At 36.4% G+C, this 121,896-nt stretch overlaps 2 protein-coding genes across 3 annotated transcripts; one reads left to right on the forward strand and one right to left on the reverse strand.

Annotated features, from left to right (window-relative positions):
* Positions 1-8,791: 8,791 nt before the first annotated feature.
* Positions 8,792-100,464, reverse strand: NUDCD1 (NudC domain containing 1). The gene is made up of 10 exons (XM_028852868.2): positions 100,270-100,464; positions 88,219-88,373; positions 64,067-64,252; positions 61,067-61,247; positions 57,440-57,622; positions 48,580-48,784; positions 42,974-43,118; positions 38,746-38,871; positions 13,546-13,705; positions 8,792-11,162 (listed from the first exon to the last, which is right to left on the reverse strand). The coding sequence occupies exons 1-10, from the start codon at positions 100,385-100,387 to the stop codon at positions 10,870-10,872; spliced, it is 1,752 nt and encodes a 583-aa protein (XP_028708701.1). The 5' UTR covers positions 100,388-100,464; the 3' UTR covers positions 8,792-10,869.
* Positions 100,465-100,700: 236 nt separating this feature from the next.
* ENY2 (ENY2 transcription and export complex 2 subunit) lies at positions 100,701-110,261 on the forward strand. 2 transcript variants are annotated; one of them, XM_015145871.3, is made up of 5 exons: positions 100,701-100,779; positions 102,494-102,570; positions 105,650-105,720; positions 106,850-106,924; positions 109,998-110,261. In XM_015145871.3, exons 2-5 carry the CDS (start codon positions 102,503-102,505, stop codon positions 110,072-110,074), a joined length of 291 nt encoding a protein of 96 aa, XP_015001357.1. In that variant the 5' UTR covers positions 100,701-100,779; positions 102,494-102,502; the 3' UTR covers positions 110,075-110,261. The 2 variants fall into 2 exon arrangements, with proteins under 2 accessions (XP_015001357.1, NP_001252832.1); NM_001265903.1 differs by having other exon boundaries at positions 100,756-100,851; positions 109,998-110,258.
* Positions 110,262-121,896: the final 11,635 nt, after the last annotated feature.

Genomic DNA, 121,896 nt, shown 5'->3' on the forward strand with positions numbered 1-121,896 from the left:
AAATCATCTGGAGGGACTAGGGGTATAAGTGATGTAACCATCACTGTAGGTTCCCCTGAACGATGGCCTCTCAGCAAGCCCTGGTGCCTTCAATATCGGGCGGTTACCCAAGGCCACAGGGTAGGGTGCTTAGCAAACTTCTTTCTGTAAGCTTTAATGGTCAATTACAGGGCAAAAAACTCATTTAACACTCAGTATCATGCTGTTACAATTCATTGATCTAACACCTGTATATTCTTTAAGACATTATAAACTCCTCTGAGGAAATCACCATGTACTAAAAATTGGGCACGCTATGTAACATATAACCCTCGTAACAACTATGAGGAATGTAGCATTGTCCCCATTTTACATAGTCAGATTGGGGGAAGTCTGACTCCCTAAATCATGTTCATTTTAGAAAACAAAATTCCTTAAAGATTTGTGTTTACATTTTGATCCTCCTCTGCACTAGCGAAGTTACACAGGAGCATACAGTTGTTAAGAAGTAGTGATCATGAGCTGGGCATGGTGGCTCATGCCTGTAATCCCAGCACTTTGGGAGGCTGAGGCAGGCAGATCACTTGAGCCCAAGAGTTCAAGACCAGCCTGGGCAACATCACGAAACCTGTCTCTACAAAAAATAAAAAAATTAGCCAGGAGCGGTGGCATGTGCCTGTAGTCCTAGATACTCAGGAGGCTGAGGTGGGAGGATAGATTGAGCCCTAGAGGTTGAGACTGCAGTGAGCCATGAAGCTGTGATTGTACCACTACACCACTGCACTCCAGCCTGGGTGACAGCAAGACCCTATCTCCCTGTCCAGGGCACCCCCACTCCTCAAAAAAAAAGAATGAAAGAAAAGAGAGAAAGAAAGAAAGAGTGATCATGGAGAAGGGCCAGTTGGTGGAGCAGTCGGAACATACACAGCCTTTATAGCTTAAATTCACTGTCTCATATGGGTGCAGTTCATGATGTCCCAAAACAATTAGAATAGAAACATCAAAGACTGGGCTGGGTGTGGTGGCTCATGCCTATAATCCCAGCACTTTGCGAGGCCGAGGTGGGTGGATCATCTGAGGTCAGGAGTTCAAGACCAGCCTGACCAAAATGGAGAAACTCCGTCTCTACTAAAAACACAAAAGTAGCCAGGTGTGGTGTCGCATGCCTGTAATCCCTGCTACTCGGGAGGCTGAGGCAGGAGAATTGCTTGAACCCAGGAGGCAGAGGTAGGAGTGAGCCAAGATCGTGCAATTGCACTCCAGCCTGGGCAACAAGAGTGAAACTACGCGTCAAAAAAAAAAAAAAAAAAAAAAAAGAGAGAAACATCAAAGATCACCAATCACTAGTCACTATAACATATAATGAAGTTTGAAATATCATGAGAATTACCAAAATATGACATAGAGACACAAAGTGAGTACATGCTATTGAAAAAATGGTTCCAAAGGACTTGCTTGACGCAAGGTTGCCACAAACCTTCAATTTGCAAAAAATGCAATACCTGTGAAATGCAATACAAGGAAGCACTGCCTGTATTTTATTATTTTACTTTCTGATGTGTTTTATACAAGGAGCTTAAAACACTTTGAGCTCTCCTTTGACCATGTAACATTCTGCTTTTCCTGTTTACAAAATCTGAAGTCTTTTTTTCTCTTCAAGATGTGTAAAATGTGCCTACTGAAATCTAACAAAGCAATTCTTCAGCTAAAAAAAGAAATATGTAATCAAGGAAAGAACAGCCACTGTCTTTGAAGAAATTTTGGTTATTTTTCCACAAATAATAGCTATAATACTCAACATGACTCAGTTCCAGATTATATATATACACGTGTGTGTATATCTCTCTATATATAGTTAGAGTGATATATAACTATAGTTATATAGTTACATATACAAGGAGCCCAGGAGGTCTGAACTGCAGATTTTTGTTGCGCATAATTATGAATGTATATACATATATATGCACACACATACACATATATTATGTGCATAATTATGGATGTATATACACATATGTGTATATACATCTGAATACAGAATAATCTGAATACAGAATAATCTGAATACAGATTATTGTATATACATCTGTATATACATCTGTATTCAGATTATATACATTCAGATGTATATACATTCTGTATATACATCTGAATACAGAATAATCTGAATACAGTTTCCTCCCACACATACTGTAATATTGGTAATAAAGCCGACTAGGTAACTATGAGATCTGGCCCTTTTGATGCCCAATCTCCTCTTTCAAACTGCTTCCCCATATTCTGCTCACCTGTCAAGCATCTCTCATTATCTAAGACCTTCACCCTCAGTTACAGGAGTATTAGTTTTTTACAGTCGTTTTGCCATGTGATGTTGGTAACAAAGAATTCTCCCTGCTAACAATTCTCTATACTAACACAAGTATAAACAGGTATATTTTGCCCTTTATGTAGTAAGGAGGTGATCTGAAGATACCAGCAGTCAAATGCATTCTCGTTACACTATTTTTCTGTTAGTGATGGTATCGTAGATCTTTCCTGGTAGGTATATGGCAGATGAGTGTCCGGGTTAAGGAACGGGGAAAACTCTGCCAAGGCAGTAGCTGCCAGCGATAAGTGGAGAAGAGAGAGAAAAAGGAGGAGGGGGAGAGACGAGAGTACAAAGGATGAAGGGCAGGAAGAGAGAGGGAGCAAAGAAGAGAAAGACAAAGAAAATTGTAAGTTCTAGATCATGAGAAACTCGAGTACATGCATTCTCACTAATGCTTTCCCCCTGTTCCAATGCCCTAATAGGCCTCATATCCTTAAGTATAATTTGTGATATTTCTCCCAGGCCCACTGCAATGATTTTCAACTAGACTGTGGACATTTAAGCACTCGTAATTCTTATTATTGGTTTAAATTATTCATTATGGAACATGTATAAATGATAAACTCAGAGGTGCTAATTTAAACTATAACATGTTCAGAAAAACTTTAAATTATCTAAATGTACTCCAACACTAAAACCCCTTAGATGGCACATGTCTCATAGGGGTCCTGAAGTCAGTAGATACATTTTTCTAGGATCACTGCAATTTTGTTGAATGCACTCCTAAACAAGATATGTAGAGTGTTTTCTGTGGTTTTCATAGACTGTGCATGTTATCAAGAACAAAAATGCTGATAGCTTAAAATCATTTCCTACAGACTCACATAGTCTTAAATGACACGTAAATATCAGAATAATAAAAACAAAAATCAAGAAAATGTTTTGTCCAAATAACTCCTCCTAATATTATAGGAAAAGTATTTCCTCTGAGAGTTTTTGGCAAGAGAGGGAATCACCACTTTATCTGGTTTCCCTAATAAAACTGTAGGGATAATTTCCCTACCATAAAATTCAAATTTCTTTAAAAATATGATGTTTCAACAAAGTTGAAGGCAAAAATACTAATACATTTTTAGAAACCCATTCATATTTAGCATGGAAGATGACCTCAATCTTTTTATTTTAGCTCTTATCTCATGCTTTTGTTGTTTCCACACGGCTTCCTTGAAACAGAATCCACAAGCTAAACAACTTACCTACTGAAGTATATAATCCAAGGGTTTTTAATATAACCAGAGTTGTGCAGTCATCACCACAATCAATTTTTGTCACTCCCAAAATAAGCCCTATACCCATTAGCAGTCACTTTCCATTCCTCCCCCACTGTAGCCCCTAAGCCTTTGGCAAACACTAATCTACTTTGTCTCTACAGATCTGTTTTTTTTTTTTTTTTTTTTTTTTTTTTAAGACAGCGTCTCACTTTGATACCCAGGCTGGAGTGCAGTGGTGCAATCACAGCTCACTTCAGCCTCGACATCCTGGGGTCAGATGATCCTACCACATCAGTTATGTGCCACCATACCTGGCTAATATTTGTTATTTTTGTGGTAGAAGTGGGGTTTTTGCCATGCTGCCCAGGCTGGTCTCTAATGATCTGCCCTCCTCAGCCTACCCAAGTGCTAGGATTATAGGTGTGAGCCACCATGCCCAGCAAGATCTGCCTTTTCATATAAATGGAATCCTACCATCTGTAGCCTATTATGATTGGCTTCTTTCACTTAGCATAATGTTCTCAAGGTTTATCCATGTTGTAGTATGTGTCAGTACTTCATTCATTTATTGCTATATAATATTCCACTGTACAGATATGCCACATTTTATTTATTCATTGGTCAGTTGATGGCTGTTTGGGTTGTTTATACTTTTTGGTTACTATGAATAATGTTACTATAAACATGTGTGTACAGGTTTTTATTACTCTTAGGTATATACCTAGGTGAGGAATTGCTGGGTTATATTGTTAACTGTCAACCTTTCGAAAAACTGCCAGACTCTTACAAAGCAGCTTTCCATACTGTCTGAAATTTTAGTTATTTTTCCTCACACCTGATTTCAGCTGGGTTCCTGAGGTACCACTAATTAACTTCCTATTATATCAACCTATGTAGGGGTATGCTTTATGCTTATATTACCTTCTGCCTCCACTAAGATAATCTCCATCCTTCTCTTTTTCCTCTAAGTAAGCGTATATTTGCAGATAAAAGAAAAACACAGAATGTTTATTTACTACTTAGTAAAGGACTTTAGAATAGTTTTGAGAGTTCTTCATTCCATAAATTTCAGTGACTGTACTAATTTTGTAGGTCAAACTACATTTTCTTTGTGAAAAACAGACGGCAGATATGAGAACAATATTCCAATGTCAAGAGTATGTTTAATCTTCTTCAATATTCACCTGATATCATTTTTTCCTGCATTAAGAGATTCATACTGGATATTTTGGCAAGCATTAAAAGTGAATCTCAAACACTTAAAAAAACGTCAGTTGAAGAAGTAGAAAAAATTTAAATGGCTTAAAAATGTAATATGTTACAGACTTTTTTTCCTGTTTGGAGTAAAAAATTTGTAGACTGGGTGCATGGAAAATACTGAAGTCAGAAAACACACCTTCAGGATTGAAAGATCGCATACATTTAATTTTATCTTCCCTCCCTGGTACCAAAGAAACAGATTCTAATTTCCTTTCATTAATATACATTTTTGAGGAGTTGCTAAACTATTTTAAAGCGAAAAAAATTCCCCCATTTAAAAATCGTTTGTAACGTATCTATTGAACCCCTATGTGGATTAAAATATCAGTAATTCTCATCCATAGACTATGATATAAAAATCTAGAATAAAGTCTCAATGTGAAGAGTATAGTCATACATGAAATGAATTTTCCATCATGGAATCAGGCCTCTTCTGAGTACAAGTAACAGAAAATCTGACCTAAACTGACTTAGGGAAAAAGAAAACTTAATGATTCCCATTATCCAAAATTCTAAGAACAGCTAGTTTTAAGAATTGCTTGGTAGGACTAGATGACATTATCAAGGTCCATTTTCTCAGTCTCTTAGTGCCATCCTTTGCTGGCTCCCTATTTTGAGAAGTTCTCACCTTATTGCAGTGACAAATGTGGTTTTGTTTATATCCTTTTATTCTTACATCCAGTGGTAAGGCTTTGTCCCAGAAATCACTGCAAATTCTCACTGTGAATCACTGTTTCTAAATGGGTCAAGTGCCCATTTATGAACCAGTCACCGTGACCAGGGATTCTGCATTCTCAAAAGTACTGATTGGTTTAGCCTTAATAATGTTCTCTATACACGATGCCAAGGACGGAGTCAGTAACACACAAATATATGGGCTTAGAAAGAAATTACGGTATACTTCCAAAATAAGGGGAATGGATATACTTCCAAGATAAAAGGGAAGGGATGCTGATCCTCGTAATATAGGAAACATGCACTAAAATGCCATTGCAATACAAGAAAAAAAATTAAAAAGCAGAAATTAAATCAATAAGAAAATTTTGGTAAGATTCAATAATCTTTAAAAAAATTTAAAAAGCATTATTGAGGAGCTGATGTGCAAAACAGAATGCTTAAGGTATACTTTTTAATAAAATTTAACTTGTGTATACACTCACGAACTATGATAATTAACATAATGAAGATCTCTCTTTACCTAAAATGTTTCTCTGCCCATTTATAATCTTTCAAATCTCTCCCACTCAGGCAATCACTAACCTATTTTCTATGTGTTTGCACTTTCTAGAATTTTGAGTTGAAGCATACAGTATGTACTTTGGCTTCACTCAGCATAATTACTTTGCAATTCATCTATGTTGGGTATATTAATACTTTTTATTGCTGAGTAATAATCCATTGCATGGACATAGCACAATGTATTTAGCCCTTCATCTGTTGACCGATATTTGATTTATTCTGAGGTTTGACTGCTATGAATGCTGTTGCTCTGTTCAAATCTTTGAATAGACATATACTTCCACTTTTCTTAGGTAAAAGAACGGGTAAGTGGAATGGCTGGGTCACATGGAAGATGCATGTTTAACATTTTAGAAAACCACTAAACTCTTTTCAAAAGTGATTCTACCATTTTACATTCCAAACAGCAGTGTTTGAGAGCTCCATTTGTTCCATATGTTTGCCAACATCTGGTATGGTCAGTCTTCAATTAAAGGATTTCAATAGCTATGTAGTGATATCACACTGTGCTTTCAATCCGCACATTCCCAGTGACTAATAACGTTGAGTGCCTTTTCACATGCTTACTTGCCATTCATCTTGTATGATGTATCTGTTCAATATTTTGGCCCAAAAAAAATTTATGTATTTGATTATTATATTATTGAGTTCTGAGGGTTCTTTATACATTCTGGATACTAGTCCTTTATCAAATAGTGATTTATAAATGTTTTCTCCAAGTCTGTGGCTTTTCATTGTCACAACACTGCCTTTCTAAGAACATAATTTCTTAATTTTGATGAAGTATGATTTATCAGTTTTCTCTTTTGGTGTCACATGCAAGAAATCTTTGCCTAACCCAGCCTTACAAAATGTTTCCTTTATGTTATCTGCTAGAAGTTTCAGAGTTTCAGGTTTTACATTTAGGTCCATGATCCATTTTAAGTAAATTCTGATACAAGGCTGTGTTAGTTTCCTACAGCTGCTGTAATGAAATTACCACAAATTTGGTGGTAATGCATTCTGTCACAGTTCTGAGGCCAGAAGACCAAATTCAAGGTGTCAGCAGGGCCATTCCCCATCCAGAGGCTCTGAGGGAGAACCTATTTCTTGCTTCTTCCAGCTTCCAGTGGCTGCCAGAATGCTCTAGCATTCCTCGGCTTGTGGCCTTTTAAACTCCATCTTCACATAAGCTGCTTCTCCTCTTTGTGCTTGTAACTGCACTCTGCCTCTCTCTTATAAGGGACACTGCAATTAGATTTAGGGTCCACCCCAGATAATTCAGGAAAATTTTTCCATGTAAAGATCCTCATTATAATCACTTCTGCAAAGACTCTTTGTCTTCATAAGGTTCTATTTTTATGTTCCAGGGATTGAAACTGGATATCTTTGGGTGGCCACTATTTAGGCTATCATAAAGGCAAAAATGAATACTCAACTGTTTTTGCGCCATTTGTTGAAAAGATATCTTTTCTCCATCAAATTATCTCTGCATTTTGTATTACCTCTTCATTGAAATATCTCTGACTAAAATTAACTGACCATATGTGTCTGAGTCTCTAACTGGACTCTTTATTCTGATCTATGGATCTATTTGTCAGAATTGGTGCCAATACCACATTGTCTTGATTACTGTAGCTTTACTGACCATCTTTATTTTCTTTTCTGTGAATTAACTGTTCATATCTTTTGTCTGCTTTCCTTTTGTATAATTTGTTTGCTTTTTTATTAAATGATAGTTCTTTGTTCTAGATTTTAATATTCATGTATTATGCATGAGTCACATATCTTTTCTCAGTCTGTTGCTTTATCTTTTACCAAAAGTAGGTCATAAAGAAATTTCACATTTTGTAATGATCAAATTCATCGATCCTTTCTCTTATATTTTTGCCTTCTGGATCTTAAGAAGCCTTCTCAACCTTGAGAATATAGATATTTTCTTCTTGTAAGTATAGGATGATTAAATGTTTGTCTATTTTGTTTACTAATGCAATGATGCCACCTCTTTTTACTGCTTCATGATATATCTTGATATCCGGTTGGGTACCTTTTACTTTGGCTCTTTTTGTGCATTTATTCTTTCTTACCAATTCTAGAAGGCCTTCCTTCTCTTTGCTTTATTACTTCTATACTTCCATCATTAGGCCTTTTTTTTTTTTTTTTTTACCAGCTCACCTATTATTACCTGTTCAGTAAGACACATTTACTACTAAGAAGTAACTAGAATATTCTTCCAGTAATAATAAGTGATGAGTAAAAGTTTTGCCTTCTTATATGACTTGCCATACATAAACTTACCATTTGTTCTTTTCTGTAGTTAATAACACAAAATGTCTGAAATTCCTGTGTAATGATGGTTTAACTTGTTCTGTACAGTCATTTCCCTTTTATGTAGAAATGTGATGAATGTACTTTAAGAGTATTTTTGTTTTAACACTGTTAACCATTCCTAATTTCTTGACACTTTGATTCTTTTTTCTAACTCTTCCCATTGGCAACTACTCTACCTGACTCTTGTGGGTAGTCTCCAAAGTTCCAGCTTTGGTCAGACTTCCTTAGCAGGAAAGCAACCACTCTATGCTACCCTCTCCTCTTTTTTTCCCTAAAAAGAAATTTTACCTGAAAATAATTAGAATGTAAATTGTCTCCTTATTCTTAGTAATACATTATCCTTAATACTGAAAAAATCATGCTAAGGTACATAGTTGATGCTTAAATGTGTTAAAAGAGCAAATATTGTTAAATGACTCTTATATGCAAAACACATAAAATACTACTTTATTACTATCATACACATTTTATAAATTCCTATTTATAACATGATAAAAATCAACAAAAATACAAGATACTACATTCTTAGCACTTGTAGTATATACCTCAATGTTCTAAGTATATGTATCTTAGAACATTGTTTAAGCTGAGTTAAATGTTTATGGAATCCCTGAAGCATTTCAAGAAAATAGCTTGAAATCACTGCTCTAGGCCTATTCATCTTTTAAAATACGTCAACATGCAACAACATTTAGGATTAATTATCCTGAGAGCTTTCAATTCAACATTAATCATGCAAAAAAATCACATGCACAAAGAATACTGATTACTAATATTTGCAATATATACATAGTCATGGTTAATTAAGCACCACATTTTTATTATACATTTTTCTTACATTCCCTAAGAAGATATTTATTATCTTTGGGGAAAATTTTAGCGAAAATGTAGGTCTACTTTCCCATAATAAAGATTTTTAATAATTCACTATTTAAATGGTCTTTTGTTTCATGAAGTTTTACAACAATACTAAAAAGTTCTGGAAATATTACTGTTTGGTTTTTGGTTACTATACAGTTTTCTATGTCTATGATCTCATGACGTTTGGTACCTAGTCTCTCTTTCCTATTAGGACTCCAATTGTCAACACCAGTTCTCAGGACCTTTCCTAACTTTTTACCTAGCACCCCAATACTCTCTAGGAAACTGCATTCTGACAAAGGGTTTAGAACATGTATGTAACCCTCATCTCTTTTCCTCCTCTCTGTCTCTCAAACATTCATTCATTAAAATTTAGTTGAGTCAAATACTTGCCCAGACAGGCAAAAGATATGTTAGCAAAAATATTTCCTATCTTATATTTCTTATCTTAATCTTCTGCCTCTTAAATTAAGGTCTTAACTTCCTTATTAAAATATAAAATCCAACTTGAGGTTTATATAAGATACATATCTTGAAATGTTATAAAAAGTAATAAAACTTTCCAGGTACATACATACTAAAACAAACCTGGAAAGGTAAGTTTGAAAAAACAAAATTTGTGGCAAAAAAGTGTAACATATAAACAGGATTATTTTGTTTAAATTGTTAGAAAAATAAAGAGAGCTACAAGGATAAACTATAATTTGTCCTTGTGTGGTAGATTGTTCCATCAGTGGCCCTCAATGAATCATACCACCCGCTATCTGCCAGCTTGTGTAGTCCTCTCATACTGATTCTAGACTTGGCCATGTGATTTGCTTTGTCCAATGGAATATTAGTAAACATGATAGATGTACAGGATCGATAAGCTCTTGCATATTGGAGCTTGCTCTCTTAGGATGTTTTCTCTACTATGGAAAGAACACCCGTCTAGCCTACTGGAGGCTGAGAGGCCCTGTAGAGCAGAGACAGCCAACTCACTGAATTGTGAAAATAATAAATGTCCTTGTTTTAAACCACTGAGTTTTGGTGTGGCTTGTTTCGCAGTGATGGATAATGTGAAATCTTATCTCTCTCTGTCTATGTCTGTGGCAGAGCAACTGGCTGAAAGTTACATAAAGCTGCACTTAATTTGAAAATAATAATTGAAGTCTCTCAGTAAACTTAAAAAATATTAGGCCTGCTGTCCTCTAACATTTCTCCCTCCATGTAGACTCAGTTATTCAATCCATTTAAATACATATGTACAATACTCAACATTTAACTATTATCCTGTACATTTTATAGGTATAGACTATAGCAACTTATCAATGAACAGAGTACACAATAAATATTTTTATTTTTAAACACTGAATTGTACATCTTTCATATAAAACATGAGATTCTAGCCTATTTTAAAAAGTATACTTGCTAGTACTATCTTTTTTTTACAGAAACCAATGTTCTCTAAATCTGCAGTTTCATTCCATAGCTTTAGAGAATCATAATCTCTTGAATATATTTCCAATGTTATTTAAAAAATAAAAAATCATACAAGATATATTTAGCACATTAAAACTTAAGAGGTTATAGTATATTGTCCAGACCTCCAGGTACCACTGAAAACTTTTCCAGTACAAAGAAGCCAATATGTTAGAATAATTAATTCTCTGTATTGACTTTTATTAAAAAGAGGTTTCTGGTAGTAAGAACAAATAATCTCTCATTTGTTGCCTGAAATCCTAAAATAGGATCATTGGTTTCCAGGCTTGCTACTTGCTGCTTAGCAACCTGTCCTACTTGCCTGCCTTCCTTTCTGTTGTAAAGTACAGTGGACATGGGAGCAGGCTGACGATAGATGAATACTCGACGAAGGCACTCACAAAGGGCTGCATAGGAGTAATTTGGAGCACAGGCAAAAAATTTTTTGTCTCTCTTTGATGCTTGGACATAGCCTGCCAAGAATATGAGACAAACAAAAGAAAAACTATATATTAAACAGAAGGGGAAAAATCATGATTTAACATTTAATATTTTGCAATGTTTATTACAAATTAAAATGCCCAAGTAAAATATATACCGTAAGGTATATAATTCTGAATCATTAATGATTAGCCACAATCAGTCTCTCCCAACTGGTACAAAAATACAACTTTAATTCTTAAGGAACAAAACAGATATGGCTTTCTCTCTTCAAGAAAAGCATAATATAGTTTCATTTAATTTCCATGAATAATTCGAACACTAAAATTCTAAAATCTAAAACACTAACTACATGACAAATTTCTTTAAGTGCCAATTTAATATTTAGCTTCATGAATTACAGATATGGCATCACAGAATCATTTTTTTCCTCTTAAATAAATTGGAAAATGTGTATAGGATACCATCATAAAGTTATTTTAGGTTTCTGTTCATAATGTATCCCTGAATGTACTAGTATTTGTGATGCATTCTCTTATTATCCCTAAAATGTTAGTGATATTTTTACACAACAATACCAACACTGTAACCGGATTTTGTTGTACTTTCAGCCCCCAGAAGTAGAATGTTGACTACTGTAACCTAAAAAATAATTTCAAGTCTCTAAACTGAAAAAATCCTTAAACTTATCTTAATTCATGTACACATTTAAAAAGTATCTTTTTGGATTAAAACAACATTTATGTTCCGAAATATAAATTATGATTTTCAGATTGTGACATGGTTAGTACATGTTAGGTATTTAAGATCATGTAAAATAAAAATATAGGCCGGGCGCAGTGGCTCACGCCTGTAATTCCAGCACTTTGGGAGGCCGAGGTGGGCGGATCATGAGGTCAGGAGATCAAGACCATCCTGGCTAACATGGTGAAACCCCGTCTCTACTAAAAATACAAAAAATAATTAGCCGGGCGTGGTGGCACGCACCTCTAGTCCCAGCTACTCGGGAGGATGAGGCAGGAGAATGGCGTGAACCCGGCGGCGAAGCTTGCAGTGAGCGCAGATCGCGCCACTGCACTCCAGCCTGGGCGACAGAGCGAGACTCCGTTTCAAAAAAAAAAAAAACAAAAACACTAATTAAAATTGAGATCTCATCAAACAATGAATAAGCAAAAAAAAAAAAAAAAAAAACACTAATTAAAATTGAGATCTCATCAAACAATGAATAAGCAAAGGAGCTACTGAGCACATGCAGATCAATATTGTTTTTAATTAAGCAGGGTTTGAAGTGGGAAAAGTGAAGATTTAGATACCTATTTAAATAGTTTAAAGTTGCTATCCAGGCTAACCTTGACAGAATAATGTATATATTTCAAGAGTACATATCTAATGTAACGTTGATTTAACTTAGAATTAAGCATAGACTTCCTCTATAATAGGGGATCTGGGGATACAAATAGAAGATCTGAGCATCTAAAGATAATATGATAGAGCTTTCTTCTGACTAAAGTATAGATAATTAAAAAATAGCATTATAGTAGGGAGGCTAAAAATTATATGGTTAAATTAGTCAACCAAACTTTGTACTTCAGGTCATAAAAATCCATTTGGTGTCTGAACCAGTTTAGCAGCCTGTATTATTAACTACAAGGGATAATTAATAAATTTCTTCTACTATTAGGGTTGTGCATATATAGCCATCAAAATACATACTTTCACTTCTTGCTGCCAGTTTAAAATAACCTTTCAATAAAGCAATAACTGTGGCTAATTCACATAAAAAATTTCTGTCACACAATACTAATGCATTTTGACAAAAAAATCAATGATTGCATACATCTACAATTAAGTAGTTTAAACATTTTCAAGCCCTAATTTTAAAACTGATTTTTTTTCCTTTTATCCTACCAAATAAATTTAATTTCTGCTTATCACCGCTTTCCATAAGTGTTTTCATTATAATGGCTCTCTTTTGTCTTAATTTTGACAAAAGATGTCTCCTAATGTGCATTATACCTTAGGGGAATTCTATGATGTTTTTGAAGATTACTCTGAAGAAACTTGAATACAAGTTCCATGTAGGGTATTATCAAGCTCCTTGTTCAGACTCCAGTATTATATGGTTTACAGAATTAGAAAAAGCAAATGACTTATTAGAATAATTCAAATGGTTAGATAACCACTTTCATTTCTATTCTGTCTTGATCTTCTGTATAAGCATAAAAACAGATTAGTCTAAATGTTCCAACAGTGCTAACACTCATCCGCTAGTACAAGAAAACAAATCATAGCACAAATCAATCTAAATGTAATCAGGACAGCTCAAATTAAAAAGAAAAAAAAAGGAATGAACTTTAAATGAATGATGACTATAGTTCTGATTTCATGGAAAATGTCAAAGAGTTTGCTTTATACCTAAAGCATTGAAAGTTGCGATGTGCTCCCACATATCATCTTGTTTGCTGGAGTGTGGTTGCCAGAGTAGGGCATCAACATCATGGCGTAAACAGAAGCAGGGCATTTCTTTAGGATCCACTATGACAGAGAAAAGGTACTGGTTGCTTCCAAGATTCACCTAAAAAGTGATTTAAAAAAAAATTTTTTTACCCAACAACACATTAATAATACAACAATAACAATGGCAGAGGCTGACAGCCAGCATTAAGTGTCAGCAACTGTTTCATACTTTTTATATGCTTAATCTGATTGACTCCTCATAATATCCCTGAGATAAATTTGCTACTGTTACGTTCATTTTAAAGCTGAGGAAAGTGATGCACAAGGCATTTAGGTAACTTGTCGATGATCAGCCTGGCAATAAGTCATAGAGCTGAAATTTGGATCCAGAGTCTAATATGTTCTTAATCACCATGCGATATACTACCTCTTACCTGTTAGTAAATGGTTTAAAACATGATATAAAGCAGGGGTCCCCAGTCACTGAGCCGCAGACTGGTACCAGTCAGTGGCCTTTTAGGAACTGGGCCACACAGCAGGAGATGAGCAGCAGGAAAGGGAGCATTACAGCCTGAGCCCCACCTCCTGTCAGATCAGCAGCAGAATTAGATTCTCATAGCAGCGCGAACACTATTGTGAAATGCACATGCAAGGGATCTAGGCTGTGTGCTCCCTATGAGAATCTAACTAATACCTGATGATCTGAGGTGGAACAGTTTCATCTTGAAACCATCCACCAAGCTCCCATAGGCCCATGGAAAAACTGTCTTCCACAAAACTGGTCCCTGGTGCCAAAAAGGTTGGGGACTGCTGATATAAAGCACCAATTTTATAAGCAGACTATTTTTAAACCATAGAATATACACATGAAGTTTACTAATGCTTACTTGTAATAATCACTAGGAATAATGACACTACCAGAATTTATGAGCACACTCTACATGCCAGGCATTTTATAAATATTAATCTTCTCAACAACACACAAGGTTATTATTATCTTCATTTAAAGGATGAAAAGAACAGGCTTGGAGAGCTTGAGTAACTTGTCCTAGGCTAAAGAGAAATATCACAATGCTGGAATTCACACTCACATCTGTTTATAAATTATTTAACATATTGCTTAATTAAGGTATCAATGTCAATATGTCAATAATGTCAACATTTGTTATTGTAACACATCAATAATTGTTATTGCAATATTGATGCCTACAGAAATTCATTTTAATACAAAATTATCAAATTGAAACTTACTGAATTTCATTTATAGAAATACTTTTTCTAAATGAAGATATGTTGTAAGGATAGTCTTCTTTATGAGAAATGTTATTATCAGAGTTGAAAATATGAAACAGAATATCAACGAAAATCACATCGATGTAGAAAATATAAAATACGTGCAGTATTTAATAAATACTGAATTGATTCTACGAGTTTGCGAGCATACTGGAGAAGAGTAAAATGAAGAGTAAAAAGTAAGAAGTGGAGACCTGACCTGAATTCGATAGGGAAAGCTGTGAAGTGGCTCTCCAGCAAGAGGACCTATTATTGGTAAAGCTGTGACAACACAAGCTACTGGTCACAGGAGAATACAGGGTCGGAGCAACCCACCTTCTGCTCCCCCAGCAATGTCAGGGAAATAGGGCTTTTGAGTAGAGCCAGTGCTAGCTCTCTACAAAGCAAGGGGAGAAGGCCAGCACACAGAGACCACAGACTATTTCTTTTCTCTCCTTACTCCTGATGATCAGTGGATAGAAGAGGTTTATTTTCAGAGTCACCACTACCTAACTGGGCTTTTATTATTACAAGGTTTGATGGACCTTACACTGCTTCAGCTCTCTTCCCTGTACCCCAACTCTGATAGTCCATTTTTTTTTAACCAAGGGCTTTCACAGAAGAAAAACAACAGCTAAAATAAAAGTCAAAATAATATTTTCACAAAAACACACCTACTTTCATCAGCCAAGTGCCTAAAGAATGTACTGAATATTACGAGGATTGATATAACTGAATGATCTCTGGTCCATCCATACTTGAAGAGACAGCAGTGAGAAAAGAACAGAGGACCTTGAGCCACCAAGTGAAAGGTGACCACGACGGGAGATCAATCATGAAAATAAGAGGATGAGAATGAAGGTAGGTGCCTTATTATGAGTCCCTCACTCTGACTTAGATATCTGTTTCTTCACTTCAGCAGCCACTTACTTTACACATATTTCCATTATGACGATTGTGTCAAGTGTTGTTATTGTGTCAAGTGTTGTTAATTATGAAACTAGCAATTTCATACAGTTTCTCTTTGCCATACCTTTGACATGGCATTCTGTTTGGACTCCTTGTATTTTTTAACCTGATAAGATTCCCACTTATCCTCTAACACTCAATTCAACCATCAGTTGCTCCCAGAATTCTCCCACTCTCATGGCTATATGAGCTGCTTTAATTCTGAGAACCCCAGCATCATATATGTTACTCCTATCAAATTACTAATCATATTAGATGAATATTTTTGCATACCACCTGTGGCAGGCTGAATAATGTCCTCCAAAGATGTCCACATCTAAACCCCTTGGAACCTGTGAATAAGTTACCTATGGCAAAAGGGACTTTGTAGATGTGATTAAGTTCAAGGTCCTGGGATGGAGAGATTATCCTGGAATATGTGGGTGGGCTCAATGTATTAAAAAGAGTTCTTAGGGAGGGAGGAGGGCCACAGACACAGAAGGTGAGATAACAACAAAATCAAGGGGACACACAGAGATTATAAGATGATATACTGCTGGTTTTGAAGATGGAGGATGGGGCCATAAGCCAAGTAATGGAGGCAGCCTCCAGAAGTTAGAAAAGGCAAGGAAATGGATTCTCCCCTAGAGCCTCCAGAATGAATGTAGTCCCTACAAATCATTTTAGGACTTCTGACCTCCCAAACCGTAAGAGAATAAATCTGTGTTGTTTTCAACCACTAAACTTGTAGCAATTTGTTGCAGCAACATCAGCAACCTAACATACCACCCATCTCACAATGCTAATTCTTCTTGAGAACTAGAAGTCTGCCTTTTTTTCTCCATATTGTAGAGAAATTTTTTTTTAATGAATGTTATGTAAAAAGTGATTATTTTTGTAATATCTTCACCAAGGCTAATCTATCTTTAGATTTGGGACTTATCTATTTTACAGTTAGAATAACTGGCTGAAGATTCTGTAAGGCAAAAATCTCATAATTAGGTTCTTAACCTAACGGAAGGTAATTAGGGTCAAGAGCTTCTAGATTTTAAGTACATAGTTCTCTGTGCCTTTTAGTTCTCACTTCCAGAAATCTTGGTTTCTCAACAATTTCCCCCTATACCTTTCCAATGTTTGAAAAAAAAAAAGTCCAAATTGCCTTAAATGGCATTTTGAAAGCTTTTCATCAACTGACCCCAGCATACTTTTCAATATTCACTATTACTTTGCTTAAAACATAACATTTAGGAAAACTGGATCGCAATTTACAAAACTGTCTCCCCTATTTCCCCATTCCTTTATTCATGTTTTTTTTTTAACCCATTGCATATCCTGTCCATTATATACGTTATGCCATATGTGAATGGCATCTTCTCCTCCAAGAAGTTTTCCCTAATGCTAATAAAAAGAAATCATGTATTGCAACTAGTTATTTATACCTTTCCCATAGAGTCTGTCTCTTCATTTCACTTATATGCTCTTTGAGGATGATAGCTATCACTTTGGGTAGGATATTTAAACCATTTTATTCACCTTATAAATACGGTAATAATAATACTCACTTCACAATTGTTATGACAAGTAAACAATATATTTCAAAGCTTGGCACTTAGAAAGAACTTAATAAGTGTTCACGTTGATAATTACCTGTCTAGGAAAGCCCTTAATAAGTATTAATGTTAATTATTACCCTTCCAGCATTCTTAAAATATTTTGTTTTGTATATTAATGGCATTTCAAATTTTAAGAATGAGATGAGTAACACTAACAGGAAAGCACAGCAGCTTTCAAGCAATATTCCTGTAGCTCACAGTTCTTATACAATTTTATGTCTCAGAAATGTGTAAACAGCTATAAAAATAACATACAGTTATTCCGACTTAATCCCAGCATATTGGAGACAAATTTCTATACTCTTGCACCATTTCAAAAATGAGAAATACAGAATTCATTGTTCTACTCGTCATTTTGTCATATAAACTCTATTTTTATCAGTGGTTACAAATGTATGCTTATTGCTTTCAATTTTGTATCTTCCTATAATGCATATATTCCTCAGTAAATGGATCTGCCCCTGAAAAGGGACAAAGTCATGGTTCAAATAAGATTTGGATTTTTAACATATACTCAAAACCAAGTATCTTAAAGTTTAAAGTCCAAAGTAAACAAACTAGTCAATTTTTTGATGGCAGTAACTACATATAATTTACAGTGAGACACAAGAATCCCATTAAAAAATGAGATATGTAAAGAATTGTGGTTTTTTTGTTTTGTTTTGAGATGGGGTCTCACTCTGTCACCCAGGCTGGTGTCCAGTGGCACATAAATGGCTCACAGTAGCCTTGACCTCCTGGGCTCAAGCAATCCTCCAGCCCCAGCCTCCTGAGTAGCTGGGACTATAGGCACACACCACCATGCCCAGGTAATTTTTAAATTTTCTTTTTTTTTTTTTTTTTGTAGAAATGAGAGGTCTCACCATGTTGCCCAGGTTGGTCCTGAACTCAACTCAAGCACTCCTCCTGCCTCAGCCTCCCAAAGTGCTAGTATTACAGGTGTGAGCCACTGGTGCCTGGCAAGAATTGTTGAATTCTCTACTTCTTTCTGTATGTAGTAAGAGACTATGTGATACTCACTTTACTTAATAAATTCTAACTTCCCTATTTTTTACTTCAAAACTGAGTATTTCATACAGCTAAATAAAATAAAGATTATGCCACTGCCAGATGTTTGCTACTTCTTAAGTTGGACAGATGCCACAAAAGGAAAACAAGCTTACATTTCCTTTCAAAGAGTCCAAGCTAAGAGTGGATAAAGAAACTGAACATGAGCATTATTTTAAGACAATGCCTAAAAGGTGTTTGGTTTCATTTTTTTCATGGTGGTATCAGAATCTCTTGATAACTATGCCTTTCACTACTATTTCCTGCCTCATTGCCTGCCTGGGACTCCTAGCATGATGCTTAACAGGAGTACTGCGAGCAGACATCTTGGCCTGTTCCCAGTTGTTACAGAAGCCTTCAGTCTTTCACCATGAAGTATGGTGTTAACTCCTGAGTTTCTGATGAGGCAGTTTCTTTCAATTCCTAGTTTGCAGAGCATTTTTATCATAAACGAACGATTTTTTTTTTCGTATTCTTTTTCTGCAACTACTGGGATGATCAAATATTTTTCTTCAGTCTGTTGATATGGTGAATTATACTGATTGATGATATCTGAATAACAAAATCAGCTTTGAGTTCCCAGAATAAACCCTACCTGGTCATAATGTAACTTTCCTTTTTACTTATTGGTGGATTTATTAAGAATTTTTGTGTCTGTATTCACGGAGGATATTAGTTTTTTTTTCTTCCTGTTTTCACATCTTTTAATGTCTTTGGTATCAGGGTAATGCTAGCCTCATAAAATAAGTTGGAAAGTGTTCCTTTCTAACTTTCTAGAAGTTTGTAGAGAATTGGTATTGTTTCTTCATTTGGTAAAATAAACCAGGGAAGCCATCTGGGGCTGGAGATTTCTTTGTTGGAAAGTTTTTAAAAATAAATTTAATCTTCTTCAACAGATATGACTAATAAGGTCTCACCTCTTTCTTTCTTTTTTTTTTTTTTTTTTTTGAGATGGAGTCTTGCTGTGTCGCCCAGGCTGGAGTGCAGTGGCACAATCTCAGCTCATTGCAACCTCTGCCTCCCAGGTTCAAGCAATTCTCTGCCTCAGCCTCCTGAGTAGCTGGGATTACAGGTGCCCACCACCATGTCTGGCTAATTTTTGTATTTGTAGTAGAGACGGGGTTTTACCATCTTGGCCAGGCTGGTCTTCAACCCCAGATCTCGTGATCCACGAACTTCGGCCTCCCCTGGGATTACAGGCATGAGCCACCGCACCCGGCTAGGTCTCAACTATTTCTTAAGTGAACTTCAGTAATTTTACGGTTTAAAAAATTTGTTCCATATAAATTGTCAAATACATGGAAATGCAGTTGTTCATAAGACTTCATGGGTTACGCTTTAGTGTCTTTAGGATCTCTATTGACATTCTAAGTGCTATTCCTGACATTGATACTTTGTGTTTTCATTTTCCTCAGTCTGGCTAGAGACTTATCAATCTTGATCTTTTCAGAGGACTAGCTTTTAGTTTATTAGTTTTCTCTATTATTTCCTGCTTTCAATTTCACTAGTTCCCACTTTTATCCTTACAGTGTCCTTCCTTCTGCTTGCTTTAGATTTAGTTTGCTCTTCTTTTCCTAGTTTCTTAATGTGAAAGCTTAAACTACTAAATTGGGGCACTTTTTTTCTTTTCTAGTGTAACATGTAATGCTGTAAATATCCCCCTAAGCTTTAGCTGTACTCCACGTGTGTCATCACGTTTCATCTTCATTCAATACAAAATATGTTTTAACTTTCTTTTTGAGTTCCACTGTAATTCATAGGTTACTCAGTTTTGCTTGAGTACTTTCCTCAATTGTATTGTTCCATCCCAAGCTTTAGGCCTTCACTGTGCATGTTCACCTCAGAGAGAGTCTATGCTCTTAGTCCCTCTCTAGTGGTAGGCTGCGGTTACTTGTTGCTTGATGTGCTTCCTAGCCTGATGGTGAGGGGGATGTGGGTAGGGGAGTCAAGGAAAAGCATTCTCTGCTGTCTGGTTCAGCCTCAGTACTCTGTGACCTCAGTTTCAGGGTTTGAGCTTTTTCAGTGATACTGCCCTCCCTCAGTGGTAGGAGACTTCTAATAACCAGGATGATTTTCTGCCCCTCCTCAAGGCATAGAGATGGTGTTTTGAGGTTTTTCTTTATCTTTTCCTCTAGCTGCAGTGGGTCTTCTTCTGAACCCTTGGCAAGCTAAGATTTTATGCTCTTCCCTCAGCAGCTTAGGCTGCTGATACTTACAAAAAACAGTGCAGGCAAGACTTCATACTTTTCCCACAGCAGAGAACACTCCCCTCTAATCCAATTGTGAACCAGCAAGATAGCTTTCTCTAATGTCTTTCCCTGTTCCAGTCTTTTTTGTTAGCACCTGGTCAAGGTCCATAAAGAAGATCCTGTAAGTGTGAGCAACATCCCTTATGTATGTGAATGCCAGGTGACTGTTACGGGTCACACCATGTCTCTGGCAATCTGTTAGCTGAATCCTTCTTACCCACTTACATGGCAGTCCTCCTGTCTCCCTCCAATGTTCAGGTGAACCAGTGTCCCTATCTCATCCCTCTTTGACAGCACTTACTTTTCCTTAGATTTTAAGCTGTTGGCTGCCCTGTAAGCTCAGCTTTCTGATGAGTCTTTAAAAAGTTACGATTTCATAGATAATCCAGCATTATTTTATTACAATGGGCATGACAATCTTTCCAACTTTCTACATTCTAGGCAAAAGCAGGAATTTCCTTGATCACTATTTATTAACTTGCCTAAAAGGCCTAGGATTTCAACTTATAATCAACAGACTGGTGACAATTCAATGTCTACAAGAGGTTCCAAATATACAAGTAGCCAACCCATGTACCATAGGAACCCACTTCCCTGGTTTCTGCTAACAGAATCAAGGGTTGGTATCTAATCCACAGTTAACCATCTTTAATCCACTGATTTATAAAATGGTTATGATGAAGCGTTTTCTCATACTGGATGGTGGTTACCCAAAACAATAAAGTCCTCTTGATCAGGAAGTTTAAATACCAAAAAATAAACAATTCAAGCTAAGAAGACAGGCAGATGACATAGCTAGGGAGTACAGTAAGCAGAAACCATGATAAGATGTAGAAAGGAAGGGAGTTATCAATAAGTAGAAGTATGCTCAGTAGAAGCAAATGCAGAAGATGGCAATGTGATCATAATGGCACAGAACTGACTTAGAGAACAAGTTGATTATCAAGAGGCAAGTAGATCGCCTGGTCATCAGAACTTGTGCTATTTTCTAAACAATGTTTCACGTTTCCTTTAGGCCTGACTTGCCAGTGCATTTGTTTCCTAAATGACCTTAGCTATCCATGAGATCTGAAGAGATTGTTTCCACTGTTCCTCATAGGCTCCATACATGCTCACATTGTGACTTGAGATAACCAAAGGTTTTCTCTGTTGCCTGCAACCTCTACAAGTTTAGGTAACAGGAATTCTTCCAAAACAAAAGCAAAGTACAGTTAAGATTAAAAAGTAAAGAGACTAAAATAACTAGTTTTGCTAAGTGAATTAAGTGAATTAAAATGAAGTGTGATAAAAAGCACAAAGTATACTTACTGTATAATCCTATAGACACAGAAAATACCAATATGAGAAAAAGAAAAAAACATATGAAGAACAAAAAGATACTGCATCATAATTTGAAGTGGATAAAACAGGGGAAGTAAAACATTATCCACTATCTAGCATGGGCCATTACCTGGAAGAAAAAAGTACAAGATGTTCAGAAGGTTCCTGAGTCAAGAACAGGTGAAACAAAACCCATTTTTCACTAGAGAACTATATATTCTGACTGTGAACAAAATTCCATCGAGTTTACAACTTGGTAGCCAAGAGCAAAACAGGACAGCAAACAAGAAAGAAAACGGTGGTTGCTTTGGGTACATGCACTGCCACAGGTGAGATGAAGCAGCCAATAGCTTATGAGCAGTGGAAACAAACACAAAAGACATTTTTTAAAATGAAGTAGGTAAAGACTCCCATTTAATTCAAATACCTCTAATGGTAATTACCTAGAAATACAGTGTGGTAATTAATGTTCATCCTGATGATATGTAACCATCAACAAAATGTTACTTTCTCTTCAGAATGCTTTATGTAAGATGTTGGGCAAATAATACATTTTAGTAAGATTTCAAGGGGAAAAAGAAGGCTTCAAATATTTTTGGTATTTGAACAGAAAAAAATAACTTATTTAGGCAATTTACTCATTTGGAAAATTCATTTCTTGTTAATACCAACTAAATATCTTACTGCATGAAACAGAAAAACAGCTCTGAACTCCATAAATCCTTTGGGCAATAAAATATACTTCCACATTTCTTCTCTTACGTTTACTATAGAAAAGGTCATATTTACCTTTGAATTACCTTTGTAGTCTTTGAATGAAGACTACAATTAGAGTAAAATATTCTCTAGGGAAAATTTGACATGTATTTCAAATAGTCAATTCATTGTCTTATTATTCTCTTTGTAGAACACTTAGCAATTAAAGACTTCTGAAGATTAAATGTCAAAGTGAAGACATTTAGACGACTTTTAATCACTTCTAATACCAAATTAAATTTAAAAAAATATTAATAAAAATGTTTTATCTACTCAGAAATAAAGTGTGTATTAGGATACCAGATTGAAACTTTAATTTCAAATTCATATTCTGTACATAGAATAAATTGTTAGAATTATTTACTGTGTTCTTACTATGCATGACGTATTTAGCTGATCTGTATTTACTACCTTATTTAATCTTCGTTACCTGAGAATTAAGAATATGATCCCATTTAACAGAAGAGGAAACTCAAACTTGAGAGGTTCAGAGATTTAAGTCAAGAAGCTAACAACTGGTAGCTGGAATTTAAATTCAGATGTATTTCCAAACTCGTTCTTCACCACCACCTGCATGTTCTCACAAAGTCCATTTTAAAGCAACTATTAACCACCAGAGTGTGCGTCCCTGGGTAGGCACTAGTTCAGATGTGGTAACTCACATACTATAAATATGCTTATAGTCTAGTTTCGTCAATTAAGCTGTGTAGATAAGTTTTCTGTGTGTTTTGTGTATAAAATTGATGTCTAAAAAAATATGGAAAAGAAGTCTTATAAAATCCTGGGTTGCATTTTTTTGTTTGAACACCCATTAAATTACCTATATACTTAAGTATCTCTTTACCTTGACTAGAGATTGAAGCATAGGAAGACGTCAGATCTTAGCTAAGTGGTATAAAATACAATTGGTGGAAATGCACTTAAATTTCTACTTTAAAAAGCCACAATAACTATTACTTAGAAATATCTTTTAAAACCGGTATTTTTCATTTTTTTTGCAAATTATCAAATTAGGTCTCAACTATGATGTATCATAACATTTTACTGACTACTCCAGAGGAGGATACATATAAATGTTACCAGATAGAAGAAATACACAGATACATATAAGAAAATAGAAAGTTCCATACAGAAAAAAAGAGAAAAAAAGCAGGTGAGAAGATAGATAATATGGTTGTGTTTTAATAGGGGACAGAAGACAATGTGAGCAGAGGTAAATGAAGAGAACAAGAGGAATAAAAGAAACAGTGAGAAAAGGTAGAACATTTCAGGCAGAGATAATAATAAATGCAAAGATTCTAAGGGAAAAGCATGTTTCAGTAGGTTTGAGGAACAGCATAATGGCCAGTGTAGCTAAAGAAAAGTGAACTAGTTGCCGGATGCTGTCACTCACACCTGTTACCTGTTATCCCAGCACTTGGAAGGTTGAAGTGGAAAGATCACTTGAAAGTTCAGGAGTTTGACACCAGCTTGGGCAACACAGTGAGACTCCATATCTACAAAAAATCCAAAAATGAGCTAGGCGTGGTGGGATGTGCCTGCGGTCCCAGCTACTCAGGAGGCTGGAAGTAGGAGGACTGCTTGAGTCTGGGAGGTCTAGGCTGCAGTGAGCATGCACTTCAGCCTTGGTGACACTTGTCTCAAAACACAAAGCAAAACACAATCCAGAAAAGCAAACTAGGAAAAAATGGTGAAAAATAAGATAATCAGGACTGGATGGCAGTGTTCTTTTAAACTATGTCTCCATACTGGTAGCAAAATCAAGTTGGAAGATCAAGAACTGGATTTTCTATTTGATTTCATTAAAATACCACAGAAGAATATTAGAGTACATCTCATACAATAAGGATAGTATTGTTTTGTGAAACTTTTGCATCAGATGTGTGTGCATGTGTTGAGTCTCAATTAAACAAGTATCACATACAATGAGTCGCAGAAACTTGGAAGGCTCTTTGTAGACCATGGTAAGGATACTGAAAATTATCCTAAATGTAACACATAGGAAGCCTACTATAGGGAGAACAAGAATAGAGAAATTACATAATCTATTAAATCCTTTAAAAAGATTACTTTGATCTTCCTACAAAGTACTTATTAATTCAAAATGAAAGATAACTTTAGAGTATAGAAACCTGGTAGACACCACATAATCACATATTCCACCACAAGAGTAGGAAAAAAATGACACCAAATTCCTCCTAATGTGATACACTATAAGGGAAACATCTTTTATGTAGTATTCCTGACAAAACAAATGCATCATCTGAACCTGATGAGGATATACAATCCAATTCAAAAATAATCTATAAAAAAGGTACAAAATAAACTAAAAAATGTTGGTTAACTTGCTATTCCAAATTACAGGAGATTAAAGACACACCATAACTAAGCACTTAAAAATTCAACACCTCTTCATGACAAAAAAATAAAACTCAGCAAGCTAAGACGAAACATGACTCCTACTTGAAAAACAACTCCAGAACTAATGTCATATTTAATGATAAACTACTTCTTCCTAAGATTATGAACAGGACAAGAATTCCTATTCTCACCAATGACATCTGCATTGCATCTAATATCCTAGCTAGTAAGAAAAAGAAATAAAAGGTATGCAGATTGGAAAATAAGAAGTTATACTGTCTTTATTCGCAGGTATTACCCTGTACGTTGAAATCTTGGAGTATCTACAAAAAAGTAACTGGAAAAAGATAATTTATTGAAGTTACAATATAAAGTCAAGTAACACTGTTGCTACATAATACATAAAATAAACTGGAAATTTAAAAAATACTCATTATATTAGAATCCCAAAATACAAAATATTGGGATTAAATATGACTTCACTTCAAAAGGCTGCGAGGACACATTAAGGAAAATCTAAATAAATGAAGAGACAATGTTTATGGATCAGAAGATTCAATTATCATTGAAGTATCAATTCTCCTTAAGTTGAGGTGCAGATCCAACACAATTCCAATTAAAAGCCCCATAGAAATTTTTGTGCAAATTAAAAAGCTGATTGTAAAGTTTTTACAAGAATTAAACCTATTTAGGAAAACAAAAATCAAGACTAATACCATCTGAAAGGAAACTCCCTGTAACGCTACAGTAATCAAGCCAGTATAGTACTATCTACAGAAGGAATCAGCAAACTTAAGGGGTCAGACAGTAAATATTTCAGGCTTAAAGGTCATAGTCTTTGTTAAAACTATTAAACTCTATTGTTGTAGTCTGTAAGTAGCTATAGAGAGCATATAAATACATGTCTATGACTGAGTTCTAATAAAACTTTATTTATAAAAACAGGTACCTGGCCCACTGGGTCTTGCAGATAATGAATCATTTGTCAAATACATGTATTACAAATTCATTCCCCTCTCTGTAGCTTCTGTTTTACTCTCATAATGACATATTTTTGAAAAACAGATGTTAAATTTGATCCAATTGCTCACTTTCCTTTTTTGGAGTTAGTGTTTTTACATGTCCTAATCAAGTAATCTTTGCCTACTCCAAGGCCACAAAGATGACTTTGTGTTTCCCTCTAAAAGCTTTATTAGTTTATTATTTCACGTTTATTATCATAGTTTATTATTTCATATGCAGCCCATGTGTAACTGATTTTTGCATATGGTGTGATGTAAAAGTCAAAATACTTTTTTTCCCTTACAGATATCTAACAGATGCAGTGCCATTTGTTGAAAAGACCATCCTTTTCCCACTGCACTGCTATGTCACTCTTGTCACAAATAAGGTAACTGTATTCATGTGTCAGGTTTACTATTTGTGTTACTGCCAAATCCACAAAATGTATAGCAAATGATAATAATAAACAAACTGTATTTATTATCAACTATCTATCAATCCCTTCAGACAGGAACATAGAGACTTCATCTCATCTAGTGTGTGATGGGCAGTCTCCCTAGGAAAAGGTTGGGGAAGAAAGAAAAGTTGTATGTTGATAAAAATTCTTCCAACTGGGATAGTAATTTATGATAGCTGGTAAAAATTGGCTTTGTCCTTTAAGATTCTAGAAGGAAAATAATTAAATATCCTAGCTAAAACAAAAGCTTCTAGGAAGAGTATATTCCTGGAGAAAGGCTCAGTATGTATGAACACAGATTCTAAGAAAAAAACAAGTATCAGTTAAGAAAGCATTTCATTGCTATCCCAAGGAACGAACTGAATTCTAGTGCACTGAGGGCTTGACACTGTACAGAATTTTAAGAATCAAAAAATACAAGATTTGTAATTACAATTACATCTTTTCAGAGGAGAATGAAAGGCAAAAAAGGAACTGAAGACTTCTGCAAACAAGTCCATCAGAGATAATAATAACTGGCAACCAATAATTAACAACATTATTCATTATACTCTCACAATTCTGAAAGAAACTAAAATTCTCCAATAAAACTACACTCATTATGAGGTCAGCATTACTGTGATACCTGAACTTTAAGGTGTTGGGAGACAATTATCCTAAATACATTTTCTGCATATCTTTGAAGCAGAGGCACGAAATATATTCTGGACTACTATTTCAAGGATGTCTGTAAAGCAAATAATGCAAATAACCTAGGAAGATATAGTATCTCTTTCTAAAGTAAAAGGCAGATTTGTTTAAAGTTCAGTAGAATAATATCTCTTCTAAGCAAAGTACAGGAAGGCTTACTGGTCATCTCCATATTTCCCCGTGAAAATTGAGGATCAGGGAAGTGGTCCAAATGCTGATACTCTGGGTTAATGATACTGCTGTCAGTGATAAACTATCCTTTGTGCCTGACACAGGAGTCTCATGTCTTTTTATCAGCATCTATGAAACTGTGATAGGCTAACTTGTTAGCTTGCAAATAGGCTAAAAATCTCAGACCCACTGTCATTCTGGGGAAGAAGATGGAATGCTGACAGAGAAAGGGCTCTCTGGAGGAGAAAAATGAGAGCCTTATAGGTTGATTAACAACATTAAAGATGTGTCTATGGGATTATCTGGTTAATAAGGCAATAAATGTCCTTTACTTCATGGCCTATTAATGAGGAGCTGGAAAGGCAGGTTCAGTACTGGGAAGATGGCTGACAGCTGCCTGAATAGTGCCCTGGGTATTGCTCTTTTCCAGAAGAAAGTACCTTCTCACTGATTTGGTAGTAGTACTTTAATTAAAGCATAATGTACTTTAATTTCTGTTTTGATATAAACTAAATATCACCATCTTCTTTTTTTTAAAGATTTTCATAAGTTTCACTTTCTCGAAAACAGGTGCAACACAAATTTACCTTATTTAATAAGTTTCTTCTGGGCAAATCAAGTACTTGCTAATTCATACTTTTAATAGTTTACTATTCAAAAGATTTTTCCATATACTAAAAAGTAAACCTCAAAGAGTCACACAAAAGATTAGGACACAATAAAAATATCAAAAAACAGTATGAATATTTATCAGATTTTTATGAGGGCAATAATCTAAGTGCAAGAAGGCAAATATATAAACATTACTCAAAGATATAAACACTTAAGCTGTCATTAAAGTGAGAAAAAGTAAGCAATATTAACCAAAAACAGTCAAAGTGAAATGTCCACAACAATTATGACCCAAAATCAAATCATATGCTATTTTTTCTTTTATTCGAGAGAAGGTCTCACTGTTATAGGTTGCTTAGGCTGGAGTGCAGGCACCATTATAGCTCACTGGAACCTCCAACTCCTGGGCTCAAGAGATCTTCGGGCCTCAGGCCCCCGAGTAGCTGGGACTAAATGTTTGCACCACCACGCCTGGCAAATTTTTTTTGTAGACAAGAGGTGGGGGTGGAGTCTCACTATGTTGCCCAGGCTGGTTCTGACCTCCTGGCCTCAAGTGATCCTCCAGCCTTGGCCCCCTAAAGTCTGGGATTATTGGCATGAGCCACTGTGCCTGGCCCATATGTTATTCAAACAGCTAAAAAATAGATAATGGGTACAACAGGAGCAAACAGAATTTAAAACAAGCATGAAGAAATCAACTGCAATATGAGTCAAAGAAACTCAATGTATAATTCACATATCTCAGATATCAATTCATAACCATTAAGTTGGAAATAGTATTAAGTAGTATTTCTACACACACACACACACACACACATACACACACACGTCTCTTTGAGACTCTATACTCCAGCAATGCCAAATTAGTGCTGATTCTTCAAAAGAACCATCATCTCTGGGATATCACATAAACTGCAGTATTTGTTTGATACAACTCTCTTTCCTCACTTTCGTACACTATAATTATTGTTATAAATACTTATTTACATGCTTGTTCCCCACTTGACTGTATGTTTTAAAAGTAGAGACTGTCTTGATTACCAATAGTCTCCAAAATTGAATGTAAGCACCGTATACATTTATTTGCTCAATGTTGGCATGGTTACATTAAAAGTGGTGACAGGTAACTTCTGCAATATTTGTAAAGCACTTTAATCCAAGCCCAAGACTCTAAGATAATGAAAAAAATACATGGAGAGGGGTATTTTAAATGATTATATTTATATTTTTTAAAATCTAGGGGAAACAAATTTATTAGATAATTGATTAAATTGTGGTATAAGCCTATATGACAGCATGCAGCATATTAGTATTTCAAAAATATGGACCAATAGGTAAAATGCTTATGGCAATATTAATTTTTAAACAGTAGGCTATAAATTGAACCTACAGTATTGTTATAGACCTAAAAATTACACAAGGACAAGGTGAAAGTTTCAAAAAGGTTAACATTAGCACTGCTAGATCAAGAAAATGAAAAATCCACACTAGAATGAATACATTACATATATATACATGATGAAAACTATGTAAGGGTCAAAACAAACGAAACTCAGCTATACATGACAATGTGGTTGACCCTCACGAACTTAAAGAAAAAAAGTCACAAAAGAATACCCAATGTAATTAACAATGACTGTTAAACATATCAGTAATAAATATTAACAATGAAATATTAGACATTTAGGACAGCTCTCTTGGGCAAGAGGAAAAAGGCATAAGGAGAAGTAGTTAGGAGATGAGATCTAGAAAACATAAAACACAAAAACATGGATTGTTTATTTTGATTTACATTAATGCTATTTAAGCAATATGTATTTTTTATAAAAGACTTCTACTTAAATTTTATTAAAATGATGCCTTCATACCAACATAATTTACATGGTTTAATTATTTTTCTAAATGTAAATTTTCTTCAAATAGGACTCATAGGCCCTCAGGACTCATAGGGCCTCACTATATATGAGTGAGGGCTAGTACATACCATAAAGAAGTATAATATATACCTATACATACACATCTATACTAGTGCACATACACACACAGGTATGGAGCACTGCATTACATGGTATTATGAACAGCAATTACTGCTGCAACAAGTATCTTTACAGTAAAAACTTCTTTCAGTTATCAAAATATAAGGGCAAGAAAATAGACTACTCACTTCCGCCACTCTCTATGGGCTAAAGGAATCTACCAAGAAAAAGAAAATTCAAATACCTTTATATGTGGTTTTACTTCATATTGTTGTAAGTTAATTCTGCATGTCTCTTTAACTTCTGTATGTTTTGAAAGCAGACATACTGACTCTCTTTACTCTCTACTACCTTTCCAAATGTTAATGCCCCCAGTTGATAGACAAATGGACTCCCATGGCTGAAGTCCTCAAAGTTAAAACAGAAGCAGGCAGCCATGGCTGGGTGAGGAAGTGGTCACCTATTGTGTTCTCAGAAAGACTTTGTAAAAGTATGACAAGACCTCCTTTTCTACAACCAAGCCAAACCAGTTCCTATTGTTGGTGCCAAAATAAACTGCAGCTAGAATCCCCTCACCCATCATTCACTATTAGAAAGAAACATTTGACAGAGACTTCTGGTTTTATGCTTGAAAACCAACCAATCAGAGTTCACCTGTCCCAGTCAATCAGGGCTCAGCTGTGGTTATTCAGCTCAAACTATGGTTATTCAGAATTGGGTATTTGGCAAACATTTTTCCAAAGTAAATCAATCAATCATTGCTCAGCTATATTGACCAAGGGGCTCAGCTGTGCTGACGGATCAGAACTAAGCTGCCATTCATTCATTTGCATAAACAGATCTGCTTGGGAACCTGGGCAGGAACTTTTGCTATAAAACCTGAACCCGGCCAGGTGCGGTGGCTCATGCCTGTAATCCCAGGACTTTGGGAGGCCAAGGTGGGCGAATCACGAGGTCAAGAGTTTGGGACCAGCCTGGCCAACATGGTGAAACCTTGTCCCTACTAAAAATACAAAAAATTAGCTGGGCATAGTGGTGGGCACCTGTAATCCCAGCTACTCGGGAGGCTGAGGCAGGAGAATCGCTTGAACACGGGAGTCAAAGGTTGCAGTGAGCCGAGATCATGCCAATGCACTCCAGCCCGGAGGACAGAGTGAGACTCTGTCTCAAAGAAAAGAAACACTGAACCTCTCTTTGTTCTCTAGAACACACCTTCATTTTACACTGAAAGCTGCCTAAGGCTACATCTCCTCAGTCTGCAAACTGTTCGCTGGAATAGTCTCTTTCCTCCAAATTCCTTTTCAAAGAACTTTGTTCACACACGGATGTTTGCATAATGAATAGCCTTGGAAGATAGAGTGTCTCCCTCCAGTACTATAGGCAAAATGTTTATGACAATAAGCAGGTAGACATGCTAACTGATCATTATAGTAGACTGAAGTTCCCTAAGCTCAAGTTTTCTCTCCTGTAATACAACCTACTGATGTAGGTGGGAATCCATCTGGACCCATCTGTTCTGTCCAGTGGGAATTTTAGACTTGAGAAATTGGTGCAAATATGCTAATGCTTATGCTGTTTACTGTGCAAAGTAATAGAGTCTCCAATCCAGTAATTTCCTGTCTCCTACCAGCATCCATTAAACTGGCAGGTTAACTTGTTAGCCTGTAAATGTGGTAAAATCTCAGAACCTTCACAGTTCTTAAGTAACTTTCTAAGAATTAGTGCTGTTATTGTGTGAATGGTATATACACACAATCTCTTTTAGACAAGCTACTTTCAAAGTATGATATGCAGAAGAACCCTATTGGGTTGGGGAGGGGGGTGCTGGGAGATACCTTCAGGGGGTCCATAGACTTAAAACTATTTTCATAATAATACTAGGATGTAAATTGCTTTCTCCCTATTTTTAAATTTGTATGGATGGTACAAAAGAAAAAGTAGGTAAAATTGCTGGAGTGATAGCATCAATTATTGCAAATAATAGCACCAGATACTAGTAATTACCTGAAGTTGCTACATTCTTCACTGCCATGTACTCACTGTAAATAAAAGGCCAGTTTCACTTTAAAATGTCCTTGAGAAAGAAAAATGATTAATTTTATTAAATCTTGACTCTTGAGTACATATCTTTTTAGTATTCTGCATGATTAAATGGGAAGCACACATAAAGCAGTTCTGCTGCATACTAAAGTACCATGGTTGTCTCAAGGAAAAGCACTTGGGAATCGTTTGAGTTGCAAACACTGAAATGGCCATTTTTTCATGGAACAGTATTTTCACCTGAAACAACAGTTGACAAACTATGGCTATTCTGAATTGAGATTTGGCAAACATTTTCCCAAAGTAAATGACTGAAGTCTATCACTTCAAGGAGAACACCCAAAAGTATTTGTTGCCAATGATAAAATTTCAGCTTTTGAACAAAACTTAGAATTTTGAAGAACTCATATTTATCACCATGAGGATGACAGCCTGCCAATCCTTAAAACACTCTTCTGGTGAGATTAGTGGTATATTAACAAACACTTATGTGTGTATCGGTTTATACTGAATAATGAAATAGATTAGCATTTGGAAAGTCTGCATAACTCAGAGAAGCAATATTTCCAAATTGTCGTCATGCGTAAAACATCCATTCAAAGTGTCTCAAAAACCAACTGATTTTAAAGTAACAGAGCATGAAAAGTTTACATTGCAACTAATATTTAAGAAACGGGCACGTCAAATTTTGGTGTAATATCAAAGGAAAAAACTCACCATTAACTACAAATGTTAATTAAATACCCTTCTCTTTCCAATTATATATCTATAGGAATCTGAATATATTTCAACCGCAGTGTATCGCGAGAGATTGAATGCAGAAGCAGATGTAAAGATTCAACTATATTAATGCAGACATTAGAGAGATCTGCAAAACTGTAAAACAATGACATTCCTTTTTTTATTATTCCGGAAAATGTCCTAATTTTCATTAGAAAATATTATTTATGTTAACAATAGGTTATTATTTTTAAATGAATATTTTTAAAATTTCTTAATTTTTAATATGATACATTTTGATAAATATAATCCAACTATAAAAACTAAGTACACCAAAAAGCTGAAGGAGGTAAGGGCAGGCAAAGTAAACCCAATGGGTGGTTAAAAGGCTTGCTAAGAATACTAATTAATCAGTCAAACATAACTGCAAGGACAAAGTTTAACCTGATTAAAAAATAAATGTCAAATCCTCTAACATACTAATTTTAATTACAAATGAACTGTTTGTAATTAAACAATTTTGTTTCATAAAAATGCCGTTTACATGAAATTACTTGATTATTCATTACTTTGAATGACTTTTTTTGTAACGGATAATTCTGTTTTTTATAATAATTTAAAATTTCCATTTCCAAATAGTTTAATAAAATATGGAGGGAAAAAAAAGAATGTAAAGGGGTCCTGAGACCAAAAACCACTGGTTTAGGAACTTTTTAAACGTTTTTTAAACTATTATAACTATTTACACTATTATAAATGCTCTAATAACTTCTGATTCTATCCTTAATATCCTCTTGAAAGGATTAATAATATACGCACTTGCTTTTCCTACTTCCTTTCATAATGACATTAACTTAATTATTTTCTGTTTGTAACTCTTTTTCTTCCTGTCTTGATGAGTTTATTTAAAAGTTACAAATATTCTTTCAGGTGCTTCAATTTTATATCTTAAGCCAGTGGTCCCCAACTTTTTTGGCACCAGGGACTCGTTTCATGAAGACAATTTTTTCACGGACAAAGGCGGGGGTGTGTGGGCGTTCCAGGATGAAACCTCAGATCATCGGGCATTAGTCTCATAAGGACTGCATAACCTAGATCCTTTGCATGCACAGTTCACAATAGCACCACTATGAGAATCTAAGGCTGCTGCTGATCTGACAGGATGCAGAGCTCATCCACTGCTCACCTCCTGCTGTGCGACCAGGTTCCTAACAGGCCAGGGACCTGTAAGGTCCGTGGCCTGGGTGGCTGGGACCCCTGTCTTAAGCAATAGATGAATATCATCCGATCTAAGAAATTCACCATAATCTAATACTTAAAAATATCCTATCACCTTCTGGTCATTCAAGTCTATATAATTTGATTACTACAGATCAGTGTTGTCCAACAGAAATAAAATGGGAGCCACATACATAATTTTAAATTTTCTAGGAGCCATATTTAAGCATAAAAAGAAACTGGATAAATTAACTTGAATAATGTATTTTATTTAACCAAACATATCCAAATGATTATCATTTCAACATAAAAATTAATTAGTAATATTTTATGTTTTATGTATTTCATATTTTCAAAATCTGGTTGTGTATTTTACATTTATAGCACATTTCAATTCAGACTAGCCACATTTCAATTGCTCAATAGTCACCATATGGCCAGAGGCTAACATTTTGACAGCTCTTAGATAGAAGTAAAAATAATTCATCTTCAATTCTATCTGAATTCTGATTTGCACTTTACACTTTAGTGACCAATTTAATATTTCAGAGAAATATTAAATATTCAGTTCTGATATTTAATATTTCTTTTATTGTGCTGCTTCATTTATTTATTTAACATTTTATTTTCCAAATGGCAATTCTAACCCTAATGTCCATGTCTTTAAAGGAAACATATTTTGGGATATTTGTCATTTAAAACATAGAGTTCTGACCTTTTTATTATAGCATTATTTTCTAAAACTCTTAGGGAATATACTAACCTTCCCATGTAAGGTAATTTCAAATTTCAAGCATTGTATGAGTATCCATTCTACATATGTTTATGCATTTTTACTTCACTGCATTTTTTTCTATATAAAATTAATAATATAAAAATCAAAATACTTATAATTTTTAACTTTTATGTTCGGGGTACACGTGCAAGTTTGCTACACAGGTAAATTGCGTGTCATGGGGGTTTGGTGTATAGATTATTTCGCCAACCAGGTAATAAGCATAGTTCCCGACAGGTAGTTTTTCAATCCTCATCCTCTTCCCTCCACCCTCAAGTAGGCTCTGGTGTCTGTTGTTTTCATTTGTGTGTCCATATGTATTCAGTGTTTAGGATCTCACATGAGTCAGAATGGCCATTATTAAAAAGTAAAAAAAAAAAAAACAGATGCTGGTGACATGGGGGAGAAAAGAGAATGCTTATATACTGCTAATGGGAATGTAAATTAGTTAGCAATTGTGGAAAGTAGTTTGGAGATTTCTCAAAGAACTCAGAGCAGAATTATCATTTGACCCAGCAATCCCATTATTGTGTGTATATCCAAAGGAATAAAAATTGTTCTACCATAAAGGGCTTATAATTATAAAAAGAAAGTTTGGTTTCAAATCCAACTGAAACAAAGATAAGAATCTTTAGTTTAATTATACACTAATTGAAGTTAAACCAGCAATTAAACTTTGAAATGTGATTAGTTAAAAAGGCATGTACAAAATGCTGGAAATGTCTCATCAAATAAAAGCTATGGTACAATGAAGGATTGTTTGTTTATTTCTTAAGTTTCTGAGGATAGAAACTGCTTAGCACAGAAATCTATTGTTCACATTCCTTAGGAACACAGAAGTAAGACTAACTGTATTTATTCAGAAGGAAGGACGAACTGTAGTAGCTTAGGATCCCCAAAGAGAAATTTATGATTCTGTTGGTTTAGGGAAAATTATGGAAAGCATACTGGCAGCCCAAGAGATCTAGTTTCCACTACTGACTCTCTCTTTGATCCCATATAAACTCCATCTATCTCAGTTTGTCTTAATAAATCCGTAAAATGAAGAAGATGAAATATGGAATTTCTCTGAAGTTGGAAAGATTGTCCCTGTTTATTATATATTAGACTTCTTCCCCACTCTTGATCTACGACACTGAGAAGATCCACTGCTATAACATTCTAGCTTTTATAAATTCCTGAGGAGTGAAGTCACATTTGATCCGTAAATGTAAGAAAAATCGGTATATTCTTCTCAGTTCTATCACTTTTTCATATAAGGAGCTAGAGGCCTCAGGAAACAAGAGTTTTCAACTGTCCCTCTAGGGGCAGCCAGAGCTGATTTAACATTGCCTGTGACTATAGGTAAATCTGCTAAATTCTAGGACTTAGTACGTAGATCCACTAAGCTTTTGTACTGTAATGTATCAGTAATAATGCTTTTATTTTGCCATTCTTTGGTTTTAATTAATATACTCAAACATAAGAAATGAAGAAAGGTATCATTAACTGGGAGTATCTCAGTGACCATCATTAAACTACTGATCAACACTATTTAGGAGTACTAAGATGAACTGAAATTTTCAGGGAAGCTAAGTTTAAACCACAGCATTTTATGACACCTAAGATACAGCTGCCTTCCCTGTAAAAGTTTGGCAGAAAACAGTATCTAAGAGTTACAGCACCTAAAAGTATAACGTTAAGAAGAACAACCAGATTCTTCATTATTAGAACAAATAATCTCCAGTTAGTCAGATTCAAGAGGCTTCTATCAGTCACGCCTGAAACTGGTTCTCTAAAATTTAAGCCAAGGTAACAAAGAGAAGAGTAGCTATGTGATGGCTCTTATTTATCATAATTCAGGGAATCATCTATAAGATTATGTCAAAACTAAACAACAGCTAGGAAGTAAAACTCCTAAAAACTTGAAACAGCTCTGATAATCTGGGGTTTTGACCAGTACCCAGCCTGGATATAATAATCTGACTAAGAATACTGCTTACTCTTCAATTAGAAGATTAATTGAGGAGGAAGGGAGAAAATGAAAGACAGTCATTTCTTGAGATCCAAGATGGACCTAAAACAATTTTTTTTAATTTAATGACTGTCACTAAAAGATAATTCTAAAGAAATATATTAAGCAACTATCATGAATCAGAACATTTGGTAGGTGTTGAGGACACTGGTAAAATGTAATCCATGTGCTTTTTAGAACTTACTAGTGTTAAAGCATGGTAAGGAAGAGAGCAATGCAGAGATAGAAATTAATTGTAAAAGCAAATATTTAATTTTGATACAGCTTCAAATGGTACTTCTGCCTAGCCATTGGTCCTATGCCATTCCACCTCATTTATCCACATAGGTATAACTAGAAATGCTCATTTTACAACTTCTTTGAGTACTAATTAACATTCAGCCATTAAAGAAAGCTGGTAAGTATCCAAAAATACCAGGAAGGGACAGCGAGTGAGAAGAACAGTTATATTTCCTTTCAGTCAGTAAGATGTTGGGCCAGAACTCAGACCTGGTAAACCAGCTTCCCATGACACTTTTAACTTCGGTTACATGAATTCTGGTAGAATACACTTTCCCCCAAACCTCTACATAACAAAGAAACATCAGGGCAAACTTGGCAGAAATTTTTCAGGGTTTTCTTGAAAACAGAGCCTTTGAAACCTGTATCAAAGACTAACAAGTCTAAAAACAGAAACAAAAGACCAAGTTGCTCTCAATCTCCTCTGTTGCTTTTGCTTGGAATGAGTCTCCCAAATTTCCTTCTGGTTTCAGTAATAACACTAATTTCTATATGCACAGCTCTAAGTTAGCCACCAATTGGCTGAGACACCCTGCTCACAGAAACAACTCCATGAAACACACACTTAGTAGTAATAACTAATGGTTAAGGATTCCCCTAAGAAGGAAGGTCTAATAAGGTTCTAAATTAAAAAAAAAAAAAAAAAAAATCTACATCTACTGCATCAAGTCACTCCAGGCAGTCTTCTTCAGTATCTTAATACAAATCTGTCAAAGCTTGTAAACACAGTGTAAATTTTTTTTAGGGGGGGCAGGGTGTGAAATATATATATGGCACACAAGAGAGAAAAGGAAAAACAAATTCCAGATGAATTAATGAGTTGAATAAAAATATTCCAAAATAGAAAAAGAAGAAAAAAATTAACTCACTTGATATAGAAGCATTATTCAAATTTAAAACACGTCATACAAATTGGTAAGAAACACTAAGACAAATAAAAACTTCTTCACAAAAGAAATAGTTATTACATGAAATAGTTGACAGTTAAAAAAAAATTGGCACAAGTTTATTCTGCACACCAATTAGTAACGATCAAACAAAAAATGAAGGTGAAGATGCAGTGAATCAGGCAATAACTGCAATCATTACTAATAAAAATATAAGTAGTAATCAATTTGTCAGAGGCTTATGATTCATTAATTTGAATTCTGTAACTTATTAGATACATTTCCCTGGAAATAGAAAAGGCAGAGATTTTTAAAAATAGCATCATCATAATGTATTTTTAAAAAGCTATTACTTATTGTAATGGGTAGAATCACTACATGCAGACATGACCAACATCATAGTATAATCCAACCATTAAACCAGACATTTAAATAACATGAGGAAACGCTTAAGTTCATAATGTTGAATGAAAAAAAAAAACGTGAAGTTATTATACATTATAGGGTCACAATTATATATGAAAAACCCATCCAGAAAAGCGCAAATTGAAAGATATCAATATAAAGTGGTACCAAAACTATACAACACTGTTTTACTGAGTGTATGAAAAGATGCTACTTGACAGAGTGATGAGACTTATCAAAGCCAATAACTGCTAATCAAGTATCTTTGAAAAACATATACGGGCCAATCATCATCTGAGTTAACTACTGACAAAATTTTATAAAAATATTAATAACAGTAACTTACCACATGAGTAGTTTTTAATGTATTGCCATCAAATCTGCACAAACTGGAGCTCTCTTCAAAGAAAATATCACATTCTTCTAACTCTTGAGCATTGCAAGGTGGTTTTTCTTTATCTGGATTTGGATTCTTAATCCAGAAAGTAAAATAAGTAAATAAGTAAAACAAATAAGTAAAACAAATAAACAAGGGAATGGGTTTCTTCATCTTTAAAAATGTTAAGGTTACAGCAGTAATTAAAAATGAATTGCAAACCCATGACCAATAAAATCATAATCACACAAACAGAAATAACAGAATGACGAAGTCAGCAGAAAAGGATATGAAAACACGTATTATAAACATGCTCCATATACTCAAAGACGTAAAGGAAAACATAAACATGAGAAAGTGAGAGATGAAAGAAAAGAACCATACTGAACTTCTAGATATAAAAACACAAATCTGAAATGAAAAACAAAACAGATATGACAGACAGCTGATTAGACACTGCAGGACAAAAGACCAGTGAGCTTGAAAAATAGCAATAGTGACTACAAAATGAAGCACAAAGACAAAACATAAAAACAGAGAAACTCAGTGATCTGTGGAACAATATCAAATGGTCTAGCATATGGGTAATTGGAGGAGGGCAAGAAGAATGGGGAAAAAATTGTGAGTAAGTAATGGCCAACACTTTAGAATGTCAAAGAACTCCAAGCACAACAAATATTTTTTTTAAAAATCAAAAACCACAGTAAGTCACATTATAAGTAAATTTCTGAAAAGCAGTAATAAACAAATTCCTAAAAGCAGACAGGGGAGGAAAAGATACATTATTTACAGAGGAATAAAGATGTAAAAGACAGCTGACTTCTCATCAGAAACTACGTAGGCCAGAATACAATGGTGTATATTTGAAGGTGTAAGATTAAAAACAAACAAACAAACAAAAAAAAACCTGTCAACGCTGAATTATATACATAACAAAAATAACTTTAGAAAAGGGAAGAAAAGACAAATATTTTTGCAGAAAAAAGCCGAGAGAATTTATCACCAGCAAATCCACACTAGAAAAAAATGCTAAAAGAAACTCTCCAGCCAGAAAAAAATAACATCAGATGAAAATGTCAATCAACACAAAGGAATATAGAATAGATGAAAAGGCAAATATAAGAGTAAATGAAAAACCTTTATTTCACATTTTTAATCTCTTTTAAAAGAGAATTACTGACTATAGCTAAAATAGCAATGTATTATTAATTTTAATGGAATATAAAATGTAAGACAATAATACAAAGAACAGAAGAGAAGAAAATATAAATTTCTTAAATTATAGATGAAGTGATACAGTTTTTAAAGACAGTTGGTGATAAGTCAAAGATGTAACCTCTAGAACCACTAAAATACACACACAAACACAAAAATATCTACCCAAACAGAAATACTGAAATATTGTTAATAAGCCTAAACTAGACATAAATAAATTCATAAAAGCAATTTTTAAATGTTCCCTTGCTTCAATGCAAGGGTCACTGTCTGGTCTTATATACCTCACAGAGTAACAGGATCACAATAATTAAGCAATAAATTATACAATATCTGCATATAGCAGAAATACAATTCTACAACTGACCAAATGTGTAAACATCTAGTTTGCTAAGATACAGAGTTATGTTAATTCTCATGTTATTAAACATTTATGAAATGAACTGAGAGAATCTGAAACTAAATGGATGGAAGTTCTAGAAGATCTACATCCTCAACATGTGTCCATGTCCCAGCTGGAATATGGAACCGCCTAGTTGTGGCTGTTGCCTGTAGTCTAAATATCAATGGGAACAATTATGGTTGCTGTGACTGGTTGTAACGGCACCACCAGCAACCTCCTGGTTAGTTGATGCCATTCTGCACAGTGTTTCAAGGAGATATCTATATCCAACAGAATAGAGAAAGTACCCTATAGATTTCTCCTTCCCTTCACCTTCCAATTATCCATACTTTAGAAGCAGAAAAAATTAAAAGTTCAGGACTATCAAGATCACCAGTGCTTCACAGGACAAGATTAGAGAGAAAAGGAAATTGCAGAGAAAAGGGTCAAACTTCAATATAGCAAATCCAAAGACCATTTACTGATTTTTAAACTGAGTTGAAAAAGACAAGCGGAAAGCAGCAAATAAGGGGCTAAAAAGCTGAGTTTGGGGTATTAAAGTGCTTGGGAGTCAAAAATTAGACTTCAGAGTCCACATAGTAGGAGAAGCCGTGGTAAACAACCTAGGCTTTCAGTTGAGATAAATGAAAAGTTTTGCCTTAGGTGTAAGAATAAACATGGAATAAATCAGCCATGTAAAAGACTGAAGCCCAGCATCGAATCAAATCAATCCCTATGGAATTAAGGTAGGCTAAAAATTTAGAGAATGCAGTTACAGTAGTGCTTAGAAGGACGTGTACAACATTAAGTGCTTTCATTGGAACAGAAAATTCAAAAATCAACTAGGCTATCACCTTCAAAAATAGAAAACAAAAAAGCAATATAAATTCCTAGTAAACAAAAGGAAGAACATAATACATGTAACATGGAAATTAAGAAATGGAAAACTGAAAAACAAAGGCAATGGAAACAGATGCTCACATCAGATCTATATCTGTTAAAAGAAATTAAAAACATTAAAAACTAAGGCACCATAGTTAAGTGCCTTCCAAAAAAGCAAACTCGAGGTCCAGATTGTTTTACTGACAAATTCTACCAAACATTTTAAGACATAACACTAGTTCTATACATTCTCTTCTACAAATAGAACACTTCCCTAATCATTTTACAAAGTTATAACCCAGATATCCAAACTGGAAAAGGATGGTAAAAAACAACACAACACAAAACAAAAAATCTGACCAAGAAGGGCTTATCCCACCAATGCAGAAAATTATATAATCATTCATGATAAAAACTCTCAGCACACTACAAACAGAAGAAAGTTTTTTCAATGTAATACAAAGAATCTATCCTTCTTAATGATAAAATAGTCAATTATTTTCCCCAAGATCACAAATAAGGCAAGAACGTCTGCTTTTACCATTTGAGAGTTCTATATAGCTGTGGAGCAGACATTCTAACCACTGCAGTAAGGCAAGTATGAATATTTGGGAAAAAAAACTGCCTTCAGCTGCAGATAAGATTGTATGTTTGTCTTTTCAAAATGTAACAAACACACTGGTGTTCAGGCATAAATAACTTTCTCATAAACACTAATATTCAATTGAAACCATCAAGTTTAAAAAGTAGTTAACTGCAATTATCTACAATCTCAAAACACATCTCCAATACCCAGAGCCTAACACAATAATACTTGCTTAATGAGTGAATATAAGGCAATGCAGCCTGTATGGTTTGTTGTACACAGGGCTATGAAATCAAAGTTTTGAAGTCCTACATATGAGTTTCAGTGATTCCTGAAATTTTCAATTACTAGTGGCAAACATGAAACTTGGTTTCTCTATCTGGCCAAGTTTCCTTTTGATAGAGACATTCACTTTCAATATTCTAATCCTTTTTTTCTATCTTAGGATGCGATTAACATTATAGTATAAACAATACTTTGTACAGTCTTCCTCATCTCTATAATTCAAGATGGCAATAAACCAGATATCTTTCATATGCAGATATCATTGTTAGAAAATGAACATACAATTTAAAATTCTGATGTACTGCTGTATTTGTTCACATTCTTAACATGATCATACACGTCATCAGAGTGGGAACATATTCAACCTCATGATTAAGTATTGTGGTGTCACTGTAATCATCACAATTAATTACATTACAAAGAAAAAATTACTATATATGATACATATATCCTTGCAAAATTCTAAAATCACCTCAAAAATTTTAGTGATAAGTAGATTCTTGGTAAATAAATTTTAACATAATTTTTGTCCTACCAGCACTGGTCAGTTGATTCTTCTAAAGAATACATGTAGAGAGAGAGAGAGCGTGCACAATACATACACACACATACACAGATGCAGGCAAACTCTCTATACAGTATGACCACACATACATGTATGTATTTACATAGTGTAAGAAATAAATATTAGAACTTAAGCCATATTCAAACATCACTCAGATCAGTAGTATCTGATATGTATCTTTTACATTAGGAAAAGCAAAATAATGTTTGAAAAGCATGGCATAATCTTCACACAACATATTTTTGGACCCTTGGAAAGTCACACTAGTATTTCAACCACTTACCAGTTCTTCAGAGGTCAAATGCATCAAACGTTCAGCAATTGCAGCACACTGGGCTGAATCTCTTATAAGTTCCCCTTGTTTATCTCCAACTACTAGCTCTGGCCAGGTCAGTCCTTCATTCTTCTTAATCAAGGAAATCTCCAAGCTAGAAGTTTAAATGAGAAAAGTAAAGTTACATTAAGCAATTATACAAATTATACAATCAGTAACAAATACTGTTTGTTTCTATCTCCTATAGAAAGAACCCTCCGGTGTCCACAGGATGGTTTACCAAAAATCTTGCTCATTTAAATTTTGCATGTGATGGAAAACCTATAATCCAATGGCGAATAGTCCAGATTTAATAAACAAAGAAAGTACCACTGGAAATGGTACATCAAATGGCCTGAAGAGAGAACTGGCTGGAAAGAGTGAGGTCATCCAGAAAGTACTGGTGTGCAGTATGTTCCTGAACTTAATAGAAATACAAGAAGCATGGATCTGTAAGACATCTGGGGAATGGTCGGGGATGTGGGCATGTAAGCAAAGAGGAAAAGGCCTGTAACTAAAGGATACTTCTTTGTGTCTGGAGCCAATAATTAACTTTATTTTCACAAACTAAGAACCATAATATATGATTATTAACCTAAAGATCAAGCAGATTAAATGAATGCAAATCTTAATTTTAAAATACAGATGCTAAATAATTGAAAAGTAGAAATAAGGAAAAAAATTAACTTTGGTAATACAGGGAAAAAAGATGTTAATGTGTTCTCTATTAACTTATTTCAAATCTAATTCTGTACATGTAAACAATTAAATAATTCCAAGTGTACTAAAAATGGCCTGTCAGGGAACCCTGAGATCAAGGACTGATGCAGCAGGAAAGGGAAAGAGAACAGAGTCAAGGCAGACTATGGACATAGGAGGAGAAGTAAATTGGCCCATGTTCCTCTGGAATAGGAAGGAAAACCCAAGTAAGATGCTTTGGGAGCACCCACTGCTATAACAGAAAAGGGGAGTGGTGATAGCTATTCCACAACAAAGCAACCTTTTCCATGTGCCATCTTTCATACACGTGTACCATATTAGCTCATGCCCTAGAACACAACTGCAAGAATACAATAATAACTATTATAATTATCAAATAGGACATGCAAACTTACCTGCCGTTCTTTTTCAAGACTGTTATAATCACTGCCTTATGAATTACAGTATTTAACATTTTTCTGAAACTACCTATTTTAAGAGACTATACAAAATAATAATATGAGTACTTATCATTAGCACTGAAAATTACTACCACAATAAAAGCCCAAATTTAGTTACATTTTTTTCTTTTTTTTGAGACAGAGTCTCACTCTCTTGCCCAGGCTGGAGTGCAGTGGCACAATCTCTCTTACTGCAACCTCCGACTCCTGGGTTCAAGTGACTCTTGTGCCTCAGCCTCCCAAGTAAGTAGCTGGGATTACAGGCCATGCCATCATGCCCACCTGGCTAATTTTTGTATTTTTAGTAGAGACAGGGTTTTGCCATGTTGACCAGGCTGGTCTTGAACTCCTGGCCTCAAGAGAGCTGCCTGCCTTGGTCTCCCAATGTGCTGGGATTACAGGTGTGAGCCACCGTGCCCGGTCCCGAGATTTAGTTACATTTTCTCAAGATAAAGGTAATCTTGATAATAATGATGATGATGATGATGATGATAGTAATAGTAATAATGACAATAGCTTATACTTACCTATATGTCAGGTGCTGTCTTAAGCACTTTACATGTTTTAACTCACTGGTTATAACCACCAAATAAAGTACTGGAAATATTTTTATCATCACCATTTTACAAGTAAGAAAAAAAAAGTATTGAGGTTAAGAAACTTGCCAAAGTCACAAGCTATTTAAGCAGTCTGGCTCTAAGTCCATGTTATTCACTACTGCACTATTCTGCAGTAGTGAAAAAATATATATAAATAACTATTAAAGAACATTTACCCAGTGAACTAGTTGCTACCTAGAGGTCTGAAAGAGTTGATACAATCTGTTATAATTTCCAAACCATCACTAATTTGCACAGCTAATCAGGGTACCCTTCTTGTAAGACTACATTTATACGTTTTAAAACTAGTATTGTATGCTACCATCCAAGCAAAAAAAGCCCACACAATGCCAAACATAATAATTACAGATTAGTTAAAAAGTGAGACAACAGTAACTTTTGAAAATGAGAGGTACGAATAATTTACTCAAGTACAGAAAATCGTGTGTTTTTAAACCAACGATACCACCTACACCACGTTGTAATTATCTTTTTTAAACACAAAATAATAATCAAACACCTCAAATTTAATGGAAAAATAATACTGATCTATGTTGATGCACTGAATGCTGAACTACTTACATGAAGTGAGGCTATTCCCCTAGACCTTTGCTGGGTTACCGCGTGATAACTTACATTTAACAATACGTTCTAGTTGGTTTGCCAATTTGTAAATGTGACTCACATACACATAAACGTAATTTAAATAGAGTATGTGGAGATACAAAATACTTTTAAAAGAACCTTCCCAGCAATTATTTTTGATGTATTAAAAAGTGTAACAAAATCACCAAATGTCTTCATTAATGAAATGTAAGATACCTACTTTTACAACTCCAAACTTTCTATGAGCTAGATATATTTGTCTTAGATGCTCATGATTGAGATTTGTATCAGATTCACATGGATCATATACTACTAATTAAGAACTATACTTTGTGTAAAAACATCTAAGTTATCCTCTATGTAACATCAACTTAAAGCACAAGATTTAGGTCATATTTTAAATCAACCATTTCTCATTTCTGACCAAATCTGATGATTTAAAAAATTAACTGCCTAACTCTATTCATTAATCCATCACTGAATTTAATAATTACTAAGACTTGATTTAAATTAAAAGAAAATAATTTTATTAATCCAAATAAGTGGGGAATAAATTGCCTGGAATAATAGATTTGCAAAATGGCACAGTAGTGGGGGGCAAAGGATTATAGTTTTATAAGACACTTAACTTTATTGTTTTTAAAAAGATAGTTTTGCTCCCTTAATTGAGGTATAATTTATAAATAAAATTTACAGATTTTAAGTGTAGAATTTACTGAGTTTGACAAATGCATACACCTTTGTAATCCAATGAGGATACTGAATTATTTCCACCATACAGGCAGTTCCCGTGACCTTTCTCCAGTCAATCTCCCTACACCCTATAGATAACAAGTGTTTTGATTTGTATCACCATAGATTCGTTTTGCCAGTTCTAGAACTCCATATGTGGAATCATACAGTACGATTTTTTGTCTTTGGCTTCTTTCACTCACATGTTTTTAATTCATTCATATTGCTTTTTATTTATTGCCAGCACTTTATGACAGAGTAGCATTTCATTGTATGAATAGACCACACATTATCCATTCACCTTTTCAGTAACACTAGAGATGTTTCCAGTTTCTGGCTTTTGTAAGTATGCCTGCTCTGAATATATGTTTGCAAATTTGTTTTGGCTTTGTTTTGTTTTTTAATATATATTTTCAGCTGGGCATGGTGGCTCACACCTGCAATCCTAGCACTTTGGGAGGTCGAGGCAGGCAGATCCTTTGAGGTCAGGAGTTTGAGACCAGTCTGAGCAACATGGCAAAACCCCATCTCTACAAAAAAATCACAAAAATTAGCTAAGTGACTGTGCCACTGCAATCCAACCTGGGCAACAGGGTGACACCCTGTCTCAGAAAAAACAAAAAATTATATACATTCATTTATTTTGGTTAAACATCAAGGAGTAGAATTGTTAGATTAAAAATCAGCATATGTTTAACTTGATAAGAAACTACTAAACAGTCTGCGAAAGTGATTGTATTATTATTTTACACTTGCACCAGACACGAATGAGTTGCTGGTGCCCCACATCCTTGCCAAAGTTTGATACTGTCAGTCTTCAAAGTTTTAGTCACGTATTGGTGTCTCACTCTAGTTTTCATTTTCCTAATGTCTAATGATAATTACCTTTTGATGGGCTTACTAGCTGTTCAAGCTGTTCACGTATCTTCTATTGTGACAGGTCTATTCAAATAATTTGACCATTTAAAAAAATTGGCTTCTTTTTATTATGAATTTGTAAGGCTTCCTTATACACTAAGAATGAAAGTCCTTTGTTTAAGATGAGTACTGTGAATATTTTTTCCCAGTCCATGGCTTACCTTTTAGTTTTCTTAATGGTATCTTTAGAAGAACAAAAATTTTTAATTTTGCCATGCAGAAAATTCCTGATTTGATGAAGTTTAACTTATGTATTTCTTTTTTTTTGAGACGGAGTTTCTCTCTTATTGCCCAGGATGGAGAGCAATGGCCCAGTCTCGGTAACCTCCGCCTCCTGGGTTCAAGCAATTTTCCTGTCTCAGCCTCTGAAGTAGTTGGGATTACAGACACCCGCCACCACGCCCAGCTAATTTTTGTGTTTTTAGTAGAGACGGGGTTTCACCATGTTAGTCAGGCTGGTCTCGAACTCCTGTCCTCAGGCAATCCACCCGCCTCAGCCTCCTAAAGTGCTGGGATTACAGGCATGAGCCACTGTGCCTGACCACTTACGTATTTCTTTTATGGCTCTGTGTACTGAACACACAATTCACAAAAGAAATGTAAATGGAGAATTTACATAAGAAAAAATTACAATTTACAAAGAAATATTAATTATTCCGCTTTTAGAAATTTATCCTTCATATATACTTCTACACATGTGAAATAATATGTATATACACAGATATTATTGAAAACAACCTAAATTAACACAATAGAGGATTCATTGTCTAAAATGATGGTGCAGTTGATAGAATAAAATACCATGTCATAAAAGAGAATTTAATAATTTTTATATATTCATTATGGAAAGATCCCTAAGATTTATCATTGCAAGTGAACAAAACCAAGATGTATAATTGTGTAAAGTATGTGTTAAAAACGTTTTTGCTGTTGTTAGAGACAGGATTTTCTCTTTTTGCCTACTCTGGTCACAAACTCCTGGCCTCAAGCAATCCTCCTACCTCAGCATCCCAAACGTTGAGATTAGAGGCATGAGCCACTGCAGCTAGCCATCAAAAGTAGTTTTCCTTAAAGAAAAGAAAAATGTATGTCTGGTGCTTGAATGTATGCAAAATGTAACAACACTGATTGTGAGTGGGAGGATGGGTGACCCATAGGCTTGTGTTGGAGGTAGACTTCTCACTCTATATCCTTTTGTATATTTTAAATTTTAAAGAATGGAAATATATTATCCAGCCAGTAAATGAAAGTTAAAAAAATTATTTCTATTAAAAAGTTTGAAAAAGTGCAATTTAAAATAAATAGCCATTTTCAACTATGATTATTATTGTATCCAGAGCTGGTAAAACAAAGCACTACCATATTCTCCAAGTGATAATTATGCTATTATCTTTAATTTCAACTAGAAACATGCTCTTTGACACAGTAATTCTATTTTTAATGTATCTTAAGAAAAGTAACCAGTAATACAGACAGAACTATTGTATTAATCTCTGATGTATCCACTGTGGAAAGAGTAAAAAGAAAAAAAGATAATAGAATATTAAAATTATAAAAATACCTATTACTCTCTTTAATTATCCATGTACTGCTTTCATGATCAATGGATGAATAGAGTTTTCCTTCTAAAAACTGGTGATCCTTCAGTACAATGTTGATGTGATCAGGCAAAAACTGTACTTGAATGTCCTCCTTAGTACTGTCTTCTGGAAGCCTTATCGTTACTGTCAAATCATCTTCAGTCTGTTGCCAGTAATACAGAGGTTCTATTGGGAAAAGAAAAATGCATCATGTAATAAGAAATTAGAGAAAACATACACACACATAAAACCTATCTAAAAGAATTTTAGTATATTTACTAGTGATTATCTCACAAAATGTAATTATAAACAAACATGCACAGATCTCTTTGAGGAATTTTCACTCACAGATTTGTAGTAATTAACATGAAAATTTCCCCTTCCAGAGTCACCTAATGCTTGAGGAGATAAAGCACTCATAAAATACTAATGATAGCAATCCTTTATCCTCATTTCTTCCCTCTCTCCCTCCCTTCATCCCTCTTTCACTCCTTCCCTTAAACACACACACACACACACACACACACACACACAGAGTGATTCCTTAGTTCAAAAGAACACAAAATATGTTACCCAGAAAAGCTAGCAAAGCGGTTACATAATAATATCTCAATGGATAGCTTCTGCCAGATCATGGGAATGGAAGGATGTGCAAAATCGCATGCACTTTTAGTATAAATTAAAGGCCATACTACCCCAACCCTTCCTGTGCATACATCACAGTGCAGCAGGGCCCTCTCCACTCCACATCTAAGCAGACCTCCAGGCATTCAAAGCACCTCCTTGCCCAGACTGGCAGCCTGAACTGCCCCACGTTTCCTATGCGTAGATCTGGTGTAGGGGGGCCCTCTCTGCTTCACACTCAGGCAGACCTTCAGGCATTCAAAGCACCTGTTTGCCTATTTCAACAGCCTGAGTTAACCTACATTTCTTGTGCAGAGATGTTCATACAGAGGGGCCCTCTCTGCTCCCTGCCCAGGCAGAGCTCCAGGCACCTGTGGCTCTCCTAAATTAGGAGTTCATGCCATCTCCCGAACCCTGTCCAGAGAACGTGGGGCTGGGGGTGTTTCTTAGGCACGCCTGTGGGCATTTAGTGGCTGCCAGGTAGATTCTCCCTCAGCGCTGGTGCCCACACCTGCCACAGGGGGGATCTGTAGGCAGATCTGCCCAGTCTCATCCTGCTCATCTTGGCACCCAATCCCCAGGGCTGAGCAGGGAGCTCAGACAACTGTGCAATCCAAGAATCAGCCCATTGCCTGAGGCAACAGAGAGTTCTCCCAGTAAACAAGGATTAAGTATATACCCAGCTGCACTGGCTGCAATTGGCTGTTACTAATAAGCACCATCTACTGGTTTGTAGGTTAAACTCTATAGCCCAATATACAACCTGCCAACAGAAGTGCATAGGGCTATGGAAGGAAAGCCCAAAGACCCTACTCAGCATTCTCTACAGTCACACCCCCAAGAGAAGGAAAGAGGAAGAAAGAAAAAAAACCTATATATATATATATATATAAAAAATAAGGAAAGAAAGAAAAAAGAATCCTACCTGCACAAAAATATTATAAAAATTAGAAGTGCCAGGATCTCTAGATAAGAAACCAGAAAACCAAATACCGCATGTTCTCACTCATAAGTGGGAACTGAACAATGAGAACACATGGACACAGGGAGGGGAACATCACACACCAGTGTTGTCGGCGTGTGGGGGGCTAGGGGAGGGATAGCATTACGAGAAATACCTAATGTCGATGACGGGTTGATGAGTGCAGCAAATTACCATGGCAGGTGTATACCTATATAACAAACCTGCACGTTCTGCACGTGTATCCCAGAACTTAAAGTATAATACAAAAAAATTCAAAAAAAAAAAAAAAAAAAAGAAACCTGTGCAAGAATTGTGGCACCATAAAAAAATCTGAATGTAGTGACACAACACAAAATATCACTAGCTCTCTAGAAATGGTCCTTAACCAAAATAGAAACTCAGAAATAAGAGACAAAGAATTCAAAGCATGGATTGCAAGGAAGCTCAACAAGATCTAAGACAAGGGTGAAAATCAATACAAAGAAACTTCTAAAGCAATCCAAGAAATGAAGGAAGAGATAAACATCTTTAAAATAAATCAATACAAACTTCTGGAATTGAAAAACTCACTTATGGAATTTCCAAATACAATTGAAAGCTTTATCAACAGATTGGACCAAGCAGAAGAAAGAATTTCAGAACTTGAAGGCCAGTCTTTCAAACTAGCTAGCTAGACAAAAATAAAGAAAAAAAGAATTTTAAAAAATGAATAAAGTCTCTTAGAAATATGAAATTATATAAAGTAACCAAACCTATGAACTACTGGCATTCCAGAGAAGAAACACTAAACAAACTGAAAAACATATTTGAGGGAATAATTCAGAAAATTTCCCTAATCCTGCTAGAGGGGTAGACATCCAGGTATAAGAAATCCAGAGAACACCTGAGAAATACTATACAAAATGAAGATCACCAAGGCATATAGCACGAGACTGTCCAAGGTCAACACTAAAGAAAAAACCTTAAAGTCACCTAGAGAAAAGAGATTACAAACAAGGGAACCCCATTAGGCTAACAGCAGACTTCTCAGCAGAAACCTCACAAGCTAGGAGAGATTGAGGGCCTATTTGCAGAATTTTTAAAGAAATTCCAACCAAGAATTTCATACCCACTAAACTAAGCTTCATGAGTGAAAGAGAAAATCTTTTCCAGGCAAGCAAGCACTAAGAGAATTAGTTACCACTACACCAGCCTTAACAAGAAATCTTTAAGGAAGTTCTAAACAGGGAAACAGAAGAACAATATCTGCTACCACAACAACACAAGGACAGAGTCACAGTCCCTGTAAAGCAACTGCACGATAGAAACTACGAAGCAACCAGTAACAACTTCATGATAGAATCAAACTTCACATAAGAATATTAACCTTAAATGTAAATGATCAAAACATCCCGCTTGAAAGGCACAGAGTGGAAAGTTGGAGTTTAAAAAAAAAAAAAAAAAAAAAAAGGCCCATCTGCATTCTACAACAGACTCATCAGGCACATAATGACACTCACAGGTTCAAAGTAAAGGGCTGGAGAAAAACCTGCTATGCAAATGGCAAACAAAAAGGGAAGGGGTCGCAGTTCTTACATCAGATAAAACATACTTTAAACCAACAAAGGTAAAAAAGGATAAAGGGCATTACATAATAATAAAGGGTTTAATTCAATGAGAATACTGAACTATCCCAAATATCTGGGTGCTCAACATTGGAGCACCCAGATACATAAAACAAGTACTTCTAGACCTATGGAAAGACTTAGCCACAAGACAATACTGGGGAACTTCAACATACCACTCACAGCATCCCACAGATCATCAAGGTAGAAAACTAAAGAAAAATTATGGACTTAAATTTGACACTTGATCTAACAGACATCTACAGAAGACCCCACCCATCAACCACAGAATATAAATCCCACTCATCTGCACACAGAACATACTCCAAGATCACTCACACGCTCAGCCATAAAGCAAGTCTCAATAAATTATAAAAAATGAAATCATACCAATCATACTCTAAGATCAGAGTGGAATAAAAATAGAAATCAATACCAAGAAGATCTCTCTAAAATCACACAATATCATGGAAATTATCTGGGATGCAGCAAAAGCAGTGTTAAGAGGAAAGTGCTATGTATCTACCTCAAAAAGTTAGAAAAATCTCAAATTAATGATCTAATATCACACCCAGAAGACCAAGAAAAAAACCAAATTAACACCAAAACTAGCAAAAGAAAAGAAATATCTAAAATCAAAGCAGAACAGAATGAAATTGAGACCCAAATATCCAAACAAAGAATCCATGAGACCAAAAGTTTTTTTTTTGAAAGGATAAACAAGATCAATAGGCTGTTAGCTAGATTAACAAAGAGAAGATGCAAATAAACACAGTCAGAAATGAAAAGGTAATTACAACCAATTCCACAGAAATACAAAAAAAATCCAGAGACTATTACGAACCCCTGTATTACCCAAACTAGAAAATTCAGAGAAAATGGATAAATCCCTAGAAAACAATCTCCCAAGATTGAATCAGAAAGAAACTGAAACCTTGAGCAGACCAATATCAAGTTCCAAAATTCAATCAGTCATAAAAAATCTATCAACCAAAGAAAGCCCTGGGCAGACGGATTCACATCCAAATTCTACTAGACATACAAGGAAAAGCCGGTACCAATTCTACTGAAACTATTCCAAAAAAATCGAGGAGGAGGAACTCCTCCCCAACTCACTCTATGAAGGCAGCATCACCTTGATACCAAAACCAGGCAAAGACACACAAACAAATAAAAATTACAGGTCAATATCCCTGATGAACACAGATGCAAAAATGTTCATCAAAATACTAGTAAGCTGAATCCAACAGCACATCAAAAACTTAATTGACTATGATCAAGTAGGCTTCCTTCCTGGGGATGCAAGGTTAGTTTAACATATGCAAATCAATAAATGTGACTCACTACATAAACAGAATTAAAAACGAAAATCATAGGAACACCTCAATAGATGAAGAATAAGTGTTCAATAAAATTCCACATCCCTTCATTTTACAAATCCTCAAGAAACTAGGCATCAAAGGAACATACTTCAAAATAACAAGAGCCATCTACGACAAACTCACAGCCAACATCATACTGAAGAGGCGAAAACGAAGCATTCCTCTTGATAACTGAAACAAAACAAGGATGCCTACTCTCAACAGCTCTTATTCAACATAGTCCTGGAAGTACTAACCAGAGCAATCAGGCAAAAGAAATAAATAAAAGGTATCCAATTAGGAAAAGTCAAACTTTGCAGATGATATAATTCTATAGCTAGAAAATCCTAAAGATTCCACCAAAAGCCTCCTGGAACTGACAAATGGCTTCAGTAAAGTTTCAGAATACAAAATCAATGTATGAAAACCAGTAGCATTTCTACAAACTAATAATGTTCAAGCTGAGAGCCAAATCAAGAACACAATCCCATTTACTGTAGCTGCCAATAATAATAATAATAATAATAATAATAATAAAATACCTAGGAATTCATCTAACAAGGAGGTGAAAGAGCTCTGCAAGGAGAATTACAAAGCACTGCTGAAAGAAATAACAGATGACACAGATAACTGGAAAAACATTCCAAGTTAATGGGTTGGAAGAATCAATATCATTAAAATGTCCATACTGCTCAAAACAGTCTACAGATTAAGTGCTATTCCAATCAAACTGCCAATATTATTTCACAGAACTAGAAAAAACTATTCTAAAATTCATATGGATCCAAAAAAGAGCCCAAATAGCCAAAGCCATCCTAAGCAAAAAGAACAAATCCAGAGGCATCACACTAACTGACCTCGGAGTATACTACAGGGCTACAATAACCAAAAAGGGTACAAAAACAGATACACAGACCAGTGGACCAAGAAATAAAGCCACACACCTATACTCATCTGATAATCTTTGATAAAGGCAGCAAAAACAAGCAATAGGGAAAGGAGTCCCTATTCAATAAGGGTGCTGGGATAGCTGGCTAGCCATATGCAGAAAAATGAAACTGGTTCCCTACCTCTCACCATATACAAAAATTAACTCAAGATGAACTGAAGATTTAAATGTAAGACCTCAGACTGTAAGAATCTTAGAAGAAAACCTAGGAAACACCATTGTGGACACTGGCCTTGAAAATGAATTATGACTAAGTACTCAAAAGTAATTTCAACAGCAAAAAAACTGACAAATGGTACCTCATTAAATGAAAGACTTCCTCCACAGAAAAAGAAACTATGAGTAAACAAATTATAGAATCAGAGAAAATATTTGCAACTATGCACCCAACAAAAGTCTAATATCAAGGCTCTATAAGGAACTTAAACAACTGAACAAGCAAAGAACAAATAACTCCATTAAAAAATAGGCAAAAGACATGAACAGCACTTCGCAAAACAAGACATACAAATGGCCAACATGCAAAAATACTCATCACTAATCATCAGCACTATCAAAACTACAAGGATAGTATCATCTCACACCAGTCAGAATAGTTATTAAAAAGTCAAAAAACAACACATGCCGATAAGGCTGTGGAGAAAAGAGAATGCTGATACACTATTGGTGGGAATGTCAATTAATTCAGCCCCTGTGGAAAGCAGTTTGAAGATCTCTCAAAGAACTTAAAACAGAACTACAGTTCAACCCTGTAATCTCAACACTGGATATATATATATATGGATATATATATATATATATGGATATATATATATATATATGGATATATATATATATATATGGATATATATATATATATATATATATATAAATAAGTAATTTTTTTGCCAAAAAGACACATGGGCTAGTATGTTCATCACAGTACTATTCACCACAGTAAAGACATGGAATCAACATAGGTGGCCATCAACAGCGGACTGAAAAAAACAATGTGGCACATATACACCATGGAATACTATACAGCCAGGTGAAAGAACAAAATCATGTCCTTTGCAGACACATGAATATAGCAAGTTGCCATAATCCTATGCAGATTAGTGCAGGAACAGAAAACCAAACACCACATGATCTCACTTATAAGTGTGAGCTAAACACTGGGTACTCATGGACATAAAGATGGCAACAACACACACTACGGACTACTAGAGGGGCTAGAAAGGGTTTAAAAAATAACTGTTGGGTACTATGCTCAGTACCTGGGTGACAGGATCAATCGTACCCCAAATCTCAGCACCATGCAAATACACCCAGGTAAAACAACATTCACATGTACTCCCTGAATCTAAAATAAAAGTTGAAATTTTAAAAATGTATTAATTAATTAAAGGCCATGGATGTAGACTAAAGGGAAAGTCACAATTTTTTAATCACCTCTCCACTGTATACATTGTTGAATGTATGCAAACACCGAAATAATTTTCTTAATTATTGGTTTCTTTGAGTACCTTTCTATGCCTTTAGAGATTGTGTTTTAGGTCTTTAAAAACATATTATTAAAATGCCAAACAGCCAATAGATAATACCAGTCTTCCTGAAGTTAACAGAAAGGAAACCAGTATATATATTAATATTCAGAAAGTATTACACATGCCAATCAATGACCAAACTACCCATAATTTTTAAAAATTACAACACTTTTCCTTTATTACTGTGAAAATCCTATGACAAAATAAACAATGAATTTGGGGGGAAGTCAAGATATAGCATGAGATGTTATCAAGAAAAACAATACCTGTGGTAGTAATTTAAACACATGATGTGTCCCACTTAGGCTTCAATCTCTCTTGGAACTACATGGTTCCAAGTTATCTGGGCAGAATGGCTCCAAAGATTAAGGCATTCATTCTACTCCCTCACAATTGCTTACCAAAGGAATTCTAAAGACACATGATCTAGAGAAATAAATAGCTATTCTGGCTAAGCTTTAGATGAGGTTAGCATCCTAATTAGACAGAATAGTAACATTTATTCAGGAAAGGATCTTAGAGATAATCTAACAAAAAACGAATCCCATATGAGGAAACCAAGGTGTTAAAAGTCTAAAGGCCTACTAAGTTCAAGATTTGTATTCAGAGGTGCATATATTTATAAACTCTGTGGAAAATATTTTTCAATTATACACTACATTAATATTTTCAAATATTTTTCAAATAATTCATTTTTTAAGGCATCCAAAAATATTAAACCTAGGTTGCTCTGCTTATGGAGTAGCCATTCTTTTATTTCCTTACTTACTTAATCAACGTGATTTCACTTAAAAATAAAAAGGTAAAACCAATTTTTTTAAATAATTAACTTGTTTAACAAAAAAGGTAGATTCAAAGAAAAATATGTATAAGTATTAAATATTGTAAAAATCTCTGTTAAGTAAAATATACTATTCTCTGGCTATGAACATCAGAAATATGAACAGTAATTATTACAGAGGAATGTTCTCTTGAATAGTTTTTAAAGAACGTCTGTTCTTTATTTACAAATATAAATTTCTTCTGAAATTTCTTGTTAGTCTTATCTTTTTTTTTTTTGAGACAGAGTCTCACTGTCACCCAAGCTGGACTGCAATGGCACAATCTCGGCTCACGGCAACCTCTGCCTCCTGGGTTCAAGCGATTCTCCTGCCTCAGCCTCCCAAGTAGCTGGCACTACAGTTGCCTGGGACTGTGCCCAAATTTTTTTTTTGTATTTTTAGTAGAGATGGGGTTTCATCGTGTTAGCCAGAATGGTCTCGATCTCCCGACCTTGTGATCCGCCCGCCTAGGCCTCCCAAAGTGCTGGGATTACAGGCGTGAGCCACTGTGTCTGGCCAGTCTTTTCATGCTAAAACATAACCTTCATGCATTCATTCAACATTGATAAAATTATGTGATTCTGCCCTCAAGGAACTTACTTTCAGTTTAGTATAAAAGGTAAGAACAGGTAGGTTAGCTTAATTTATTTTTAAAAATTAGTATCTTCAATATTACACTATTAATACCATCAACACTAATAGCAAATAGACATTATTTATTTATTTGATAACTATTTATTAAGCATCTAATCAAGAAAGCTAATAAACGATTTTTAAAAAAACATTTTGGTAATAACAAAATGATCAAATTAAACCAGTTCATTCACACTATTACGGTGGTATACGTTCCAAAAGACTTCTGGAAAATATATGAGAAAATAAAGAAAAAATTATGCATTTATCTTGCCCATGTAGAACTATTAACTGGGAAAACAAAAGACAAATATATGTTTACGCAAATATAAACAAGCACTTTTAAGAATAAAAATTACCTTTGATTTTCTCTGACATGTCTTCATCCATATTTTCTTCAAGATCTTGACCAGCCTGAACAAATGTGAAAGACTTATAGGATACAATCATTAGACCATTTCCATCGGGCTCAATAGCAGCATAATGTGGCACTGACTTTCCACAGAGAATATCACGCTTAATAATTTCATATTTTTTCTTATCTGTAAGAAAAAGTATTTTAGAACAAAACATTACAAATAAAAACTATTATCAAAACATTCTGATACTTAAATATTGATTTTAATTATAATTAAATACTTTTAATGTACTATTAAAAGGTATACTATTAAGAGTCTTTTCATAAGGTAAACAATTTACAACCTAATTTTCTGTAAATAAGTCCCTATTTTAAAATGCTGGGTCTGGTGAAATTTATTCCTGATTGTCCTGTCCAATGTGGTAGTCACTGGCCACAAGTGGCTACTTAAAATTAAGTAAAATTTAAATTCCTCAGTCACACTAGCCACATTTTAATTGCTCAACAGCTACACATGGCTAGTAGTTACTGCAGTGAATGGTACACATATAAGACATGTCCATCTTGGAGAAATCTCTATTAGACAGCAGTGCCCCAGAACTCCAACATGACTGGCTTACTTGGAATAACAACTTCTGTATGACCTACCTCTCCTTGACTAAAGCCTGGTCTGCCTTCTCAGCAGGTATGTGATAAGCATCTTCTGAAAAGTCACAAATTGAGGACAAGGGGAAACATGCAGTGTGGACTATTTTTCTGCCTGCTCTAACTCCTGATAAGGGGCATTTTAACAATGAAAAAAATTTATAGCAGAAATAATTTTTTTTACCCACTCAAGACATTTATCTATATGCTTATAATTAAACATAAATTAGTGCTACTTTTAAGATATAAACAATTAACTGTATTCCAAAAGTTTCTGACAAATTGAATTTATTTTCCTATAAAGACAGTAATTTTTTGCTTTAAAAAGTACTCAAATATTTTAGCTGACTCCATACTTTTACCTATACTGTTACTCTTTAAAGTGGGTTGTACTTGTAGGCTTCATACTGAGTAGTCAAACATCACAACTCAATGTCATATTATTATGAGTTTTTACATAATAATACCATCTGTTCTAAAATATCTCATTGGTTTTACTCAAAATCCTCACCTACATTCACACATTCAATTCACACATACTTAAGGACAGGCTTGTAATTTAATGAATGAACAAAACTCCTACACTTCCCCTATAGATACATGCAGGGCCAAAAGTCCTACTCGACTTTAAAGATCCAAACACAGACATTACATATTTCTAGGGTGGCCTTTCCCAACATGCATGGGACAGAAAGGAATAGGAATTCTAAAACACTGGATTCCATGGTTAAATATGTGGAGAAATGCTAGGTTAAAATTAAGCATAAATTTTTTTGTTTGTTTGAGACAGGGCCTTGCTCTGTTGCCCAAGCTAAAATGCAGTGGCACGATCACAGCTCACTGTAGCCTCAAACTCTCAGGCTCAAGCAATCCTCCCACCTCAGCATCCAGAGTAGCTGGGACTATAGGTGCACACCACCATGCCGAGCTAATGTTTTTGTAATTTTTGTACAGACAGGGCCTCACTATGTTGCCCAGACTGGTCTCAAACTCCTGGGCTCAAGTGATCTGCCTGCTTTGACCTCCCAAAGTGCTGAGATTATAGGTATGAGCCTCTGCATCTAGCCTAAATTTTTTTTACTCACAATTTTTAGCAACTTTAATATGCTTAATATGTAATGGAGTTATTTTAGGCCCACATTTTCAAACTTATGTGACCATAAATATAATTTATGAAATGTTTCATTCAAAATAGTTTACAAAAACACAGTTCTGTTAATTAAAAAGAAAAAGAAAAAGAAAAAAATCATATTAGTAATAGTCTGGGAGAGAAGGAACCAGATATAAAAGAAAGATAAAGGGAACAATAAAGAGAATTAATGATTCTACAACTACAATCTTGGGAGAAAAAAGGTTAGTCTCAATGTATCTGTCCAGTTGAGGCAAAGAAATGAAGACAAAGGGGATGGAGAAGATAGAGCTGGAGCAGAGTACTGCTATGTTTTGAGGCAATTTGATGAGTTACCACAGACTGAGAAAAAGATGTTACAGAAGCAAGTGTCTTGGAGAAAGGAGGAGGAATATGCATGACAGTGTCTCCTGTAAGATTCTGAATTATATACCTTAAAAAAATTAAGGTTTCCATTATCTAAAGCAGGGGTTCTGCAAACTAGGACCCTTGAGTCAAAGCTGAATCTAGGTCTACTTTTGTATGGCCTATGAGCTAAGCATGAATTTTATATTTTTAAATTGTTAAAATGGTAATATTTAAAGAATATTTAAATATATGTCAAAAAAACATAAAATTCAAATTTCAATGTCCATAAAGTATGATTGGAACACAGCTATACTCATTCATTTATATATTGTCTATGGCTGCTTTTGCACTGTGTCGGCATACTCGGATAGCTGTGACATAGATCTTATGGTTACCAACTGGGACTTCAAAAAAGTTTTCTAATATCTAATTTAAAGTTTAAAGTTACTGTGTTCCTCCAGAGATAAAACTACAACACCAAAAAGAACTAATAAATTATATTGAATACTTCAAAGAATAAATCTAGGAGACTTATTCAGTTTATTTATAAACTATTTTGAGATATCTATTAGATAGATAGATAGATAGATAGATGGACAGACAGACAGACAGACAGCTGTTTGTTTTAGAATAAAAGGCAAAACCCTCTTAGGAAACAACTGCTAATGTCTTTATTGAATTGCAAACTAGTAGCTATGGTAAAGAAATATTTTTCTATAGTGATGAGAGATAATTTAATTTATATTAACTTACTCATAAATGAGTCAGCTAATAAAAACTACTGAGAAAAAGAGCATAGAGTCATTATGGAAACAAGCACTCTCAGTACTCAATTACGATTAAAAAGAAAACAATGAGTCAGTAGGAACTAAGCAAAGGCAAAGAGCTTTCCTAATACCACTAAAAAAAATCCTAATTAATTCATGAGATTGTAATTTTTAAAGTCAAGTTAGAAGCTTGACAGACAGCTTCTAACAGACCAAGGTTCAGGACTATTCTAAACATGGGAGCACAGTAACAGTTTTCTTAAATGTAGAAACAAATGATGAAGTTCAATTAGATTTAAAAGAAATCATACTTGTAATTTAATGAAATAAAGACATTCATTTCCAAGTAAGTATTTATATTTATTTATATTTAAATTATACTATAATTTATTAACTTACATTTAGTTTTAGGTATAAATTTTTGTGTATCACACATATATATGCATATATTTTTGTATATATTAAAAATATACCTGTTAAATTATTCAAAACTTATATAACAATGTCTTCTTTTATATAAAAGGCATAATTGGCTGTGGAAGCACACTGTATTTTTTTTCTATAAAATATACCTGAGGAAAAAACTACCTATACATATTCATTCCACCAGTGGTGGCAGGTGCCAGAATTGTAACACAATGCCCAAGAGAAAGCAAACAGCATTTATAGGTACAGTTTTGCGTTTCAAAATCTACTAAATAATGGCAACCAGTAGAGAGAGATTCAGATTTTGTTTTACCTTTATTTTTCTTACTGATAGTGACCCACTCCAGAGAAACATAGAAACCACTTCCTTTCATATCCAATTCCTCTTTCTCTATTCGAAGAAGTAGGGTAGCTATAGAATGTTCTTCAGCATTTAGCAATGAGATACTGTGAATTATGATAAAAGGATCCCCAAGTTCTTCATTAAACATAATCTACAAAACAAAATTAGACACACAAAAATGTGTACATAATTACATGAACACAGATAGCATAGAGGATGAATACATAAGTTTCTGGTGATTCAACAGTTACTCTGGACACTATTTATTACAAGAAATTTAAAAAGAGAAAGGCCTTTACATAAAGACTGCGAGTTTAGATAATGTTCCCTGAGGACAGAACTTTTAAGAAAATATTTATTTGTGTAAGAAAAAACTGATCATTAGTCTTGGCTACCTTGCTTCCTCTTAGTTTCCAGATACTGTATATGAGTGTGCATGTGTGTACGCTTTTTTCCTGTTTGTTTATTCTCTAGAAGTTTACAAAGGCAAGAGTCAAAAACATTGAAGAATAAATCACCAAAACATGTTTCTTCTCAAAAACAAAAAAGCCTATTAGCATTTAAGAATAAGTTAATAAACTCTATTTAAAATACAATCCTAAAGTGTTTTTTGAAAAGCAAAAAAGCATCATATAAAAACACACAAAATCTTACCTAAGCATCATACAGAAACACACAAAATCTTATCAAATTCTTTCTTATACCACAAACACAAGATCTCAACTACTATTATATTTTTAAGAGTAAATACAAAATAAAGAACGTTTTAAGGCAGCTTCCTAAACAAGATTTCCAAATAAAATATGGACAGTTGAGAAAAAGCCTAACTGAAAAAAAAGGTGGTTTAAAAAACAAAAACAAAAACAAAAAACCCTATACCTGGAATCCCCACATATCTACGCCTACTTGAAAACTTACAAAGAAAAGTGTGCTTTAATGTCATCAACTTCCCTATGTATTTGAACATCTGCCAGAATCATTCAAGTAGTGGGCCTTCAGAATCCGTTCTTAAGATTTCCATAAACTGAAAAAGCAAAAACTTAAAAAAAAAATCCTTAAATACTCAAAACAGAGATGACAGATGAAGGCAGGTTTTTATTGGTTGATTGGGTTTTGCTTTTGTTTGGGGAACAGTGGAAACAAAAGGGAAGAACAGAAAATGACAAGTTTTGGCAGGAACAAGTAGCTAGTTTATTGTTTCTTTTTTTCTTTCTAGTATGAGTGAAAGGAACTGGAATGAAACCAAAAGAGTAGATGGCATACTTTTAAAAATTGTTAGGCTGATGTTTCTAGTTTTCTGAACAAGCTCAGCATCTAAATTGTGATAACGCAGATATCTACACAGCGCTTCCATGGTATTAGAGGCAATACATTTGGAAAGCAAGCTGTCTCCTTTAATTTCTCTTTTTAAACTTCAGTAATCGCCACTACTACCCTTGGCCCCCTTTCCCCTTACCATGCTCCATAATCACTTCCACTTTCAGCTTCTTCTCTTTTACACTAATTACCCTAAAGTTCTAAAACCCTCCTAAATTGTTTCTTAAAAGTGACCAATATAACACAGTATCCCTCCCACCTCCATTAATGCCCAAGTCTCCTCCCTCTCCTACCAGTACTTAGTCAAAACTATTATCAGCTGAAAACATCTGCTAAGGGAGCTTATCTCATTAGGGCAGTATACACTAAAGAAGCCACAGGTATATTTAAGTTTTTAATTTATTTAAAAGATATTATTGAAGTCCTGATACATGCCAAGGGGATATACAAAATAAAACCAAAAGAAGTATAAGTTCATATAAAATAATGTATGGTATTATTTTTAAGATGAAAGTAGCCAAGTAGGTTTGTCTTGTTCAAAATCTACAGAATCCATACAGCTCAATACCATATAAATTCCCACTCTACCTCTCTTGTCCATTATTCTCAAAATACCTTCCAACTGTTTCAGGTAGCTGTGCTACATACCACATTACTTCTGTTTTTCAGAAAAATTAAAGTTGTTACTAAAGGCCAAAACAGAAATTGTCACAGTATCCAATGAATATTTGAAACTGTGAATGCAACAGGCTCTTGTAAATAGGCTACTGCTGTTCTGGTTATTTACTGTGTATTTTGAACATACTATAATTTGGTAGTATAACCTTTAGTATAACTTAGTAAGGTAGGTAAACTATTTGGTTCTAAGACCTCCCTGGTTTTTTTCAAGTAACTAAAGCCTGGTCTTTGCAGGCATCTGTTGGTCAGATGAAATTATTTTATAAGATATAAATATATTAAGCTCGCATCTCTTTACCCAGAACTAAAGGCTACCTGCTGAGATTCAGACAGTAGCAATATTACAATACACTTATTAGCATAACTCAAAGGAGCTGAAGCAGTAAACTAAATCTTTTGATTATCTGCTTGGCATCATTTTCTTCTACTTTCAAAAACTGTAGTTCTAAAGAAATTAATTCCTTATTTATTACTATTAAAACCCCAACCTACCCTTTAGATTTATATCTAACTTTTTAAATTAAAGTAAAAATGTTGTCTTGGAAATTGGCATGTAACTATATATTTATATCACATATTTTTCTAAATAGAGAATATTCTGGTAATTTGACCACTATTTGACCAATGTAAACATCCCAGCAAATCTAACATAATGGTAGAGGAGAAAAACATCTCTTCAAAAAGGAAGAGGCAATGTCAACGCTTAGTGAAGTACTCTACGCATATAAAATATCTGCTGAAAAATGAATGCAATTCTTGACAACTGCACTGACTCCAGATCAAAACAGGAATGGTTAATGTAACAGTTTGTGAAAAATATACATTTTATAATTTAGTTAAAAAGAGATCCAAAACATTATATATCAAACAACAGATCACATGTAAACCATCCTTGAAAAGTGTCATTTTAAAGTAAGTCGGGTGTAATTTACATATACTTTCTGGACTTTGCATAAGTCTCAAACAAACCCTCACCTCCCATTTTTCAGAAGCGCTATTTCCACGTTCACCTGTTCCAATGACATACAATCTTCCAGTTCCATCTGACAAGGTAACCCAGGTAGAAGATGTGAAATGGATAGATGCACAAAGACGGTTGTCACATGCTGTCAAATCTGTAGGAAGTCGAAACACCTCTCGTGGTTTTCCTAAGGCAGTGTCCTAAAAAGAAGACCAAACATTATACATTAATCTCTTCCTCTTCACTGATCCACACACACACAAAATAAATATCTGCAGTGTGGTGGTTTCTCTCCTTTTTCAGAGTTGGAGTCTAATTCCTTTTCCTTTGAGTGTGAACTGTCCTACTGATTCACTTTTAACAAAAATACATAGATGTGACAGATGGTATGTGACTTCAAGAACTAGGTCATAAAAGACTACATTTTCTACCTCACTCTCTCTCGGATCGCACATTCCGAGGGAGGCTAGCTACCATGCTATGAATACGCTTAAGGTAGCCCCATGGACAGACCCACATGGGGAGAAAATGACCGCTCTTGCCAACAATAAGCATTCCATGAGTTAATCATTTCGAAAATGTATGCTTTAGCCCTAGTCAAGGCTTCGGATGACTGCAGCCCTGGCTATCATTTTGGCTATAAACTCATGAAAAAATCATAAGCCAGACCACCCACCTGAACTACTCCCTGATTTCTGACCATAGAAACTGATATGATAAATGGTTATTGTTTCAAGTCACTAAGTTTTGAAGTTGTCGTATAATGACAGAAAACTAATACAATGCAGTAATCTAGTTTTCATTCTCTTTATTTTAGAGTTAAAGATCAGTATTTTTAATTTACTAGTTAGAAACATCACATCATGTTCAAAAGAGACAACAGTCTGCAGTATGAAAACACTACATTTAGCCTACTACGAATCTAGGTTTTTGTTAACAAATTTTAATTGGGTCTATGTACTTATATGTAAAGCTATGAGTTGCTGCTAGGGTTTGAATGTTGTATCCTCCCCAAAAGCTGAGTTAAAACCTAATCACCAAAGTGATGTTACTAGAAGTTAGGGCTTCTAGTCATTAGAGCTCCACACTGGTGACTGGGAATAAGTAACCTTAGAGAAGGGACCGAAAGAGGTAGTTTGTCTCTTTTTCCCCCTCTGCCTTCTGTCATGTGAGGGCATATTATGCCTCCTTTCTGGAGAATGCAATGTTCAAGGCATCATCTTGGAAGCAAAGACTGAATCCTTACCAGATACCAAACCTGCCAGTACCTGGATCTTAGAATTCTCAGCTTCCAGAACTCAGAGAAATAAATTTCTGTTCTTTATAAATTACCAATTCTCAGGTATTTTGTTACAGTAGCACAAATGGACTACAACAGTTACATCATTAAAATGTTTCACAAGAGAATACATTTTTAAAGGTCTATAATTCAGAAAATAAACTTCCTCTCATATACCAAACTGTACTCAAATTCAACCATTTGTTTTTGTTGCTGAACTCTACAAGTTTTTCTATAGGAGAAAAGTAATCCTTTATATCCATATTTCATTCCCTGCTCCTAGAACTTAGATCTATATATAATATTTAAATAAACTGTATACAATGTCCTTACTAGCCACAAAATTTTTGGTGACTCATTTTTTCTTTCTAAAGCACCTAATTTAGCTTTCTCCAAAACACCACCTTTCCTTCCTTTCATATTTCACTGCTTTACGTAAATTAAATTAATACACAATGGCAAGCTGAGTTCACATTAAGTTTGCAGAATGATCAAATCTGAGTATCAGTGATCTAAAACCACAAGCAAGAAACAGAATCATACCAGTATAGTACTAAGTAGCCTATTAGTAGTAAACATTAAGCTTACTGTGATCTTCCATCAGTATGTTTTACAGAGAGAATAGAGACTATCAATTAACCCATTCAGTATGTTAAGTGGAGGTCAATTAAGATAAATTTTACTGTAGGTCACATCATTTAGAGGATGATGTGGTATTTCCAGTTAGTGGAAAAAAAAGAAAATAGACTAGTCCACAAATGCTACTGGGACACCAGAGAACTTCTGGGAAAAATTAAACTTATTCTCTCCCTCATACCATAAACGAAAATACGCCATATTCCAGTAGATCAAGTGTCTAAATGTGGTAAAGGAAAAGGAAAATAATACTGTTTTTATAATCTCAGGATGGAAAAAGTCTTTCTACATGTAAATAAAAGGCATGTAGAAGGAAGGGAGATAAATATAACTCAGGGCTAATATGTATAACATAAAAAGAGCCCTTAAAACTTAACAAGAAACATATGATTATTTAAAATGTTTAGGGGGATGGGCAGATCATGGCAGACAGGAGGCAGGACTAGATTACAGCTCCAACTCTGATGGACAGAGCAGCCTGTGGAACCTCACATCATGATGTTTTGCTCCAGAATGACCGCAGGAATAAATCAGGAAAGGCGAGAGAACCCACAGACCCTCTGAAGGAAGTGGATTGCTCCTGCAGGACCCAGGAGACACCCCAAATACTGTTAGTACCCAAACTGTGGAAGTGGGAAAGAGAGATCCCTCAAACACACACCCCCACTATGGAACCTGAAGGTCTAGGTTACCGGAGAAAATTCTGACCTTACCTGGAACTGAGTCAACTGAGAGAGCTGAGCAAAATACAGGGGTAGAGAAAGCAGCAGGGAAAGCCCTGTGAGCTTGCTGGGTTCCCTAATAAACCATTTCTCCCTGTCCTCACAGGGGTCCTTCGGGAGGGCAGCCAGAGGCACCGGGGAAAGGCCACAGGGAAAAGGAATCACCAGCTGAATTTTGTAACATTTTGAACTGATGGAGAAGTCTCCTGGAAAAGTCTGCTTCCCAGAATTCAGGGAAGGGCATGAATCTGGTGGGCAGACTCCACAGGCGGGTGAAGAAGGAAAGCCATATTTGCTTTAGCAGCTGGGAAACGGGTAGCTGGAACAAGTTCTCAGTCCTGCTTGCCCACTGCCTGCAAACAGACTTGGTGTTGTTGGCAGGGGCATGGTGGGAGTGAGACAGGCCCCTCAGATTGCATGGGAGTTTGGTGAGACCTGTGACTGCCTGCTTTCCCCCACTTCCCTGACAATCTGCATGACTCAGCAGAGGCAGCCATAATCCTCCTAGGAGCGTAACTCCATTGACCTGGAAACCTCACCCCCTTTTCCCACAGCTCTTCCTGGACACGCCCAAGAAGAGCCTGAGCTCAGACACACCTAGCCCTGCCCCCACCCAATGGTCTTTCCCTACCCGCCTTGGGAACTCTAGACAAAAGGCATATACTCTTGGGAGTTGTACAGTCCCCATCCACTGTTTGTTCCTCCCCATACTACCACAGCTGATGCTCTCTGGAAAGTACCACCTCCTGACGGGGAGTCAACCAGCACAAAAATAGTGCATTAAATCACCAAACCTAAGAACTCTCAGAGTCCATTTCACCCCGCTGACACCTCCACAGGGACAGGTGCTGGTATCCATGGCTGAGAGACCCACAAATGGTATAAAACACAGGACTCCGTGCAGACAACCCCAGTACCAGCCTGGAGCCTGGTAAACTTGCTAGGTGGCTAGAGCCAGAAGAGAGATAACCATCACTCCAGCTCAGCTCTCAGGAGGACACATCCATAGGAAAAGGGGGAGACTACTACATCAAGGGAACACCCCATGGGACAAAAGAATCTGACAACAGCCTTGAGCCCTTGACTTTCCTTCTGACAGAGGCTACCGAAAGGAGAAGGGACCAGAAAATCAAGTCTGGTAATATGACAAAACAAGGTTCTTTAACACCCCCCGAAAATCACAGTAGGTCACCAGCAATGAATCCAAACCCAGAATAAATCCCTGATTTACCTGAAAAAGAATTCAGGAGGTCAGTTATTAAGCTAATCAGGGAGGCACCGAGAAAGGCAAAGCCCAACATAAGGAAATAAAAAAAATGACACAAGAAGTGAAAGGGGAAATATTGGATGAAATAGCATAAATAAAAAACAATCAAAACTTTAGGAAACAATGGACACACTTATAGAAATCGAAAATGCTCTGGAAAGTCTCAGCTATAGAATTAAATAAGTAGAAGAAAGAAATTCAGAGCTCGAAGACAAGGTCTTTGAATTAACCCAATCCAACAAGGACAAAGGAAAAATAATAAGAAAATATGAACAACGCCTCCAAGAAGTCTGGGATTATGTTAAATGACCAAACCTAAGAATAATCAGCATTCCTGTGAAAGAAGAGAAATCTGAAAGTTAGGAAACATATTTGGGGGAATAATCAAGGAAAACTTCCCCGGCCTTGCTAGATACCTAGACTTCCAAATACAAGAAGCACAAAGAATATCTGGGAAATTCACTGCAAAAGGATCATTGCCTAGGCACAAGCTATCTAAAGCTAAGACGAAGCAAAGAATCTTAAGAGCTGTGAGACAAAAGAACCAAGTAACCTATAAAGAGAAACCTATGATTAACAGATTTGTCAGCAGAAGCCCTACAAGCTAGAAAGCATTAGCGCACTATCTTCAGTCTTCTCAAACAAAACAATTAACAGGCAAGAATTGTGTATCCAGTGAAACAAAGCTTCATATGTGAAGGAAAGATACAGTCTTTTTCAGACAAACAAATGCTGAGAGAATTCACCACTACCAAGCTACTTTTAGGCCTCTGAGCCCAAGCTAAGCCATCATATCCCCTATGACCTGCAAGTATACATCCAGATGGCCTGAAGCAACTGAAGATCCACAAAAGAAGTGAAAATAGTCCTAACTGATGACATTCCACCATTGTGATTTGTTCCTGCCCCACCCTAACTGATATTCTCCCTGGCCCTTAAGAAGGTACTTTGTAATATTCTCCCCCCTCCCCGCGCCCCGCCCCCCCTTAAGAAGGTACTTTGTAATATTCTCTCTGCCTTTAAGAATGTACTTCCTATGCCTATCCCAAACCTCTAAGAACTAATGATAATCCCACCACCCTTTGCTGACTCCTTTTTCGGACTCAGCCCGCCTGCACCCAGGTGAAATAAACAGCTTTGTTGCTCACACAAAGCCTGTTTGGTGGTCTCTTTACAGAGATGTGCGTGACATTTGGTACTGAAGACCCAGGACAGGAGGACTCCTTTGGGAGACCAGTCCCCTGTCCTCGCCTCACTCCGTGAGGAGATCCACCTACGACCTAGGGTCCCCAGACCAATCAGCCCAAGGAATATCTCACCAATTTCAAATCAGGTAAGCGGTCTTTTCACTCTCTTCTCCAGTCTCTCTTGCTACCCGTCAATCTCCCTCTTTTGCTACCCTTCAATCTCCCTGTCCTTCCAATTCCAGATCTTTTTCCTCTCTAGTAGAGACAAAGGAGACACATTTTATCCATGGACCCAAAACTCTGGCGCCGGTCACAGACTCAGGAAGACAGCCTTCCCTTGGTGTTTAATCACTGCGGGACGCCTGCCTGATCATTCACCCACACTCCATTGGTGTCTGATCACTGCGGAGATGCCTGCCTTGGTCATTCACCCACATTCCCTTGGTGGCAAGTCAATTGCAGGGATGCCTGCTTTGGCTGCTCACCCACATTGCAGGCCAGGGCTGCTCCCAACCTCCCTTCTCTGTGTCTCTACCTTCTCTTTTCTCTGGGCTTGCCTCCTTCACTATGGGCAACCTTCCACCCTCCTTCCTCCTCTATCTCCCTTAGCCTGTGTTCTCAAAAACTTAAAACCTCTTCAACTCACACCTGACCTAAAACCTAAGCATCTTATTTTCTTCTGCAACACCGCTTGGCCCCAGTACAAACTTGACAATGATTCTAAATAGCCAGAAAACGGCACTTTTGATTCCTCCATCCTACAAGATCTAGATAATTCTTGTCATAAAATGGGCAAATGGTCTGAGGTGCCTGACGTCCAGGCATTCTTTTACACATCGGTCCCTTTCTAATCTCTGCTCCCAATGAGTGAGACTCGCCCCAAATCTTTCTTCTTTCTCTCCTGTCTGTTCCTTCAGTCTCCACCCCAAGCTCTGAGTCCCGTGAATCCTTCTTTTCTACAGAGCCATCTGACCTCTCCCCTCCTTCCCAGGCTGCCCCTCGCCAGGCCGAGCCAGGTCCCAACTCTTCTTCAGCCTCTGCTCCCCGACCCTATAACCTTCCTATTACCTCCCTTCCTCACACCCAGTCTGGCTTACAGTTTCCCTCTGTGACTAGCCCTCTCCCACCTGCTCAACAATTTCCTCTTAGAGAGGTGGCTGGAGCTGAAGGCATAGCCAAGGTTAATAATGCTCCTCTTTCTTTATCAGAACTCTCCCAAATCAGTTAGCTTTTAGGCTCGTTTTCATCAAATATGAAAACCCAGTCCAGTCCATGGCCCGTTTGGCAACAACCCTTAGACGCTTTACCGCCCTAGGCCCAGAGGGGCGAGAGGGCTATCTTATTCTCAATATGCATTTTATTACCCAACCCGCTCCCTACATTAAAAAAAGCTCCAAAATTAGATTCTGGCCATCAGCCCCACAACAGGACTTAACTGACTTCACCTTCAATGTGTACAATAATAGAGAAGAGTTGCAATTACTTGCCTCCGCTGTGAAAGAAACCCCAGCCACATCTCCAGCACACAAGAATTTCAAAACGCCTAAACTGCAGGGGCCAGGCATTCCTCCAGGATCGCCTCCCCAAGGATCTTGCTTCAAGTGCCGGAAATCTGGCCACTGGGCCAAGGAATGCCCGCAGCCTGGGATTCCTCCTAAACCGTGCCCCATCTGTGCAGGACCCCACTGGAAATCGGACTATCCAACTTGCCCAGCAGCCACTCCCAGAGCCCCTGGAACTCTGGACCAAGGCTCTCTGACTGACGGCTTCCCAGATCTTCTTGGCTTAGCGGCTAAAGACTGACACTGCCCGATCACCTTGGAAGCCTACAGGACCATCACAGATGCTTTGGGTAACTCTTACACTGGAGGGTAAGTCCGTTCCCTTCTTAATCAATACAGAGGCTACCCACTCCACATTACCTCCTTTTCAAGGGCATAAATTACCTCCATAACTGTTGTAGGTATTGATGGCCAGGCTTCTAAACCCCTTGAAACTCCCCAACTCTCATGCCAACTTGGACAACATTCTTTTATGCACTCCTTTTTAGTTAGCCCCACCTGCTCAGCTCCCTTATTAGGTCAAGACATTTTAAATAAATTATCTGCTTCCCTGACTATTCCTAGGCTACAGCCACACCTCATTGCTGCCTTTTCCCCTAGTTCAAACCCTCCTTCACATCCTCCCCTTGTATCTCCCCACCTCAATCCACAAGTATAGGACACCTCCACTCCCTCCTTGGCAACCGATCATGTACCCCTTACCATACCATTAAAACTTAATCACCTTTACCCCGCTCAATGCCAATATCCCATCCTACAGCACACTTTAAAAGGATTAAAGCCTGTTATCACTCGCCTGCTACAGCATGGCCTTTTAAAGCCTATAAACTCTCCTTATAATTCCCCCACTTTACCTGTCCAAAAACCAGACAAGTCTTACAGGTTAGTTCAGGATCTGCACCTTATCAACCTAATTGTCTTACCTATCCACCCTGTAGTGCCAAACCCATATACTCTCCTATCCTCAATACCTCCCTCCACAACCCATTATTCTGTTCTAGACAAACCTAGCTGACTCCATAAATCCTAAATCCTTTCCCCACTTCCCTTTCCATTCCTTAAAAAACAGCCCTAAAAGCTGCTCTGACACTAGCTCTCCCTAACTCATCTCAACCTTTTTCATTACACACAGCTGAAGTGCAGGGCTGTGTGGTCGGAATGCTTACACGAGAGCCAGGGCCATACCATGTAGCCTTTCTTTCCAAACAACTTGACCTTACTGTTCTGGGCTAGCCCCCACATTATTCCTGATACCACACCTGACCTCCATGACTGTATCTCTCTGATCCACCTGACATTCACTCTATTTCCCCATATTTCCTTCTTTTCTGTTCCTCACTCTGATCACACTTGGTTTATTGATGACAGTTCCACCAGGCCTAATCGCCACTCACCAGCAAAGGTAGGCTATGCTATAGTATCTTCCACATCTATCCTTGAGGCTACTGCTCTGCCCCACTCCACTACCTCTCAGCAATTCTAACTCACTGCCTTAACTCGGGCCCTCACTCTTGCAAAGGGACTACACGTCAATATTTATACTGACTCTAAATATGCCTTCCATATCCTGTACCACCATGCTGTTATATGGGTTGAAAGAGGTTTCCTCTCTATGCAAGGGTCATTAATTCCTCTTTAATAAAAACTCTTCTCAAGGCCGCTTTACTTCCAAAGGAAGCTGGAGTCATTCACTGCAAGGGACATCAAAAGGCATCAGATCCGATCACTCAGGGCAACACTTATGCTGATAAGGTAGCTAAAGCAGCCAGCTTCCAACTTCTGTCCCTCAGCGCCAGTTTTTCTCCTTCTAATCGGTCATTCCCACCTACTCTCCCACTGAAACTTCACCTATCAATCTCTTCCCACACAAGGCAAATGGGTCTTGGACCAAGGAAAGTATCTCCTTCCAGCCTCACAGGCCCATTCTATTCTGTCGTCATTTCATAACCTCTTCCATGTAGGTTACCAGCCACCAGCCTGTCTCTTAGAACCTCTCATTTCCTTTCCATTGTGGAAATCTATCCTCAAGGAAATCACTTCTCAGTGTTCCATCTGCTATTCTACTACTCCTCAGGAACTGTTCAGGTCCCCTCTCTTCCCTACACATCAAGCTCAGGGATTTGTCCCTGCCCAGGACTGGCAAATTGACTTCACTCACATGCTCCGAGTCAGGAAACTAAAATACCTTTTGATCTGGGTAGACACTTCCACCAGATGTGTAGAGGCCTTTCCCACAGGGTCTGAGAAGGCCACCGCGGTAATTTTTTCCCTTTTGTCAGACATAATTCCTTGGTTTGCCCTCCCTACCTGTATACAGTCTGATAAGGGAATGGCCTTTATTAGTCAAATCACCCAAGCGGTTTCTCAGGCTCTTGGTATTCGGTGGAACCTTCATACCCCTTACTGTCCTTAATCTTCAGGAAAAGTAGAACAGACTAATGGTCTTTTAAAGACACACCTTCACCAAGCTCAGCCTCCAACTTAAAAAGGACTGGACAGTAATTTTACCTCTTGCCCTTCTCAAAATTAGAGCCTGCCCTCAAGATGCTACAGGGTACAATCCATTTGAACTTTTATATGGACACACTTTCTTGTTCGGCCCCAACCTCACCCCAAACACTAGCCCTCTAGGCAACTATCTTCCAGTCCTCCAGGAGGCTAGACAGGAAATTCGTCAGGCTGCAAATCTTATTAAAAAACTGACCCCTCAAATTCTACAACCTCGGTGGACCGGACCCCATTAGTTATCTATAGTATCCCAATGGCTGTTCGTCTGCAGGACCCCCCATTAGGTTCATAGTTCCAGAGTAAAACTGTGCCCATCAGACAGTCAGCCTGATTTCTCCTCTTCCTCCTGGAAGTCGCAAGTACTCTCCCCTGCTTCCCTTAAACTCACTCGCATTTCTGAAGAACAGTAATTACCCTTATAAGCCTAATACATCCCTTCATTCTATTAGGTCTACTCGTCCTTACCCAACTTTTTGCAACAGGGCTTTACGGTTTTACGCAGTCACTCTCACTACTTGGACTGCACCCCGAAAACTTGTCATCCCTACTATCTTCTGTCCAGTCACACTCCTATTCACCATTCTCAACTACTCATAAATGCCCCACCCTTGTTTACACTGCCAGTTTACACTTTTCTTCCAAACCATCATAGTGGACATCTTCTGGTACTATCCCCAATCCACCACTCTTAACTCCCTCTTGAAGTGGATGGATGATCTTTGCTGACAGGGTACACTCCAATACTTTCGCCCTGATGAAGTCTTATTCTTTACTTTTATACTCACTCTTATTCTTCTTCCCATTCTTATGCCACCGTCTACCTCTCCCCAGCTATCTCCAGCACACTATCAATCTCATTCACTCTCTCCTAGCAGTTTCTAATCCTTCTTTAACAAACATTGCTGGCTTTGCATTTCTCTTTCCTCCAAAATCGCCGAGGCCTCTATTTACTCACTGCTAAGAAGAGGCGACTCTGCACAATTTTTTAATGAAGAGTGTTGTTTTTACTTAAATCAATCTGGCCTGGTATATGACAACATAAAAAAAGACTCAAGGATAGAGCCCAAAACCTCGCCAACCAAGAAAATAATTACATTGAACCCCCCACCAGACACTCTCTAATTGGATGTCCTGGGTCCTCCCAATTCTTAGTCCTTTAATACCTGTTTTCCTCCTTCTTTTATTCAGAGCTTGTGTCTTCCATTTAGTTTCTCAATTCCTACAAAACCACATCCAGGCCATCACCAATCATTCTATACGACAAATGCTCCTTCTAACAACTCCACAATATCACCCCTTACCCCAGGAAAATCTTTATTCGGTTTAATCTCTCCCACTCTATGTTCCCACACTGCCCCTAATCCCGCTCGAAGCAGCCCTGAGAAACATCGCCCATTATCTCTACATATCACCCCCCAAAAATTTTCACCACCCCAACACTTTGCCACTATTATATTTTGGTCTTCTTATTAATATAAAGACAGGAATGTCAGGCCTCTGAGCCCAAGCTAAGTCATCATATCCCCTGTGACCTGCACATATACATCCAGATGGCCTGAAACAACTGAAGATCCACAAAAGAAGTGAAAATAGCCTTAACTGATGACACTCCACCATTGTGATTTGTTCCTACCCCACCCTAACTGATAGGATATATTCTCCCCTGCCCTTAAGAAGGCATTTTGTAATATTCTTCCTGTCCTGGCACTTTGTAATATAGGTACTTTGTAATATTCTCTCCGCCCTTAAAAATATACTTTGTATGCCTATCCCAAACCTGTAAGACCTAATGGATAATCCCACCACCCTTTGCTGACTCCTTTTTCGGACTCAGCCCGCCTGCACCCAGGTAAAATAAACAGCCTTGCTGCTCACACAAAGCCTGTTTGGTGGTCTCTTTACATGGATGCGTGTGACAGCCACCACTATAGAACTGCTAAAAGGAGCTCTACATCTTGAAACAAATCCTAGAAACACATCAAAACAGAACCTGTTTTAAGCATAAATCACTCAGGACCTATAAAAAAATACAATTAAAAAACAAAAACATGTATACAGGCAACAAAGAGCATGATGACTAGAATGGTACCTTACATCTCAGTAGTAACATTGAATGTAAATGGTCTAAATGCTCCACTTAAAAGATACAGAATTGTAGAATGGATAAGAATTCACCAACCATTTGCTGTCTTCAAGAGACTCACCTAACACATAAAGATTCACATAAACTTAAGGTAAAAGGGTGGAAAAAGACATTTAATGCAAATAGCACCAAAAACAAGCAGGAGTAGCTATTCTTATATTAGACAAAACAAACTTTAAAGCAACAGCAGTTAAAAAAGGCAAAGAGGGACATTATACAATGATAAAAGGCCTTGTCCAATAGGAAACTATCACAATCCTAAACACATAACGACCTAACACTGGAGCTCCCAAATTTATAAAACAATCACTAATAGATCTAAGAAATGAGATAGACAGCAACGCAATAATAGTGGGGGACTTCAATACTCCTCTAATAGCCCTACACAGATCAAGACAGAAGGTCAACAAAGAAACAATGGATTTAAACTATACCCTGGAACAAATGGACTTAACAGATATATACAAAACATTTCATCCAACAACCACAGAATATACATTCTATTCAAAACCATGTAAATACATGGAAATTTAAAAAAACTTGCTCCTGAATTATCATTGGGTCAAAAAATGAAATCAGGATGGAAATTAAAAAATTATTTGAACTGAAGACAACAGTGACACAACCTATCAAAACTTCTGGGACACAGCAAAGGCAGTACTAAGTGGAAAGTTCATAGCCCTGAACACCTATGTCAGAAAGTCTGAAAGAGCACAAATAGACAGTCTCAGGTCACACCTCAAGGAACTAGAAAAACAAGAACAAACCCAACCCAAAACCAGCAGAAGAAAGGAAATAACCAAGATCAGAACAAAACTAAATGAAATTGAAACAAACAAAAAAATACAGAAGATAAAGGAAACAAAAAGTTAGTTCCTTGAAAAGATAAATAAAATGGATAGACCATTAGCAAGATTAATCAAGAAATGAAGAGAGAAAATCCAAATAAGATCAATAAGAAACAAAATGGGAGATGTTACAATTTAAAAATTACCAATAAAAAAAAGTCCAGGACCAGGCTGGGCGCAGTGGCTCACGCCTGTAATCCCAGCACTTTGGGAGGCCAAGGCGGGCAGATCACGAGATCAGGAGATTGAGAACATCCTGGCTAACAAGGTGAAACCCCGTCTCTACTAAAAATAAAAAAAAATTAGCTGGGTGTGGTGGCTGGCACCCGTAGTCCCAGCTACTTGGGAGACTGAGGCAGGAGAATGGCGTGAACACAGGAGGTGGAGCTTGCAACCAGCCGAGATAGCGCCACTGCACTCCAGCCTGGGTGACAGAGCGAGACTCCATCAAAAAAAAAAAAAAAAACCAAGTCCAGGACCAGACAGATTCACAGCAGAATTCTACCAGATGTTCGAAGAACTGGTACCAATCCTATTGACACTATTCCACAAGACAGAGAAAGAGGGAAGCCTCCCTAAATCATTCTATGAAGCCAGTATCACCCTAATACCAAAACCAGGGAAGGACATAACCAAAAAAAAAACTACAGACAGATATCCTTGATGAACACAGATGCTAAAATCTTTAACAAAATACTAGCTAACCGAATCCAACAACATATCAAAAACATAACCACCATGATCAAGAGGGTTTCATACCAGAGATGGTTTAACATACACAAGCAAATAAATGTGATACACTGCATAAACAGAATTAAAAACAAAAATCACATGATCATCTCAATAGATGCAGAGAAAGCATTCAACAAAATCCAGCATCGCTTTATGATTAACTCTCAGCAAAATCGGTATACAAGGGACATACCTCAATGTAATAAAAGCCATCTATGACAAACTCACAGTCAATATAATACTGAATGGGGCAAAGTTGAAAGCATTCCCTCTGAAAATTGGAACAAGACAAGCATGCCCACTCTTACTACTCCTCTTCAAATAGTACTGGAAGTCCTGGCTGGAGCAATCAGACAAGAGAAAGAAATAAAGGGCACCCGAATCAGTAAAGAGAAAGTCAAAATGCCGCTGTTTGCTGATGATATCTGTTTACCTAGAAAATCCTAAAGGACTCCTCCAGAAAGCTCCTAGAACTGATAAAAGAATTCAGCAAAAGTTTTCGAATACAAACTTAATGTACACAATTCAGTACCTCTTCTATATACCAATAGCCACCAAGCTGAGAACCAGATCAAGAACTCAACCCCTTTTACAATAGCTGCAAAAAACAAAAACAAAAAAACAACACGTAGGAATATACCTAAACAAAGGAGATGAAAGACCTAAACAAGGAAAACAACAAAACACTGCTGAAAGAAATCATAGATTACACAAACAAATGGAAACACATCCCACACTCATGGATGGGTAGAATCAATACTGTGAAAATGATTATACTGCCAAAAACAATCTACAAATTCAAGGCAATACCCATCAAAATACCACCATCATTCTTCACAGAATTAGAAAAAAAAAAATATGTAACCAAAAAACAGCCTGCATAACCCAAGCAAGACTAAGTTAAAAGAACAAATCTGGAGGCATCACATTACCTGATTTCAACCTATACTATAAGGCCATGTCACCAAAACATCATGGTACTGGTATAAAAATAGGCACATAGACCAACGGAAAAAAAGAGAGAATCCATAAACAAACCCAAATACTTAGAGCCAACTAATCTTCAACAAAGCAAACAAAAATATATAGTGGGGAAATGATACCCTTTTCAACAAACAGTGCTGGGATAACTAGCCAGCCACATGTAGGAGAATGAAACGGGATCTTCATCTCTCACCTTACACAAAAATCAACTCAAGATGGATTAAGGACTTAAATGTAAGACCTGAAACTATACAAATTCTAGAAGATAACATTGGAAAAACCCTTCCAGATATTGGCTAAGGCCAGGATTTCATGACCAAGAACCCAAAAACAAATGAGATTAAAAACAAAGATAAATAGCTGGGACTTAATTAAACTATAAGAGCTTTTGCACAGCAAAAGGAACAGTCAGCAGAATAAACAGACAACCTACAGAGTGGGAGAAAATCTTCACAATCTATACATCCAATAAAGGACTAATATCCAGAATCTACAACGAACTCCAACAAATCAGCAAGGAAAAAAACCAACAATCCTATCAAAAAGTAGGGTAAGGATGTGAATAGACAATTCTTCTTCTTTTTTTTTGAGATGGAGTCTCGCTCTGTTGCCAGGCTGGAGTGCAGTGGTGCGATCTTGACTCACTGAAACCTCTGCCTCCTGGGTTCAAGTGATTCCCCTGCCTCAGCCTCCCGAGTAGCTGGGACTACAGGCGCACGTTACCATGCCCGGCTAATTTTTTATATTTTAGTAAAGATGGGGTTTCACCATGTTGGCCAGGATGGTCTCAATCTCCTGACCTTGTGATCCACCCACCTCGGCCTCCTTGTAATCCCAAAGTGCTGAGATTATGGGCGTGAGCCACCACACCCAGCCATGAATAGACAATTCTTAAAAGAAGATATACAAATGGCCAAAAAGCATATGAAAAAACACTCAACATCACTAATGATCAGGGAAATGCAAATCAAAACTACAATGTGATACCACCTCAGTCCTGCAAGAATGGCCATAATCAAAATATCAAAAATAGTAGATGTTGGTGTGGATGCTGTGAACAGGGAACACTTCTGTGCTGCTAGTGGGAATGTAAACTAGTACAACCACTATGGAAAACAGTATAAGGATTCCTTAAAGAGCTAAAAGCAGAACCTCTGTTTGATCCAGCAATCCCACTACTGGGTATCTACCCAGAAGACAAGAAGTCATTATACAAAAAAGATACTTGCGCACGCATGTTTATAGCAGCACAATTTGCAACTCCAAAAGAGTGGAACCAACCCAAATGCCCATCGATCAACCAGTGGATAAAGAAACTGTGGTGTATATATATGACGGAATACTGCTCAGCCATAAAAAGGAATGAATTAATGGCATTCACAGTTACCTGGATGAGACTGGAGACTATTATTCTAAGTGAAGTAACTCAGGAATGGAAAACCAAACATTGTATGTTCTCACTCGTAAGTGGGAGCTAAGCTATGAGGATGCAAAAGCATAAGAATGACACAATGGACTCTGAGGACTTGGGAAAAGAGTGGGAAGGGGTGAGGGATAAAATTCAACTACAAATAGGACTACAAATAGGGTATAGTGTATACTGCTCAGGTGATGGCTGAACCAAAATCTCACAAATCACCATTAAAGAACTTACTCATGTAACCAAACACCATCTGTTGTTCCCCCAACCACCTAGGGAAATAAAAAAATTAAAAAGCAAAAATGAAAAAATGTTACATGGGGAAAGTATTTGAACAGGAAAACTACAGTTTAAAAGAAGTAGGCGAGGCACGGTGGCTCATGCCTATAATCTCAGCATTTTGTGGGGCCAAGGCAGGTGAATCACCTGAGGCAGGAGTTCAACACCAGCCTGGCCAACATGGTGAAACCCCATCTCTACTAAAAATACAAAAATTAGACAGGTGTGGTGGCAGGCACCTGTAATCCCTGCTACTCGGGAGGCTGAGGCAGGAGAATTGCTTGAACCCAGAGACAGAGTTTGTAGTGAGCTGAAATCGCAACACTGCACTCTAGCCCAGGCAACAGAGCGAGACACCATAAAAAAAAAAAAAAAAAAAAACAAACAAAAAAACCCAAATCACTATTATAAAATAATGGATTAATAGAATATAATTACCTCATTGACCAGAGAAAACAATCTTACACTAGTAATAACTATTGTTAGCTAAAATGCCATGTCAGTGGGAGTAAAAATAACTATAGGCTTTTTGGAGATAATGTAAAGCTATGAGGTACTGCTATGTTTTTATTAAGTTTTTTGTTTTATATGCCTTTTGACATGATTCCACTTACAGAAATTTATTCAATAAGAATACCTGCATATGTACATGAAGATCCATGTAACAAAAATGTTTATTTTAATAACGAAAAGGAAAAACTGTGCCAATAAAAACTAGGAAAAACAACCTAGTTGTTAAGTAGGTAAGAAGAAAGCAGCCCCTGACATTACGGAAAAGGCCTAGCAGTATCAGCCAGGCCTTTGTTTTGTTATGAGCTGGATTGGCACTAACAAGTGTTCTATTGAACAGGAATAGTTTCACAAAACGTAAACATCAGATAAGGCCTCTGAATGACCGTGATGGAGGAGGACAAAAACAGCAGCACTTCACAGTGATATCTGAACACAGATACAACAGGAACACTGTCAAGGCTACGAATATGACCAGGCCAATATAAGCAGCTGCAGCTTCCTTACTAATTATGGTCTGAGCCTCAGTCTAGTCTTCTCTCCTTCTAGATAAGACTTATTAAGATACCCATTACATAAACAACCACTTTCCTGACAGTATTCAATCCAGAATAAAGCCTCACTTCCTTTAACCCTTCCTCCAAAATCACCCAGCAGAGAAGACCAACCTTATAACAGTATCCTGTTTCTAAATCCTTTTACTGAACAGTCTGTGGTTCCCATGGTATGTGTTCTCCCTTACCGCAAAAGTAACAAATCCAACTCATTCAACCACAGATGCTTGCCTGGTATCTTTGGAGAGCATTGGCAGGAATGGTTAACTATGGAACATCCACCCTACGGAATACCAAGTAACTGTTAAATATACTGAGGCGGATTAATAATACTCACATAAAAAGATCTCTTAGATACTGATTTTTTTTTAAAAAGACGCAGAATACATACAATATGAATCCATATATGCCAAAACAAACATTATGATACAACAGCACAAAATATAGACAGACACACGCTGACCTGTTAAGAACTAGTTTACCATTAGGAAAATAAGACTGAAGTGTAGTGGTTGGGGAGATCAGGAGTATGAGAAAATTTTCCCCTTCTGCTTCAAATACATTACTTTTTTAAGACCAAGCAACTTGTGGGCGATAGACATAATTTTAAAGGTATTAGTAAGATAAAATGGGATGCTTTCCTCAAAACAGTTATTTCAAAGTAAAGGTTTCTAGTTGTCTCTACTACATGCCCCACACTGCATTTAATCTAATAAACCATTACCGGGAAGAATGTTGAGATAAACTTGTTAAATTACTATTCTTCATTTCATACACAATTATGAGCATTTTAAGCCATTTTCTTTAAAATACGTGGTTCTACATGACGGATGTTGCTAGAAGTCTAATTATCAATCAGATAAATGGGTACAATATCCAACAGAATGATTAAGATACTTGAGTATCTAAATGTGAAAATTAAATTAAAACACAAAAAGAAACACATAGTGGCTCTCTTACCTGATTAATGACAGTTAAAGTAAAAGTAACCTAAATGTTTGATTGTTTAGATCTAATTTTCAAAGTACAGTTTAATTTTAACTGGACTATAAGCAATAAAATACCTTTTTCTGTAAATCCTAAAACACAGTATTTACTTATATCTGAATAACCTCTATTGACAATTTCACTACATGCCCTCATAACAACACTTTATAGGCTTACATCTATAATGTCCAGGTCTCACATAATCATTTTCTTTTTCCTCACAAAAAGTTAATGTAACTACGTTCAAGAGCTAACACTGAAAATCATTCAAAGGCAACATTTCACAGCTGATGCAGGATTAAAATTTCAGTGATGAACAGAATACTTACTGAATCACTATAATGTACAAGAATTGTATTAAATAAGTGCTTTGACTTTTTAACACATCATGTATTTATCACCAAACTCTATGAAGTTAAAATTATTAACCACACTTAGAAGAGAGTTTCAAAAAGATTAAATAATTTGTCTGGAGCTCCACTGCTAGAAAATGACAGGGCCAAGATTAAAATCCTGATAAATCCTCCTCCAAAAGTTGATTTTCTTTCCCCTACTCCACATTTGCTTGAGAATAAACCACTTCTCAAGATTTTCTAAATAAATTAATACTTCAGCTCTCAATGCAATTTCTAGTATACCCATCCCCAACCCCCCAAACCAACCTTGAATGTAACTACTATATTCAGTTTTTCTTCAGGCCTCTACACAGTATTTTTAATGCAGATTCCTGAGTCAATATAGATGTAAATTAAAAATTATAATGCCCATATATTATATATAAATGTCACTGTAAACAGTAAACAAATAATACAAAAACTATACTTATAAAAAAAATCTTTAAACAGATTTTGGGGCCCTCTTAGTTGCAGCTACAAGTAGAGAATCTTTGAACTAACAAAGTATTTTTCTAATATATATAGATTTATAGAAAGGGCTACTCAAGTTTAAAGAAATAAGCAAGTGGGGATACCATTTACTAGTATTATTGGATACCATTTACTAGTATTATGAGACAATGACATTTAAAACTTTGCCCTTTTAAAAGGAAGTGATCTTTTTCTGGAGAAAGTCTTTTCATCATTAATAACCATTAACTTTATTTGGAAGAAAGAATATAAAAAGTTCCTTTTTCCTTTTCTCTTTTTTTGTATTAAATGCACAATTCTAAGAATTGACCCCACTCTTTATTATTATTTTTTCTTTAATCAGGTATTGCAGCTCAGAAAATGTTACTCCGAAATAATAGCACTTCAACATGAAGCAGCCTCAACGTCTTTCTGGCCTCCCTTCTCTTCCTGTCTCTCCCAAGCACAGGATGAAGTTATTCTCTGAAGTTCCTTCATCTACCTATAAACTGGAACTGCCAAAGAGAAACACAATTGCTTTCCCTGAAATTTCATTAACCAGAGAAGATTAAAACTTCTATCACAAGGAAGAGGCTGAAAATTAAACACCCCACCTACAGCTCAGATGAACTTAGTCACAAACCATTGTCTGCTCTCCATCCCATTCAATTTCCAAAGAAAAGTATTAACTAATCATCATCTGATCATTAGGCCCATTCATTCATTTCTTCCTAAAAATCATTTGCTATCCCGCATTTCCCCCATGTCCCCTACTGATCAAGCACAAGAAGGGTATGAATAATGGTATATAAGCATTTGTACCCCACTGGATTACAGGGTAGTCATTTTCCTGGATTCCGCCATGTACACGTTAAAATATATTTATATGCCTTTTTCTCATATTAATCTGCCTTTTGTCAAGAGATTTTCAGCAAACCTTCTAAGAATAAAGGGGACACTTTGCCTTTGTCTCTACACAGGTAAGTAAGCAGTCCCATAATAATAAACTCAACTGTGAAAACAAGCTGACATTCAGGCCTAGAGATGAACATACTGACATACGACTGAGTTCCTCTAACAAATGGTTGTAACCTGTCACTCCAAGATGTAGTCTCACACGTATATTCTTACAAATGAAATCCAGTAACTGCCCCTTAGACCTTTAAGTACAAATTAAAGAGGCAATATAAGATGACACTCTTTTAGTAGCAGAAACAAATTAGCTTTTCAGGTAAATAGAAAACGAATTATGACATAATTTCCTAAATATTAAGAAACGAAACACATTACTTTAAAATGAGCCATAATATATAAAATAATGACATATTAAAAAACCAAATTTTAAACACTTTTTTGCTTTCCCAAGGCCTTTTCTACTTCCTTGGCACACTTCCTCCCAAGGGACATTCTCTAAAATTAACGACTGTAAACCTACAAGTTAAATTTTCTTGTAAGTAGTGTATTCCGTCTTTATAAACCAGTATGTAGACCTGCTGCCACCTGCTGGCTCCAGACAGTCTGAAGACCGAGCAACTCATGGTTTTCAAGTCTTGGGTCCCACAGCATTCACTTTGACTACAACAGTTCAGGTTTAACTAAGGTGGTCATTTGTACATCAGTCACAGAAAAGGAGCCTGTCTAGGATTTGTGCATGTGTGCCTTTGATGAAAATAAAAGAAAACAAAACAATGTATTAAACAATAAAATGGATATTGGAAGAGCTGTTTTCTGCTATAAGACAATAGTCTAGGCAGTGGTCAACATTCTCTACAGGCCTGCACCTGACAGAAACTCAAGAGTAGGTTGATTTCATTTGTGCTGATGAGAAAAATAAGAAATAAGTGCAGTATTCTTCTGTATCCCAGGTACAGAATTTCTTAATACCTGGTCATCCCTGGACCGCAAGCAAAACCGTCTGAGGTGCTTGATAAAATAATAAATTATAAAATACATATTACAAAATTACCCTAGAAACACACTTTGAATAAACCCATTACTGCACAAAAAACTGAACAGGTGATTAGAGAACTAGCACTGAAAATGGTAACAGAGGCCAGGAGCTGTTGCTCATGCCTGTAATCCTCCAGCACTTTGGGAGACTGAGGCAGGCTCTGTAGAACCTAGGGGTTCAAAACCAGCCTGAGCAACATGGTGAAACTCTGTGTCTATTAACACATAATATCTGTCTCTATTAACAAGAAATAAGGAGAACCGGTAGAGCACTGTGGCATTCTGGAATAAATGAGTTTAAATCCAGACTCTTAGAAATATCCCTATGCCTCAGTTTCCTCAACTATAAGGTAATAATAGTATCTTGTATATCAGGATAATATGAGGATATTATTCTATGAGATAGGATCCACAGGATCCACGGTTCTGTGGATTAAACAGTATGTGTAAAGTGTTTAGAATTGTTTCTGATATGTAATAATCTCTACTCAATAAAAGTTACCTGACATTATTTATTCTTATCATACAGTTCTACTGCTCTCAAAGAAGGAATATGTGCAAAAATCCCAGCCAGTGTTTGTCTCCCATAAAGTGATACCCCAAGGCATATGCCAGTAATATCTCTTCATATTTGCATAATGCCTTCCACTTTTCAAAGCATTTTCACACATCTTGCTTTAACTTCTAAAAAAACCTTATCATTATGCTTATTTTCTACTAGGAAACTGAAGCCAAGGATATATAGAGACTGCTGTACCCTTTTTGTCAGCTACATATTACCATGTAATAGTTACCTATACACTCATATTAGCACCTAAAAAGTATAACATACAAGTTACCTGAACTTATATGTATAACTATACATATAAGTACTTGAACATATTAAAAGTAATGGCAAAACTATTATTTTTGCACCAACCTATACATTAGTGTCCTACACGGAGCAGATTTTCAATAAACATGTGAAAATGAACTCATTTGGTAAGTCTGTCTTAAATGTCTACTTCCTTTTCAACTAACTACCCTACCTCCCTAACAAGTATTAGAGCTACATCACATGTGCCACAAGATACCTATGGAAAAGAAAATAAATTATGAATATGGATGGTACTAAAAAACTTAACACTTTCAGATCTACCATAATGTCATCTGACTTCCTGAGTCAGAAAATCGGTAGAATAAATGTTATTGGCAAACTTTATGGTACAGCAAATGCTATGAACAAATGCCCTATTCATCAACACAAAAAGGATTAAGGAAAAACTTTCATGCACATACACACAGAACTCTACATCAAAATCTATTTGATCATTAAAATCTATTTGATCAGAGAGATCAGAGCATAGCCACTCATAAACATGCATGTCCTATCACTTTAGTTGGCTTATACACATTAGGCCTAGATAGCAATTCTTGGTAGAACATGGGGCTAGCAAGAAAAAGTAACTAATACCTAAGAGAGTAAGAGGCCAGACTGCATCTCCTCTGATCCAACAAGAAACAATCAGAATTTTATACTATCTGTTTTAGGAATCATCTGGAGGAAAATATTTATCATTACCAGGAAATGTCTAACTCCTTTCCGAACATTTTGAGATAAACACTGCATTGCCAATACAGAACTCATACAAATACTTGGATTAGAAGTAACAGGAGGAAGATCCTATTCAGAATGCAAAGCCAACTCCCAACAGTAATAACGAACTTTACACAGCTATTATCCATTCAACAAATATATTGATCAAGTCTTCTGCTGGGTGCTAGAACCCATGGCCTCGTCCAGGGGTTGGTAAACTACAGTCCACAAGCCAATTCCTGCCCATTTTGTTTTTGTTAATAAAGGTTAGTTAATTGAAACACGGCCACATTCATTTGCGTATAAACATCTATGGCTGATTTCACACTACAACAGCAAAAGCGAGCAACAAGAGACTGTCTGGCCCACAAAGCCTAAATTAGCTTGCCTTGTGCAAAAAAGCGTATCAACCTCTAGACTAGATGAAATTCATAGCACATGTATATTTGAGAGCCAATGGTGTGAATATTCCTGGGGGAATAGAGGTAAGATGTCAGGGCAAGCATGCTAGATGACAAAATGGTTACCTGGGACTTAAGTAAAGATTGCAAGGTAGACTGACACTGAATTAAAAGTATGCTCCAGATAGTTAATCGATGAGAAAAGGACCAGAAGAAATAGGATACAGTGCATGTCTCAGGAATTGCAAGAGTTTAGTATGGCTAGAATGCAGTATACAAAGTGCTGTAAGGCAAGGTTGGAGAAAACTTGGCATATAAACGTATATGCAAAGATGAAAAGTTTATTTTAAGCATATATATCATTTTGTGTTTATACTTGCAAAAAACAACAACAAACAACCTACCACCTCTGGAAAGACACACAAAACCAGTAAAGAAATTGCAGGGGATATAATGGACACTGGAGACAGGATAGATAAAAGATGGGATCAAAGAGGCTCCACTAAATACCTTTGAAAACTTTTTTGTTTTTTAAATTACATGAACACATTGCCTATTTTTAAATTACATATTAAAAACATGGATTTTGCCATGAAGGAAATATTAAAAGAATTTCAGCAAGTGATAGTAATAAACACGCAAATTAGATAGACTACTCTGTAGATGCAATGCACAGGAGGGCTAGACGGAATAGAGTACTTAGGAAGCTATTAACAGATTATTGGCTGTTTGCAGCAAATATATTAACAATGTATTGTGGAGTTTCCAACATACGAAGGGGTAAAACATACGACAAAATTAGCTCAAACAGTGAGAGGGTAAGTGAAAGGAATTATATTGTTGTAAGGTTTTCACATTGTTTTTAAAGTAAAAGAATACTAATTAGAGGCAGACTGTGGTAAGTCAAGGAAAACACTATAATCTCTGTATCAACCATTTAAAAAATAATACAAACAGGTTTAAATAAAAAGCCAAAGGAGGAAATTAAATCGAGTTCTAAAGACATTTTTTAAAAAAGAAAAACTGTGATTAATTCCTCCCGCAAAAAAGTAGGAACAGAGACACCAAGAAACAAAGAACAAACAGGGCATAATGAGAAGAACAAGATGGTAATATCAACCCAAGAATATCAGGAACTAGATTAAATTAAGTATAAATGTAAGCCCTCCAATTAAGAGAGAGATTGTCATATGGAAAAAATAAGAGCCAACCAAATGCTCTTTATGACACATACTTTAAAAACAAGAGCACTGATAAATAGAAAAAGGATAGAAGAAAAATACTAATTTACAAAAAGCCAGAAATAACTGTATTAATACCAAAGAAGATTTCAAGACAAAAATTATTCACAGAACCTAGAGATAAACAGAGACACTTTATAATGCTAAAAGAATCAATTCAGTACAAACAAAACAATCCTAAATGTTTGTACAAATTAAGATAGTTAAAGAAAACATAAAGTAAAAACTAAAACAAAAGCAAATTCACCATTATAGTTGGGGACAATACCTCACACAGTTACATCAGTATTAATAATATATAAAATACATGAGAGTTGTTGCCCAATGGTGAGAGTGGAGGTAAGTGTAGATAACAAGATCAAAGAGAAAAATTAAAATTGAAATAAGAAATGGAGTATTACATAGATAGGATTCCATATAATACAAGTATGTGCACCTCACTTCTCTGGATATTAGATTCAAAAGGGAAACTTAATTATCAAATTTGCTTAATATTACATACATATATTTATTATTACATACATGTTTCTCTTACCAGCATTACTGTTAAATTCATAATTCTTCCAAGGGTATCAATATAGTAGACACTGTCTTGATACCATGAATCACAGTGCAGGTAATTATACATTCCAAAAGCATGCATGTGTTCCAGTGTATATTGATCATCTCGAAGTTTTACCTCTGCCACAGCTGAAATACAAGGAAAGCAAACATAAACATCAAGAGTTTTGCCTCAGATAGTTTCTTTCTGTAGAATGCCTAGAAGGCAAAGAAACCACAGAATGCCAGTCACAAAGGCCTTCAGGACAATTCAGTATATGATTCTTTCAAAGATAATTTCTGGGTACTGTGTACAGAGGATAAACAGTAAGTAAAACTGATACAGTCCCATGTCCTTACAAGACTTACAATACAGTGGCCACAGGAAATAGGGCATTTTATGTCATGACCCTCTTTTAGGCACCTCTAATAATTTTGAATAAAAAGAATAGAAATTCTAAAATGAAGAATCTCCCATTTCCAGGAAGATGTTAAGCCCAATTTATGAAATGTTTATATACTTTAAAAATGTTTTTATATACTATTATCTCATTCATTTTAATACACCTTAAGAAATTAACTTTTAAAATCTCATTATACAGTTATATAAATAAATGTAAACACAAATAATGACTTCTCCAACGTTATACTACATCTTTTCCAAGGGTACAGAGCAAAACAGTATCACAGTTGGACTAGATACAAGATCTCCTGCTTAGAGAACAGGGATTTCTTCACTTAAGCATTAGCTGCTTCCCTAAGTTTAAATCTAGCAAATGTGATCTCTTCCTCTCACTCCTCCTGCCCTTTCATGAAGATGGAAACTTTTATGGCTCAGAACTGCTCCTGATCTGGATTTAATTTCTGCCTCAACAGGAAACATATAAATGGATTATGCTGGGCCAATATCCTACCCTAATATAAAACTCATTTTACTGTATTCTGATTACAACTGTTTTCTTCTTCCCTAATATAAAACTCATTTTACTGTATTCTGATTGCAACTGTTTTCTTCTTCCCCCAAATGCTCACCGGTTCCTACTTCCAATACCACTTTGAGTCCTGCCTGACTTATATTCATTTATACAGCAACTAATAAAAATTTAAAAATAAATAAATAAAATTTCAATAGGCATCGATGACACAGTGATGAGCCAAGAATGGAATCTTGCCAATTAGCAATTATGATACAGTGAGGAAATGGGCATTAGTCAAATAATCATATAAATTGTATACATTTTTTATGAAATAAATTTTATATAATTAAATTGTGATAAATAATCATCACTGGGTAACATGAGAACACATAATGTAAGAGTTCTACTTGCGGAGATTAATGAAAGCTTTCCAAGGTTTGAGCCAAGATATAAAAGATAAGAAAGAATTAACTTAAGGAAAAGTATTTTAACCAAGAAGGTGAAAGACTTCTATAAGAAAACTACAAAACATTGATGAAAGAAATTGAAAAGGACACAAACAGACATCTCATGCTCATGGATCAGAAAAATTAGTATTGTTAAAATGACCATACTACTCGAAGCAATCTATACATTCAATGCAATCCCTATCGAAATACCAATAACATTCTTCACAGGAAGGAAAAAAGCAATCCTAAAATTTGTATGGAACCACAAAAGACCCCAAATAGCCAAGGTAATACTGAGCAAAAAGAACAAATCTGGAGGCATCATACTAACTGATTTCAAAATATACTACAAAGCAATAATAACCAAAACAGCATAGTGCTGGTATAAAAACAAACATACAGGTCACTGGAACAGAATAGAGAATTCAGAAATAAATCCATGTACTTATAGCCAACTGATTTTTGACAAAGGTGCAAAGAACACACACTAGGAAAAGGATACCTTCTTCAATAAATGGTGTGAAAACACATACTGGGAAACGGATACCTTCTTCAATAAATGGTGTGAAAACTGGATATCCATAGCAGAAGAATAAAATTAAAATAAAAATAAAATCTCACCATATGCAAAAATCAACTCAAAAACTATAAAAATACCAAAAGAAAACAGAGAAGAAATGCTTCAGGATATAGGTCTATGCAAAAATTTTATGGTTAAGACCTCAAAAGCATAGGCAAGAAAAACAAAAAGACAAATGGGATTATACTTAACCAAAAAATAAAACAAAACAAAAACCTTCGCAGAGCAAAAGAAACAACCTAGTGAAGAGACAACCTATAGAATGGGAGAAAATATTTGCAAACTATTCAGTTATAAGGAATGAAAAACTTTTTTTGCTGTTGAAGCAAAAAAAAAAAAAAATCCCAGTATAAAGAGGGCAAAGATCTTAATACACATTTCTCAAAAGAATATATATATATAGCCAACAGGCATATGCAAAAATGCTCAACATCACTAATTATTGAGGAAATGCAAATCGAAATCACAATGAGATATCATCTTCCTCTAGTTAGAATGGCTATTTTCAAAAAAATACAAAAAAAAAGTAACAAATGCTGGCAAGGACACAGAGAAAAGGGAATGCATAATCTGTCAGTGGGAATATAAATTAGTACAGCCATTATGGAAAACAGTAAAGAGATTTCTCAAAAAACTAAAACTATAACTACTATACCACAATCGGCACTCCCACAAATGAATATTTATCAAAACAAAAGATAGTATATCAAAGGAATATCCGCACTTTCATGATTACTTCAGCACTATTTACAAAAGCCAAGACATAGAGGAAACCTAAGTGGTCATCAAAGGATGAAGAGAGAAAGAAAATGTAGTATATACACACACTGAGATACCATTCAGCCATAAAAAAGAATGAAATTCTGTCATTTGCAGCAACACAGATAGAACTGGAAATCATTAAGTTAAATGAAATAAACCAGGCACAGGGCCGGGTACTGTGGCTCAGGCCGGTAATCCCAGCACTTTGGGAGGCCAAGGCAGGTGGATCACGAGGTCAGGAGATCGAGACCATCCTGGCCAACATGGTGAAACCCCGTCTCTACTAAAATATGAAAACCATATTAGCTGGGTGTGACAGTGCATGCCTGTAATTCCAACTACTGGGGAGGCTGAGGCATGAGAATCGCTTGAACCCAGGAGGCGGAGATTGCACTGAGCCGAGATCACGCCGCTGCACTCCAGCCTGGGACACAGCGAGACTTCATCTCAAAAATAAATAAATAAATAAATAAATAAATAAATAAATAAATAAATAAAATAAACCAGGTACAGAAAGGCATCATATATGCAGCTAAAAAAGTGGATTTCATGGACGGGGAGAGGAGAAAGATAGTTACCAGAGGCTAGGAAAGATAGGGGTGGCGGGATGAAGGGAGGTTGCTTAATGGGTACGAACATACAATTAAAAGGATTAAGTTCTCACGTTTGACAGCTCAGCTGGGTGACTACGGTTAACAGCAATATATTGTATATTTCAAAACAGCGAGTACCAAAATAGCTAGAAGATTTCAAATGTCCCCAACACAAAGAAATGGTAAATACTGAAGGTGATGAACACCCTAAATATTGATTTGATCATTACACACTGTATGCATGTATCAAAATATAACACAAAATCCCATAATTATGTATCAATTTAATATATTTTTAAAATAAAAAATACACGTATATACATGCACACCCACAACTCTACTGATTCCAGACAGAAGGAAAATCTGTAAAAAGTAGGAAGAAAAACTTGGGTTCAAAGAACACAAAGATGTCCACACTGTTCAAAGAAGGCCACGCTCGTTGAAATGCAGAGCAACAAGGGCACTTGTACAGGAAAGGTTGCAATAAACGAAAACTCGGCAAGAACTGGATTATGAACGGCCTGTATTTATTTTTGTTGACAAATTCAATTTAAAAGAATTCATTAACGGTTTTTAAGCAGGAGAGTAAAGTTCAGATTTGAGTTTATAAAGAAGTACTTATAACTATAATATGGAAAACAAATTGGAATAAAGTAGGGTAAATCCAGGAAGATCCACTAGAAAGCTACTGCAATCTGGTTGAGAGATGATGGAAACATTTCACAGGTAAAAATCCTAATTATGATAGATTTGATAGAGGTTGAGGAAACATATAACACAACTTATTTACAAGGAACAGTTAGAAATATGTATTCTACTGATTAGGAGGAAAACAATCATCATTTCTTGGTTTTCTAGCACCACTGTGTGGATGAAACTAGATACTGCAGGAAATGTGCATGGTAACAAAAGGGCCTGAAGCAGTAATATTAGACAATGATACAACAAATACATTTTCTTCATATCTGTGCAAAGACCTCCAGGCAATCCTGAACCACCTGGAGGCTTCCTTAAACATCTGCCTTATTACAACACTTCATGATTGTTTCATTCCAACAAGATAATTTATATGTTATTAAGACACAGATGTGAGTCTAGGCCACATTACATGCTATTTTGTAAAAGCCCTGTAGGGCACAGAAAAAGGACACCACTCCAGCCCTAAATGAGAAAGGAAAAGTTATCACATGATGATGACCACATCAATTATCTTGTTTATAAAAGTTGGACGCAGAGCAACTGAAAGTAGAAAAGCAGTCTCCAGAATGTGACAGTTCTTAGCTACTGGCAGAGCTCTTTTGCAGAGTTCTCCCAAAAAAAAGAAGTAGGGCGCAGCGAGGCTTTCATCTCTGCATAGATCTTTGTAAGGGTTGAAGAAGAGGAACTTTTTACAGAGAAGCCAGTGTAGTAAATATTTTTATTATTGAATGATATCTTGCATTGAAAATAAAAGAGCTTTGCTGAAAAATCCAATATGGATTAGTCTTCTAAAAAGAACTTAAGGCCTCACAAGAAGAGAGTCTTCCTTAACATTTGCCCAAATCCTTACCGAACCTCAAAACCTAGTTTTTCATGTGAAAACCACAAAGTCTCATGGGACCTCAAAGACCTATAGTTTTTCATTCATAAATTATTTATTGACTATCTACTACATGTACCAGGCATTGTGGTTGGCATTGGGCACACACAGGTGAATAAAATAGACCTGTCTCCTGAATAAAAAGACCTGTCTCCTGCACTAATGGTGCTAACAATGATATTCATTACTGTTTCTTGGCTTCTCAAAATACTCTATTACTCGAACCACATGATACTGCCAATATTTAACTCTTTGACACCAGTTAAATATGATGCAGTCTAATATTTACGTAGGCAAAGTACAATAATTTTTAAAAAGGGAGAAGAGAGAGGCAAAGAACATTAACTTACAAAGGTCACTTCGTGGACCACTTATCTTCTAGAATCAATTCAATAAGTCTTCTTTTCACCTAGTTACTGAGCTTGCTATTTGTTTTTGAAGGTGTAAAAAAGTAAAAGTACAAGTCCACAAATTCTAAAGCGAGACTTAAAGAACACGGGAGGACCAGAGTTAACAGCACTGCTCCCATAAAATTATTTTATGCAATACTTCTCTGGTAACACATTCATGTGGCTATCTTCCCCATCTTTTCCTCCATAAAGGTAGAGAGGAGTTTTATAGTCAACTCTACATAAATACAATGGTTGCGTGGCTTTTCCCTCCCTTTACTCTAACTGTAGTGCAAATCTTCACCAGCTTTTCTTCCCCCTGCTCTGAAGAAAGAAAAAGGCCAGAGTGACCACAAAGATCATTAGAAAAAGCATGAGCTTTAGGGTCAGCTTTGCCACTGATGAACAGCTTGGTTAAGTTAGCTCATCTTATTGCCCATTTCCTTATCTATAATAAAGGCTAGTAATACTAATTATACAAGAGCATTGACAAGCTTCAATTGAAATATGCAAGGCATTTACTATCAATGCATGGCACATAAGATTAAGCATTGATTTCCCTGTTCCTTTTCTCCCATCCAAGGCTAATTCCCACACAGGTGTTTATGATTCAATTTCCTCCTGCCAGAAGTTACCTAGTCTCCACTGGTGTTTCCCCTCCACTCACATATGCTGAAACTTCCCCACTCGCAAAATAAACAAATAAAAAAGGTTTCCTTTTCTCTGCCTGGCCACTAAAGCAGAGCTCTCCCCTACCCTGTTCTTCTTGAAGTTCTTTAAAAGGCCATCTATACATCCAATTTCTCACTATCTTCATTAGCCCTTTTCAATCGTTTCTAGCTCTATCATTCTACAGAAATCCTTTTTTCACTTAAAAATATACATTGAACAACTTTTGTTCGCAGCCAAGATGGAAGAATAGGAACCAGATTTATCTCTCCACCAGAAACATCCAATAAGATGAAATAAACCAGAGACAGTTAAATGAAACAACAGTTTTCAAGACATAAGACATCAAGCAACAACGGAGACTTAGGAGGTTAGCCCTACCACCAACCTAGTTTACTGCCTTGAGGAGTTTCCAGACCACAGCACAAAGAAGGGAAAGTGATGTATAGTCAACCTTACATAAATACAATGGTTACATGGCTTTTCCCTCCCTTTAACTGTAGTGTAAATCTTCACTAGCTTTTCCTCCCACTTCTCTGTAGAAAGAAAAAGGACAGAGTACTTGTATGTAGAGTTGATTTCAACCTCCCTGAGCTGAAGAAACTGGGCTGCCTGGGGAGATCAAGGCAGCTATAGTTCATGAGACAGTGTAGCAGAGAAAAGACAGATGCAGAGAGAAGCCCAGAGATCTGAGAGTCTGCCTCAAGTACTCAAGAGTACTAATGGCATGTGTTTGAGGCGACTACCCCAGGCTAGAGAAAGAACCATCTGAAAGGGTTGATGAGAAATCCTGGGCACTCACACAAGGCTACTTATTGGGAACATAACTGTTCCCAATAAGCAGAATGGAGAAAACCCTTAATTTCTGTACACAGGAAAGTCTTACCTCGGTAGTGGGAAATGACTCTAGACTGAGCACTGCTCCTGACCAGACTAACAAATCATAACAGCAAGAGCCAATGGAATTAATCTGTTTCCAAGTAACTCAACTACATCCCAGAAAAAAAAAATCTCAAGAACATTATAAAAATACAAAAATAATCTGCATCTAACAAGGTAAAATTCACAATGTCTGGCATCCAATCAAACATTACCAGGTATGCAAAGAGGAAAGAAAACAAAATCCATAATGAAGAGAATTACCAATCAATAGAAGCCAATATAAAACTGACATGGAAGCTACAATTCACAGAACAAGATGTAAAAACAATTACTGCCAAGTGTACTCCATGTATGTTCAAAATAAGTAAGTAGAAGCAAAAATGATGCAAAAGATTTAAGTCAAACTTCTAGATGTGAATATTGCAATGTCCACGATGAAAAATATATCAGATGGGATTAACAAGAGATTAATATTGTGAAAAAAAAAGATAAACTAAAGGCATGGAAATGGAAATTATTGGCAATAAAACAGAAAAAAAGTATAAAGAAAAAATGAAACGGGCATTCATGAGCTGAGGCCAACTTCTGTGATCTAAAAATGTGTAACTGGAGTCTTCAAAGGGAAAAAATTGGAAGAAATAATGGCCAAAATATTGGCATTGATCTTGACAAAAACTATATGTTCACAGTTTATAGCCCAACAAACCCCAAATGTAAGAATCATAAAGAAAACCACAGCTGGGCACAATATTACCAAACTGCTAAAAACCAATGTAAAAGAGAAAAATCTTAAAACAGAAGAAAACAGGCATGTTATGTATACAGCAACAAAGATAGGGTAATGTGAGATTTCTCATCAGAAACAATACAAGCAAGAAGACTGAGGCTATTAACTTTAAAGCACTGAAAGAAAAACTGTCAACCTAGAATGCAGAAGGAGCAGAGAGGTGTTTACAGAAGGGTACGAGGAAACTTTGGGGATGACAGCTAAATTTAGTATCTTGATTGTGGTGATGATTTCACGGGTGTATACATATATCACAACTTGTTAAGTTGTACACTTTAAATTTGTAGTTTATTGTCAATTATGTCTTCATAAAGTTGTTTAATCTGTAAGACAAATTTATCTCCTACTAACCAGGTATGCTCCAACCCTGGAGATAAAGCATTGAAAATGATGGGCACGGGACCCTTCAATACAAAATCAATAATCTTAGCAAAGAAAACATACTGGATGCTACGAAGTATGATAAAGTCTATGAAGTACTGGTTACTATGACAACATATAGTACAGATTCTATAGTGCAGATTCTAACTAGCCAAGAAAGGAATCCCTGAGGAATATGTAAGCCAACATGAAAGAATGAAATACGAATTAGCTAGATGAAATATAGGTGGGAAACATATAAAAACATATAAAAAGACATGTACTAAATGAAGGTTCTAGGAAAAGGATGCTTATAAATGCCTAGGAAGGGAACTGCCAGATCAAAAGGCAATTACAATTTGATTAAAAATAAGTTTTTTGTTTAGTTCTTTGGAACAGAAAGACAGTGACATTTACTGCTTACCGTAGCAAAGGAAATTTTGCTACAACTTAATAACATTATTTAAGACAAGAGAATAAGCTTCATTGCATCAAGTTCTTGACACCAGAGACCATGTTATCTTTACATCTTAAATGCAGTGTTTGTTGTAGCCAAGGTGCCCATCAAAGGTTTGCGGAACTAAAGTGAACTCCTTCAGTTAGAATAAAAGAAATCAAATTATCAGGAGCTCCTCAATTATGCTTCACTATCTCTAGAAATGACAGTTTTTAAAATAAATAATCTCTTTTTCACCATCCTCAAGTAATTCTTAACGAAAAACTCACCATGTGAACTATTGCAAAAGCCTGCTATTTGCTGGCTGCAGTACTCTCATCTTCCAAACTCAATCTCCACAGAGTCTGAGGTAAGCTTCTCAACTCCCAAATCTTAAGTAAAAGGCCCTTTTACTTAAAATATGGTACACATATACCATGGAATACTATGCAGCCATAAAAAGGAAAACAATCATATCCTACACAGGGACATGGATGGAGCTGGAAGCCACTGTCCTCAGCAAACTAATGAAGGAACAGAAAACAAAACACCACATGTTCTCACTTGTAAGTGAGAGCTGAACAATCAGATCACATGGACACAGGGAGGGGAACAACATACACTGGGGCCTGTCAGAGGATGTGGCAGGGGGAGGGAGAGCATTAGGAAAAATAGCTAATGCATGCTGGGCTTAATACCTAGGTGATGGTATTAGGTGCAGCACACCACTTACCTATGTACCAAACCTGCACATCCTGCACATGTACCCCGGAACTTCAAAGAGAAAAAAAAATTAGTCAGGAGCAGTGGCTCAGGCCTGTAGTCCCAGCACTTTGGGAGGCCGAGGTAGGTGGATCGCGACGTCAGGAGTTCAAGACCAGCTTGGCCAAGATGGTAAAACTACGTCTCTACTAAAAATACAAAAATTAGCTGGGCTTGGTGGCAGGCACTTGTAATCCCAGCTACTCCAAAGGCTGAGGCAAAGGACTGCTTGAACCCAGAAAGCAGAGTTTAAAGTGAGCTGAGATCGTGCCACTGCACTCCAGCCTGGGCGACAGAGTGAGACTCCATCTCAAAAAACAAACAAAACAAAACAAAAACAAACAAACAAAAAAATTAGCTGGGCATGGTGGCAGGAGCCTGTAATCCCAACTACTCGGGAGGGTGAGGCAGGAGAATCGCCTGAACCTGGGAGGCAGAGGTTGCAGTGAGCCGAGATCACACCACTGCAGTCCAGCCTGGGCAACGGAGCAAAACTCAGCCTCAAAAAAAAAAAAAAAATGTTCAAATGGCGCCTGATATCCTCCAGTTGTACGTCCCAAACACAGAATCTAAGATTAACGCTGATGAAATGAGTATAGAATAGGGACAACTTTGTGAGTTTTTTCTAAAGTATTCAATGGATTGTTTATTGTGAGATTTTGCTTCCTGCTTTTTTGGTGTTAAAATATCCTTTTGTTTATGAAAAGATGGGTGAGTACATGATAGTTTTTAAGAAACATCTCCACCTAGTAAACAGAAAAGTTGACAGAACTATGGCAGCTGAGTTTTATATTATAATGGCTCAATACAAAGATGTCAGGGAAACACTGAATGACCGGAAATAAAAAGGCAAACAGGGCAGTCACTGATCTATCTCCTCTCACTTTCCCAGACGTTTTGCTCCAGCAATGTAAGAGTGCAAGGATATCCAGCATACAACCTATTAATTATTTTCCTTTCCTCATACTTTCCCATGAATGGAATGCCCTCAACAATTTCTTCTCTTCTTCATATACTCAATTTATTGAGTACCCACTATGTGCCAAGCACTAGATACAGGGTAGTGAGCAAAAGGAAAACATCACTGTTTTCAAGGAACTCATAGTCTAGTGGAGGAAACAGACAACAAATCAAGATAGAATTTAAAAGGCCAATAAATACTCTCTTATGGAGAATGCAATGACGAAACCCAAAAGTGAAGGCAGGAAGGCTAGTCAGGAGGCTACTACAGTTCAGGTAAGAGATAACTCTGATTTGGACTAGGGTGGAGGCCTGGAGATATCAAAATGTGGAGTTGACCAGACTTGCTACCAAGTAGACAGTGGCTAAAAGAGAGAAACCCCAAATGACTCCAGCACAAGTGTCTGTTGGAACCAAGCTGGGCTAGTAGGCTAAAGGATAAGAGACCACAAGGAGAAGAGTCAAGAAGAGACCATGTGAAAGAATCTTAAACCAGCCTATAGTCTGAGGCCCTACCCCCACCCTCCAAACATATGAGGAAATCCAGCCAAATGAGCAGAGCTTCCTAGCAGATCCATTACTAAACAAAGATGCATCAATGAGCCCAACTAGGACTAGAAGAACCACTCAGCCTACAGACCCGTAGACTTCTGAGCAATAATAACGGCTTCTTGTTTTGAGACACTGAGTTTTGGCTTCACTTTCCAATGCACTAGCTAACTAAACATGGTGATACCATCTACTGACACATGGGGTGACTGGAAGAAACACGGTGGCAAAGAGGAAAAGGAAGCAAATAAAAAGAAAAATCAAGCTTATCCTCTCTCATCCTAGTCAACTCTTACCTACCCTTCAAAGCTCAACTTAGATATTAACTCCTCCAAGAAGCCTTCCCAGATCCCCAAGCTAGTTTAGGAAAGATGTTCAAGTACTATCATTGTATTTTGTACATATCCCTATCACTGCCTTCCCATATTGTTTTACAATTATCTGTTTACAATTTTCTTCCTAACGAGTTAATAGTCCTCTTATGGAAGGTGTCTTGCTCATGTTGATATCATCAGCACGTAACACAAAACATGCACTCAGTAAATAGTGCTGAATTTAATAAATCAATTAGCAAAAACTTGTTTTACACTTAAATGTTTGTTATTATAATTAACTGCAGATCACTGCTTCTCAAAGCGTGACCTCTGAAAACATGCCTCAGAATCAGCAGGGGTGTGTATTTTAAAATGCAAATCTCTGGGTTCTATCACAACGACGACACCGTTAAGTTGTAAAAACAAGAGTAAGGATATTCTACCCCGCTACAGATAAAACAAGGAGTAGCAGCGTGGGAGTAAATCGACTTTTCCTCACTATCTTCTAGAGCCGTTCTCTACCACAGAGTTCTTAATGTGCCAGGAACTGAGTAATTAAAAATGCTATGACTGGAATGTAGTTTCTCTTCTAAGAAACGGCTCTCGGTCAGAGGAAACAGGAGCTGTGGGTCCTCCAAGGAGGTGTGGTTTCTCAACGCACACGTTCACAAGGGAAGCTCCAGGAGGAAGGAACGTTCTCAGCGTCCCCCGAAACAGGAGCCAGGCTGTGAGCACACAGCGGCCAGGGCCCCAGGCAGCAACCGCACGCCAGCCCTCAGCCCTCAGCTCTCAGTCCTCAGAGGCTGGGCTGCTGAGCGGAGGGGGCCCAGGGTCCCGTTACCGAAGAGCGCGCAAAGGCGGCTCCCACCAGGTTCTGGGATGGGCATCATTCCCCAGAAGCAGCGGCCTCCGTGAGTCCACCCAAGCCGGACCGGCCTTGAGGAAGGCCACGGTGGCTTCGCTTGCCCGTCAGAAAGAAAGAAATTGCGGGAAGGGTCGGGCCAGAGGCAACCGAAAGGGGAAAGGAACTGAGTACTAAAGGCGCTGCCGCTTCCCACCTGCGTCAAGCTCCAGCTGGTAACAAGGCAGCGGCTCAAGAGAGAGCTTGTAACCCTCGAAGCGGGGATCCAACAGAGGTCTCTTCACTCGTAGGGAGCAATTAGCCGCCACCTCCATCGCTTTCCAGGATCGCAGCGTGAGAATTAATAAAGCCCTTGTTGAAAGGTCCGCGCTTCACGCCTCGCACAGAGACTGGGAAGCAGCGTGGTTCCCATCCCAGAAAACACTGCGGTGCGAACTGCCTTCTGGGAAATGTAGTGTCCGTGAAAAAGTTGAGGTTGTTGCATGCTGGGCTATGTAGTTCTCCTGGTACTTACCGCCCGCGCGACGGCAAGGTCTGAACTATCTTACCCAGAGGCCCTAGCGACCAGGAGGCGGCCCGCGCTGGTTAAATTCTCACATTATAGGCAGGGTGGCGAGACCCCGCCCCGGAAATGCGTGTTCTAGCTTTCTGTGTGCTTAGGTGCCCGAGCTACTGAGGGTCTAAGTCCGGGCAGCCGAAGAGTGTGGTAGGTAACGGTCGTCAGCGCAAGGGTCATTTCGTCGCTGGGAAGGGACGGCCCTCGCCCGCGGTGATGGTGGTGAGCTATGCCTGTGGTCCTCAGGGCCGGGACCCGGGCCCAGCCCAGGCTCCTTTCGATGTACTGTCTTTCGTTAGCGTCCCCGACCCGCGCTCGCGGGCCTGTAGGGCTCTCCGACAGGGCGTGCTACCGGAGTTGGCCTGAAGCCAGTCCTCGCTTTGTTTTCTGGCTCCTCCCCTCCCGCCTCTCCCGCTGTCTCCGCCCTGTTCTATTTTCCCTAAGAATGTCTGAACTGGGAGGGATACCCTAGCGCCCGTGTTTTACCAGTGAGAAAACTGAGGCCTTTAAGAATTAAGTGACTTGTCCAAGGTCACTATCCGTATTTTAGGGGCCAAGAGGAGATCAAGTTCAATATTCCAGGAATGGTACTGACTAGACCTTGTAGTTATTTTGAAAATGTTAACCTCCAATTAAAAAAGCAAGCATTTCCTAGTTCTTACTCAACTTCTCCTTTTCCCTGTTCCTCTCAAAAAAGAAAAAAAAATCAACTCTGAAAACTCATTGCCAGTCTGAATTTTCAATAGGCCAGATGGAAGACAACAAAAGTAATCTGAAGTTAGTGACAGATTAGGTGGGAAAACGTTAGTTTACACCAAGTTTTATTTAAACTTTTAAGTGGCTTGAATGCTTTCAAAACCTAACTTTCCTCTCCTTTTAACATCATTTTGGTTTGAGTTGCCTCTTTTTACTGAAAATTGAGGACTTTGTAAGTTAAGAATTAGTTTGAGATTTGTTTTCTCCTTATCCTACCAGCAATGTGTGTGTAAACAAACACATCCACACACTTACGTTTACCACTTGTAATTGTGGGTTCATCCTAATGAAGAGTAAAGCAAAGCACTTAGAGCCTTATCTAGTAATTTTATTTTTTTAATTAATTAATTTTTTTTTTTTTTGAGATGGAGTCTTGCCCTGTGACCCAGGCTAGAGTGCAGCGGCGCGATCTCGGCTCACTGCAACCTCTGCCTCCCGAGTTCAAGCGATTTTCCTGCCTCAGCCTCCTGAGTAGCTGGGATTACAGACGCCTGCCACCAAGCCCAGCTAATTTTTCTGTTTTTAGTAGAGACGGGGTTTCACCGTCTTGGTCAGGCTGGTCTTGAACTCCTGACCTCGTGATCCACCTGCCTGGGCCTCCCAAAATGCTGGGATTACAAGCGTGAGCCACCGCTCCCGGCCTGGTAATTTTATTTTTTTACTAATACTGTTTAATCTTTTTTGATATTTAGTTTATATGACTTCTCCCAATTTTTGGATGCAGTCTGTGCAGAAGTGTTCGGCAGTTATGTTCAGTTTTGGAGCTCCTAGGGTCAAAGTACTTGAGTTCAAAATCTGCCTTTCCACTTTCTATCTCTGTGCCTCAGTTTCCTCATCAGTAAAATACAGATTATGTTATTAATATAAATATGTAACAATACGTTCTGGGAATTAAATGTGATGTTTAAAAAAAAGCAAACCCCCACAGCATTAGCCCAGTGCCAAGCACATAAGTGTTTAATGAAAAGTAATGATATTGTTCACACACTTGAAATGTATCACCCCTTCAGTTGATAGAATGGCAAATATGTTAGGATGCCTGCCTAGAGGATTTAGAAGAAAATGCTTTGTAAATGTTCTATATCTGAAAATACATGTTGATGTCCAGGTTAGCAAGATGAACAAAGATGCGCAGATGAGAGCAGCGATTAACCAAAAGTTGATAGAAACTGGAGAAAGAGAACGGTAAGTAATAGATTGTGTTAGTAAATTACATTTTACCATCTTTAATAGTTACTTCTAAGAATCTAAACAAGAAATAAAACGTCACTGGAAGGAATTACAATTGACATTATAAAAAGTTTCTATTCCGAATATCTGGAAAAAATAATTTAGGTGTGTTAAGTATTGCAGGACTTGGAGGGAAATGTTGATGTAGAAAGATGAGCAAGAAATGGCTCTTAATTTAACAGAGAAGAAAAAGTACCTAAATTACAATTGGAGACATAATGTTACCTGGGTTTTAACAGGGAGACAACGTTGTGGAACCAGCTTCATTTACCAGGCTCTCAACCTTGAAGCAGCAAGGGCTCTTTCCACTCTCTGAAACACTCTTCCTTCTCTTCCTTTTGAGCTAATTCTAGCTCATCTCTCAGGTCTCATTTATATATTGTGTCTTCAAGGAATGTTTTTAAGTCCCAAATACCTTGTTCCATGATAGCATTTAATCAACACTGTATTCTAACAATCTACTTGGCTTATTTGTATCCTCCAGTATAATCTAAGTTAACACCAAAAACATCATATACCCAGTATCTAATTTTTTGTGTGGTTCATAATTGGCCAAGTAAATATTTGCAGAATGAACAGGTTTAAAAGTACAAAGAAGGGGCTGAGGAATCAAGAAAGGCTCCCAGAGCCAGGGTTATAAAGTGAGTAAGACAAATATGTATAAGGAAGAGTGGGAATCTTTCAACTCGACATGGGCATTACGGTGGTCAGGTAAGAGCTCACAGAATAATAAGAAGTACATCTGTTGCTGACTTTATTTTTGGATCATGGGAGTCATTAAAAGGTTTTAAGAAAGGGAAAAACTAGATCATGTTTACTCTTTAGGAATCTTACTCTGTTGAAACGGAACTTGGACTTGAAGGGGACAAGATAGATGGCAGAAAAATGAGGTAGAAGATTATATAGGGTTGAAAATGGAAAACTCCAAAAATGGAAAGGATATCTTAGAATTTTAATCAAGTGTAGAAACAGCAACCCTCAAAATGAGGAAAGAGGCATCTGTAACTGCCTTGGGTAGCTTTAGAGGATAGTACTGCTTTTAAGGAATACGGATTGTGTGTTGTTTTTTTGTTTGTTTTTTCATTCATGCAGCTTCAAGTTACTGAGTTTCTATCATGTGCCATGTCCTGTTAAGGTGTTGGAGGTAACAGTAGTGGACAGAAATGGAGTCTGTGTTTTCATGGAGCTTGCATTCTAATGGGAGGAGACAGATAAAAATGTGTAGTATGTCAGATGGTGATGAGCACTAGAGGAACAATAAAACAGAAAATAAAGAGGTGTAATATTTTAGATAGAAAAAAACAAAGAAGAAATCAGAAGGAGGCTGGTGCGGTGGCTCACGCCTATAATCCCAGCACTTTGGGAAGCCAAGGCTGGTGGATCATGAGGTCAGGAGATTGAGACCATCCTGGCTAACATGGTGAAATCCCATCTCTACTAAAAATACAAAAATTAGCCTTGCATGATGGTAGGCTGTAGTCCCAGCTACTCGGGAGGCTGAGGCAGACGAATCGCTTGAACTTGGAGGCAGAGGTTGCAGTGAGCTGAGATCGTGCCACTTCACTCCAGCCTGGGCCACAAGAGTGAAACTCTGTCTCAAAAAAAAGAAGAAAAAAGAAATCAGAAGGATATGAGGGAGAGCAGGGACTCTTAAGTTCCTGAGATAGGAACTTGCCTTTCATTTTTGAGGAGCGCAGGGATGCTAGGGAGACTGAGTAAATTGGGTGAGGGAGAGTGGAGATAAAGTCAGTGGCATAGCTGAGGAGAAGGCAGATCATGAAGGATCATGTGGGCTGTAATAAAGTCTCAGAGTTTTATTCTGAGTATATTGGGAAGGCACTGAAGGTTTTTGAGCAGCAGGAGAACTAAGTGTACAAGGGAAGAAGCAGGGAGACAACCTAGAATGCTATGGTAATATTCTAGAGAAGAGATGATGGCTTGAACTAGGGTAGTAATGGCAGAGATAGTGAGAAAGGTGAATTCTAGGTGTATGTTTTAAATTGAACCCAATAGGATTTTCTCATAGATAGGATGTGTAGTGTCAACAAGGCAGCTGAGCAGAAGGATACTACAGAGATTCCTAGTCTGAGAAACCAGAAGAATGGAATTACCATTCTCAGAAGAAGAACAAACAGGATGAAGTGGTAGAGAATCAAAAGTTGAATTTTGGCCCTATTAGGTTGAAAGACCTAATTAAATATCAAGATGAGAATGTCACATAGTGGATGTCTAGGGATAGTGAAAGTGGTTTGCAGGGAAAGAGAATTTGTTTGGGATGTGACGTTTTTAAGCTGAGAAGTTAAATGATTTAGGTTGAGGATTGAAGATTTGTAAAAGTAGGTATGGCAAAAGAATAAGAAAATATTTGATTGCACCTGTGATGCCATTAGTTGCATATACACTGCCACATTTTTGCCATTGAGAAAAAGAAAACACTGCCAATTAAATTATGAGGGGCATGCTAATTACTGAATCATTAAAATGTGGGGGGAACAACAGTCTTACAGTCAATGAAATACCATTGTCGTTTTGTAGTTTAGAAGGGCCTGATAGAGATCAAAGAAGGGGGTAGCCTGTGAAGTTAAAGGTAATGGGGGAAATAGGAGAGCTAAAGGATAAGAAGTTGAGGTTAAAGAATGGATTTTGGAATTTGAAGATTTCAGAGGTGCAGCTGCTCCAAGTTCAGTTAATACTCTCTAGATGTTGTACAAGACCCATGATATTCCTGTTGGTAGAGTACAGTAGAAAGTATGTAACGTGGCCAAAGAATAGAGATCCTTGAAAAGTATTTTAGCCCCTCCACTTCATTTAATTTTACTCATTAAATGAGACCCAGATGAAATGAAAGGCCCAGAATTTAAGTACTTGCATAAGATCAAAGGACTATTTAGCAATAGACCCAAGATTAGGCCACAGTTAAAGTTTTGTAACTGGAAGGCAGGGAATTTTTAGTTGAACACTGAAGCTTTGTTTTACGCATTGCTGTCTAAGATGTTATACATTGTTCAGTTTGAAAATACTTCTTTTTCAACAGCCTCAAAGAGTTGCTGAGAGCTAAATTAATTGAATGTGGCTGGAAGGATCAGTTGAAGGCACACTGTAAAGGTAATCAGTTTCATTTGGAAGATAAACTAATCCCATTTTTTCTGATCAGGATTGGTTTGGGGGTTGCTTATTTTAAGGTATATTGAGTACTCAAGCATGATTTTAAACAAATACGGAATTTAATCCTGTAATGGTTTCCTCTTCTCGGTGGCATATGTAGACCCAATTCCCAATTTTTAGAAATTTTATCTGTTTCTGTTAAAACAAGTGAAACATGAGCACTTAAGATTTTCTCTAGTATCAGAATATGGAATCTCATGTCTTTCAGCAACTTTATTGTTTCTTGTGTTTTAACTTAACAAATGGAACACTTTAGGGTTGGCAGACTTATAGAAATTATCTCTCTCCTGTCTTTAACAGTGAAAATTTGAAAAATTCATCTATGAAACCTCTTAGAATGCACTTAAAAAAAAGTAGAAGGGAAGCTTATTAAATTACTGGGTATTGTTGATGATACCATTTGATAGATGACGCATGTCACTAAGGGGAGCCTCCTTTCTGTCTCAGCTTTTGATATAATGGAATTGGATATTTTTAATGAATCCCCATTGTATTGTAATAGTTTCTACAAATAAAAATAATAAACTATTTATATGTTAACTGTAAGAAGGCAATGCGACAAATTAGTAAAAGCATAGACTTTAAGGTCATATAGATTTTCATCACTGGAAGAATAGAGCTGGATTTCAACTCAGGGCTGGATGACTTATTTAATCTTTAAGCCTCAGTTGCCTCACCTGTGAAGTGGGAAAATGCCTAGCCCATTAGATCATTGTGAATATTAAATGTTGTAAAGCACCTTGTAGAGATCTAGTAAATATTAATTATAACACAAGTTTTCAGCATTTTACAGATGTTAGATTTGAATATTACAGTTTACGTTTATTTTAAGTGTCACAATTACGTATTAAGTTGCAGGTTATTTAGCCCAGACTTATGAACAGACTTTTATCTTTTAGATCTAAAGAATATTTGATATGTTTGTAAGGTTGAACTAAATTTTCAGTGTCCTTTTTTTAAAAGAACCAGTCTACACTCTAAAAACATGATCTTAACCCTTCCTCTATGAAAATCTTTCTTACAGATAATGATTTTAAATGATATGATTTGTTTTTTGCTTTTGCATAAGAGGTAATTAAAGAAAAAGGACTAGAACACGTTACTGTTGATGACTTGGTGGCTGAAATCACTCCAAAAGGCAGAGGTAAGGAATACAGAGTGTTTTAAAGGAAACATGCTGCAGACGTGATTTTTTTTAAATCCCTTGCTGATTCAGATTTTCTTTCTGTTTTTAAGGAAAAGCGCTACCTACATTGCCTCTTGTAAAGAGTTAAAATTGCCTACCTGCCTCCTAGCATAGTCTGGGAGTAACAAATGAGATACTAGGTTTCAGTGTTCTTGCACTCTAGGATGGTGCACCAGTGCAAGTTGATACAGTTGTTTAAACAAATAATTTTTAAAATACGGGATTCTGTAGCATCAAATATTACATGAAGCTAGGATTTATAAACTTTATCAGATGTGGCATGACTCTACTTAAATATTTAATAATTCAAAGTCTTATTCCAACCCCTGAGTCATCGCTCCTCTATCTCCTTATTAAAAATTAACGAAGGTCTGTCTACTTAAGTTCACCCTTTAATGCCTTGTTTACGGAAGGCAAAGTTAAGATAGGAAATATTATATTAAAACTGATGATGTGTAGTAAATGTCAGGACCTACATCATTGTTATCTTAGATATAACTACATTATTTTCATTTACTTTGATAAAGGAGTTGTAACTGGAAGATAAATTAGATGGTCCAAGTTGTTTTGTCACACAGAAATTGTGAAAAGAATTTAAGTGTAAAAAGTAAATAAGTTTGAAAATTATTACTACAGAACATGAATTTTTGAACTCTTCTCTGCTGGGAATAAGCTACAGAATCCCATGGTTCTTTTCAGCCATCTCTTTAGGCCTGTTTACAACTGGAAAACATGACTTTTTCTTCAAGTATGTCTCAGGGAAAGGAAAAAATAATTATTGAAAATAATTGGCCGGGTGCAGTGGCTCAAACCTGTAATCCCAGCACTTTGGGAGGCCGAGACGGGTGGATCACGAGGTCAGGAGATCAAGACCATCCTGGCTAACACGGTGAAACCCCGTCTCTACTAAAAAAATACAAAAAACTAGCCGGGCGAGGTGGTGGGCACCTGTAGTCCCAGCTACTCGGGAAGCTGAGGCAGGAGAATGGCGTAAACCCGGGAGGCGGCACTTGGAGTGAGCTGAGATCCGGCCACTGCACTCCAGCCTGAGCGACAGAGCGAGACTCCGTCTCAAAAAAAAAAAAAATAATAATAATAATTATTGTTCCCCTTATGAATTTATATTTTTAAATTTCTCTAAATTCTTTTTTTTGTTTGTTTTCTTCTGTGACTTACACTTAGTCTGTTAACATTATTTAGGAACCAGCTATACAAGTTAGAAACTACCCTTTGCTTCTCCTTTAATACTTAAACCTTGGCTATTTCAATGTCTTGTAGCTCCCCTGCTAGATAATGAGCAAATAAAAGAGAAGTAAAAATAGATGTTTTAATTTATGTTCTTAGTCTTCTTAGTGTTGTTAAAAGTAGACATATTTTTTAATACAGTAAAATTGCCGTTTTTATAGTGCACAGTTCTGTGAACTTTATACATATGTATAGGTTCATGTAGCTACCAGTCAGGATACAGAATAAATAGTTCCCTCACCACCAAAACCTACCTCATGGTATTCCTTTATAGTCCCATCTTATTTCAAGGCAACTGACTGATCCTGTTCTCAATCATCGTAATTTTTATTAAAATTATTTTTAGTATACATATTGATTACATTTTCAGTGGACTTGAAGTAATTATGTAGTCTTGATTTGTGGGTTGGCTTAAACAGTTTATAAAGAATAATATCTGCCTTATTTGATTTGTATAATTTTTTTATGGAGATACTGAACTGTATCTGAAGTTTTCCATTTCCCCGGAACACAAGTAAATACATTAGAAGTTGTAGTTAACTGCCCCCCCTCCCTTTTTTTTTTTTTGCATTTATGGTTTAATATTTTGAATAGATAATAGTCAAATGGGTCAAAAGTATAGCGTATAACAGTTGTAATATTTTGGATTTTTACTAGCTTGGAGTGTATATAAATGTATTATTTCAGTAAAATACAGATTACCTTCTAAAACATATGCCAGTTTATACTCCAGCTAATATAAGAGTGCTCCCGTAGTCTTGCCAACACAGTATTGCCAACACAGTGTGTATGTATACATATATATATTTTTACTTATGTATATACTTATATGTTTGTATATTTTATGTATATATATACTTAAATATATGTATGCTTTTATATATGTAAAAATATATATACCTTTTTTTTTTTTTTTTTTTTTTGAGATAGGATGGAGTGCAATGGCATGATCATGGCTTACTGGCCCCGACCTCCCAGGCTTAAGTGATCCTTCTGCCTCAGCCTCCCAAGTAGCTGAGACCACAGACACACACCACCATGCTCCACTAATTTTATTTTTTGTGGAGACAGGTTTTGTCATGTTGCCCAGGCTGTTCTTGAACTCCTGTACTCAGGCAGTCCTCCTGCCTCAACCTTCCAGACTGCTGGGATTACAGGCATAAGCCATCGTACCCAACCAACACAGTATATTATTGACCTTTGTATTTTTTCCTGTGATTGGTAAAATACGCTATATGAATGTGGTTTTAATTTCCTTTCTCTTCTGAGATTCAGACACTTTTGTGTTCAAGAACTCTCCTTTTCTTCATCTCTTTTGCTCACGTTTCTGTTAGCCTTTTAAACTTTTCCTTGTTGGTGTGAAACAACTGTATAGTAGAAAGATCAGCCCTTTTCTGTAAGAACATTTCCTCAGTTTTTATCTTTTGGCCTTGCTTATGGTGATTTTTCATTAAGCATAAGTTGTTACTGTGTTTTAATCAAATTCATCCATCTGTTATAGCCTCTGTATTTAAAAATGGTCTTCTTTACTCCTAGTTTAAAAGAATTTTCTCCTGTTTTCTTTCATCAACATTCAGTGCATTTAGGCATTGGATAGTTCATTTAAAATAATGAATTGCAAGAAGACACTTTTCTTTGTCAGATAACTTTACCTACTTTTTTAATTGACCATGAGGGTTATTTATGAAATTCTTATGTTGTTTACCCTGAGCAAAATGTCAGATCTTAAAGTGACATGTATTAATTGGAACCTTCTTACTCTTATTTTTTTATTTTTGTTTTTCAGCCCTGGTACCTGACAGTGTAAAGAAGGAGCTCCTACAAAGAATAAGAACATTCCTTGCTCAGCATGCCAGCCTTTAAGATTGAATTAGATTGTGTTGTTGTGGTTTTATTTCTGAAAGTAAAACTTGCCATAAATTAGAAAACAATTTCCCAAAATAAAATCCTTTTTTGTATGATGGTATACAGTTTTCAGTAATGATGTATACATTGTATTGATTTTTTTCCCTAAATGTGTTATTTTAATAAATATCTCATGAATGAGTTTGAAGTTTGCTTGGATTTTGAAATGAATGGGACTTTGTCTTTATTACTAATTCACCAAATTTGTTGAGAGCAAGAGCAATTAATGTAGTGTAAGTATTTAGTATGTACAGTTCTCTGTGTTAACAGCTGAGAAGTAAGCAACCTTTTCTGACTGCATATGGTGTATTCCTCTTTTGAGTCCCCATAATATTTTATAAATTGTAATGCCCCATCTTGTACTACAGTTGTCTTATTCGTATTGTTTATAAACTCTGAGGGTTAGGACTGGGTCGTACTCATCTTTATGTGCCTTCCTTATGCTTCAAAGAATTTACCATCTAATGGAAGAGAACATTTGCAAGTTGACTCCATATCAAGCTCCTTCCACATACTCTACTCATCCGAACTTTGAATGCAGAATCTTTAAATTGCATCCCCACATACTAAGGTCAAGAAAGAACTTAATGGGAAGTAATCTCCACCCATTAGCTTTATCCTGACATCAGGATTGCCAAATCCAATGGACTCTTGTCTATTCTTATGTGACTTCTGCTGGAAAATGTGAATGTTGACCATCCTGCCACTTGGAACTCTCTTCCCACTCCTCACATTGCTTTTTCTACCACTGGAAGTTCCTTCTATTTCTTGTGGAGTACCTTTTGCTGTCTGGGACTTGTAGATAATGGTGTTTCCTAGGGCTCCCTCCAGGGCCCTCTGCCTCACTAACTGGATATACTTTTCCTGGGCAAATCCCAGGAAACTTGCGTCAGACCGTGACTTCAAATACAGGTTGATAAATTTGTGTCTCCAAACCAAACTTCATCCTAGACTCCAGACCCAGAGACCCAACTGCTATGGATCAGCTTTTTAGGATATCCTCACTTCAAACTGACCTTACCTAAAATAATGACTTTTTCCCGCAATAACTGCCCATGCTATATTCCGTATTTCTGGATGGTACCTCCTCCCTATATAGATTATCTGAGGAGCTTACCGAAATGCTGATTCTGAAGATGAGGGGCATGACTTCAGATTCTGTATTTCTGCCTAGTACCCAACTGGTGCTCATGCTGCTGATTGAGAACCACTTTTGAGTATAGCAAGGCTCTAAATTATCCACTGCGTGCCCTCATAATTGTCTTACTTCAAGTCCAGATTATTGCAGTAGACTTAGTATTTCTTTGCCGTAGTTGATTTGTGCCTGCTCCAGTATCTGTTCCACCCTGTTGCCTAAGTGGCCTTAGTAAAATTCAAGTCTGGTTATTTTATTCCCCTGCTTGGAATTTCTCAATGTAGAATGAAACTCATTCAGCATTAACACCTAGGCCCTTCTTGATCTGACATCTTGTTTCTCTAGTTAGACTAAAGAATCCCCACTATAAAGTTGTTTCATCCCTAAGTACCTTTGAAAATCCATCAACCTAGAAGCTCGCTTTCTCATTTGTTTCTCATCCTGTTTGCCCTTCAAAGTTCAGCTTTAGTTGCTAAAACATTCAGACATTCCTCTATCTGACTTAGAACCCACGCCCCCACTGGGTTTTTTTTTGTTTTTTGGTTTTTTTTTTGTTTTTTTTTATAGGAAGCAGCTATGCGTAATTCCTCTTCAACACAGTAGTTCTTGAACTTTTGCAGGCCTCTCCTGGGGAGGAGGAAATGGTTTCTCTGACTGTATGATGCTTATTTGTGGATGAATGGGCAAGGGAACAAATGAAGGAACAAACAAGTGAATGAACAGTATGGGAGTATTGAAAGGTATAAATTGGGTAGAGCTGAGAAAAGGATTCAAATTGATCTTTGTTTCACTGTTCCAAACACAATTTCATCTTTCTGATGAATTTAAAGTGTAGTCTTTGAACCAACTGGGTTTAATTATGTAAAGTTTTGAGCCTGAGACAAGCACACAATCTCAAAACCTACCCAAATGAGTTTTTTGTTTCACTTCATCTCTTGTAAAACAATGTTCTAAAGTAAGTGATAGGGATGCTCATCATTCTGCTACCTGTCATCACAATGAAAATAATCAAATAGTACACAGGAAAGGTGAGAAATAGAGGATAGTTCTTATTTCACAGTACTGTATATGGAAATAAACCAAATTTGCTCATAGAGATGCTATTTTATTACCTCAAAAATATATAAAAATGAAAACATTATGAAAATATTTTAAAATGAGATTTAAAAATAACTGAATTGAGAACATCACAGCAATTTAGAATACTAAGGAGCATAGCTTTAAAATGATAGTGCTGAGAACTCCCCACCGCTACCCCACCACCTATAGGCTTCTTTGACATCTTACAAATGTTCTCTAGTTTGTATCTAGAATCACTTATATCTTTCAAATAAACCAACTTTGTGAACATCTTGACTCACATGATTGATTTCTGTAAACTAGGAATATATTCTTTAAATTCTTGCACCCTTTCATGCTCAGTGTTGGAAATTCAATAGGATTATTGTTAAATGACTGTACCAGGTGAGTAAAATACTAATTAGGATTACTGTAAGCTTCTCGTATAGGATTAAAGAAGACCCGACTAAATTGTTTATGTAATCACTTTGCTTTGGCATTATAAGTGTATCATTTGGTTGAGCAGTGCCAAACCAGGAAATGGTGATACTGGGGATTGGTAATTGGATATGGGACTTTTCATAACTTGATCAAAAGCTCCATCCAACTGAAGAGAGCTATGACAGCTGTTCAGTAGCTGATGTTGGAAATGATCCTCTGTGTGTGTGTGTGTGTGTGTGTGTGTGTGTGTGTGTGTGTGTGTGTAAAACCCATCTTGTAAATGACTCATGTTACTCAATGACTTCATAAAACCCCTCATGTTTACCATTAGAAATCACACAAAAGTCATTGGATGAATCTGCCAAGGAAACTAATGGGTGCAATTAATGCAGGTTCTAGTCTCATCTCTGGTACTGAATTACCAGGTAAGACCGACCCTTCTGCCTCAGTTTCCTTATCTGCATAATATGTCTGATAGTGCTTACCTGAAAGGAATGCAAATAATAAAACAAATATTATTAATAGAATAAACAAAAAGTAATATGGATTCAAGTTATTTTATAAATTAAAAATATAAGATAATTTACAATGTGTTTTCTAGTTGTTCAGAGATACAGTACGTGAATTACACTTGTGTGGAAAATAGCTACTTTTATTTTTTAGGAATGCCTAATATTAATTAACATAATATCTACAAAAATGAAGATGAACAATAACTTGATTGAAATAGAATAAATATCACTATAGTAGAGCACTTAGTCATTTTTGCCTTTGTTCTGTTATGAAGTTCTCTATGACATGGACTGCATCTTATTTATCTTTGAATTTGCAATGTCTAATAAATTTCTGATAAGTGTGCAAAAGAGAAAAATATGGCATGTTCCAGTTTATTCCAGGCTTCAAATTATATTTGATTATACTGTCATCAGCCACAAGAGGGCACTTGAAGCCAGTATTTTGGTCCTCCCTGGGGCTCTAACTGAATTGTGTATTCTTTCAAACAGATCCGCTTCCAATTCAGTCCAGCCAGCCAGCTTTTTCAAGATGAAAGTGTTACTGAATTAAAACTTAATGTGAGGACTTCAGAAAGTGCTTCTTGTATAAATTAAGATGAAGCTACTGTGTGATGTAGATATTGTTTAGCTGGGATCGTTTTCTGAAGTCAATTCAGCAATTCAAGCAAGAAGATGATTTAAATAGCATACACTGCTACTGAAATAGTCTATTTCACTTACTTTATCAATAATAATAAAAAGCATAGTAAATTCTTAATGAAAATGAAAGAAAAATAATTTTCAGTGTTTATTTTCCTTGCTGTACCTTTCTCATAGCCTTTTTTAAAGGTAATAATATTCATATTTTCCTTTTAAAATCTGCATCACTTTATCAAAACACACACACACACACACACACTATGAATAGAGCCTTATATTATGCCAAAACCCTGTGGCCACTGAATGAATGTTGACTTTTGATTACAATGGTAAAAAACGTCAATAAACTAAGGCATGTAGAACCTGCAGTCCTGGTGCTGCGTTGTTCATTAAGTAATTTTGAGTACAGGAGTTGGTGTCAGTGCTTATCACATCCATTAATGCCTCGCCTTTGTGCCTGGGATCACTAGAATTAAATGATAAAAAATGGCTTTCAGTTGCCGTATAACTTTTTACCTTAAAATATTTTGTTGAGGGCACACCCTTGATAATTTATCCCTCATAGACAGCTATGTATATCAAACTTGGGCTTTTGCTTAGGCTAAGAGCTACAGAGTAGAATACTGGAAATAGAAATGTTTATTAAACCATACCTGCCTGATATGCAGGTAATTTAAGTAATGATATATATTGTCTGATTTGAGGAGCATTCAGTTGGGCTGAGTTACTGACAGTATGTGAGTGAGTGCTCTGGTTCTCTTCTCAGTTCTACCATTAAGGTGGTTAATAATTTCATTACTCATTTGGGAGTTCATGTGACAATTGCCTTTCAACAATGTATCTCAGATTTGCTAGGGATACTGGCAATATAATCAAGTAAAAGAATTATGGGTGCTTCTTTCAAAGGTATGACCTAAAGTCAAAGTTATAGTAAAGAACTTTACAAATCCATGTGTATATACACACGTACGCACACACGTGGATTTGTGTATATGCTGTACTATTCTTCTAGTAATGGTACTCATAAAATAATTTTGTATGTGGAGTCTATCACCCATATTTCACCTCCTACATAAAAATTGGACTTCCAGGTAAACAGACATATTTGCTGATTAGTTGCATTTCCTGTGTTTTTGATCTAATTATTTCATTTTATGAAGACTTTTTGAGACCTCCATTGAACCGCCCCTTTATCATTATCATTGCTCCCCGCATGCTCTCACTTCCCTCCTTACCAGCTTAAATTTGGTCATTATTAAGCTTAAAATTGATCGGTTTATCGTTAGAACCTCCTCACTATTAACCTTAACTTCTCTCTGTTTTCTAACCACACACAGTCCTGTCTAAACCTCGCTACTCTGAAAGCCTAGTCCATGCATACACGTTTATCTGAACTTTGTTGAAGAAAATTACACAACCCTTCCAATAAGTCTCATTTTAAAATAAAAATCACTACATTGTGAAAAAACAATTGGCATGGATTTCTCAAAAAGAAGTCAATGTCATGAAGGAATGAAACACTAAAAAAAAAAAAAGAGAAAAGTAAAAGCAAAGGCAGGGTTTGTGCTAGATTAAAAGAAAGATATATTAAAGTTTAAAACAATGTGTTATCCTTGATAAATAAACAAAACGCAACCAACTAAAATGTTATTTGGACATTTGGAAAACTGTAAGCATGGACTGTAGCTTCAGTGTTAAATTTCTTGAGTCTTACACTTGTATTTGTGAAGAATGATCCTGTTCCATCTTGAAGTATTTAAGGATGAAGTGCCACACTGTAACTAACTCTCAAATGTTTTAATAGCAAAAACTGGTACTATATGAATAGACTATGAATAGAAAAATGAACAGAAAAAAATTATATATATGGACATAAAGATTTAAAATGTGAATCCAATAGAAGTTTATATACCTACTTATTGTAAATAAGTTTAAAATTTTTCAAAATACAAGTGTGATTTTTTGCTTCATTTTAAAAATGAATAAAATATTACATAAAAATATTTTCTGGTTTGGGTACATTTAATATGTATGGAACAATAATACTATATGTCAGCATTCCTTTTATATCTTTGGATAAATGTTTTATATTATATATGTAACTTGCCTTTATTTTCTATGTTTTCAAAAACCACTTTATTGAGGTATGATTGACATGTAAAAAGCTATACTTATTTAATGCATATGTCTCAATGAGTTTGGGGATAAGTATATACCTGTGAAACCATCACTACCATCAAGGTCATAGACATATGCAGCATCTCCCAGACTTTCCTCCCCCCACCCTTCATTATTGTTTGTGTGTGTGTGTGTATGTGTGTGCTTGTATGTAGTAAGAACACTTAACATAAGATCTATCCGTTTAGAAAATTTTAAGTATACAATATGGTATTGTTAGCTACAGGCACTGTGCTGCATAATAGATCTCTAGAATTTACATAACTGAAACTTGGTATGCTTTAACCATCATCTTCTTGTTCCCCATCACCCCAGCCCCTGACAATCACTCTACTGTCTGCTTCTATCAGTTTGACTATTTTAGATTCCACATATAGGTGAGATCATACAGTATTTGTCTTTCTGTGTTTGGCTTTTTTCACTTAAACATTGTATCCTTTAGGTCCATTCATGTTTTCACAAATGGCATGATTTCTCTCGTTTCTCAGACTGAATAATTCTCGTGTGGAGGAGGGTGGATAGATGAATGTGGAGGTGTGTATTACATTTTCTTTATTCATTTATCCATCGATGGACACTTAGGGTAATTCCATATCTTGATTACAGTGAATGATACTTTAATGGACAGAAGGGGCAGACACATACTGAAGATCCTGGCCGGGTGCAGTGGCTCATGCCTGTAATCCCAGCACTTTGGGAGGCGAAGGTGGGCAGAACGCTTGAGCCCAGGAGCTCTAGACTAGCCTAGGCAATATAACAAAATCCCATCTCTACAAGAAATTCAAAAACTAGCTGGGTGTGGTGGCACACGCCTATAGTCCCAACTAATTGGGAGGCTGAGGTGGAAGGGTTGCTTGAGCTCATGAGGTCAAGACTGCAGTGAGCCATGATTTTATCACTACACTCAAGCATGGGTGACAGATGAGACCTTGTCTCAAAAAAATAAAATTCTGATTTCAATTCCTTTGTATATATACCCAGAGGTGGAATTGCTGGATTATATGATGGTTCTATTTTTTAACATTTTGAAGAATCTTTATACAGTTTTTCATCATGGCTGTACTAATTAACATATAAACCAACAATGTATCAGGGTTTCCTTTTCTCCACATTCTTGCCAACATTTATCTTTTGACTGTTTGATAATAGTCATTCTAAAAGTTGTGAGGTGAAATGGTGATTTTGATTTGCATATCCCTGATTGGTGATGTTGAGCACCTCATCACATAGCTTTTAGCCACTTGTATGTCTTCTTCTTTAGAGAAATATTTATTGGGTCCTTTGTCTATTTTTTAATTGGATTCGTTTGTTGTTTGTTTTTTGTTATGAGTTGTAGGAGTTCCTAGTATTGTGGATATTAATCTCTTATCAAATACATGGTTTGAAAACTTTTTTTTTTTTTTTTTTGAGACATAGTCTCGCTCTGTCACCCAGGCTGAGTGCAGTGGACTGCAAGCTCCACCTCCCGGGTTCACGCCATTCTCCAGCCTCAGCCTCCTGAGTAGCTAGGACTACAGGCCCCCGCCACCACGCCTGGCTACTTTTTTGTGTTTTTAGTAAAGACGGGGTTTCACTGTGTTAGCCAGGATGGTCTCGATCTCTTGACCTCATGATCTGCCTGCCTCAGCCTCCCAAAGGGCTGGAATTACAGGCGTGAGCCACCGCACCTGGCAAAAACATATTCTTTCATTCTATAGATTGCCATTTCACTCGGGATTGCTTTCTTTGCTGCAAGAAAGCTTTTTAATTTGATGTAATCTTGCTTGTTTATTTTTGCCTATGTTTTGGCATCATATCCAAAAACTCATTGCCAAGACCAATGTCAAGGAGCCTTTTCCCTGTTTTCTTCCAGTTTTACTGGTTCATGTCTTTGAGTGTTTAATCAATTTTTGAGTTGATTTCCTGGTACTTATGATATATGGATTAAACAGTTTTTTTCTTTTTTCATGTGCACATCCAGTTTGGCTAACATAATTTATTGAAAAGACTGTTATTTTCCATTTTATATTCTTGGCATTTTTGTCAAAAATTAGTTGACTGTACATGCACGGGTTTATTTTGGGGTCTCTATTCTGTTCCATTGGCTCACGTCTTTTTATGCCAGAATGACTTTTTTTTTTTTTTTTTTGGAGACAGGATCTACCTCTGTCACCCAGGCTGTAGTGCAGTGACATGATCATGGTTTACTGCAGCCTCAACCTCTCAGGCTCAAGTGATACTCCCACCTCGGCCTCACAAGTAGCTGGGACTACAGGCATGTGGCACTACACCTGGCTAATTTACAAAAAAACTTTTTTTGTAGAGTTGGGATCTCAGGTCTCAATATGTTGCTCAGGCTGATCTCAAACTCCTGGGCTCAAGTGTTCCTTCCACCTTAGCCTCCCGAAGTATGATGCTTTTTTGATTACTCTATTTGTTATAGCTTTATAAAATTATTTGAAACCAGGAAAAGTTATGACTTCTGCTTTGTTCTTTTTGGTCAAGATTGCTTTGGCTTCTCAGGTCTTCTGTGGTACCTTTTGAATTTAAGTATTGCTTTTTCTGTTTCTGTGAAAAATATTATTGACATTTTAGTGGGATTGCATGGAATATGTATATTCCTTTGAGTAGTATGGATAGTTTAACAGCATTAGGTAGTCTAAGCCATGAACATGGTTTGAAAAGAAATAATGGTCACAAACTCAAATGAACACTTTTTTCCTGCCCAGGAACTCCAGTACACTTTCCTAGGGTATACACTTTCCAACTCACCAAAATGCCTGTTTCGCACTTCTCCCCAGCCTCATGTTTATCAAGGAAACAGCAGCAATCAGACAAGAACCTGGCATCATCCCATCACCAAATTTACCAGCCTTCCTGAATCTGGACCCATACATTTAACCTTGCCTCCACTTGTCCCCTGGATTCCAGCACCTCCCTTCTTCTCAATGATCTCTCTCTTACAGTTGTCCCTCCCTCTTTTCCATTGGTATTTTACCCCTCTGCCACATCAGCCATAGCAGCATAGTTACTTGGCCTGGTAACTACAATCTTTTGTAAAAACCATGTCTTGATCACATATCTCCCTCTAGGAACAGCCCTATTCCTCTGCTGCCATTATAAGCAAAACTTTTTAATTGGATTGTCTCTACTTCTTCACCTCCCTCTCAACTCACTCAATTTGGGCTTATGGAAATCACCATTTCACTGAATCTATGTCCAGAGAGATTAGTACCTTCTTCAACCTCCCAAAAGCATTTATAACAAGTGATGATTCTACATCTTCAGGTGTGTTCTCCTCTTAATTTCTGTACTGCAACAGTGTTCTACTTTCCCTCTCACCCATGGCTGCTGTCTCTCAGTCTTATTTGCTAACCTCTCTTCTGCTAGACCTCTAACTGTTGGAGTTTCCAAAATCCTAATCTTGTGACCCATTTTCTTTTGTATCTTTACCCTCTGCCTAAATCAGGTGTCCCTAACCTTTTCTGAGTCCCTTTGGAAGTCAAGTGAAGGCTATGAACTCTTTCTCAGAATATTAAGTTTAAGTACACCAAATAAAATTTGTAGAATTATATAGAAAACAAATTATATTAAAATTATAGTTATCAAATATTTCAAAATAAATGCATGATGTCCATTTTTATCAACACAAAAATAAGACAATATATTTTATATACAAGTAACTTTAAAATTTTACCTTATTCTTAAAAATCAGGGTAAAGTTGTTTCTTAACTTGGATAAGAACATTACACTGTGGGGTTGTGATTGACAGGACAACATGCTTGTTATTGTTATGCAGGATATGTTGTCAATTTCAAATTTTTTGTTTTAAGGTTTATAAGTATTGAAACTCTTGATTAGTTAAGGTGTGTGTGTGTGTGTGTGTAGCAAAAAGGATGTTTTAGTTCATTTGGGCTGCTATAACAAAATAGCACAGACTGGGTGGTTTATAAATAACAGAAATTTATTACTTACAAACAGGAATTTGTTTCTTACAGTTCTGAAGGCTGGGAAGTTGGTGATCAAGGTGCCAGTGATTTAGTGTCTGATGAATGCCATCTTCTGGTTCATAGAAAGAGTCTTTCCACTGCATCCTCACATGGTGGCAGGCGTGAATGAGTTCCCTTGGGCCTATTTCATAAGGACACTAATCCCATTCATGAGGGCTTTCCATGACATAATCACCTTTCAAGAGCCCCCACCTCCTAACAGCATAACTTTGGTATACCATCACTTTCAACACATAAATTTAGGGAGGATACAAACATTTAGATCATAGCATTAAATTAAAGTTTTTTAAGCTCATTTTACAAGGCCAAGATAAGCTTGCCTCAAAAGATATTAGAATCCTCAAAGATTTTTTGAGTTAAATCCTACCTATAATGTTTTTGAGCCTAAGAGCAAAGATTATAGACTAGGACAATGCTTTCAATACAGTTTATATCAGAAAGGAAAGGATTCTGGATCCATGGTTCAACTTTAATACAATTAAGATAGAAGTAACTTCCAAAAGGCTACTAAACAGTTTCCAGATATTTATAGATGTCTCTTTTCAAAGAAATGGATAGTTAGCTAGGGGTAAAACATTTCAGAGTTTGGCAAGGATGTCAGTTTCTATTTTGATCTTCCAAATAAGCTACATATTCTGGAAAGATTATAGTATTATTTAAAGTAGAAAGCCTAATGAACTTGAAAATTTTAGCCCATCCATGTGGCTAAAAATAATTGCCAGATAAGCCAACCCATGCATCAATAGATTTTTTTTTGAAGTATTCTGAATGCAGAATTTCTTTTCTTTAAGAAAAATTAAGTAGTTGCCCTTAAACAAGCTCTTAAATCGTACCCCTCACCCCCAAAATGAATTCACATTTTTGTGATCAATAGATTTTCAACAAAAATGCCAAGAACACATGATGAGAAAGGGCAGTGTCTTCCAAAAATAGGGCTGGGAAAACTGGATATCCACAAGCAGGTGAATCCAATTAGGCCTTCATCTCATACCATAAACCAAAATTGACTACAATAAAGATTTAAATGTAAGACCTGAAACCATAAAACCACTAGAAAAAAAATATTGGGGAAAAGCTTCATGACATTGGTGTGGGCAATACTTTTTTTTTTTTTGGATATAATTCTAAAAGCACAGGCAACAGAAAAAAAATAGACAAATGGGCTAACATCAAGCTAAAAAGCTTCTTCACAGCAAAGGAAACATCAACAGAGTGGAGAGACTGTCTATTAAGTTGAAGAATATATTTGCAAACCGTATATCTGATAAGGGGTTAATATCCAAAATATATATGGAACTCTTATAACTCAACAGTAAGAAAACAAATAACCAGATTAAAAATAACAAAGGACTTAAGTGGACATTTCCGCAAAGAAGATATACAAATGGCCAACAGGTATACAGCAAGGTGGTCAACATTGAGCCAGTATAGGAAAGAAACTCGGTCCTGGCAGTTAAGAGACACAGTAACCAAGACCCCCTCACCGCCACTCCATAGACCTCAAATGTCCAGGCATTTCCCTGCCCTACCTTCTTGCCTCCCTTAACAAGCTGACCCAAGTCAGGGAGTAGAAAGCTGCCTCCTCCTAACTTAGCTGTCCTGGCTGAATCCCTAACCTTAAAAAGAAGAAACTGACCATTTGTATAAAAAGAAACTGACCATTTATATAGAAAGACATTTGAGCGATGTCCTCCAAGGTTCCTGAAGTGAGACTCTGGCATTCCCAGTAATAAACAGACCAGATTCAGCCAACTGAAGATAAGATGAATGAATTCCAGCACTGACCTTTCATGAAGTTTTTCCTTGTTATAATCTCATTATAA

The sequence above is a fragment of the Macaca mulatta genome, chromosome 8, assembly GCF_049350105.2.
Source record: "Macaca mulatta isolate MMU2019108-1 chromosome 8, T2T-MMU8v2.0, whole genome shotgun sequence".
Taxonomy (NCBI): Eukaryota; Metazoa; Chordata; class Mammalia; order Primates; family Cercopithecidae; genus Macaca; species Macaca mulatta.

What these genes read in the sequence shown, in the direction of transcription:
- ENY2 (NM_001265903.1), top strand. An exon ending in GAAACTGGAGAAAGAGAACG is followed by an intron (nt 102,571 to 105,649) that starts GTAAGTAATAGA and finishes CTTTTTCAACAG; the next exon opens with CCTCAAAGAGTTGCTGAGAG. An exon ending in AATCACTCCAAAAGGCAGAG is followed by an intron (nt 106,925 to 109,997) that starts GTAAGGAATACA and finishes TTTGTTTTTCAG; the next exon opens with CCCTGGTACCTGACAGTGTA.
- NUDCD1 (XM_028852868.2), bottom strand. Translation starts at nt 100,387, where the DNA reads ATGGAGGTGGCGGCTAATTGCTCCCTACGAGTGAAGAGACCTCTGTTG. An exon ending in ATTTGACCTCTGAAGAACTG is followed by an intron (nt 38,872 to 42,973) that starts GTAAGTGGTTGA and finishes TTCTGGATTAAG; the next exon opens with AATCCAAATCCAGATAAAGA. An exon ending in CATTAAAAACTACTCATGTG is followed by an intron (nt 13,706 to 38,745) that starts GTAAGTTACTGT and finishes ATCACTTTTTAG; the next exon opens with GTGAATCTTGGAAGCAACCA.